This window comes from Capsicum annuum, chromosome 10, assembly GCF_002878395.1.
Source record: "Capsicum annuum cultivar UCD-10X-F1 chromosome 10, UCD10Xv1.1, whole genome shotgun sequence".
In the NCBI taxonomy this organism is placed as follows: domain Eukaryota; kingdom Viridiplantae; phylum Streptophyta; class Magnoliopsida; order Solanales; family Solanaceae; genus Capsicum; species Capsicum annuum.
In genome coordinates, this window is record NC_061120.1 from 201,115,257 (window position 1) to 201,237,479 (window position 122,223).

General features: G+C 35.9%; 2 protein-coding genes across 8 annotated transcripts; both read right to left on the reverse strand.

The window, feature by feature from the left end:
* Window positions 1-59,730: 59,730 nt before the first annotated feature.
* Window positions 59,731-63,235, reverse strand: LOC107855234. Its single transcript, XM_047398288.1, has 2 exons — window positions 62,665-63,235; window positions 59,731-61,767 (listed from the first exon to the last, which is right to left on the reverse strand). The coding sequence occupies exons 1-2, from the start codon at window positions 62,997-62,999 to the stop codon at window positions 61,746-61,748; spliced, it is 357 nt and encodes a 118-aa protein (XP_047254244.1). The 5' UTR covers window positions 63,000-63,235; the 3' UTR covers window positions 59,731-61,745.
* Window positions 63,236-75,737: 12,502 nt separating this feature from the next.
* Window positions 75,738-121,379, reverse strand: LOC107855231. Of its 7 annotated transcripts, none has more exons than XM_047398289.1 (18): window positions 121,224-121,379; window positions 120,891-121,122; window positions 119,544-119,624; window positions 119,295-119,398; window positions 119,052-119,147; window positions 118,316-118,409; window positions 110,596-110,716; window positions 110,284-110,477; window positions 109,885-109,988; window positions 109,759-109,814; window positions 97,651-97,740; window positions 97,471-97,570; window positions 97,218-97,322; window positions 97,049-97,121; window positions 80,396-80,922; window positions 80,113-80,170; window positions 77,492-77,598; window positions 75,738-76,067 (listed from the first exon to the last, which is right to left on the reverse strand). In XM_047398289.1, exons 1-15 carry the CDS (start codon window positions 121,224-121,226, stop codon window positions 80,864-80,866), a joined length of 1,512 nt encoding a protein of 503 aa, XP_047254245.1. In that variant the 5' UTR covers window positions 121,227-121,379; the 3' UTR covers window positions 75,738-76,067; window positions 77,492-77,598; window positions 80,113-80,170; window positions 80,396-80,863. The 7 variants fall into 7 exon arrangements, with proteins under 7 accessions (XP_047254245.1, XP_047254246.1, XP_047254249.1 ...); XM_047398290.1 differs by having other exon boundaries at window positions 80,396-80,560; window positions 121,224-121,378; XM_047398293.1 differs by lacking the exon at window positions 121,224-121,379 and adding an exon at window positions 120,339-120,495 and having other exon boundaries at window positions 119,544-119,680; window positions 120,928-121,217.
* Between the last annotated feature and the right edge of the window lie 844 nt (window positions 121,380-122,223).

Here is a 122,223-nt window from a genome sequence, read left to right on the forward strand (position 1 = left end):
CTTTAGCCTATCAGCCTGAAAACAACAGAGGACAACTGCGTCTTTCTCTCTTTCTCCAGGGGTATTTTAGTATTTCCCACCTCTATATATATACATAAAAACATGAGAATCAGTTATAATTTAGCAACATATGCTTGTTTTCTCTCAAAATTCATCAAAAACAAGTATAGAGTTTTCATAGGAGCTTCAAGAATCAAGGAATTTCATCGTTAATCTTCAAGAATCGTTCATCTAGGGTATGTATAGTGTTGATTCATGGATTCTTTTCATCCATGAAGCTCAAAAACCCTCTTTAAAATTTATAAATAACGATATTTATGTTGTGGGTTGATTATAACCATATTATTGAAGGTGTCTTGTAAACCTTGTTAGGTTGTTCATGAACTAGCTCCATGAATTTATGCCATGTCTATTTGCAATCCCATTTATGTACAAGATTATGATAACCATGTATGTTACGAAATTCCCCAAGTCATGGTATTGTGGATTGTTGATGTTGGTCATGTATTCAAGAAAGTCATGCTTTGTCAGTTTCCTTTTATCGAGTCCTGGGGGTACTTGTACCCAAAAAATAAGTTGTATGCCTAGAGCCATGTCATATTTTCACGATATCCTTAGTCAAGCCACATTCAGTAGAATTCAGCCAGTCATGTGACTCAGGAAAAAAAATCTCAGTAATCTCGTGAACTCAGTCAGTAAAAAGAATTCAATAACATTCCATCAGACAATGGAATTTAGTAAACTCAGTCTATGTACGGTTTAGTTTATTATGTTCAGTATCTGTTCAGATGGGAGTAGTAATTAGCACCGAGTAAACCTAAGTATGGGAACTCACCTACCAGTAGAGGGTGTGATTCTTAGAAGCAATTCTTCCATTCCAGAACTACGTAGCCAGCGTAGGTTGAGACATTAATACCTGTCAGTTGAGGGTAGATAAAGTGGCTTAACCTGTCAGATGAGGGTTCCTACCATTCTCATTAGAGTATCTGCCAGATTAGGGTCACTCACAGTTTGTCCTTGCCAGTGGCGCGGTATTAACACCCTTCTAGTCAGGGTATAGATTGGACCCCAGCTCAGCTATAATAGCAATATATGGGGCATGTCGGTTAGATAACTACTTCCTACAGTCTCAGTATCAGTCTTAGTAAAAGAACTCAGATAGTTCCTCAGAATATTAGGACTGTCAGATACAGTCACTCATGTTATCAGTTATCAATAAACTTATGATATCAATACCCAAATTTAGTAATCATGTATCATGATGTCAGTTACAGTTATTAAGTATTCATGCATGTATTCTCACGTTCATGTTAGTCAGTATTGTTCATGCATATGAACCCCATGCATTAGCTTACCTCACTTGCATATTCAGTACATTCAATTGTACTGACACATTCGTGGTATGGTGTTTTATTTTATACCATAGGTTTAGCAGCACGAGCTCCAGAGCACCAATAGTATTTTAGTTTCAGCAGTAGAGTCAAAGTGAGTCCTCATACTTCAAGGACTATTATGCTATCATTATTTATTTCAGTTGCTTTTAGTATATGGCATTATTTAGGAATATATCCCCTCAACTCCTTATTCAGACATATGTAGAGGCTTTCAGATTTGATTCAGACTTTAGTATTTTCAGCTGTGGTATTATGATACCGTATTTCAGATGTTATGAATTCACCAGATGTGAACCTTATGTCCTTACAGCTTTTGTGCATTCCGTATTTATTTAATATATTATGCAGTGTATAGGTATAGATATCAGTCATAGATTAGATAGTGGTTCTTTGGGGTCATAGGCACCATGTAGCGTTTCGATTACCAGAATTGGGGTGTTACAAACTTGGTATTAGAACCTAAGGTTCAACAATGTCCTAGGAAGTCTGAAAGTTGCATCTAGTAGAGTCTTGTGTATGAGTGTGTTGCGCGCCACATTTATGTATAGGAGGCTATAAGATGTTTTAGGAATAGTTTCTCTTCTTTCAGTATTCATGTCGTGCCAGTGAGCATAAAATTAAATTTAATTCTCTGTCTAATCCTTTTCTCTTATATTTATAGAATATGCCTCCCAAGAGATCTCAAATAAGGGGAGCTGGAAAACGGTCAGCACCTCAGCCCATTCAGGTAGACCCTCTGGATGAGTATGTTTCTCATGCAGAGTTCAGAGCTGCATTTACCACTCTTGGTTAGTCAGTTTCTACACAAAATGCATGGCCAGTAGTCGTTTTGGACAACCCAGTAGCCAATTTAGCTGCATCTAGGATTTGAGACTTTACCCGAATGAATCCTCATCCTTCTTTGGGTCTAAGTCAGATGAAGATCCTCTGGAGTTCCTTGACCAAGTTCACAAAGTCACGGATATCATGGGGGTTACTTCTTGTCAGAGTGATGAGTTAGCTGCATATCAGTTCCAAGATGTGGCTCATACTTGGTACAAGCAGTGGTTAGCAAAAAGGTCTGATGATTCAGGGTCAGTCGAGTGGGAGGAGTTTGCTGATGCATTCCTAGATAGGTTCTTTCCCCTTGAACTTTAGAAAGCTAAGGTGTTAGAAATTACTAACCTCAGGCAGGGCAACATGATGATAAAAGAGTATTCCCTTAGGTTTACTCAACTATCCAGAAATGTCCCTCATATGGTTGCAGATAACAGGGCCAAAATGAGTAAGTTTATTTTTGGGTCAATGACAGTATGGTGAATGAGTGCAGAACCACCATGCTGAACAATGACATAACTTTAGCCAGGCTCATGACTTATGCTCAGCAGATAGAGGAACAGAAAATTAAGATGAGGGACAAGCAAAACAAAAAAGCAAGGACAGGTAGTTTTAACTTTTCTCAGCCCAAATCAGAAGGAGGAAACTGTTCTCAGTTTTGTCCAAAACCCTCAGTCCCAGCTCCTTCTTTAGCCAGTACTCTAGCTCCTAAATTTAGATATAGGGCATCAGGCACTCAGTATCAGGGTAATATTAGCAGTGGCTGTACTAATCTCCTTTGCCAGACTTATGGTAAGAACCATAAGGGTGTCTGCAGATTTGGTAGCGATGTCTATTTCGGTTGTGGCAAGCCAGGCCACAGGATTAGGGATTGTCCCCATTCGAGTTATTAGTGCATCAAAACCATTCTACATCTCAGACCGGTCGCCTAAATTAGCAGGGTGCCACTTCTAGTGCTACTAGTGGGCAACGCCCAAATCGAATCTATGCTCTCCAGTCCCAGCAAGATTAGGAAAATTCTCCTGATATGGTTACTGGTATATTACAGATTTTTCATGTGCATGTTTATGCTTTGCTAGATCTAGGTGCTTCCTTGTCTTTCATTACTCCTTTTAGAGCAGGCAATTTAGAATCAGTCCCGAAATTCTAGCATAGCCCTTTTCAGCCTCTACCACAGTGGGTAAACCCATAATAGCCCAGTGAGTATACAGAAACTGTCCGATTATGATATTTCAGAAAGTCACTTCAGCAGACTTAGTCAAATTAGATATGACTGATTTTGATATCATTCTCAGCATGGATTGGCTTCATTCCTGCTATGCCACAGTCGACTGCAGAAATAGAATAGTTCAGTTTCAATTTTTGAATGAACCTATCCTAGAGTGGAGGGGTAGTACTTCAGCTTTTAGAGGTCAGCTTGTTTCCTACTTTCGGGCAAGGAAAATAATTTCTAAGGGATGTTTTTACCATCTCGTTCATGTAAAGGACTCTAGTTCTAAATCTCCTAGTATTGAATCAGTTCCATACGTGAATGAATATTCAGATGTCTTTCTCGAAAATCTTCCAAGCATTCCTCCCAAAAGAGAAATAGACTTCGATATTAATCTTCTTCCAGATACTCAGCCTATATCCATTCCGCCATACAGAATGGCACCTATAAAACTCAGGGAACTAAAAGAACAGTTGAAAGATCTCTTAGATAAGGGATTCATCAGACCTAGCATATCCCCGTGGGGTGCACTATTCATTCGTACGCAAGAAAGATGGTTCACTCAGAATGTGCATTACTTACCGTCATCTCAATAAAGTCATGATCAAGAACAAGTATCCTCTCCCTAGAGTTGATGACTCGTTTGACCAGTTTCAGGGTGCCAGCTATTTCTCTAAGATAAACCTCAAGTCCAGCTATCATCAACTCAGAGTCAGAGAATATGACATTCCAAAAAAAGCTTTTCATACTCGGTATGGTCACTTCAAATTCCTAGTCATGTCCTTTGGTCTTACCAATGCACCAGCAGCTTTCATGGACTTGATAAATCGAGTGTTTAAGCAGTATTTGGACTTGTTTGTCATAGTCTTCATAGATGATATTCTTATCTATTCTCGTAGTGAAAGTGATCATGCAAAACATCTCAGAATAGTACTCCAAACTCTCAAAGATCATCAGTTGTTCGCCAAAATTCAGTAAGTCTGAGTTTTGGCTAAGGTCAATATCATTCCTTGGTCATATTATTTCTGGTGATGGAATTAGAGTAGATCCTAAAAACACTAAAGCAGTAAAAAACTGGCCTAGACCTTGCATCCCCTATGACCAAATTGACTCAGAAGAAAGTCAAGTTTCAGTGGTCAGATCCTTTCAAGAAGAGTTTTCAAGAGTTAAAGACTCGACTAACCTTAGCTCCAGTTTTGACTCTTTCAGATGGTCCAGATAGGTTTATAGTATATTGTGATGCATCCAAAGTGGGTTTAGGTTGTTTCCTCATGCAGCATGGTAAGGTCATAGCCTACGCCTCCAGACAACTTAAACCCCATGAGAAGAACTAACCTACTCATAATCTTGAGTTAGCAGCCATAGTGTTTGCCTTAAAGATTTGGAGGCATTATTTGTACGGTGTTCATATAGATATCTTCACAGATCATAAAAGCCTTCAGTACGTATTCTCTCAGAAAGATCTTAATCTTCATCAGAGAAGGTGGTTAGAGCTCTTGAAAGATTATGACATGAGTATCCTTTACTATCCAGGCAAGGCCAATATAGTGGTCGATGCTCTCAGTAGACTGTTTATGGGTAGTATTGCTCATATTAAGGAAGATAAGAAGAAGCTAACTTAGGAAGTCCATCAGCTTACATGACTAGGTGTCCGCCTAGTTGATTCTCCAGAAGGTGGGGTATGTGTCAATAGCAGTTCAGAATCATCCTTAGTTTCTGAGGTGAAGGAAAAACAAGATAGAGATTCCAGCCTTATCAAGCTAAAAAAGTCAGCTAGAGATCAGAAAGTAGAGGTTTTCTCCCAAGAGGGAGATGATGTCTTGTGTTGTTAGGGTCGTCTCTGTGTTCTAGGTCTAGATGACTTGAGGCAGTAAATTCTTCCAGTAGCGCATGGTGTGCGCTACTCTATTCATCTAGGGGCCACAAAGATGTACCGTGACTTACAGAAGATCTATTGGTAGAGTGGGATGAAGAGAGATATTGTATAGTTTGTGGCTAAGTGCTCTATATGTCAGCAGGTTAAGATAGAGCATCAGAAGCCTAGTAGTTCCATGCTGGAGTTCTCTATCCCTACTTAGAAGTGGGAAGTAGTGAATATAGACTTCGTGACAGGTTTGCCTCGTACTCGTCGTCAACATGATTCAGTTTGGGTCATTATAGACAGAATGACCAAGTCAGCTCATTTCCTTCCAGTTCATACCTCTTATTCACTCGAGGATTACTCTAAACTCTACATCAGAGAGTTAGTCAGATTGCATGGTGTTCCATCGTCTATTATCTTAGATAGAGGCACCTAGTTCACCTCTCATTTCTGGAAAGCATTCCAAAAGGGTCTTGGTACCCAAGACCATCTCAGTATATCCTTTCATCCTCAGATAGATGGTCAAGCTAAAAGGACCATTCAGGCTTTAGAAGATATGCTAAGGGCGTTTGCAATTGATTTCAAGGAAAGTTGGGATGACCACTTGCCTTTGATTGAGTTTGCATACAAAAATAACTATTATTCCAGCATTCAGATGCCTCCATTCGAAGCTCTCTATGGTAGGCTATGCAGATCTCCAGTTGGCTGGTTCGAAGTTAGTGAGGTTGTAGTCATAGGGCCTGAATTAGTATTCGACACCTTAGAGAAAGTTTAGTTGATCAGAGAGAGACTTCGGGCAGCTCAGAGCCGACAGAAGTCTTATGCAGATGCACGCAAAAAGGATCTCGAGTTCGAGATTGGTGATTATGTCTATTTGAAAATCTCTCCCATAAAGGGAGTGAAGAGATTCGACAAGAAGGGAAAGCTCATTCCCCGATACGTCGGTCCCTTCAAGATTCTGAGTTGCTTTGGCAAGGTATCTTATGAGCTCGAGTAGCCTTCAGATCTAGCCTCAGTTCATCCAGTCTTCCATGTCTCTTTGCTCAAGAAGTGTATAGGTGACCCAGTAGTCGTAGTCCCTATTCAGAGCATAGATGTTCAGAACAGCCTCTCTTATAAAGAGATTCCAATCAAAATTTTGGACTATCAGACTCATAGACTGAGGAACAAAGAGGTCCCTCTAGTCAAAGTTCTTTGGCGGAATCATTCCGTGGAGGGAGCTACTTGGGAAGCAAAAGCAGATATGAGGACCAAGTATCCTCACCTCTTCTCAGCTAATTCAGATCTAGCTCAAGGTAACATTCTTTCCTAAGCTTATTCAGTTTCATGTTTAGTATCTATCACAAAAATTGGTATCAAGTACCAATACATATTTAGTCATACATTTATGTATCAGTTCAGTTATATAATCATACATCAGATATGCATTCTCATTATGAGAAATTCAGTTCATTAGAACACTCAGTCATGCACTCATGAATCAGTTTCACATGCATCAGATATACATGTCCAGTATAATATAAATTCAGCTTAATAGTAATGAAATCACGTTATAGTCATTCATGTTCAGTTCATGTTCAGCTTATTAATTTCTTCCCTCTCAGTCAGTCTCATTTGAGGATGAATGTTCCCAAGGGGGAGATATTGTAATACCCCATAAAATTCTAAGCCTAACTTATTTCCTTGAATCTTAATAAAAAAATCCAATACTTAGAAGAATTTTTGCTAAGTGTTGAAACACTTAGTTTTATTTTATACCTCCGAACTTCGGGGATTTATTTGATGACCATTCCGACCTCCATTTTTTGATTTTCAAGTTGTGTTGCGATAGGTAAAGGTCGTAGTATACCCTGGGTGAGTTTTGAATCTTTTGAGTAGCTTAAGGGCACTTTTGGGTGCCCAAAACAGTAGCTACGGGCGATAAGGCCCACGTCGCCTGGCAACTCCACTGCTTGCCCAGTTTTCAGTATTTAGGGGTCAACTTCAAAGGATCATAACTTCTTTAATATTTTGAAATGGGAGAGCTTCTATATATCAATCAAAATATATTTGAGTCCTCTTTCCAATGCAATTGGTTTCATTCAATTTGAACATCTGAGTAAAGAGTTATGATCAATTTACTTTAGCCTATCAGCCTGAAAACAACAGAGGACAGCTGCGTCTTTCTCTCTTTCTCCAGGGGTATTTTAGCCTTTCCCACCATTATATATATACACAAAAACACGAGAATCAATTATAATTTAGCAACATATGCTTGTTTTCTCTCAAAATTCATCAAGAACAAGTATAGAGTTTTCATAGGAGCTTCAAGAATCAAGGAATTTCATCGTTAATCTTCAAGAATCTTTCATCTAAGGTATGTATAGTGTTGATTCATGGATTCCTTTCATCCATAAAGCTTAAAAACCCTCTTTAAAATTTATAAATAATGATATTTATGTTGTGGGTTGATTATAACCATTTTGTTGATGTAAATTAACTTTTAATTCCATGAGTTATCTCAAGAAATCATGAAAACTAATTTATTTTGTAGTATTATTCATATGAACTTTATGTTGAGTTCTTGAAATTGCAAGTTGGACATTGATGATCATGTTGTTGGTGTTGGATGATTCCCAAGTTGGAATCTTTTAGTGATTTTATGAAACATGTTAGTATATAAGTTGAAATCTATAAATTTGGTGGTTTAAGATTTGTTGAATTGATGATTTTACCTATGTCTAAAATTGTACATGTAAGGTGTTTGATAATATGCCTAAGAAACTAGAAATCATGTAATATAGATAAATTGTGACTAAATGATGGATTCATGATACACCTCTATGTACAAATGGTTTCCATGCTATGAAGGTGTCTTGTAAACCTTGTTGGGTTGTTCATGAACTAGCTCCATGAATTTATGCCATGTCTATTTGCAATCCCATTTATGTACAAGATTATGATAACCATGTATGTTATGAAATTCCCCAAGTCATGGTATTGTGGATTGTTGATGTTGGTCATGTATTCCAGAAATTCATGTTTTATCAGTTTCCTTCTATCGAGTTCTGGGGGTACTTGTACCCAAAAAATATAGCTGTATGCCTAGAGCCATGTCATATTTTCACGATATCCTCAATCAAGCCACGTTCAGTAGAATTCAGTCAGTCATGTAACTCAGGAAAAAAATCTCAGTAATCTCATGGACTCAGTCAGTAAAAAGAATTCAATAACATTCCGTCAAACAACGGAATTCAGTAAACTCAGTCCATGTACAGTTCAGTTTATTATGTTCAGTGTCTATTCAGATGGGAGTATTAATTAGCACCGAGTGAACCCAAGGATGGGAACTCACTTGCCAGTAGAGGGTGTGATTCTTAGAAGCAATTCTTGCATTCCAGAACTACGTAGCCAGCGTAGGTTGACATCAATACCTTTCAGTTAAGGGTAGATGAGGTGGCTTAACCTGTCAGATGAGGGTTCCCACTGTTCTCATTAGAGTACCTTCCAGATGAGGTTCACTCACAGTTTGTCCTTACCAGTGGTGCGGTATTGATACCCTTCCAGTTATGGTATAGATTAGACCCCAGCTCAGCTATAATAGCAATATATGGGGCATATCAGTTAGATAACTACTTCCCATCGTCTCAGTATCAGTCTCAGTAAAAAAACTCAGATAGTTCCTCAAAATATCAGGACTGTCAGATACAGTCACTCATGTTATCAGTTATCAGTAAACTTATGATATCAGTACCCAAATTCAGTAATCGTGTATCATGATCTCAGTTACAGTTATTATATATTCATGCTTGTATTCTCACATTCATGTTAGCCAGTATTGTTCATGCATATGAACTCCATACATTAGTTTACCTCACTTGCATATTCAGTACACTCAATTGTACTATGCATTCGCGCTATGGTGTTTTATTTTCTACCATAGATTCAGCAGCAAGAGCTCCAGAACATCAATAGCATTTCAGTTTCAGCAGCAGAGTCGCAGTAAGCCCTCATACTTCGAGGACTATTATGCTATCATTATTTATTTCAATTGCTTTCAGTGTATGGAGTTAGTTGGGAATATGTCCCCTCAACTCCTTATTTAGACATATGTAGAGGCTTTCAGATTTGATTCAGACTTTAGTATTTTCAGCTGTGGTATTGTGATACCATATTTCAAATGTTATGACTTCACCAGATGTGAACCTTATGGCCTTACAGTTTTTACGTATTCCACATTTATTCAATATATTATGCAGTGTATAGGTACAGATATCATTCATGGGTTAGCTAGTGGTCCTTCGGGGTCATGGGCACCATGTAGTGTTTTGATTACCAGAATCAGGGTGTTACACCATATGAGAACCCATGATGTCCCATGACTTGCCCCTGTAAGGTTAGGGTTGTTCTACCCTCGCCATCGGAATAGAACAATCTCATCTCAGTGATCACTATCTCAATTATCTATAATTAGTGGAAGTAAATATCTCAACCTACGGTGGCACGTAGTTCTGGGGTATAAAACCGTAGTAATATACTCAACTTTGTGCTAAATACTACTCCCAATACTATGCTCAAAAATCTCAAGAAAATCCACTTTAAAAGTAATCTCATATCTTATAAGGAAATCAATGATAAACCTTGTAATCTCGCTTCATAAAGTGAATTTCAACTCAATCATGACCAAAAGGTAAAATCTTTCTAAATTACTTCAAAATAGTCTAAACGCGGGTGCATGTAGCACATAGATTCTCAAAAACATCAATCTCAAAGAGGCTTTAATGACCCATATATCAATGCTTTGACAAAACATTTCAAAGTTCAGGCTTTATATAATAAATATGCATAATTCATTTAGAAATCTGGAAATTTCAGCTTTAAGCATAATAACAACATCAAACTCATGGAATTTATCTTATAGACATATAGAAATATCATAATCTCTTGAACAACAACATAGGGTATAAATTAATATCTCAAATTCATGGCAAAACACGTAAAATCATGTATCTTTGTAAATTAAATTCAAGTTTTGGGCACAAGAACGAAAGGTTGTTCTTGTTCATAACCCCACATACCTCAAGATTGGAGATGTTGAATGAACTCTATACTCTGAAACTCTATTCATGAAATTTTTAGGTGATTCTTGTAGCCCTCGAAATGGGGATTCTGAATATCCAAAAATATTTGAAAAGCTACGGTTGAATCACGAGTTCTCTTGACTTCTCTATAGAAACCCTAAGCTTTGTTCTTGGTCAATTTGGATGAAAGTGATGATATTTTGGTGGTTTAGGGATTTAATCCCGTGTTAGAGTGGATAGGGGAGTGGAAAAATACCATAATGCCCTTAATGAGATGGACAAAATGCTGAAAAATTTTCCAGGCGTGCGATAGATCATGCGTTACATGCTCCATCCCACCGTGATGAAGCGTGTGTCACATGCTCCATAGGACCATACTGGACCATGCGACGCATGCATATCACATGATGCTACTGGTTTGAAAACCAAACACGCCCTAAATGATGTCCAAAAATTCTGAAACTCACTCGGAACATTCTACGACCTTGCCCCATCGCAATGCAACAAAATTTTAAGAAATGAATGTCAGGAAGGTCACAGAAAAGTTCAACGAAGATGAAGGGTTCAAAATAAAACTAAGTGTTTAAACTCTTAGATAAAAATTCTAAGTGCTAGGCTCAACTTGACTCATTTCGAAGGCTGTAACGACGAGAAAATTCTTGGGGTCTTACAGAAAGCTTGGCGTGATATGGTGAAATCGCGATTCCTTACTGGATGGGAAGTTCATCCTTGGCGCAATGTGCCATGATAGCGGAGTCACACTGGATAGTGACAATTGGGAAATTAATTGGTGGCGCAGCACAGTGGAATTGTGTTGGAACACTGGAAAAGGACAATTGTGAATATGAGCCTTGGTGCGACGCGCCGTAATTTAATTTTATATCGTTGGAAAGTTGATTTAATTACCTATGCAATGGCAGGCTCTAAACTGAAAAATACTTAGTACTTCAAAAATGTTGTATTGGATCACTCAAGGACTTAGATCTAAGTTGACCCTGAGAAATATGGGGCATTACAAATACATAATGAAATCCACAAACCTAGTGGTATCAGTACAAGAGCTTCTATAGTAAAAAGATTTCAAAGTGAAGTACAAATGAATACATTGATAGAACTTATCTCTGCATTTAATATAGACTAGTCTAATATAAAAAGAGAGATGAGTAATACTATGAGCATTAGGAGTTCACTCTAACTCTCTGAACGATGGTTGCATGCACAATCAACGATGATAACCCGTACTATGTTCTGCAGGCTGCACAAGTGTAGTATGAGTACCATATGAATGGTACTCAGTAGATAACTACTAACTGAGCTCCAAAGATAAAGAAGATATACACAGAATATAAACATAATGGAAACTACACCCAAGTTTCTAGAGCTTCTATAACAAGTCAATGAGAATAATAAGGGACAACTATTATGTTCACGTCCAAAAGTCTAATAAAACAAGACTAAGGAAGTATCAAGGTGAACTATCCTATTCCATACACATTCACCAGACGTTAATACTATACCATATATCACAAGCCATTATATGAATAAAGAATGAAAGAAAGATATGTAGCAATATGTAAGGTCAAGAAACGAATATACAATATGAATAAGAGAAAGAAAGGGATATATGGTAGTGCTATAGCTTCATATAGCTAGATACATATATAAACATACACGTAAACATGAGGTCATCTCAAAAATTAGCCTAGATCATCATATCCTTATTTTAAGACCTCATATCCTTATTCTAAGACCTCATCATGATAGTATCAAGATTTAATAGTATCATACTAATGGTTTCCAATCCATATTGATAATCATGATATAATCGTGTACAAAAATACCATCATAAGATAGAAGAGGCCAAAGACATACCTCAATTCTCGATAATGGATCAATGGCCAATCTTTCATAAGCTAGCCATAATAATGATCATAACAATGATAATAACAATATCAATAGCAGAGCGAATAACCGGCTACTTCGGACAATCAAATACCTAGTCGAGCCTATGCGTACCCCTACCACCCTAAAATCAGAATTTTCAATCAACACACAATAACACAAGGCATATTCTTAACCTATATCCATGCAACAGTCCCATACAGGCTAATAAACATGGGTGTATACTGGTGATACGCGATGCTCATACATGAATGGATGCATGGTACACAATCAATATCACATCTAATCATAACTATCATCATCATGACCATCATTATAGCAATTAACCTCCAGTCTTGTCGGGTATCAATAGCATCCTCCATCCTTTTCAGGTATCAATATCATCACAATAGCATCCCCCGGCCTTATCGGGTATCAATATCTTCATAATAGCATCCTCCAGCCATATCGGGTATTAATATCATCACAATAGTATCCTCCAACCTTGTTGGGTATCAATATCATCACAATAGTATCCTCCAACTTTGCCGGGTATTAATATCATCATAATAACCGTTATGGAATAACATATACTAATATACTCATGAACATGATCGTATCACCATAAAGTATCTATCTAGACATTACTTCCTAACTACTCGTTATTAGCTAATCAACGCTATTTGTAATGAAACTGCTAGTTCGCTCGTCATCATGTGACCTCTAGTTATTTGTCTAAACATTATCCTTATTTAGGGGATAGCAACTAACCATTATTTATTAAATAGCCAACAGCTAACATCTATCCAAGGTTCATCACTAGACCATAATAGCCATTTACCCAATATTCCAAATTATGAAGTAATCATCATATATCCGTTAACTATTATTAGACAACACATAACCACTTATCACCTAATCATTTTTTATTAACTGACCTTATTCATTAACTAACCATCGTTATCAACTAATCCTCATTTAACTATTCATTAATCAAGCATTTAGCAACTATTCTACGTTATTAACTAGACACCTTTTTATTACCAACATCACTTATTATCTAGCCTCATTAATTCACGACCCATCATTTGACAATTAATAGACATTATAAACTTAGTCATCAATATCACTAATCTTTACCTATGCTAAATCCGACATCATCATTAGCCATGCATCAACCATCTATAGCTACCATATTTTAACTAAGCAAGATTTATTAACTAATACATTTGATTCCTAGTCACCAAGTGCTATAGTCTCCTAAAAGACAACTAACTACCACATAGCTTAACCTTTAATTAAGGAAAACAATCATATTTCATCTGTAATCACATAAGTTTACGATCTAATAATCATGAATGTACCAAATCTATGCATGTCATCACCAATATTTAATCAAAAAAGTCGTAAGAAACATATCGCATCTTCTTTCGGCCCATATCGGAGAGATGTGTATAAAAGCAAATATATACATACTCATAAACTGTAATTGCATTCTTTATAATGATAAACACTTCTCGAATATCCAATCATCATCATAATCACAGCCTTAGGCCCATATACATATCCAAAACTCAGATCAATAATCATATTTATAAGCCAAAGCATATATATATAATCATCTCACATATAGGAGGGATCTCACATCTAGGAAGCATAATATCAATAAGCATATCACCTCCATTAGACATCTCATAACTATAGGTCATACATCATGACCAAGAGAAAAACCATCTCTATAAGCCCAATAATCATAACTAAGAGGAAAATCATCTCTATAGACCAAATATCATAACTAAGAGAAAAATGCATCTCTATGGGCCAAATACCATAAGTAAGAGGAAAATACATCTCTATTGGTAAATCTCAAGAATAGACCGAAATTGGGATGGCTTTCAAATTTTAGCTCCAAATAAAAAGCTTCCTTAAAATAGCCTTTATCTATTAACTAATATTTTATTGGACGAAATTATCCTTGCCAATGAATTAAATTACATAAATGATCCTCATAATTGCTAACAACTACATATTTATATATTTCAACTTTCATTTTTTTCTCTTTTTGATTTTACTTTGATTTTTATTTTTTATTTTCTCTTTTTATTTTTGATTTTTTTTCAATCCTTACTTTTTTCCTCTCATACTTTTTTATTTACACCTCTCAACATCTACTTTTGAAAAAAAAAAAACTTTTAAAAATTTTATTTTTAATTTTTTCTCGACTTTTTTTATTATTTTATTTTTATCAACCTTTATTTTATTTTTTAATTTTATCTCAACTTCTACATTTTCTTTGGTTTTTATTTTTTTAGTATTTTTCTTCTTTTTCTGTAATTTTATTATTTTTGTTCTTTCTTCAATTTCTTCCATTCAAGTTACATCTCATGAGCAAATGTTGTCATTATCACATTGTAAAGGCAAGACTTATGACTTTCAAACAACAAACTACGTTTCATGGACAAGAGTTGACATTGTATTTTGATTTATGAGATGTTTTATAACGCTTACCTTAGAGGCAAGACTTAGCTCAGGAACTTGCAAACAATAAGTTGTTCCCCATGGGTAAGAGTTGACTCTATCACGTTATGTTTTCACTTATAAGATGTTCTACAATTACTGCCTTAGAGGCAAGACTTAGCTTAAAGACTTTCAAACATTAAATTATGCCCCATGGGCAAGAGTTGACTCTACCACGCTATGTTTTCATATATGAAATGTTCTACAACTATTTCCATAAATACAAGACTTAGCTCAAGGACTTTCAAACTACAAATTATGTCCCACGGGCAAGATTTGACTCACCACATTATGTTTTCATTTATGAGATATTCTACAACTAATGCCTTAGAGGCAAGATTTAGCTTAAGGACTTTCAAACCACAAATTATGCCCCACGGGCAAGAGTTGACACTACCACATTTTGTCTTTATTTATGAAATATTCTACAACTCTCGCCTTAGAGGCAAGACTTATCCCAAGAATTTTCAAACAAATTACGTATATTGGGCAAGAGTCAATACTAATACATTGTGTTTTTACTTATGAAATGCTCTATAAATATTGTCTTAGAGGTAAAACTCGGCCTAAGGACCAACAAACAATAAGTTATGCCCCACGGACAAGAGTTGACACCACCACATCGTGTATTAATTTATGAGATGTTTTATAACTCTTCCCTTAGAGGCAAGACTTAATCCAAGGACTTAAATTTTCAAACAAACTACGTATATTGGGCAAGATTCAACACTAATACATTGTCTTTTTACTTATGAAATGCTCTATAAATATTGTCTTAGAGGTAAAACTCGGCCTAAGGACCAACAAACAATAAGTTATACCCCACGGACAAGAGTTGACACCACCACATCGTGTATTAATTTATGAGATATTTTATAACTCTTCCCTTAGAGGCAAGACTTAATCCAAGGACTTTTAAGTAACAAATTGTGCCCCATGGGAAGTAGTTGACATTACCACATTGTGTTTTGATTTATAAGATATTCTATAACTCTTACCTTAGAGGCAAGACTTAACCCAAGGACTTTCAAATAACAAGTTGTGCCCTATGGGTAAGAGTTGACGCTATCACATTATGTTTTGATTTATGAGATATTCTATAACTCTTGCTTTAGAGACAAGACTTAGTTCAAGGACTTTTAAATAACAAGTTACGCTCCACAGACAAGATTTGACGGCACTACATTGTGTCTTGATTTATGAGATGTTTTATAAATTAAGGAATTTTAAACAACAAGTTATACCCCATGAATAAGAGCTGACACTACCATATTATGAGGAAAAAATCGATCAAACAAAATAGAGAAATAATAAAAAAGAGATTCAGAAAAAATGCAAGAAAAAAATAACGATTAAGAAAAATGCGAAGAAAAATGAGAAAAATAAATATAAGAGAAAAAATAAAAATAAAATTTGAGAAAAATTAGGGGGGAAAGGGAGAAAGGATAAAAACCAAAAATAAAAGTTGAGAGAAATGAACTAAAAAAATGAAGAAATAGATAATGTTTGAGAGAAAAGAAAAAAGAGAAAAAAATAAAGGTTGAGACAAATGAATTAAAACATAAAAATAAAATTAAAGAAAAAATAAAAAGATGAAAATAATAAAAAATAAAATTTGAGAGACAAATGAGTATGAAATGTTTAAAAATATATTTGAGGTGTAAAGGGGCAAAATGGTACTTGTACTATACTTAAAAAGTAAGGAAAATTATTCTTTAAAGATATTTCTTATTGGGGTCAAATATCTAAAGTCACTCGTATTTGAGTCTATGGCATGTAATTTCCTGCATCTTTATGGGTCAAATATCATAATTAAGAGGAAAATGCATCTCTATGGGTCAAATATCATAATTAAGAGGAAATAATATCTCTAACGGTCCAATATCACATCTATGGGAAATTAACATCTCTATAGTCCATTAATAATAATTCGGTGAAAATCATCACAATTTATCAAGGAGAAAGGACAAAAATAACACATAAAACTAAAATAATTCCACAAAACAAGCACCTAAATTTTAAAACCCAATAAATGGCCATTAAGCATCACAATACAGAGCTTTCCGTTTTGTGTACTGGGCTGACTTTTCATCTTTAATGGGCCCATGTTTTTTGGATCCTTTTCCTTTTAATAATGCAAAGTTTAGTCCATTTCATTTTCAAAAGTCAAAGTAGATGTTGGACAATTCAACTGAACTTTTAGGTAGATTTATAAGTTTTATTCTAAACTATTTATATGACAATCTTTTTAAAGTGATATAACATTATTAAAATAACATACTATTTGTTTTATTTAGTTTTACTTATTTATACAATAAAATACAATATCATATACTTTTAATATAATACAATTGTTAAAAATATATATTTATATATAATAATGATACAATTTCTATACATATGCATATTCTATATAATAATTATAGCATTTTTATACACGTTCTATACAATTTTTAACTACAATTATTATTTAGATACATATTTTATACGACTCTATATAGTTTCTACATGCATTCTAAAAATGTATCAATCTAGTATAAGAGAGTATCAATTGAGTATATGGACACTGCAAGTGTATCAATGTAGTATAAAAGTGCATTAATGTGGTATAAAAGAGTATCAATTAGGTATATGAACTGCATGTGCTTGAATAGAATTTCCTTTCTCTTTTTTAAAAAGTGTATCAATATAGTATAAAAGTGTATCAATTTGGTATTAAAGTGTATCAATTGAGTATAGAGACTTCATGTGCCCAATTGGGCCAAATTGCGAAAAAAGGGAATTACTTTAGCCGACTGGCTACAGCATGTCTACCTTTTCAATTATGGACCATTTTTTTTAAAGTGGTCAGGCCATGTCCTTTTCCCATTTATCAATTTACCAAGTAAAACTCATGAATAAGGATCATTAAACTCAACTAGCCCTACTATCCGCAACTAAGCCCACAAGGGCTAACACAAGTCTTGGCTTAAGTGGGACGAATGATCCTACTTCTAATCCTCAACTTTCATAATCAGGAACACTATGCCCCAAAGTAGGCTAAGGTGTCTAGTTCGTCGTCTAGATATCAAGTAAGTCATATTCAAGCCTAAGATAACAACATTGACTAGAAACAAGGGTACTCAAGTCAACTCTGCCCAAATTACGATTTCAAGACTACCTCGTTAGTCCAAATCGGTCAAATATACAAATCATGCTTCAAATGTTAAAACCATATCCCAAACATAAGTTTACATCATAACCACGCTACAAAAATTCTAAATTATAGAGGAAAAGCAATAGGATTCAAAAGGGTTATAAACATGCCATTTGACGGGTCCAAAGCCCTTATCTAATCTCTTAACATCAACAATCAAGGCTAACTTATCCACATCAACAATCAAGGCCAAGTTATCCTAATCATAAACAAGCCTAACATTCATATTTACACGCAATATATATCACACATCATCTATGAAGAAAAGTAGATAGAACCCTACCTCAAGACCAAATCGTAAAACCTCACTTCATGCACCACACGCCCATCTTCACTTCACAATCTCAAAAATGTCATTACACTATCAAAATCATAATCAACTCATCAATACGAGTCTAACGATACCCATATTACACTATTATGCTTCAGATCCAAAAATGACACCAAACAACCCCAAGTGGGTCCCATTTATGAAAGATACGTTTCCGAAGTCAACCTAACATTTATACATGAACAAGGAATCAAAACCCTAAAAAATGGGTGAAAAACAAAAAATCTTTGGGCTAAAGTTAAGCCCTAAGTGAATTTGGGGTTTTGGGTCAAAAATCAAGAAATTCATAAATAAAGCGATGAAATCTTACCTTAATCCGAGTGAAAATCATGATAATAGATGTTCACCAAGCTCCCTAGACACCCACAAGACTCAATTTTAAGTTATCATACCCATTTAGGGTTTTAGTTTTAGGCTATCAAAGATGAAGGGAAAATCCACAAATTTGCGACCTTGGGGTCTATTTATAGACCCCTTGGTGGAGAGACCTGGTATCCCTATGACAGCTAAGTCAAAAACTTATTTTTAATCCTCAAAACTCATTCGAAACCCAAATAACAATATCCAATAGTGAAATTTGAGTGTAAACCATATTTCAAATCCATTGGAATCATTAAAACTTTCATCCAAGATAATTTCGGTAAAAAGTACGGCCCACACCTATAGTTTCATTTTTAATAAAATAAACTCAACAACCCAAAATAAGCTCGAAAGCCTTGGGACCTGAACCAAGGGTCTCCTTAGCCTAAAATTAATGTTTCAAATGCGATGGAGAAGTTAGATTTTCAATTTAAGGTCGTTTCACTGAAGTTTTTGCCTTGTGGGCATTTGGAACTAGCAAAGACTTTTAAATAGAGGATTGGTTCTAAAATCAAATGAACTTTCCGGTGATTGAATCATCGGTCTCAACGAGTCATAAATTACTTGGGAAAGCTATAGAGAAGCTCAATCGATGAAAATAAGCGTAAATATGGAAAATGACCTAAAGGGTCATTACAATGACCTACTGCTCCTTCAAAAGAAGATGGTTCCACATAAGCAAAATTGCATTGCTCATAAATTTCAGTTAGTGACCTGGTCTTCAAAATAGAAGAATCTGAAGTTAACTCAACATCTGAATTTTGCTCTTTTCCAGCAATAGGAATAGAAGAAATACCACTCGTCTATGGACCAAAAGCTGCAATTGAAGTACTCCAATCTTGGTTCTTTACAACAATATCTCGCGATCCCAATCATAGTGGCTATACTCGTTCTCCACAAGATCTCTACTAATTGTTGACACATAATTTTTGGCCTCCACGATTAAGTTTAATTTTGAGTTTGTTCGGTGTTAAATAAAATTATAACATTTATTTTATCCGAATAAAAGATATTTAAAATATTTATGTACGTAATTTTATCATTTTAAGTAGTGATTATATATTTTTGTATTTATGAGATTGTATAATTTTGTTACTTAAATAACTATTTTATGAAAAATTAAATTTTAATCAAGGATTATCTTGAAAATTGATTTAAATGGACAAAGTCTTGATTTAACTATATTTTTGTTGTCAAAAATAGTTTTTGAAAAGATATTTGTTTAATTTTTTTAAACCAAGAAGCTCCAAATTAAATCGATTAATAACTCGTATTGAATTTTATCTTAATTTTAGTCGATTTATTGAATTTGATTATAATTGAAATCAATTTGGCCATAGTTGCAATGCAATTAACCAATTGAGTTTTCAATATGATTTAAATGTAAATAAACTTGACTGAAATTATACTTTAGGTCTATTTATTAAATAAATTAGCCCTATATCCTAATTAATCTAACCTCTTAAACACAAAACAACCCTCTTTCCCATTTTTATTTTTAAAATTGGGTCAACTGCAACAGGCCAAACTCCCCCTTCCTTTAAACCTAATAGCAACCAACACCTCAACCCCATTTTCTCGTTTAAAAATTTAGGCCGACTAGCAGCCTAAAACAGCAGCAGGCCTATTTGTTTCAGCTGCAACTTCAACCCACTTCACCAATAGCATAGCCGACCCAGGCCCAATAAAAAAAAACTTAATCTAGCCCATGCTATTTTCCCCTTTCACTTATCGATCCACCCTTCTCTTCTCAGGCAAACACAACCTCAACAAAATAACGTTAACAGTAGGTCGTATGACAACTTCAACAGCAAAACAACATTCATCATTAACAATAGTGTCGACAACGTGCAACGGTCAAAAATTGATGGACTACAACAAATAACAACAATACAATGTTTTCTCCTAGTCGTTCCTCACTATTTACTAACTTATCCTCTTGGTACAGCTACATATGGCTAAAAATCGGATGGATTTAGTCTTTTTCAGCTATGATTCACCATTTTGGGTAAGTAATTTGTTGGAGTCCCACATTGGTGGGTTAAAAGGTCCTTGGTCTCCTTACATGATCTTGGAAAATCCTCTCCTCATGAGCTAGCTTTTGAGGTTGAGTTAAGCCCAAGATCCATTTCTTTATCATGGTATCAGAGCCAGGCTTACCCAATTTATTGTTTCTGATGTTGCCCCCCCCCCCCCCATCTTATATTGTCCATGCTCCAGATGTCCAGCCCTGAGCATTCGGGAGGGGTGTTGGAGTCCTACATCGGTGGGTTAAAGGGTCCTTAGTCTCCTTAGATGATCTTGGTCAATCCTTCCCTCATGAGCTAGCTTTTGAGGTTGAGTTAGGCCTAAGTTCCATTTATTTATCATAATTAATGCCCAACGTCTCTCATTTTTGTCACACTATGGAATTCAAAATTTCTCAAAAAAATCAACTTGAATTCAGATTTAAAATCTGAAAAACCCTAATTCTTTCCCCTATAAATAGATAGTGAGGGATAAGGGTGAAAGGATAGGACTTTTTGGGGAAAATTGGAGATTTTGGAGGAGCATTACTCTAATCTCATGTAACCAAGAAGTTCATGGTGAAATTCACTGAAATCGTCTAAATTTTCGCAAGAACGATTCAACGCTGGTAAGTTCAAGTCGAGTTTTTGGTGGAGAAAATCTTATGAGAAGGGCTCGTAATCCCCGTTCACTGCTAAAAAAAGGTGAACACATCATTCTTTTTTAAATTCCCTCATTATTTCTTCTTCTTCGTGCAAGTAGCGTAATGGTGGAATTGTGTGTTGTAGAAACGTAGGATTTAAAAAAAAAAAAAAAAAACTATTTTGACGAATTGGTGGTTATGCGTTTGATTTCTCATGACTAATTTTATTTTGTGCTTAGTTGAAAATTACTCTGCTTGTTTCGAGGTTAGTTGATTCCTTAAAAAACTGTTTCGATTATCGGTGATACAGCTCTTTAAAACTGATATGAGCAAGTCGTGAATTTAAATGACAGTAGGTTGTGTCAAGATATTTTCAAAGTAACATGATTGTATTGTTTGTGTTCACTCAACCAAATATTTAAATCAGTAAAGTTTTATGCTTTGTTAACACAAGTCTACGTGATATGTATGGAATTCGGTGAATGCACTATTTGGTGGATTATGAGTAACATGTTCTTTGAATAGCTCTTTTTTCTCTTGAAAATCAGACCTAGAATTGAAGTATATGCTTACATTCTTTCAATTCCGAAAGTCCCTAGTCGAGACCATAAAACAACATTTAATTCTCCGCTATCTTATTTTGTTTGGCATAAAGGTTCTTAGTAAATTATCATGGTTTCTATACTTACAATTAATGTCAAAAAATGATATCTTTATCACTTTAACAATTTTCTTTTTTTAATCTTCATAATGGCTTAAAGGCATACCTGATTGTGTTCATTCCGTCTTATTCCGTGCTAATGTCATTTTTTTGTGATTGTATTATTAACTTGTCTGCACTTTGACACCTTTTTAACTTTGATGTTTTAAGTCATGTTCTAGTTAGTTTCTTTGAAAATTTGGGATTTGCTCATTTTTTTAGTTATAGTCGCTATAGGAAAATTCTAATATTTTGATTCATGAAAGATGAAATTATCGAATGAGTATTTAGATCTAATAATTTGAAATCTTTGAGAAACCTCAAAAGGGACGTGAGGGAATTTGGTAGCTGGAAAGGGATTGTGGGGGAGTATTTGGTTGTTGTTTTGTGTTGTTGGGATCATGAGGGAGTATATATAGTGGATTTGCTTCTTTGTTTCTATTAGTATTATGGTATATTTTGGTTGTGAGGGAGTAAATATCTAGGTACTAATAATTATTGTTGTTAATCTGCTTCTTTTTCCTGTCGTGCGTATGTTTTTGGTATATATAGGGGTTACAGGTTATAGGTAGGGAGGTAGTAGTATTGGTTTAAGATTTTGAAGTTTAAGTTGGTTATGGGTAGTTTAGGTTGTGTCGTATTGTTGTGACTTATAGATGATGTTAAATTATATATGATCTATACCTTAAGTGTGTGATTATTATAGTTTGTTCAAGTTGATATTTGATATAGTATTTTGCTCGTTTTATTGTAAGTAGACAGACACTTGTTAATCCTTATCTTTTATTTGATGTATGTGAATTCATCCGAGTCCAATTGGACTTCATATTCCTACACCTCTCTAGGACCAAGTCCCCAAAGTCCTCAAAAAAATTAACATGAAGAAATAGTTATTGGTATACACAGTATACAACATATATATGGGTTCTCCAGGTTAGAGGTGGCTGGTATAAGCCAAGATACGATGTATGACAAAGCGGGGATCAAGTATACAGGGTTTTATACGTGGGTATACAGAAAATATATAGAAAAATGCAGCAAAGCAAAGTTGTGATACAGTTGATATACATGGATAATTATGGACTGAAGTCCATAATTCGAAGCCCAAGTTCTGGGCAGCTTTATTGATGGGGCAATTAAGGACCCAACTTCAATTCTTGTATTATTTTTGTGATTTATAATTTATTTTTGTTTATTTGGACTAACTAACAATGTAAATCTATTAATCTAAGATAAATTTCCTAAGATGTTGTCATTTTATTTTATCTGTTATAAATGTATTTACATTATAGTGAATGTCTATCAAGAATATAGATAAGATCTATCAAGATCTAGTTGATATCTATCAGGATTTGAAGTATTTGTCTTTTAGTGAAAAACTAGTAGTAAATTTTTCCTATAAATAGAAAGGTTTTCTTCATTGTAAATCATGAGAAATAAGAATTACTCTCTATTCTCTCTCTACTTTTCTTCTTTATTCTTTGTTATTTTATAACATGTTATCAGCATGAAATTTTAGCTAGTTGAGCCATAGTTGTCCAACCATAGTCGTTCAACATTTTTGATCCAATAACTAGCGGTTCTAATCCAGGTAATATATTTCATGTATTGGATCAGTTGGATAACAATTATGAAAAAAAAGGGGGAACAACACAAAATTTTCTAAGAGCTTTTCTACCACCTGCCAAACTAACTAATTATTTATTTAGTAAAATAAAGTATCAATTGCTTTATATTTATAACACGATTAGTGGTTATCCGTTTTAGTTTTTATTAATACTGTGAAGGATTAGCCGAGAAATTGGAATTTATATATGATTTCATTGAGGTGATATTATGATCAAATTTTTATTTGTAGCTATAATTAAGATTGGTCACAATATTTATGAAAGGCTCAGGCTTGAGTTCTAATGCACTGGTTGAGGATAAGACGATGGATTTAAGTTTTATCACACACACAAAAAAGTAAGACATCGGGTTAGTGTCTCGATGCACCATGATGAAGATGTTGGGTTTAAGCCCTTTGATTTATGCCTAAGACGCATTTATATGGATAAGACGCTGAGTTTGAATCCATATTGATGATATAATGATGGATAAGGTAAACCAATATGTTTTTGACGAAAGACATGAAATTTGTCTCTCGAAGTGAATGTGGTATCAACATTATATGTGTTAGCCCATATGTTATTGGGCCTTTAGTTTATGGACCTTTAGGTTATTGGCTATGTATATATATAGCCTACTTTTGTTTTAGTTAGTTTTTCATGCTTTTCAGATTATATTGTAAACCTTAGCCTTTCTTTCTTTCAATAAAGTTCTATTAACATGGTATCAAAGCTAGTTTGATCCATGTCCTTTGATTTGTTGGTTGAAGATTTTGTAGCAGGCACCTACTGCGCGGATCGAACTCCGCGGTGAGTTCGCTGGGGGGTACGGGGGGCAGCGCGCCCCCGTCCGGGGTTCGGGGCGGAGCCCCGAATTTTGAGGTGCTGCTGTATTCATTTGCTGTCTGGTATTGTTCGTCTTTCGTTCTTTTGCTTGCTGCCATTGTTGTTCGTTCGGAATTGTTCAACCTAGGGTTTTGCATCTTTTTGTTTTTTTGAATTGTTTGTGTGTTGCTGTGTTTACAATGACTGGAAAGGATGATTCTCTCCAGTCCATTAGTACTCAATTAGATGGTAAGAACTATGCCTATTGGAGTTATGTCATGAAGAATTTTCTTCGTGGGAAGAATATGTGGGGTTATATCACTGGAGTAAAACTAAGACCTATCGATGATAAAACTGAAAATTTTGATTTGTTGGTGGACTTATGGGAAACTAATAACTCCAAGATTATCACTTGGATCAACAATTCTGTAACTCAGTCAATTGGTATGCAATTGGCTAAGTATGACACAGCAAAGGAGGTCTGGGATCATTTGGAAAGACTGTACACTCAGTCTAATTTTGCTAAGCAGTACCAGTTGGAGTATGATATCCGTGCTCTTCAACAGCATGATCTCAGTATTCAAGATTTTTATGCTGCCATGTCGGATTTGTGGGATCAATTGGCACTTACTGAATCTGCAGAGTTAAAAGGTTTTGGGCCGTACATTGCTAGACGGGAAGAGCAACGCTTGGTTCAGTTTTTGATGGCACTACGTTCTGACTTTGAGGGCCTACGTGGAACAATCCTTCATCGATCTCCCCTCCCTACTGTTGATTCTGTGGTTCATGAACTGATTGCAGAGGAGACTCGTATCAAGTCTCAAGTGGATAAAGGGTCTAAAGTAACTACTACTCCTGTCGTGTTTGCTGCTTCAACTGATCAGTCTAGGCCACCACGTACTCAGACTCGACAATCTCCTAACGTTGCATTTGATGAGTGTGCATTCTGCAAACAGAAAAATCATTGGAAGGCTCAGTGTCCGTTGTTACTTAACAAGGTCAAACAGCCTCAATCTGGGCAGCAACAGAAATATGGGCAGCAAAAGTCTCCGTCACGCTCCTCTGGTGCTCCTCCATGGTCATCTCGTCCTCCACAGTTCGCTGCTGCTGCACCATCTGTAGATGTTGAGTCTGTTAGCACTATGCCACCTTCTGCGTTGGATCCCCAGGTTTTCGAACAGTTCAGACAGTTCTTCGTTTCTAATCCTACGGCCATGTCAGCATCTATGTCTCATTCGGGTTCAGTTTCTTCTAGTACCTCAGGTATTCCTTCCTCCTTGTGGATATTGGATTCTGGTGCGTCTCATCACATGTCCCCTCATTTGTCATCATTTGGTTCTTTGTCACCCATTTCACCAATCTCTGTTATGTCCGCGAGTGCTGTACCTATGTCAGTCGAGGGTGTTGGTTCTGTTACTACCCCTCACATTGTCCTCTCTGATGTTTATTACATTCCCAAACTTGCTTTAAATCTTGTTTCGGTCAGTCAGTTGTGTAAGGCTGGTAATTGGGTGTTTTTTTCTGATTCTGTTTGTGTTATACAGGACCAACACACTCAGAGGGTGATTGGGACCGGCCATAGGTTGGGGGAACTCTATGTCTTGGAGAATCTCAAAGTGTCTGCAGTTGCTGCCTCTAGCATAGATTTATCTTCTTTTCGTTTGAGTCCTTTGTCTTCTTAGTTTTATCTTTGGCATTCCAGATTAGGACATGTGTCAGTTTCACGTTTACGTTTTTTGGTCTCTAGTGGTGCTTTGGGTCATGTGAACACTAGTGATATTTCAGATTGTAGTGGTTGTAAACTGGCAAAATTTTCTGCCTTACCGTTTAATAAAAGTGTGTCTTATTCTGTTGCTCCTTTTGATATTATTCATTCTGATGTATGGGGACCAGCGCCAGTATCCACTAAGGGTGGATCGACCTATTATGTTTCGTTTATAGATGACTATACTCGTTATACCTGGGTGTATCTTATGAAACGCAGATCTGATTTCTTTGGCATTTACAACAACTTTAGAGCCCTTGTTAAAACACAATATTCGGCTGTGATAAAGTGTTTCAGGTGTGACTTAGGGGGTGAATATACCTCTAATGACTTCACTCAGTTACTTGCCTCTGATGGTACCATACACCAGTCATCGTGTACCGACACTCCTGAGCAAAACGGTCTGGCAGAAAAAAAACATCGTCATATTGTTGAGACAGCACGCTCTTTACTTTTGTCTGCAGAGGTTCCTAGTATTTTTTGGGGAGAAGCAGTCCTAACTGCTGTATATGTGATTAATCGTATTCCTACTGCATTGACTTCAGGGATGTCTCCGTTTGAGAAACTATATGGTCACCCGCCGAATTATTCTGCATTACGAGTTTTTGGATGTACTTGCTTTGTTCTTCGTCCTCATGTTGAACGAAATAAGTTAGGGTCAAAATCAGCTATATGTGTGTTTTTGGGGTATGGTATTGGACAAAAAGGATATCGTTGCTATGATCCTGTAAGTCAGAAATTATATGTTTCACGACATGTCACTTTTTTGGAACATATTCCTTTTTATTCCATTCCAGCTAAAACCCATGATGTGACAAAGTCAGATATTCGGCTTATTGATCCCTTTGGGATTGACATAGAGGTTCCAGTTCCGGATCCATCCATGCCTTCTGGTGTGCCACCTGATAGTGCTTCAGCCTCGCCTGTGCCTGAGTCTGCTCCTTCGACTGTTGAGACTGGAGACCCACCACCTCTGAGGAGGTCTACTCGACCTTGTAAGTCCACCAAACTGCCAGATATTTCCTATTCTACATATTCAGCCTCATTTGCTTCCTTTATTGCAAACATACATCATTTGTCTGAACCTGAGTCGTATAGAGAGGCTGTGTCTGATCCTCTTTGGCAGAATGTTATGGCTGAGGAACTTGCTGCTCTTCATCATACACATACATGGGATTTGGTTACTCTCCCACCTGGTAAGCATGCGATTGGTTGTCGATGGGTGTATAAGATAAAAACAAAATCTGATGGGTCTGTTGAGCGATACAAGGCAAGACTTGTGGCAAAAGGGTACTCACAACAATATGGTATGGATTATGAGGAGACTTTTTCCCCCGTAGCAAAGATGACGACTGTTCGCACTATGATTGTTGTTGCATCCGTTCGACAGTGGAAGATATTTCAGATGGATGTCAAGAATGCTTTTCTGAATGGTGATCTCCACGAGGAAGTTTATATGACTCCTCCCCCAGGTATTGACCACCAGCCAGGTGAAGTTTGTCGGCTTCGAAAAGCTTTATACGGTCTCAAACAAGCCCCTCGTGCTTGGTTTGAGAAATTCTCCACTGTTATTACTTCCCTTGGATTTGTCCCGAGTAACCATGATTCAGCATTGTTTGTTAGATGTACAAGTGCAGGGCGAATTCTATTGTCCTTATATGTAGATGATATGATTATTACTGGTGATGATCATAGTGGTATTGAGTTATTGAAGCATGATTTGGCTCATCGATTTGCAATGAAGGACTTGGGCTTGCTGCGTTATTTTCTGGGTATTGAGGTGGCTCAGTCTAAGAAAGGGTATCTTCTTTCTCAGACTAAGTATATATCTGACTTGTTTACACGGGCGCTTCTTTCTGACAACAGGACTGTAGATACTCCCCTTGAAACCAATGCACGTTACTCTCCTAGTGATGGTGTTCCATTATCAGATCCGAGTCTTTATCGGACTATTGTGGGTAGTTTGGTTTATCTTACGGTTACTCGTCCAGATATAGCACATGCAGTTCATGTTGTTAGCCAGTTTGTTACTGCTCCTACTTCTGTTCACTGGGGAGCTGTACTTCGTATTCTAAGGTATCTTCGTGGCACTCAGTTTCAGAATCTCTTGTTTCCCTCGACGTCATCTCTCGAGTTGCGAGCCTATAGTGATGCTGATTGGGATGGAGATCGCAATGATCGTAAATCCACCACTGGTTTTTGTGTGTTTCTTGGAGACTCTTTAATCTCGTGGAAGAGCAAGAAACAAGATGTTGTCTCTAGATCTTCCACGGAGGCTGAGTATCGTGCTATGGCTGTGACTACATGTGAGATTATTTGGTTACGTTGGCTTCTTGCAGATATGGGGGTTCACATTTCTATGCCTACTCCCCTGCATTGTGATAACAAAAGTGCGGTACAAATTGCAAAGAATTCTGTCTTCCATGAGCGTACGAAGCACATTGAGATTGATTGTCACTTCACCCGTCATCATTTACAGCTCGGGACCATATCGCTTCCTTTTGTTCCATCGTCTTTGCAGATTGCTGACCTTTTTACGAAGGCTCAGTCGGCGTCTCGATTTCGTTTTTTGTGTGACAAACTCTCAATGCTTATTGCTGTTGCATTGTGAGTTTGAGGGGGGATGTTAGCCCATATGTTATTGGGCCTTTAGTTTATGGACCTTTAGGTTATTGGCTATGTATATATATAGCCTACTTTTGTTTTAGTTAGTTTTTCAAGCTTTTCAGATTATATTGTAAACCTTAGCCTTTCTTTCTTTCAATAAAGTTCTATTAACAATATGTATGCCTCGATTTTCTCTTGTAGTAGTAGTATCTTGAAAGAGGCTCTAAACTATCATAATTTGATAGGATTAAGGCACGACTATATTTCATTCCTAAGGAACGAGAAAAGTACAGATCCATTCTTTAAGGTAAATGCCACAATATTTAGAAAAACTTATTAATACAAGCGCGTACTTGATTGTGATGGTGTCACAACTCATCTCCGAAAGAGGTAGAATAATTGAGAAGAGTTATTTTAAAATCTACTTTTAAAGTAGTAAATCTAAAATTCATTCATGCAATAGTAAATCTGAAATTTACTAAAAAAAAAAAAGAACATGTTATGGTAAACGTAGAGTTTACTAGTATAAAAGTTCATAAATTGACATAAACGGTTGAAACATCCCAAAAATATGCATAGTTTGAATTAAACATATATTAAATAATTAAAAAATTCTTCATTAACTTTTAATGTTGTTTGTTCTCATGATAAGTTGATTGGACCACCTAATATTGGGATTTGATCCCTTAAAATCTGAAAAATGTAAAAGGTGAATATGGGTTTGTTCACCAGTCATATGATCTATTAAGATGCATTATATAATATGATCACTTGTATGTTTATTGTCAACCTGCAGATTGACATTCATAAAGTTGCTTGCTCGATAAAATTGAGTTAAGAGAATAACTTTCAGATTGTGTAATCAAGATAATTTATCTTGATGATGATGGTTTGCATTAAATGTCTTCGATAAATCGCTAAATCATTGCTAATGAGAACAAAACTTCATGTGTTGGTCTAAAATATAATATGTTGCATACAATAGCACTTGTTTGTATTAATCAATAAATTATGATTATTTTTTCCCTCTCAATTGGTTCAAGGTCAGGAACCAACTATTCCCTTTAATAGTTTTGATGTGCGATATACGATTAATGAATATACCATGATGCACAAAAATGGATTCCTCAAAGAAGATGGAGGATGAATGTTAGTTTTCCTAATATAAGGGGGAGATTATATGTAGCTGTGAAATATGTTAGAAATTATCATCAGATTCTCATCAAAAGATAATTCAAGCCTGTTGACTCAAATTTAGTATCATGTTCAATCTATAAATGCTCCTATTTTGCATTCTTAAAGGACAAAGTCTACGTATGCATGAAGCGTGGTAGACTAATCGATTCCAAATGAAATAATATTTGAAAAATAAGGAGAAAATAATCACAGTAAGAAGGCAATGTGCTCTTAAAAAACCTACGACATAATACTTCATGAAACCTTATGAGAGGTTCAGGTACCTGAAAATAATGAAGTGATGAAATATCAAAATGTTATTTCACATTGTGAACTGATACAGAATGAGAAACCAAAGATGATATCTTTGATACAATATTGGTGCAATATTGTAAGAGATTATGAGGATCTGAATTCTACGTTAATTTAAGCATGCTGATGTAGAAACATTCATTAAGTGACATGAAAGGATACATCTTGATAAGCATAACACCTATTTGATTTGTAGTTCAGACATTTAAAGATGTCACACATATTGATATTATTAGTTGACAAAAATCTATATGAAAAATCCGAAAGGATTTAAAATGCCCGAAGCATATAAAGTTTGTAGGAAATTTATTATCCTTATAAGGGATAAATTGATGGTTTGAATATTATTAAAACTCTTGGAGAGTTTTCAAAAGCAATAGATTATTTGCTGAAATGAGAAATATACCAATTTGAATTAGTTATAAAGTATCATATCTTAGTGCAAGTGGTGCACTCATGTATCTTGCAAATACTAAAAGGCCTATAGTCTTTTCGGTTAATTTGTTAGAAAGATATAATTTTGCTCCTACTAGGAGATATCAGAATGGGATCAAACACATGATATTATTTTATTCTAAAGACTGCGGTTTCGGTCTTATTAATTATATTGATGTTTGGTATTTATTTAACCCGCATAAAGTCGGTCTCAAACATGCAATGTGTCACATGTGAGGATACTGTCATATCTTGGAGATATACAAAGCAGTCTACCTAGCCACTTCATCAAACCATGCTAATATTATAGCTATTCATGAAGAATGTCGAGAGTGTGTGTGGTTGAGGTCCACAACACATATCATTCAAGAAAAATATGGTTTGAAATGTGACAAAGTACCCATGATTTTATATGAATATAATGCAGCATGCATAGCACAACTTAAGGAGGATTCATAAAAGAAGATAGAACGAAGCACATTTCGCCAAAGCTCTTCTATACACATGAGCTCCAAAATAATGGTGATATTAATGTGTAACAGATTCGTTCTAGTGACAATGTGGCCGATTTATTCACCAAGTCTCTTCTAACTGCAACTTTCTAGAAGATGGTGCACAAGATCGGGAGATGCAAAGATTCAAGAATGTTCTCATTAAGGGGAGTTAATATGCATTGTACTCTTTTTTCTTTTCAAGTTTTTTTCCCACTATATTTTTCTTGTAAGGTCTTTAATGAGGAAGCCTATATGCGTATTGTTAGAGATGTATACTCTTTTTCCCTTATTAGATTTTTTTCACTGAGTTTTTTCTAGTAAAGTTTTAACAAGGCAAATTATCTATCAATTAGACATTCAAGGGGGAGTGTTATAAATGTATTTATATTATAATGAATGTCTATCAAGAATATAGATAGGATCTATCAAGATCTAGTTGCTATCTATTATGATTTGAAGTATTTGTCTTTTAGTGAGAAACTAGGAGTAAATTTTTCCTATAATAGAAGAGTTTTCTTTATTGTAAATCATCCTCAAGAAAAATAAGAGTTACTCTCTGCTTTCTCTTTACTCTTCTTCTTTATTCTTTGTTATTTTATAACATTATCTTAGTTTTCTTTTACTTAATTCATGATTTTTTTTACCTAATTTATATGGTTTAAGATGGATTAAATTGCTTCCTTCGATTTTCACCTTAAAACAAGTCTTTTAAAGATTAAGTATTTTATTTGTTTTGTTTATATAACAAATAGTTTGTTTTAGATTAAGGTAATTTTCTCCAAAATCCAAGAGACTAATTTATTTTGAAAATCAACTTTTCAAAAATTAGCAAAGCACTTTTAATACTCTCTTAGCATTTTTCTAAAGGCATTTTCTATAACAACATTGACTATGCAATCTTCTTCTTTTTTTCATAAAAACTAAAAAAAATATTTTCCTCCTAAACTCAAAGGAAAAATCGCAACTCAGTTTAATTCAAGTAGAATATTTTATCATCTAAATGAATAATTTTTAAATATGTAAATAAATGATTTTAGTATTTTTATAAAATCAACCTTTTGTATATTTAGTCATTTTTAAGGTAGTCAAAAAATATTTGGTACACCATTTTTTAAACAGACGCTCCTAAGTGTCTTAAAAACCTTCTTAGGGAATTAATTGAACCTTTACCCATTAACTCTATTTTAAAAGGTTTATTTCTGTTTTTGAAGCTCTTTTAAGTTTTTCTTGATTTTTCTATAAACATCAAGTGGCAACTCTGCGAATTTTCTTACAATTATTTTGAAATTTTCTTGAATCCCTTGAAATAGTTTTAAAGAGGCCAAAATCATTTTCTTTTTTGAAGGAAATCCAAAAAGGATAAAACACTAATAAGCACCTTGTATCCTTTTGCAGTTGTGCTATAGCTCAACAAAATACAGAGTTCTGCCTTCTTGTCCAGTTTGCCTCTTTTAACATCAAAAACATAGGCATAGCACACCGAACCAAATACTTTCAAGTGTCTCGGAGAAAACTTTATATCCTTCCATACTTGGTGTCATGTCTTGGAGTGCTCTAGTTGGTAATCTATTCAGCAAATAAACAACAGTATTGACTATCTCAACCCAAAAATATTTAGGCATCTTTTTTTCTGCTAGCATACATCTCGCCATCTCCATCGCGATTCTGTTTTTTCTCTCAAAAAACCCATTTTGTTCTAGAGTGTAGCTCACTTTAAATTATTGCTAAATACCCAAATCTTTACAATACTTGTTGAACTGATGCGAAGTATATTCAATTCCATTATCTGACCTGATGTACTTAAACCAATAACCACTCTCATTTTCTGCCATAGCCTTGAATTCTTTGAAAACAGAAAACATATGAATTTTGCTACTTAAAAAATAGATACATGTGATTCGAGTTAGATCATCTATAAAGAGAATAAAGTATTTATTTTCACTCAAAGAAGACCTCTTCATTGGTCCACATATATTTGTATGAACCAACTCTAGTTTTTTCTTCGCCCTCAAAAGACTTCCTTTAGGAAAGGATCATCTATACAATTTACCAAATTGACATGACTCACAGGCATCTCGACATATGTCAATTTTGGGTACATTAAGCACCATACCCTTGGATTGCAAATACACCAATGAACTAAGATTGTAACTATTAGACCTTTTGTGCCAAAGCGAAGTATCACTTACTTCAACATTGAAAGAACAAATTTCAGCAGAATAGCATGAAATTAGAAAGGAATTGTCAATCATGCTAATCTAAGACACTTCACATCCTTTAGGATCAAAACTGACATATTTTTTATCCTTAAGATTAAGTGAATAATTATAATGAAGCAAAAGAGAAACACTCAACAAGATTTGAGTCAAGCTTGGCACAAAAAGAACATAATTTATGATTTTTATACCTTCAATCGTAGGAAATTTCACCACCCTCTTTCTTGAGCTTGCACCAGTGCACCATCTCCAAGCTTTACTTTGGTCCTATCAAACCTTTCCAAGCTAACAAATAGATTTTTATCAATCGGCATGTGCCTTGTACACACACTATCGACATACCAATTATATCGATCAATAGGTGATTTGTGCGAAGCCATGAATACCTCTTCCTCTGATATTTCAACTTGGTGATCTTCTATGAAATTTAATTGTTCGAAAGACTGACCACTTTGAGTGTTCTTTTTCCTGCAATACTTCTCAATGTGTATACTTCTCAATGTCTTCATACTTCTTACAATATCTATATTGAATAAGAGACCTTTTGAACTTCTGCCAACAATTCTTCTCCAAGTGGTTTGTCTTCTTACAAATACCACAAGTCAAACTTTTTCCTTTCCTCGATGATTCACCTTGGTATCCACCAGATTTCAACTCTCCAAAGTGGTCTAAAGAAACTTTTTTTCCTTCATTTTATTGCTTGAATTTATGCCTTACTTGAAAGGCATCTTCGACTGTCCCTTCATTTCTCATAGTTACCCGCTACTCTTGGATTTGTAATTTATAGATCAACTCAGCTATTCAAAGAGTATTCAAGTCACAAGACTCTTCAATATATGAGGTTTTTGATTCAAACTTGTCCGGAAGGTTGACCATGATCTTCTCTACAACTTTCTGATTGGAAAAGTTTTCACCAAGTATCCTTACTTGGTTCACAATATACATCAGCTTGGAAGAGTATTCTTTCATACTATCTGAGTCCTTCATCTTCAAGAGCTCAAACTCTCTTTAAACCTTAACAGACTTCACTATGTTGCTACCTTCAACTTATCACAAGCTTCTTTGGCTGTTTCAGAAGCCATAATTCTTGTAAACATCTCTTCCGTATGACTTGAATGTATGCAAGTAAGAGTTCTTGGAGATCTAGTCACCAATTCATCATACTTTTTTATTTCATTGAGAGTTGTATTGTCTCTCAATGCCTGGACAACAGGTTCTCCTCTCTCAACGATACCCCACAAGTTGAGAGCCTTCAATTAAGCCTTTATTTTAATGGCCCAAATATGATAATGCTCCCTCGAGAAAATCGGAGGACCTGTTGTTGATTGATTTTTCGGTGCCATAACTCTCCAACAAATAAATCCAAGAAAAAAAGAAAAAAATAAGATGAGTTAATCAACAAATAAAATCCAGATCCCTTAAGAAATGGGCTCTAATACGTGTCACAAGAAAGGCAAGAAGAATCAAAAAACAATAAGCTATAACAGTAAATAAAATGCAGCTGAAATTTGCTACAAAACTGTAGGGAAGAAGAAGGAGCTGAAACTTTTTTAGTCCTCTTCTTATTTCTAGATAATTCATTACATCGGATACATACATATATATATATATACATATATATATATACATACATATATATATATATACATACACACATATACACACACATATATATACTGTGTGTGTAAGAGAGAGAGGATTACACCACAAGATAAGCAAAAATATCTCACACAATACAAAGTACATGTGGCCTACGAACCACCACTCATTTTAAATAAAAGACTTGTCTACTACAAAAAAATCTACTAACTAGGAGTTCCTAGAGAAATCTTAGTTGCCTAAAAACCTATTTGGATTGACGTATTTTAAGTGTAGGAGGGGAGCAAGAAGCCTGCACAAGAGTGCACAAAATCTTGCCTGACTTAGCTGCTCGCTCATGTGCTCAGTGAAAAGATTATTCGGAGCTCTTCAGATCAGTGAGCAGAAATGTCTTTTTTGTCCTTGAATGTGAAGCTTAATGGTAGAGATAAACTTAGATGATCTTTTTTATGTACAAAATATCTTTAGGTGATTAGAATTTTTTTTTCGTTATCTCATTTCAATGTGCTTTTTCTTTCTATATAGATGACCAGCATAAAGAAATAGAGTTGGAAGTAACTTCTCCGCATTTGTCTAAGCAACATGAAGGTTGTTTTCATCTCACAAGTGTCGGTGTAGAACTGAAGCAGGGATCCGACACTGGTGTGTGTTGCTTGCGCCTGCTCGACCACTCATGTGTTTTGCTCAGTGAAACATTGCTAGCATCTCTTCAGGTCAGTGAACCGAGGAATTTCATCATAAATCCAAGTTGAATAGATGACCTTTTGGGTTTATGATGAATATTACTTTTCATCTGGCATGCTTTAGATACTGAAGCTCATTTATTATGCAAAATATAGATAGATGTATCCACAAAAGCAAGAACACTACCAGTATTCTTTGTGGTAAGGTTCAAGTTTTTGGTTTGCCAAGCAACCTTGATATCCTATGCGCTTTCTTATAACTGACTGCAGGCGATTTATGCTCTAGTATTAGATTGTTATACTTGCATTATATCATTCTTTTAAGCTTATAGAAATTGATTTCTTTTTCTCTTGACAAATATTTGAAACTTACGCATATGTTTAACCTAAGGATGTGATGGCAGGAATTATTTCAGAGAAGGCAATACTGACAAAGTGATTGAAAATTCATAGGCATCTATTATATTCTATTGTTTGTTGGGTTCAATATGAAAAGTGTGAATGAAAAATTGAGGGAACCAAGTAACGCTAATATGGAAAGTGTACTCTAAAATGAAAAGTCTACTAATGCATTGGTGGGAGAATGTGACTTTCAAGTGTTTATATTAAGAAACACTTACTACACATGATAAATAAGGCAAGAACCAAGAGGTGTCTCGCGCCTTCGTCGTCGTTCACTCATCTCGAATTTGGATTTGGATTTGGTAAATGATTGATCGATGAGATCTATCTTTTTGGATAAAATTTAATTGAAAGGAATTTGAATTGAAAAAACAAAGGAAAAAAATGCAACAACTATTTCTGTGTTTTCTGTGCTTTTGATACTCCATTAACGTGCATGTATGTAGTGCAAAAACAACTTTAGAATGCGAAATTCTGCTTCGAAAGGACGCAACCCTTCAATAAAATGACACACTGATTCGTGAAATGGTATGCTCGTTTGGATGGTTGTGGCTATTCAGAAAAGACACGCACTTAGGACGAACAGACATGATATTTTCAAAAGAGATACACCTTTCTGGTGAACCATTGCCACCTTTCAAAAAGGGCACCTGATGGCTATATAAACCTGCATTTATCCACAGGTTTAAGCATGAAATTTCTGAATATACAAACACTTCTTGTCTTTAAAAATATTCTGTGTGATCATCTAATCGCTGAGTGAGTTCAAAGAGATTACAATTGTTTGAGGTACCACTGCAGTTGGTTTGTTTGACCATTTTATCTTAGGAGAAAAATTTTGTAACCTTGAGTACTTGAGAGGAATTATTTTATTAAGGACACCCCGTGAATTCGTAGGACTTGACCTTTTCTGTTTCATCTAATTTTCTTAAAACCACACTTCTTTGAAAGGTTATTTTGATCTTGTGTTGAAGTTGGTGTTGTACTTCATTTGTTCTTGATTTATACTTGAACTAGCGTTGAAGTTATTCTGTTGAATTACAGATTCTTGTGTACCCTAAAATAACAATCTTAAGGAAATAATTACTTTACAGAATCTATACTTTTTGGTTTTTGGAGATTAAACCTTTAAGTTTTCTACTCCATTTGAACTTAACTAGCGGTTTGAAAAAATAAAATCTTCATCACAAGTTAAAGATCACCCGGTTGACGATTGAAAGTCATAAAAATTTCATCGTTAAACTAGAAACAAGGGATTTTTGAAGTTGCTACGACTTTATTAGTAGCTCGATATACTAAAGTTACTGTCTTGTTGTAACAGAAAAATAACTAATGACAGTCAAATGCATGATACTGCAATGACTGTGGTAGCAACTAGCGTTGCACGACGAGTCGTAATAATGCTACGCAAGCAATGGCACCTGCAGAGAAACCCAAAAATTTCGTGGGTATTTGTTGCGCCCCATTTTCCTCGTGAAAAGCGGAATTCGATGTTACCACTCTTTTTGAAATTATTTTTAAGGTATATTTTAAAGAGTCGCCACCAAACGAATTAAGGTGCGTTAGGGTACTGGTCTAGGCTACTATGAACCTATTTTTGTTGTTTTGTCTTAGTTCACCAGAGTTCGGGTAATGGTTCAAATTACCTCAAAAGAAAGGTGTTAGACACCTTTCAAGGTCCACAAAGGTGGTTCCCGGCCGAATTCGTATTTTACGTGGGGATTTTATGTCATCAAATAAAGTCTCTTATTTCATTATTGATTTAATGTTCAATTCAATAATGAACAAAACATATTATTTTCTTATTCTAGTTGTTAATTATCTAAGTGATAAAAACATATAATAAGAAAAGCGAGGAGAAAGAAATGACATAATTTACAACAAAGGGGACTGCTTCTATAATAAACTAACTACCCCAAATAAATAATTATGTAAAGTAAATAAAAGAGTAAAAAAGAATTCATCAAATCAAACAGAGAATGTTTTTGGTCTTATTCGAATCAAAACCTAATTTGTTTAATCATCATCCGACCCACTGGCAGAACTCTTAGACAAGTGACAATGTTATTAGTCTTAGCATCAATATCTATTGGGATCATCACTTCCTAATGACTACCCGCCCCACCCCACCTAGGCTAGTTGTTACGTCTTAAGGCGTTCTATGACAAGGATAAAACTACCGTCTTTAGTAATACATATCATCCCACCTATCGTTCAAGAGACATTGGACCTCACTATTTGGTTTTGTGGTCTAGACAAAATAAAGCTATGCTGCCTAGGACTCGAAATGCGTAACAAGTAGGCCGTTAAGTAGCACATAATTTTTTGAAGTTAGCCTCTGGGTTAATTAGAGTTGATTAATATGATTAACATGCATAGGCAAATAATTAATTATTGTTTAGTCAACCTATAGGCAGATATCTATGGGATCACACAATTATTCATTGAAAAGTAATTGTCAAAATATTTATAACAATGTGGTAAGAATTTATAAAAAGGCATGTCAAAACAAATGTGATAGAATAAGAACGTTAATTATTATGTAAAAACTAATTAAGCAGGATGTATAAGTGAAAAGTAATTGTTAAATCGTAAAAAGAAATTAATGTTGTAAAGTTATAAACATCAAAGCATGTAAATGTTCTAGAGGGTGATATCCATTTATTATACAAACGGTAATCAACCAAATTACAAGTTTAAATAAGACGTTAAGAATTGATGGATTCACATGCTGAAAATAGTTAAAAAGATTTGAGATTATAATTTCCATCGCTAGAAATTACTACCAAAATTTACAAAATATTGCTGAAAAAATGCTGAAAATTGACATTCAATTGCTTGAAACTGATTTTTTTATAGTGCTGAAAGTTATAAGACATGTTGAAACTTCATTTTAAATTGTGAAACAATTTTGCATAGCTAAAAGTTACAACAAACACGCTGAAAAACGGATTTTATCATGCTGGGAGTCAATATAACATGCAAAAAATAAATGCAAGTGTTAAAATTAATTTTGATATGTTAAAAATAAATATTATTTAGAGTGCTAAAAATGTTATTTTGAATGTCAAAAATTAAAATTTAGTTGTTGGGAGCGTTATTTAAACTGATGTGAATGTCATATATAATATGCCCAAAACTTTGTTAAACCCGCCAAAAATAATTAAACATGTTATAAAGTTGACATATTCAAACTTAATTTTAAAATGTGAAAGTTGATTAAACTCCTAAAAGCAGGATTTCTAGGTGATTGAAATAAGTAATTCGTAGAACTTCGTTAAGGTTTGACTAAATGATCACATAGCACATAAGGCACATATACCTAAATTACTTTTGCCTACGTGATTCGTAGATAACATAAATCCCCGCCCCCCAAGCAGTTCCGAATTTAATATATCGAGATTTACAAAAGTTATTACAACACAATGAGTTAAATAAATAATTAAGTAAGGAAAAAAGGATGAACAATAAAGAAACACAAACATAGCAAGAAAACGTATTATGAAGTAGAGTAGGGAGAGTGTAGATATTAGAGAGTGTCAATTCTATGAGACAATACGTAATAGCAATACAAGCAAGAACATAATATAACACAAACATAGCAAGAAAACGCCGAATAATTCTTGCAAACATGTTTACAAACGTCATCAATAAAGAAAATTACGTCGACAGAGACTTATGGATTGACGATAACAAGTAATAATAATAAGAAAATCCAAGCACCACAGGATCACACAGATGTCGAAATCAATGCTCCAACAGTAAGTACAGAAAGTAATAAAGTCATATTATTTCTCGTTCGCTTAAAGCTTTCTTGTGATCATGTGAGTTGTAAGGTAGAGTAGGGAGAGTGTAGATATTAGAGAGTGTCAATCCTCTCCTCAAAGAATGAGGAGGAGTTGTTTATATAGCCAAATAATGTAAAATCATACAAGATAAAGCAAATCAATATTCTTGTCAATCAAATAAGAGAAAACTTTCCTTAAATGAATAACAGAATCAATCATATATAAATCAATCAAGGAACAAAGGAGAAACAAATATTTAGAAAAATCAATTGAAACCTTATTTTTCTTAATTAAATAGATGGAATCAATTAGAAGCCAATTTATCATAAATAAGTAAAATAAAAAGATATTTGAAAAATAATAAAAAGATAAAGAAATGCATAAACTTTTACTATTTACCATATATAACAAAATCAATTCAGCAATTAAAGCAACTAATTATATAGAATAAAGAATTCTTAATTAAATTATTATACTTATGCACCAAAAATTACATTTAAATTTATCAAAATGTATTATGAAGCATGTTAAGACAAATAAAATATCAAAAAATTGTTAAGATGACTTAACATGAGGATGTCGACATTTCAAACTCGCAGGTTATGAGCACATGAATCAGGCATTGAAAATCTTATTCTTAATGCTAACTTCATAACAACAATATGAACAGACAATCGCAATTTCAATGTTGGCATAATCCAAATTCAAATCAATTACAGCAAATAGTCATACAAGTTTGGGACTTTCACAATTTAGCCTTGCTAAAATATAGATAAACATATAATTAAAGAGAATCAAGTCAACCTCATGTCACAAAGTCATAAATTTATACTAATAATTTGAAGATGCCAAAAAGTTCGAATAAGAAGAAATTAAATAGAAATTTCAGTCAATTTTCATCAATTTCAGATCACAAAAAGTTGTGTTAAAAGAATAAAAAACAAAGGCATAGAAGACAACATAAAATTAATACGAAAGCAAACTTGGGATGGATTCCAACGAATCCATCATTTTCTAATAAAATGGGTTGAATGGTCTGGCGGTTTGGATGATTTGGTCGTCTCCAGCTGATTTCATGCGGCTGCCGGTGCTGTTGGAGAGTGAAGCGGCGATGGGAGGTGGTGGAGTTTTCACCGGGGCTACTGGCAGTGGAGTAGGTTGGTGGTGAAGAAGGTTGTCTCGCCGACTGCCGGTTTGGCGGTAGTTGAGCAGCGGCTGGGATTATTGCTGTTGTAGTGGTGGCGCCGGAGAGGGAGAACGGGGGGAGGCATAGTGGCTTCTTGTTGCTGTCCAGCGGCTGGCGGTATCGCTGGTTCGTCAGTCGCGGTAGTGGTTGGCGGAGTGATGGTCGCCGGCGGGGAGAGGAGAAAAGAGAAGAAGGGAGGAGAGATTACGCGGTTGGTGTTGCCGTCGTTGAGGTTCATCGATGGTGTCGCCAGTGGGGTGAGCTGCGGCGGCCATGGCTATTGTTGATAGAGAGTGGAAGAAGAGAGAAGGTAGAGATAGAGGAGAGGGGGTGGGGAGGAGCAGGGTTTTCTTGTTTTTGTTTAAAACAAAGTGTAGCTTAATCTCAGATGTCGGATTAGTTTTGATCGACAGTTGAGATCTAAGGCTTGAGAATTTGATCACAAATTAAATAAAATTTTAAATTGAGTCACAAATTGGCTATGATCATGATAAATTGAATACAACTAGGCTAAAATTGTTATGCTGTGATATAATTGGGTCATAAGATAAATAAATTAGATAAAGTAATTTCAATTAGGTTGTTATTTAAATAATAGTAGGGGTAATAATAATAAATAAAAATAATAATAATAAATTTTATAATGAAAATGACAATGTATTTGAAAATTGTGAGTGAATATTTATGAAGAATAATTTAATAAAACTATATAAAATATTGTATTTTAATTAATAGATTGTAAAAATGATATCGAAAATGAATAAAATAATTTGTACATTTTAAATCATGAATGTGACACGTCAAAATCTGTTTGATGCAAAAAAAATGTGTAAAAACAAATACTACATTTAAAAATTAATAATTTTGCTAAAATAGCAGCCTAAATGTAATATCAGGAGGTCAAAATTGGGTGTCAATAGCTACCCTTTCGTTTCTTAGGAATGATAAAAGAATTGTCAAGCAATGAAAGTTGACGTAGTAGCCAATTTTGTCCGACCGAGGAAAATCCATTGGAGTTAAAGAGACAGGAGGTGGTTTAAAAAATAGTGTGGCCGAGACTTCGATTTTAAGTCGCCTACATATCTTTGGTCTTACAAGAATCAGGTTGTTTGTAGTTCTAGATTTAGGAATGAATAATATTCCTAAAGAATGTTAATAATAAAGGTAGAGGCATTATCATTGATATCGTGGGTTGATAGATTGAAGGATTTGGAATAGTGACGTATGGAGAAGTTTGAAAATGTCGAGGTAGGCGAGGTGATGCATGAGTAAATGGGGGATAGTATTTCAGAAACAGAAACAAAAATTGTCTCTGTTTGTTATTCCTTCTTTGTTACCTGTGTCTTTACATCGTACTAAATGACAAAGGTTAGACAAGTAAGAAATAAAGGAAGCATATCTATTGTACTGTTGAATCAGTTGTTTGACTTCTTGATGTGATGTAGATCAGCTGTTTGGCTTCTCGATATGATGTTAGATCGGTTGTTGGACCTTTGGATGTATCGTTGGATCCGCTATTTGACTTCTCGATATGACATTGGATCGGCTATTATACCTCTCAATGTATCGTTAGATCAGTTGTTTGGCTTCTCGATATGACGTTGGATTAGCTGTTGGACCTCTCGATGTATCGTTGGATCAGCTTTTAGGCTTCTCGATGCATTGTGGGATCGTGTGATCAGCTGTTTGGCTTCTCATCGTGGAATCGTAATTTATAACTATTAGTCCTGCCATTTTTAGCTCAACTAGATAAAAGAGTTAGCACGAATATACATGCATGTGTAGAAGATTGAACAAGGTGATGAAAACAACTATAACAATAATGATTAAAAAAAAAAGATAAGAAAGTGTATCTTTCATTGAGAAAGCAATGCTTTGATCATATAGATTTGCATAGGTTGTCCATACCATGTCCAGTAAAGCAGTAAAATTTAATAACACTGAAGTAATTGTGCTTAGCATGTTGAGAAAACAGTATTCGTCTTTGAGTAAATCGATTGACTTCAAGAGGACAATGCTTAGCCTCAGACAATTTCTCGAGAGAGGGTAGTGCTTAACCCAACTAACTTTCAAATAAAATGCTTAGCCTTAGTCAGTTTATCAAAAAAAGATAATGCTTAACCCACTTAACTTTCCAAGGACAATGCTTAGCCTTAGAGATTTTTTGATAGAGTCGTGCTTAACTTCATCAAATTTTTGAAACAATGCTTAGCTTTGGACGATTTCTCAAGAGATGGTAGTGATTAACCCAACTAACTTTCAAGGACAATGCTTAGCCTCAGTCAGTTTCTCAAAAGAGGGTAGTGCTTAACCCACTTAACTTTCCAAGGACAATGCTTAGCCTTAGAGAGTTTCTGATAGATTCGTGCTTAACTCCATTGAATTTTTGAAACAATTCTTTGCCTCAGACGATTTCTCGAGAGAGGTTAGTTCTTAATACAACTAACTTTTAAAGACAATGATTAACCTCAGTCAGTTTCTCAGAAGAGGATACTGCTTAACCCACTTAACTTTCCAAGGATAATGCTTAGCCTTAGAGAGTTAATGATAGAGTCGTGCTTAAATCCATCAAATTTTCAAAACAATACTTAGCATTGGAAAATTTCTCGAGAAAGAGTAGTGCTTAACCTAACTAACTTTCAAGGACAATGCTTAGCCTCAGTCAGTTTCTCGAAAGAGGGTAGTGCTTAACCAACTTAACCTTTCAAGAATAATGCTTATCCTTAGAGAGTTTTTAATAGAGTCGTGCTTAAATCCACAATGCTTAGTTCGGATGATTTCTCGAGAGAGTGTAGTGCTTAACCCAACAAACTTTCAAGGACAATGCTTAGCCTTTGTCAATTTCTCTCGAGAGGGTAGTGCCTAACCCGCTCAGAATACAGAACGACAATACTTAACCTTATATCTTATGTCGGTGTATAGCATACTCAAGATTTGTACTCATCACTCTATTCCTTCACTCAAAGAAAGATCGTTCGTTTTTTAAAAAGCAAAGGATTGATTCGTGTCTCCGCCAGCTCGTTTATTCAAGTTCTGAGTCCATTGTCTTTATATCGCTTTCTTGAGATGCAATCCTTGATGAAATTTTTTAGGATTCCTCAAAAATCTCTTCCCCAGTTTCATGGCCTCAATCTTGCTAGCCTTGAATTTGTTGAAATGCTTCTTGATAGAATTTTTGAGACCCTTAAAAATTCTGCCCCAGTTACAGGCCTCGTCCGTCTTAAACTTGCAGAATCATAGAATTTTTGAAATTCTTTCAAAAATTCTGCCCCAGTTACATGCTTCAAGAAAATATGAAAATTTCATTATGATAAGACCGAACTTGTAACGCCCTGAATCTGGTACCCGGAATGCTACACGGTGCTCATGACCCCGAAGGACCACAAGCTAACTCATGACTAATATCTGTACTTGCATACTGCATAATATACTGTAAAATGCAGAAACATGAACTGAAAGGCCATAAGGTTTAAAACTGAGACATATTATCTGGTAAAATATAACATCTAGATAGGGTATGAAATATCCAAAACAACTGAAATAAACTAACTAAACATAATAGTTTGAAAAGCCTCTAATTGACTAAACTGTCTGAATAAGGAGTTGATGGGACATGTCCCCAACTAACTCTAACTAAATAATTAATTAATGAAATAATAAAGTAATGATCATGTCCTCGAAGGATGAGGACTCACTTCTAACTCTGACTGCTGAGACTGGAATGCTAATGATGCTTTGTAGCTCGTGTCTCTGAACCTATGGTATAAAACACCATAGCGCGAATGCGTTAGTACGATTGAATGTACTAGTATGCATGTAAGGTAGGCTAAAGCATGGGGTTCATATGCATAAAAAATAATAATAACAGACTGACTATCATGAGTGTGAGAATATATGCATGAGACATAATAACTGACACTGATATCGTGATTACATGATTACTAAATCTGAATTCTGATAACATGAGTGATGGTATCTCACAGTCCTAATTCTAATGGAACTATCTGAGTTCCTTACTAAGCTGAGTTGATTGTATCTGACAGTCCTGAAATCTGAAGAACTATCTTAGTCCTTTTACGGATACTGATACTAAAACTTTGGGAAGTAGTTATCTAACCAACATGCCCCAAATGATGCATTATAGATAAATTGGGATCCAATCTGTGCCCTGATTGAAAGGGTATCAATACCACGCCACTGGTAAGGACAACATGTGAGAGACCCTCAACTAGCAGGTTACTCTAATGAGAACGGTGGGAACCTCAACTAGCAGCTTAAGCCACCTCATCTACCCTCAACTAGCAGGTATAATGTCGCAACCTACACTGGCTATGTAGTTATGGAATGCAAGGACTGCTCCTACGAATCACACCCTCAACTAGCAAGTGAGTTCCCATCCTTGGGTTCACTCGGTGCTAATTCCTACTCCCATCTAAATGGACACTGAACATGATTAACTAATCTGAACATGGAATGAGTTACTGAATCCTGTGGAATGACGGAATACTACTATACCTGACAACTAACTGAGTTCATGATATTATTGAGATTTCCAAAGTCATAAGACTGTCTGAAGTCTAAGAATCATGGCTTGACTGAGCATATCGTGAAAACATGACATGGCTCTAGGTACATAGCTAATGTTTCAGGTATAAGTACCCCCAGGACTCGATGGAAAGAAACTGACAAAGCATGGCTTTCTTGAATACATGACCAATATCATAATCCATAATTCATTTATTGAGGCATTCCATCAAACATGTGATATGCATAAACTTGTACCTAAATGGGGATTTCATAATACCATACTAGTTGGGCACTTTTATTTTACATAGGAATTTAATCAAACACATAATAGGAATAGTACAGTAGATAACATTATATAACAAACAAACATCATGATTCATCTCTAATTTCATTATCCAAGGGTTTTAATCATAGGTTACATAATCCTACACCTATACTAATCAATTCTACATGAAATTTATCACCAAACATGGATTAGAATTCAATTATTACCAACATAAACAACAGCAACCCAACATGAAATTCATAAAGAAAATTCATAAACTTGAACTTAGAAAAAAGATTCTTGGGCTTCATGGACGAAAGGAGTCCATGAATGAACGCTATGCATACCTGGTAATGATTTTTATTGAAGTTCTTGAGCTTGAAGAATTTGAATCTCTTAGTTCTTGAAGAAGATTTGGATTTTGTTCTTGGAATTAATCTTAGAGAGAAAACCCTAATTTTTAATGTTGTAGTTGGATAATGAATTTCTAAGCTTTGGTCGGCTATTACTAGGTATATAAATGGGTGTTAAAAGACTAAAAATCCCATGTTAAAAATGACTTAAAATAACTGAACGGGACATGCGATGGTAGAGTACAATGGTCCGTCGCTGGGTCGACGATCTGTCGGACTGACTGTCAAAGTGGGAGCAGAACTGGAGCTTACTGCCTTGGTTTGATGGTGGGGTGCGATGGTCCATCACTAGCTCGATGGTCCGTCGGACCTCTACATCGCACTCATCCAGAGATTGGACTCACTGCCTTGATGTGATGGTGGGGTGAGACGGTCCGTTGCTGGGTCGATGGTCCGTTGCTGGGTTGACGGTCCGTCGGACTGACCGTTGCATTGGGCGATTCAGACTACTTTCTGAAAAATGGCCATAACTTCCTCGTCCGATGTCAGATTTTGATGAAATTGGTATCGTTGGAAAGCTAATTCAATTTCTCACATGAAAAAAAGTGAAAATATTAAAAATACCACGTGTACAAAAGTGTATTCATCTTTCAAAGAAAACTTCTAACATTCTTGAGATGATTTCAAGCTAGGAAAAGGTATGGGGTATTACAATATCTCCCCCTTGAGAACATTCATCCTCGAATGAGGCTAAGAGTGAGGGGAAGAATATAAACTAATGTACATACTGAACATGAATAGCTGGAACATGATCTTATAACTGATATGACTGATAAGTTGAACACATCATATTGAACATACATATCTGATGCGTGTGTGACTGATTCATGAATGCATGATTGAGTGTTCTGAGGAACTAAGTTTCTCTCAATGAGAATGCATGTCTGATGCACAATTATATAACTGAGCTGATACATGAATGTATGACTGAACTATGCAACGATATTAAATACCAAGTTTATAATGGGATTCTGAACATAAACTGAATACTAAGCTTGTAACTGAAGTTTGAACATGAAACTGAAAAGCTTAAGGAGAACTGTTACCTTGAACTTGATCTGAGTTGGCAGAGAAGAGGTGAGGATACTTGGCACACATGTCTACTTCTGCTTCCCAAGTAGCTCCCTCAATGGACTGATTTTGCCAAAGAAATTTGACTAGAGGGACTTCTTTATTCCTCAGTCTACGAGTCTAATAGTCTAGGATTTCGACTGGAATCTCATCATAAGAGAGGTTATTCTGAACATCTATGCTCTAAATAGGGACTACAACTGTTGGGTCACCAATGCACTTCTTGATCAAAGAGACATGGAAGACTGGATGAACTGAGGCTAGATCTGAAGGCAATTCGAGCTCATAAGCTACCTTACCGAATCGACTAAGAATTTGGAAGGGACCGACATATCGGGGAATGAGTTTTCCATTCTTGTTGAATCACTTCACTCCCTTCATGGAAGAGATATTTAGATAGACATTGTCGCCAATATCGAACTTGAGATCCTTTTTGTACATATCTGCATAAGACTTTTGTCGGCTCTGAGCAGCCCAGAGTCTTTCTCTGATCAATTGGACTTTCTCTAAGGCGTCGAATACCAAATCAGGCCCTATGACTGAGGCCTCACCAACTTCAAAAAAAAACAATTGGAGACCTACATCTCCTACCATTAAGATTTTTGAATGGAGCCATCCGAATACTGGAATGATAGTTGTTGTTGTATGCAAACTCAATCAAAGGTAAGTGGTCATCCCAACTACCCTTGAAATCAATTGCAAACGCCCTTAGCATATCTTCTAAAGTCTGAATGGTCCGTTCTTCTTGACCATCTATCTGACGATGAAAGGCTATACTGAGATAGGCTTGGGTACCAAGACCCTTTTGGAATACTTTCCAAAAATGAGACGTGAACTGGGTACCTTTGTCTAAGATAATAGATAGCGGAACACCGTGCAATTTGATCAACTCTTTGATGTAGAGTTTGGCGTAATACTCGGCTGAATAAGAGGTATGAAAGGGAAGGAAGTAAGCTAATTTGGTCATTCTGTCTATAATGACCCAGACTGAATCATGTTGATGACGAGTTTGAGGCAAACCCGTCACGAAGTCCATGTTCACTTCTTCTCACTTCCAAGTAGGAATAATGAACTCTTGCATAGGACCACTAGGCTTCTGATGCTTTATCTTAACCTGCTGACATGTAGAGCACTTAGCCACAAACTCTGCAATATCTCTATTCATCTCACTCTACCAATATATCTCCCTCAAGTCGCGGTACATCTTAGTGGTCCCTGGATGAATGAATCAGCGTGCACCATGCGCTTCTGCAAGAATTTGCTGCCTTAAGTCATCTACACCTGGAACACAGAGAAGACCATGACAATACAATCACCATCTTCCTCTAGACAGAAAACCTCTATTTTTTTATTCTAGACTGACTCTTTCAACTTGACAAGGTTGGGATCTCTATCGTGCTTTTCTTTTACCTAGGAAACTAGAGATGATTCTGAACTACTCTGAACCCATATATCACCCTCCTGGGTATCGACTAAGTGAATGCCTAGTCTGGCAAGTTGATGGACTTTCTGAGCTAACTTCTTATTACTGTCCTCCACATGAGCAACACTACCCATAGACAGTCTACTAAGAGCATCGGCTACAACGTTAGCCTTGCCCAGAGGTAGGAAACAAGCTAACCTCTGAAAGCGGATACACTACCCTTCTACTCAAGAATGGGTTTATTTGAAAACTGAAACTGGACTATTCTATTTCTGCAGTCGATTGTGGTATAGCAGGAATAAAGCTAATCCATGCCAAGAATGACATCAAAATCAGTCATCTCTAATTCGACCATGTATGCTGAAGTGACTTTCTAAAATATCATAAACGGGCAGTTCCTGTATACCTGCTGGGCTATGATGGTTTTACCCACTGGGGTAGAGACTGAAAAGGGCTCTGATAGAACTTTGAGACTGGTTCCAAAATTGCCTACTATATTAGGAGTAATAAAAGACAAGAAAGCACCTGGATCTAGCAAAGCGTAAACATGTACATAAAAGATATGTAATGTACCAGTAACTACATTAAGAGAATTTTTCTGATCTTGCCAGGACTGGAGAGCATAGAGTCGATTTGGGCGTTGCCCACTAGTAGCACTGGAGATGACAACCTGCTGATTCGGGTGACCAGACTGAGCTGAGGAACAATTCTGTTGACACTACAGACCTGACTGTAGACAATCTCTAACTCTGTGGCCTGGCTTGCCATAATCAAAATAGGTATCACTGTCAGCTCTACAAGTACCCTGGTGGTTCTTGCTACAAATCTGGAAAAGAGGATAGGTGCAAGCACTGCTAACATTGCCCTGAGACTTAGAGCCTGGCGCTCTATCTCTAAACTTAGGCACAAAAACACTAGATGAAGAAGGAGCTGGAAGTGATGACTTAGATCGAAATTGAGAACGATTTCCTCCTTCTGATTTAGGCTGAGCAAAGTTGAAACTACCTGTCCTTGCTCTCTTATTCTGATTCTTCTTCATCTTAATCTTTTGATCTTTTATCTATTGAGCATAAGTCATAAGCCTGGCTAAAGTCATGTCACTATTCAGCATGGTGGATCTGCACTTATTAACCACACTATCATTCACCTCTGAAATGAACTTACTCATCTTAGCCCTACTATCAGCAACCACATGAAGGGCATATCTGGCTAATTAAGTAAACTTAAGAGAATACGCTTTCACCGTCATGTTTCCCTGCCTGAGGTTGATGAATTCTAACACCTTAGCTTCTCTAAGCTCTAGGAGAAAGAATTTATCAAGGAAAGTAGAAGCAAACTCCTCCTACTTAACTGACCCTGTATCATCTTCCCTTTCTGACTTCCACTGCTTGAACCAAGTGTGAGCAATATCCTACAACTGATATGCATCTAGCTCAGCACTCTCACTAGAAGTAATCCCCACTATGTTTGTAACCTTCTGCACCTAATCTAAGAATTTCTGAGGGTCCTCTTCTTCCTTAGACCCGAGAAAGAATAGAGAATTCATTCGGGTGAAGTACTGAATCCTAGCTGCAGCTGAATTGGCCACTAGGTTGGCTGGAACGAAAGCTGGTCATTTATTTTGCATGAGAAACATATTCTCCCAAAGGTTCTTCGGGCTGAGGGGTAACTGATTCACTTTTTTTCTTTTAGGAGACATGTTCTGCAGAAAAAAGGAAGAAACGGATCAAACTGAGAGATTGACTTGAGGTTATGCTTACTGACACGACATGAATATTAAAAGATGGGAACTTTTCCTAAAATATTTTATAGCCTCCTACTTGTAAATGTGGCGCGCAACACACCCATGCACAAGACTCTACCAGATGCGGCTTTCAGACTTCCAAGGACTTTATTGAACCTTAGGAACTGATACCAAGTTTGTAACGCCCCGAATTTGGTACCTAAAATGCTACACGGTGCTCATGACCCCAAAGGACCACAAGCTAACCCATGACTGATATCTGTACCTGTATACTGCATAATATACTGTAAAATATAGAAACATAAACTGAAAGGACATAAGGTTCAAAACTGAGACATATTATCTGGTAAAATATAACATCTGGATGGGGTATAAAATACCTAAAACAACTGAAATAAACTAACTAAACATGATAGTCTGAAAAGCCTCTAACTGACTGAACTGTCTGAATAAGAAGTTGATGGAATATGTCCCCAAATAACTCCAACTAATAAATTAATTAATGAAATAATAAAGTAATGATCATGTCCTCGAAGGATGAGGACTCACTTCTAACTCTGACTAATGAGACTGAACACCATAGCGCAAATGTGTCAATACGATTGAATGTACTGGTATGCATGTGAGGTAGGCTAAATGCATGGGGTTCATATGCATGAACAATAATAATAACAGACTAACTATCATGAGCATGAGAATACATGCATGAGACATAATAACTGACACTGATACCATGATAACATGATTACTGAATTTGAATACTAATAACATGAGTAACTGTATCTGATAGTCTTGATTCTTATGGAACTATCTGAGTTCCGTACTAAGCTGAGTTGACTGTATCTAACATTTCTGAAATTTGATGAACTATCTGAGTTCTTTTACTGATACTAATACTAAAACTGTGGGAAGTAGTTATCTAATCGACATGCCCTAAATAATGTATTATAGCTAAACTGGGGTCCAATATATGCCTTGATTGGAAGGGTGTCAATACCGCGCCACTAGTAAGGCCAACATGTGAATGACCTTCAACTAGCAGGTTACTCTAATGAGAACGGTGGGAACCCTCAACTAGTAGTTTAAGCCACCTCATCTACCCTCAACTAGTAGGTACGATGTATCAACCTATGTTGGCTACGTAGTTTTGGAATGCAAGGACTACTCCTAGGAATCACACCCTCAACTAGCAGGTGAATTCTCATCCTTGGGTTCACTCGATGCTAAGTCCTACTCCCATCTGAATGGACACTGAACATGATTAACTGATCTGAACATGGACTGAGTCATTGAATCCCGTGGAATGATGGAATACTACCGATACCTGACAACTGACTGAGTTCATGAGATTATTAAGATTTTCTTAATCATAAGACTGTCTGAAGTCTAAGGATCATGGCTTTACTGAGAGTATCGTGAAAACATATTATGGCTTTAGGCACACAGCTAATGTTTTAGGTACAAGTACCCCCAGGACTCGTTGGAAAGAAACTGACAAAGTATGGCTTTCTTGAATACATGACCAACATCACAATCCATAATTCATTTATTGAGGCATTCCATCAAACATGTGATATGCATAAACTTGTACATAAATGGGGATTTCACAATATCATACTAGTTAGACACTTTTCTTTTACATAGGAATTTAATCAAAAACATAGTAGGCATAGTATATGTAGATAACATTATACAATAAACAAACATCATGATTCATCTTTAATTTCATCATCCAAGGATTTTAATCATAGGTTTACATAATCCTACACCTATACTAATCAATTCCACATGAAATTTATCACCAAACATGGATTAGAATTCAATTAGTCATTACCAACATGAACAACAGCAATCCAACATAAAATTCATAAAGAAAATCCATAAACTTGAACTTAGAAAAGAGATTTTTGGGCTTCATGGATGAAAGGAGTCCATGAATGAACACTATGCATACCTGGTAATGAGTTTTCTTAAAATTCTTGAGCTTGAAAATTTTGAATCTCTTAGTTCTTAAAGAAGATTTGGATTTTGTTCTTGGGATTAATCTTAGAGAGAAAACCCTAATTTTTAATGTTGTAGTAGGATAATGAATTTCTGAGCTTTGGTAGGCTATTACTAGGTATATAAATGGGTGGTAAAAGATCAAAAAGCCTCTGTTAAAAATGACTTACAATAAATGAACAGAACATGCGACGGTAGGGTGCGATGGTCCATCACTGGGTCGATGGTCCGTCAGACTGATCGTCGCACTGGGACCAAAACTGGAGCTTACTGCCTTGGTTTGATGGTGGGGTGCGACGGTCTATCGCTAGCTCGACGGTCCGTCAGACCTCTACGTCGCACTCAGCCAGAGAGTGGACTCACTGCCTTGATGTGATGATGGGGTGCGATGGTCCATCGCTGGGTCGACGGTCTGTCGGACTGACCGTCGCACTGGGCGATTCGGACTGCTCTCTGAAAAATGGTCATAACTTCCTCGTTCGATGTCGTATTTTGACGAAATTGATATCACTGGAAAGCTAATTCAATTTTCCACGTGACAAAAAGTGAAAATCTTAAAAATACCACATGTAAAAAAGTGAATTAATCTTTTAAATAAATATTTTAACATTCTTGAGATGATATCAAGCTAGGAAAAGGTATGGAGTATTACAGAACTCCACAAAAGCGCCTACGTATCCCTCTTCAATGGGAATCAAGTCGAACTAGTTAAAATTACATAAAAGAAATTTATATTGTTCCAAGCATATAGTAACTCAAGTGCTTGAGAGATAGAAATGAGGAAACGTTGTGATATCTCTTCTTTAATGTCACATAGTTGCCAATGCTTAATCAATATCAACATATGGCCCTGTCACATTTATCACCTTGATATCAATCAGTGCTTAAATTTTGTCTTTCAGAGCACGACATTCTTCTGTGGTGTGTCCTGTTATCCCCGAATGATAGGCGTAAACTTTGAAATGATCAATCCATTTAGCACATGTATTCGTTACAATTGTGAGAATTGGAGTAATGTAGCCATCGTCCCTCAATCGCTCATAAAGTTGGTCTATAGGCTCAGCCAAAGGAGTGTACTATCTTGACGAATTAATCTGAAGCTTGGCTTGAGGTCTGATGAATTGATTGGGTCATAGATTTGTTGGTTGATTTTGATAAGCTAATGGTTGTTGGAAAATAGTTGGAAAAATTTGTGATTATGCAGGTTGTGCAGGATAGTTGGTAGGATTATAAGATAGTATGGGGTAATTGTATGTCGTTGTGGGGAATGAAGGTTCTTGATATATAGGTTTTGGTATTGAAACTAAGGAAGTGGTGTTTGGTTTTTGGGATTTGCGTAGTCAAGACAGCATTTACTTCTTTTATGTTGTTGTTCCCATCAGTCTATGAAGTCTTAATCGCTTGCAGTGCCTCCAAATTTTTTATCATACTGTTTTTAAGGCCTTCTTCAATTCTCTCACCCAATTTGATGATGTCAACAAGCTTTCGATCCTCAATAAGAATCATTCTTTCATAATATTGTGGCTCTTGGGTACGTATGAAAAATTCTTTCATTTGACCTTTCTCCAAAGGAGGACGCGCCTTGAAATCTTCACGTATCCTTCTCATTCCATATTCTTGAAACAATTCTGTAGGATTATTCTTTAGCTTCTGAATGTAGAACCAATCAGGTGCATTCTCAACATTAAACCCAAATCTTTCTATAAAAGCAAAGGCCATGTCGATTCATTTCGACCATTTTGTTGCATCTTGTGTGACATACCATGACAAAGCATCTCTAGTTAGACTCCTCCTGAATAATTTCCTAAGAATCTGCTCGTTTTTTCCAACTCCAACTAGCTTGTTGCAGTATAGTTTCAAATGGACTTTCAGATCTCCAACCCCATTGTATAATTCAAATTTAGGAGGTTTGTACCCCTCTGGCAGTTCAACTGCAGGGTATATACACAAGTCCTCATAACTTAGACCGTTCAACCCCTTATTACCTTCAAGTTGTTCTAATCTTTCAACCACGGATTGCATAAGGGCGACATTTGCTGGAGGTTTGGATTTATATTGGTGGTGGGTGAATGGATTCGTTTTGTCATGGCTACTTGGGTCATGAAAATGAGCCATATTTGAGGTAAAAATTGGTGGTATATTGTGGACATATGATGTTGTTTGCGGATTTTGTGGAACCAGGCATGTGTTGTATTATGGTAGGCAAGAATGTGGATATTGGTTGTTTTTAGGAAGCGTATATATGTGACTTGGATTATTTGAAGGTAGTGAAATAGGAAGTGATGGTAAGGGATGACTTGTGAATGTGGCATGCGATTTGACAACAGTGTTACCCTCAACTTGTGGTTCGAGAGGAGCATTCAAAGCAAGGGGTAGATTAGACAAGTTACGGGCTTGTTACAATTCCCCTTGTAGTTGAAGTTTCTTTATTCCATTTGTAAAATCATCTCACTATGCTTATTTCAAGTTTCATTGTTATCACCCATTTCTGTCTTGATGACTGATCCTCAAGAGAAGAAAATCGAGCCCTTTTTCAATTGATGTGATGGGCAAGAGAATGCACGAATCAATCCTTAGAGTATGGGAGAAAAATAAATAATGAAAAAATAAAGGAGTCAAGTTAGTAAGGTATAGGTGACATATAGGGAAATAATAAACATGTTAATTTGTAACAAATAAAACGTTCCATAATGGACGGAGCCTTATGTTCCTATACCACTAAAAGAAAATGTTAGTGCCAGAGAAACAGTTGTCCTACATTTGAATATCGTAGCCTCAATTGTAATCTGCCTTTATATACTCAAGAGTTGGGTTAATAAGCTTGACGATTTGGAAGTGTAGGAATGTGAAAGAGAGAGGGAAAGAAGTGTTTTGTTAGATTATGACCGGACCCAAAGTGGGCTGCCTACGTATCCAAATGAAAGTCAGGTTGAACGTAGTTCATGAGGGTAAAGCGAGGATAAAGAGGTGCAGTGTTTTGGCTTGAGCGATGAGAACTTTTCAGATATTGAGGATAAAGGACTGAAAACTTTTCAGATATTGAGTATATTTGTCATATTGCAGATTTTCAATTGAGGTTTGTTCAAATGCTAGATAATCTTTAAATAATAAATAGTAAACTAAACAAAATAAGTATCAGCGTACTCAATGCGAAAAGAGATAGTATGTAAATATGAGTCATTTTGTCAAGAAGGACTTTAGGATGAATAGGTGGGCTAGAACTTAAGCTTGAAAATCGATTGATATCACAAGATTGAAGATAGATTCTAACAAAGACTTAGATACTGAATTCATACTTGAAGCTGATTGAGTGAATAAGTGAATAATAATAAGATATTGCAAAGATGTACATATAATGTGTAAAGAAATTATTTTGAATAAATGGGAGAATTGAAGATTGACAAAGTTTTAAACATTTTGAAGTATTTTGTTTAAAATTGTTTGAGAGTTTGAAAGATTGTGAAAAGTCATTTGAATAAAAAACTTCTAAGTTGCACCCTTATGACATTATGGAAAGGTGAAAGATATGGAGAATATGATTTGATAGAAAAATTGTTGGAATGATAACGATTGTTTCACATTTTCAAATATTAGGACGTTTTTTAAAACAAATGGGAAAGGAAGAGGAAGACCGCATCATTATAAAGGATTGCCTACGTATCTTTTTAGAATAAGAATTAGGTCATATGTAGTTCGAAATTTTGAGAGTTATAGCAAGTAAGGATGAATTGGAGAAACTTGAATAGGCCCTAAGAGTATATTGTAGGGACCTAACATGACAAGAATTTTAAAAGTAACAAGATCTATAATGAGGAACACTAAATGCAAGGAGTGACTAACAACACGATAGGCACATAGCAAGTAATTGTGAGTCCCTTTGAGGTCGTGAACCTCGTTGGGCTTCGAAATGAGACTAACTTTCAATGCTTCAAGGATGCCAAGGAATCCTACGTTGAATGGGATGCATATTCCTTAATAAAAGAAATATGTAGCCAAGACCTAAAGGGCAAGAGTGGGTTTATGACATGGTTCCCTCGAGTGGACAACTCAAGAGTGGGAAAGCTTGTGGCTATCAACGCCCCACTGATCGACCGATCCACAAGGCATTTCCCGAAGGGTGTTTTAGGAAAGAACGTTTGTGCTACCACGCAACCGCTTATAAAAAATAAAAGAGACTCTAAGTAGAGGAAAGTATGAGCGGAATGTCAGTTATATAAAGCAGTAACACATAATACGTAACAAAATGCAATAGCATGCTTAGAAATAAAATAAGTAGACATTAAAACACATAGCCAACAAAGGGAGAATAAGGGAAGGGATAGGCATGGACAAATATGAAAAACACATAAAATGAGAAAAAAATAAATCAAGATATCAAAACAAGCAATAATCATGAAAAATCACAATCAAAATAAAGTTCAGACAAAGTGATAGAATCCCACATAAAACACAAACTCGTAATGGTTAGAAACTAGGATCATCAGTAGAGTCGTCATTCTGTCGTGCCCTATTTTCCTTGAAGAAAGCAGGATCTGACGTGGCCACTCTTTTTGGGATTGTTTTGAAGGTAGATTGTGAAGAGTCACCACCTAACGAATTAAGGTATGTTAGCGCACCGATCTAGGATACTACGAACCTATTTTTGTTGTTTTGTCTTAGTTCACTAGAGTTCGGGTAAGGGTTCAAATTACCTTGAAAGGAAGGTGTTAGGCACCTTTCGAGGCCACAAAGATGGTTCTCGGCCGAATTCATATTTTATGAATGGATTCTCTGTGATCAAATAAGGTCTCTTGTTTTATTATTGATTTAATGTTTAACTAAGTGATAAAACAATAAATGAACAAAATATATTATTTTATTATATCTGATTGTTAATTATCTAAGTGATAAAAACATATAATAAGATAAGCTAGGAGAAAGAAATGACATAATTTACAACAAAGAGACTGCTTCTATAATAAACTAACTACCCCAAATAAATAAGCATGTAAAGTAAATAAAAGAATAAAAAAGAATTTGTCAAATCAAACAGAGAACGTTTTTGGTCTTATTCGGATCAGAACCCAATTTGTTTAATCATCATCCGACCCACCGGCCGAACTCTTAGACATGTGACAATGTCATTAGTCTTACCGTCAATATCTGTTGGGATCATCACTTCTAAATGATTATCCGCCCCACCCCATCTAGGCTGGCTGTTAAGTCTAAAGGAGTTTTATGACAAGGATAAAACTACCGTCTTTAGTAATACGTATCGTCCCACCTATCGTCTAAGAGACATTGGACTTCACTATTTTGGCTTTGTGGTCTAGACAAAATAAAGCTATGCTACCTAGGACTCGAAATGTGTAACAAGTAGGCCGTTAAGTAGCACATAATTGTCCCAAGTTAGCCTCTTGGTTAATTAGAATTTATTAATATGATTTACATGCAAAGGAAAATAATTAATTATTGTTTAGTCAAATAGGCATGATATCTATGGGATCAAACAATTATTCATTGAAAAGTAACTGTCAAAACATTTATAACAATGTGGTAAGAATTCATAAAAAGACATGTCAAAGCAAACGTGATAGAATAAGAACGTTAATTATTATGTAAAAAACAATTAAGCATGATGTCTAAGTGAAAAGTATACTAAATCGTAAAATAAAATAATGTTGTAAAGTTATAAACATCAAGAGTGATATCCATTTATTATACAAACGGCAATTAACCAATTACAAGTTTAAATAAGGTGTTAAGAATTGATGGATTCACATACTAAAAATAGTTAAAAAGATTTGAGATTATAATTTCCATCACTAGAAATTACTACCAAAATATACAAAATATTGCTGAAAAAATGCTGAAAATTGACATTCAATTGCTTGAAACAGATTTTATTTTTATTGTGCTGAAAGTTATTAAGACATGCTGAAACTTTATTTTAAATTGCGAAACAATTTTGTATAGCTAAAAGTTACAACAACACGCGGAAAAACGGATTTTAACATGCTGGGAGTCAATAAAACATTAGGAAAATAAATACAAGTGTTAAAATTAAATTTGATATGTTAAAAATAAATATTTTTTAGAGTGCTAAAAATGTTATTTTGAATGTCGAAAATTAAAATTTAGTTGTTGGGAATGTTATTTAAACTGATGTAAATGTCATTTATAATATGCCCAAAACTTTGTTAAACCCGTCAAAAATAATTAAATATGTTATAAATTAAGTTGACATATTCAAACTTAATTTAAAAAGGCGAAAGTTGATTAAACTCCTAAAAGCAGGATTTCTAGGTGATTGAAATAAGTAATTCGTTGAACCTTCGTTAAGGTTTGACTAAATGATCACATAGCGCGTAAGGCAGGTAGACCTAAATTACTTTTGCCTACGCGATTCGTAGAGAACATAAATCCCCGCCCCTGAAGCAGTCCTGAATTTATTATATCGAGATTTACAAAAGTTATTACAACACAATGAATTAAAATAAATAACTAAGGAAAAAAAGGATGAACAACCCCTTCCCCGATATTCCGATGACTCTTCAAGTTTCCAAAACTGTCTATTTATGCTTGTGAGACTATGTAATAGCAATACAAGCAAGAATATAATATAACACAGACATAGCAAGCAAACACCGAATAATTCTTGCAAACATGTTTACTAACATCAACAATAAAGAAAATTACGTTGGTAGAGACTTACCGATTGATGATAACAAGTAATATCAATAAGAAAATCCAAGCAACACAGGATCACAGAGAGGTCGAAATCAATACTCCAATAATAAGTACAGAAAGTAATAAAGTCAGATTGTTTCTCGTTCGCTTAAAGCTTTCTTGTGATCGTGTGTAAGTTCTTATTTATCACATAGAATAGGTAGAGTGGGGAGAGTGTATATATTACAGTGTCAGTCCTCTCCTCAAAGAATGAGGAGGAGTAGTTTATACAGCCAAGTAAAGTAAAATCATACCAAGATAAAAATAGCAAAACAATATTCTTATCAATCAAATAAGAAAAAACAATATTCTTGACAATCAAATAAGAGAAAACCTTCCTTAAATGAATAACAGAATCAATCATATATAAATCAATCAAGGAACAAAGGAGAAACTGTCACAACCCGAGCCAGGACTCTAACCATGACAAGCATACTGAACCATAGTGATTCAGACGCTCTTCTACATCTGATAATCATGCACCATACTCGAATAACAAGGAAAAGATGCGGAAATATAATAAATAGAATCATCGTCAAAATCTGAAATCGATGTAACAATACAGAAATAAGTTCATCAATATTTAGACGTCTCTATCCGTCTGTGAAATCTCTACCAAATACAACATCAATAAGACTGTCTGAATCTGGGACAAAGCCCCCAGTGGACCTAAACCAAAAGAAATAACTAATGTATGAAAAGATAATATGCCTTCCGAAATAAAGAAGGCTCACCACTGCACTCTTCACTTTTGTCCAGATAACTCTATTGCTTAGCAAGACCTCTAGACTGAGCCTCAGCCCTGAAATATAGGGGGTCAATACAATTGTATTGGTACGGAGAGAAATCCAAAATAATGAATTTTATACATATAAAATATAGGTGAGAGCAACTCATAAGAATATTATGCATGCATAGTTTAAAATCTCATGGGTCATCTCAAAATCTTAAAACAGTCTTGTTAATGCAACTCTATACTTTGTATTACTTTTGAGCTTGGTGGTGTACCCTACATATCAGCTACCCCACGGGCTATATGGGATCCGCCCATAACTCGGCGGCCAAGCCCCCAACCCAAGTGTGCTGCAAGGGTTGGAGTATCTTAATCTGCTACGCCACAGGACCGTCGCCAGCGTACAATAATAATAGGCCCATATAAGCAAAACACGGTTTTGGGCAATGAATTTTAGGGCTCATGCCTTCTTCGGGTAACCACCTAACATTTCTTAAGCCCATTTTTAGTATGTTCTAAACATGCATCTGTCTGTGTTCTAAATCTGAAAATCTGAGATGAAATCTGTCTTTTTAATCTGTTCTAAATTTGCTATGGCATTATCCGAATCTGGTATCGTCATACCAAGACTTGCAAGTCATGTTTCTGAGCCATAAAAATCATATCACGGTTTTCTTTTTCAAAGCATAAAGTTTAGACAACCATCTTTCAAACAATTCTAGAAGATTCATACTTGAATACATTTATCAAATTATGCAAAGATCATTCTTTTCAATCATTTCAACAAACATGTGGTGGTCATGCATCCTTGGCAAACTATGCAATTCTTTCATTATATGTATTCGACATTTATCAACATGTAAAACCCCTCTCATCAATTTAAAGATAAATCATAAATCATTCAATAGTGGTTAAAAACATTGATACCATGCTTCTAAATAAACATTCAAAATCAAGAGGTATTACAACATGAGAGGGAGCGTAAATAGTCATGCTCTTAATTCAATTATCAATTTTAACCACATACACACACAGATATATATATATATATATATATATATATATAAGATTTTAAATCAATTTAGGGGAAGGCCTAAAGACCAAAACAATAGATCAAAAATGATTCACAATGCACAATTGTAAATTTAATTCAAAACTCATTGCAAATTCATGATTTCTCAACATTCAAAATATCATTAAAACGTTTTCACCACGCCCATGTAGTTTAGGAAAACCCCACGTACCTTAGATTACTTAGTTTAAAGAGAAGAACTCGGATCTTGATTTGTTCCTTGAAAATCTTGGACATAAGGCTTGATTTCATGATCTTTGGGGAAAGTTTTAGGGTTTGAAATTGAGAGGATTTGAGTGGTTTTGGATGTATTTTGCTCAAATCACAATTTAAATTCGTGTTATGGCTGAGGTAAGACGAGGTAAAAGACTAAAATACCCCTAATGAAACAAAAAGGGTCGCGCATAAGCTGATATGCTGAAATAAAATTAGCATAACTTTTGGCTCCAAAATCGGATTTGGAAAAAATCAGTTGCGTTAGAAAGAAGACTCAAAGACCTTTCATTTGATATATAGCAAACCCCGTAATTCGTTATATACACAAAGTTATGGTTGATTGAATTTGACCCTGATATGTGGCCAATCTGCTCCCAATCTGCTGGAGCAGATGCAACACAGATCAAACCAGTGTAATCTGCTCCTGACCTACGGCCAATCTGCTCCCAATCTACAGTAGCAGATGCAACACAAATCAAACCAGTGTAGTCTGCTCTTGACCTACGACCAATCTGCTCCCAATCTGCTGGAGCAGATGCAACACAGATCAAACCAAAGTGGATGGCATTTTAGACAAGGGCCAAGGGCAAGGGAGTTATTTATCAATCATTTTGTATATGATTTTATTGGATCTTGGGACTCTTATGCGCTGGAAAGACGGTTTACATTCTAACCCGAAATGCGGGTTGTTACAGAAATAAATATTTAGAAAAATCAATCGAAACCTTACTTTCCTTAATTAAATAGATGGAATTAATTAGAAGCCAATTTATCATAAATAAGTAAAATAAAAAGATATCTGAAAAATAATAAAAAGATAAAGAAATGCATGAACTTTTACTATTTATCATATATAACAAAATAAATTCAACAATTAAAGCAACTAATTATGTAGAATAAAGACTTCTTAATTAAATTATTATAATTATGCATTCAAATTTATCAAAATATATTGTGAAGCATATTAAGACAAATAAAATATCATAAAATTGTCAAGACGACTTAACATGAGGATGTCGACATTTCAAACTCGCAGGTTATGAGCACATGAATCAGACATTGAAAATCTCATTCTCAATGCTAACTTCATAACAACAATACGAACAGAGAATCGCAATTTCAATGTTGGCATAATCCAAATTCATATCAATTAAAGCAAACAGTCATACAAGTTTGGCACTTTCACAATTTAGCCGTGCTAAAATATAGATAAACATATAATTAAAGAGCATCAAGTCAACCTCATGTCACAAAGTCACAAATTTATACTAATAATTTGACGATGCCAAGAAGTCCGAATAAGAAGAAATTAAATAGAAATTTCAGTCAATTTTCGTCAATTTCATATCACAAAAAATCGTATTAAAAGAAGAAAAAACAAAGGCGTAGAAGACAACATAAAATTAATAAGAAAGCAAACCTGGGATGGATTCCAATGAATCCATCATTTTCCGATAAAACGGGTTGAATGGTCTGGCGGTTTGGATGATTTGATCGTCTCTGGCTAATTTCGAGCGGCTGCCAGTGCTGTTGGAGCGTGGAGCAGCGACGGGAGGTGGTGGAGTTTTCACCGGGGTTACTGGCAGCGGAGGAGGTTGGTGGCGGCAAAGGTTGTCTCGCCGGTTGCCGGCTTGGCGACAGTTGAGCAGCGGCTGGGATTATTTTTGTTGTGGTGGTAGCGCCGGAGAGGGAGAACGGGGGGAGGTAGAGCGACGGCTTGTTTCTGTCCATCGATTGGCGGCGTCGCTGGTCCATCAGTTGCGGCGGTGGTTGGCGGAGTGGTAGTAGCCGGTGGGGAGAGGTGAAGGATAAGAGGGGACGGGAGGTGACGCGATTGGTGTTGCCTTCATTGAGGTTCGCCGATGGTGTCACTGGTGGGGTGATCTGCGGCGGCCATGGTTGCTGTTGATAGAGAGAGGAAGAAGAGAGAAGGCAGAGAGAGGGAAGGGATGGGGCGGCTGTTTTTGAGAATGAGGAGTAGGGTTTTCTTGTTTTTGTTTAAAAGAAAGAAAGTGTAGCTTGATCTCAGTCGTCAGATTAGTTTTGATCGACGGTTGAGATCTAAAGCCTGAAAATTTGATCACAAATTAAATAAAAATTTAAATTGAGTCACAAGTTGGCTATAATCCTAATAAATTGAATACAACTAGGCTAAAATTGTTATGTTGTGGTAGAATTGGGTCATAAGATAAATAAATTAGATAAAGTGATTTCAATTTAGGCTGTTATTTAAATAATAGTAGGGGTAGTAATAATAATAATAATAATAATAATAATAATAATAATAATAATAAATAATTATAATAATAATAATAATAAATTTTATAATGAAAATGATAATGTATTTGAAAATTGTGAGTGCATATTTATGAAGAATAATTTAATAAAAATCGATAAAATTATGTAAAATATTGTATTTGAATTAATAGATTGTAAAAAATGATATCAAAAATGAATAAAATAATTTGTACATTTTAAATCATGAATGTGATCGTCAAAAATTTGTTTGATGCAAGAAAATGTGTAAAAAAATTACTACATTTAAAAATTAATAATTTTGCTAAAATAGCAGCCTACATGTAATATCGGAAGGTCAAAATTGGGTGTCAAGAGTATTGACTTCAAAAGGTGGCAGCAGAAAATGTTCTTTTACCTTACAACTCTTTGTCTTCAAAGGTTCACATTTGAAGAAGCTTCTGAGGTGCCCGAGGGAACCTCTAACCAAGAGTTATTTGTCATTGTGGAGGCTTGGAAACAGTCTAATTTACTTTGCAGAAATTACATTATGAGTAGTCTCTAAGATGACCTGTATAATGTTTATAGTGGAACAAAGACAGCAAAAGAGTTGTGCGGAGCGCAAGAAAAGAAGTATAAGACTGAGGATACGAAAATCAAAAAGTTCTTCGTTGCAAGATTTCTGGAATATAAAATGATTGACAACAAGTTTGTTGTATCCCAAGTGCAGGAACTGCAAGTGATCATCCACGATCTCCTTGCGGAAGGTATGATTTTGACAAATACCTTTGTTGAACAGTTTAAAAATGTTCTTAATATTCATATAAACTTTATTGTAGGTTTGGTCGTAAATGAAGCATTTCAAGTCGCGACAATAATAGAGAAGTTACAACCTATGTGGAAAGCCTTCAAGAACTACTTGAAACACAAACGTAAGGAGATATCAGTTGAAGATCTAATAATGAGAGATTGAAGAAGACAACAAAGCTGTGGAAAGAAGGTCGAGAGAAAATTCTATAATGAATGGAGCAAACATTGTAGAAGACAACCACAACAACTCTAAAAAAAAAAAAAACTGGACATGAGAACAATCAACCTAAGAAAAAATTCAAGGGAAAGTGCTTTAATTATGACAAGATTGGCTACAAATCAACAAATTGTTAGGCCCCTAAGAAAGGCAAGAAGAAAGATCAAGAAAATATGGTTGAGTCCAAGAAAGAAATGAACGATCTGTGTGTCATGTTGTCTGAATACAACTTGGTGAGAAATCCTCGAGAATGGTGGATGGATTTCGGTGCCACCCGCTATGTTTGTGCTAATAAGGAGTTGTTTGCAACGTTCGCTCTGGCTCAAGGCGAAGAAAAGATTTACATGGCTAACTCCGTTGCTGCAAAAGTAGAAGTAACAGGAAAAGTATGCTTGAAAATGACTTCAGGCAAAGTGTTGACACTCAACAATGTCCTGTATGTACCGGAGTTAAGAAAGAACTTGATTTCTGTATCACTTCTAGACAAAAATGGATTCAAATGTGTAATTATTTCCGAAAAAGTTGTAATTAGCAAAGAAAAAGTATACGTAGGAAAAGGCTATCTCATTGAGGGCCTACATAAGATGAATGTAATGACTATTGAAATCAATAAAATTTCTTCTTCTTCTTACTTGCTTGAGTCCAATGAATTGTGGCATGAACGTTTATGACATGTCAATTACAAAACTTTGCGAAAACTGATTAACTTAGAAGTTTTTCAAACTTTGAGTGCAATAAATCAAAATATCAAAAGTGTATGGAATAAAAGTATGTCAAGAATCCATAAGTCCGTTGAAAGGAATTCCAATCCCTTAGACTTAATACACACTGACATTTATGATATAAAGTCAACACTATCACATGGTGGGAAAAAGTATTTTACAACTTTTATTGACGATTGCACTAGATATTGTTATGTCTATTTGCTAAACAGTAAGGATGAAGCAATAGATGTGTTTAAGCTGTATAAAACAGAAGTTGAAAATCATATATAGAAAAAGATCAAAATGATAAGAAGTGATGGGGGCGGAGAACATGAATCTCCCTTCACAGAAATATGTGTAGAGAATGGAATTGTCTATCAAACTACGGCCCCGTATTCACCTCAATCTAATGGAATTGTAGAAAGAAAAAATCAAACTTTGAAGGAAATGATGAATGTCTTACTTATAAGTTCAGGTTTACCACAAAACTTGGGAAGGGGAGAGGCTATCATTACAGCCAACCGAATACTCAATAGAGTTCTCCAAAGTAAGACACAATCAATTCCATATGAAAAATGGAAAGGAAGGAAGCCCAACTTGAAATATTTCAAAGTGTAGGGTGTTTAGCGAAGGTCCAAGTTCCTACGCCAAAAAGGGTAAAGATAAAACTTAAGACTGTGGTTCATAGGATGTGCTAAAAGTAGCAAAGCATGTCGATTTTTTATTCATAAATCCAAACATTTGGATATCAATAAAAATACGATAATTGAATCAGATAATGCTGAATTCTTTGAAAATATTTATCCATATAAAACTAGACATGAACAGTCTAGTAGAGGGTCTACACGACCTCGAGATGAACCAAGTAAGAATGTACATAATGATGAGAATTCATGACGTGGTACATGTCAAAGAATGTCAACTTCGTTTGGATCGAATTTTATAATATTTCTCTTAGAAAATGAACCTCAAATATTTAAAGAAGTGATGTCATCGTCAGACTCAACTTTTAGGAAAGAGGCAGTTAATAGTGAGATTGATTCAATCTTAAACAACCATACAACCATACATGGGAGTTGGTTGATCTTCCTCCAGGTAATAAACCTTTACATTTTAAATAGATCTTCAAAAGAAAAATGAAAATGAATAGTACTATTGATAAATACAAAGCAGCACTTGTTGTAGAAGGCTTCAAACAGAAAGAAATCCTTGATTACTTTGATACATACTCGCCAATAATAAGGATAACGTCGATTCGAATGTTAATTACCTTGGCGGCGGTATATGGTCTTGAAATCCATTAAATGGATGTAAAAACAGCGTTCCTGAATGGAGAATTAGAGAAAGAAATCTATATGGAACAACCCGAGGGTTTTGTTATTTCAGGAAAAGAAAATAAGATGTGTAAACTTGGTAAGTCATTGTATGGACTAAAACAAGAACCTAAACAATAGCATGCGAAGTTTGGCCAAACCATGTTGGCAAGCGGGTTCAAGATAAATGAATGTGATAAGTGTGTCTACATTAAAGACACTCTAAATCACCAAGTCCTTATTTATATGTGTGATATGTTGATCATAAGTGGAGACATTTCTAACATAAATGTAATGAAATGAATGATCGAGAGCAAGTTTGATATGAAAGACCTTGGAGTTGCGGATGTGATCTTAGGAATAAGAATTCATAGAACTCCACAAGGGTTGTCGTTGTCATAGTCTCATTACATCGAAAAGCTACTTGATAAATTCAAGTATTTGAAATTTGGTGTTGTCAAGACTTCATTAGATGTGAGCTTCGCCCTTCAGAAGAATGAAGGCGAAAGTGGCTCACAATTGGAGTACGCAAGAATATTAGGATGTTTAATATATATATAATAAATTGTACACGATCATACATAGTATGCACTATTAGTAAGTTGAGTTGGTACACGAGTAATCCCAACAAAACTCATTGGATGGAAATGAAAAGAGTTTTGGGCTATCTTAAATACATTCAAGACTATGCTTTGCATTATACGAAATATCCTACGATACTTGAAGGATATAGTGGTTCAAACTGGATCACCAGATCAAATGAAGTAAAATCCATGAGTGGATACGTATTTACAATAGGTGGAGGAGCAGTCTCTTGGAAATCATCCAAACAAACATGTATTACTCGCTCTACGATGGAATCAGAATTTATCGCGTTGGATAAAGACGGTGAAGAAGCATAATGGCTCTGAAATTTCTCAGAAGATATTCCTTATTGGTCCAAACCATTGGCACCAGTATGTATACACTATGATAGTCAAGCAGCAATAGGTAGGGCAGGGAGCATGATGTACAATGGTAAATCTCGTCACATAAGACGGAGACATAATACTATTAGAGAACTTCTCTCTAGTGGAATTATCATCGTTGACTATTTAAAGTCAAAGGATAATGTGTCAGATCTACTTACAAAAGGCCTATCTAGAGAAGGAGTTGAAAGTACATCTAAGGGAATGGGTTTACAGCCTAGGACAAGTCAGCATAGCGGTAACTCTACCTAGCAGACTAGAGATCCCAAGAACTAGGTGCAAGGAGATCAAACAAAGTTGTGTCTGAAAGGTTCAATATTGTCAATATACCAACCCATTCTCATCATGTAGACAATGTTTAGTATACAATGATAAGACTTATAGTGTGAAATCTTTTAATGATTATCTAAATTTAACAGATTTGACCAAATAGTTTGATTTAAAGGATTGAGCATTTATAAATCACCTATGTGAGGGAGAAGTGGAAGCCATTTCAGGGTAATAAAAGTCTATTCTCTAAGATCTCATGAAATCGAGACGTGTTCATGGCTGGAAAAAATAAAATCGTAACAATCATAAATGGTAAAAGGTTGATTGTGTGACATGTGTTGTCTAGGTGTACAGTAAATCTCGACGGTTCAAAGATATAAAATCTACCGATTGATCGAGTGCATCTGATACGAAAAGTTCAAAAGGAAACCCACTTATCCAAATGCAATCAGCCTTTGCTTGATAATCACATACTTGTCCATAAAGTTTTATGAAAAAAATAGTCATTCACCATTCATGGTGGGGATTATTGGGTTCAATATGAAAAGTGTGAATGGAAAATGGAGGGAACCAAGTGGAGGAAAAAATTGAGACAACGCTAATATGAAAAGTGTACTCTAAAATGAAAAGTCTACTAATTCTCCCACATTGGTAGGAGAATGTGACTTTCAAGTGTTTATGTTAAGAAACACTTACTCCACGTGATAAGTGAGGTAAGAACCAAGAGGTGCCTCGCACCGCCACCGTCGTCGCTCGCTTGGCTTCAACTTCGAATTTGGATTTGGATTTGGAAAATGATCGATCGATGAGATCTATCTTTTTGGACAAAATTTATTTGAAAGAAATTCAATCCGACAAACCACAGGAAAAAAAATGCAACAGCTTATGTATTTTTTGTGACACTCCATTAATGTGCATGCAGTGCAGAAACAACTGAAAAATGCAAAATGGTGCTTCGGAAGGGATACAACCATTTAAAAAAAATAACACTCTGATTCGTCAAATGGTATGCCCGTTTGGATGGTTGTGGCTATTCGAAAAAGACACACTTTTTGAATGAACAAGCATGATTTTTTCAGAAGGGATACACCTTTCTGGTGAACCATTGCCACCTTTTAGAAGGGCACTTAATGACTATATAAACCTACATTTATCCACAAGTTTAAGCATGAAATTTCTAAATATATAAACACTTCTTGTCTTCAAAAATATTTCGTGTGATCATCTAATCGTTGAGTGAGTTCGAAGAGATTCCAATTGTTTGAGGTACCACTACAGTTGGTTTGTTTGGCCATTTTATCCTGGGAGGAAAATTCCACAACCTCGGGTACTTGAGGAGAACTATTTCCTTAAGGACACTCCATGAATTTGGAGGACTTGGCCTTTTCTATTTCATCTAATTTTCTTAAAAACACACTTCTTTGAAAGGTCATTTTGATCTTATGTTGAAGGTGTTGTTGTACTTCATTTGTTCTTGATTTATACTTGAACTAGTGTTGAAGTTATTCTGTCGAATTACAGATTCTTGTGTACCCGTAAAATAACATTGTTGTCTTCTCATAAACTTGTGTGCATAATGTCCTTGTGTTTGTGTAAGAAATCACTTTTCGATAAACCTGTGCAGTAGTTTAATGTAGTATGAGTAGTTGCAACCTTCATATATGTTTTCCATTTGGATTTTGCAACCTTATACAAGTAGTTACATAGAGTAGTTCTAATTGAGAGTATATTGTAAATTTCTTATTGTTTTTCCAACAAAATTTGCAATTGTATTATCAGTTAGTCTGTTGCTCTTTCATAATGTACCTTATAATTATTTTTGTTCTTCCTTGTAATATTGCTAGTTGATGTTTTAAATTTTCCTAGATCGAAGCCTTATTAAACAATAAAAATAGATCACAATCTTAAAGACAGCGGACTGAGAATTAATGACTACGTCTTGTGTTATAGTGTTTTAAAAGTATTTTCATTTTCCTTTAATTTACATTCTCCAAAATTATAATAGATGCCTTTTAAAACCCTAATAATACTATCATTACAAGATTAGCAAAATTAAATAATAAGAATATTTTATCCACATTTTTAATTTTTAAGATCATGTGAAGCGCGAGCAACAATAATGCAAGCATGAGTAACAATAGTATTTGATGTTTGGGCTTAAGCATGTTATTTTTGAAATAGGTAACCATCGGGTGACTCGACATTGTGGTGGAAGGTGCAGCTGAAGTGATTTGGCTGGATTGTGTGTTTGGTAGGGGTGGTCGTTTGGTATTTGAGTTTGGGTTCGATTTTTCTTCTTTTTTTTTTATTTTCGATTATGAAATTAGGCGTACCAAAAATCGAACCAAATTATTTTGATTCGGTTTGGTTTATGTAAATTTTGATTTGATTTATTTGGATTTAATAATTTTAATTTTTCAATTTTGGGCCTGTTTAATGTGCTAAATCATATTTGTAAAGTGGCCTAATTTAACTTACAAGAAAAAAATCAATATAAACTTATACAGTCTTCTAGGTGGCAAATGAGAATAATCACCTCCAATACAAAAATAAGACGGAGGACTATATATTAACTTTCAGTTGCAAAAAGTAATTTTCGATTTCGGTTGCTGAATGTATTTGAATTTTGGGGTTTTGAGCTATAGGCAGTAGTGGGTTGTAGCTAAAGCTTAAATAGCTAATGGGCTTAGATATTATAAAAAATAAATAATATATATATATATATATATATATATATATATATATATATATATATATATATATATATATATATATATATATATATATTAAAAGTTGTGGTTTATTTCGATTTAAACCGAAAATCGAATTATGTCAACCTAAAAATCGAAATACCTAATTTATAAAAAAATAAACCAAAATCGAATCGAAAAATTGAAAAACTGAAATCCAAAAATCGAAATAATTTGATTCAGTTGGTATTTCATTTTTTGGTATTTATACTGACCCCTAGTGTTTGGCGGTGTGATGATAGCCGACAAATTAGGAGTAAAAGGAGCTGCAATAGGGGAAAGTACTGAAGGAGAAAAATGTATGGTTTCATTGGATGAAGGCAACGACTTAGGAGTTAAAGGTGGATTCCGACGTTTATAAGTTAAAAGGGGTGGATTGTTTGTATGAAGATGCGTGGTTTAGTTGTTTGAAGAAGGTGCAGAAAGGATGAGTGGCAGCGTAGAATTTAGAGAGGAAATCACAACTTCATCAGATAAAGAATTCTGAGGAGAGTTGAACATCATACCTAAACTGTGAGATTGCTCTCTGGTTGTGGCGATTGGGATGAGCGAACTTTGTGGGCAAGGTGCACATGCAATAGCAAGAGAAAGTTTCACATTTAACTTTTGAGCTTCGCAGTTGATCTGATTGTTGTTCTTTTCAACTGTTTCCCATGATTTAATTTAAAAATTTGATAAATAGGAGAAAATATTTAGAAAAGGAAAATTATTCTAATAAAATAGAACATCTCTCGATAAAAATATTTTTGAAGAGATTGGATCGAAGCACCGATGACAGTAATATTTATTGAAAAAATCCAGGTATACACATGGAGTTGAACGAGGATCAAGCTTATTTTGGGTGTATGGTTGCATTCAAGGATAACATAAACACCCGAAAGTTCTTATTGAATCAAATTTTGGGTGTCTTGAAAAAGTGTTTCATGAGGACTATTGATAAGATAAACTGCTTGATGACAAGCTAAACTCCAAAAGTTTGAGGGAAAGGAGACTTGATGAATTAAGGTTTTGGCTGTTTCAAAAACATGTTTGTGGTGTCATTCAACTAAAGCTACACTTTGAAGTGTATAAGAAGGTGAAACAAGATGTTCAATACTATGTGTTTTTAAGTAGGGAGATAATCCTTCAAATTCACAACCACCGTCAGTGTAAAATGAGAGAATTTTTGTGTTAAAGCGATGTTCGAGTAAAGAATGCAAACTTTAAAAAACAAATTTAATTTCACTTTAATTATTCAGAGTATATATCCACATATATTTTGAAAAGTGATCAACAAACAGTGTATAGTTACACTTTTGATCAATTGACCACACCGGGGAAGGTCCCCATAAATCGATGTAAATAATTTGCAATGATCACTAACTTTGCAGAGTATTTTCAAAAAAAGGTAACCTGTCATTTTATTTGAATTGCAAGAATTACAAACTAAAGGAGTTTTTGAATCACTAAAGGGAATTGAAAACTTCCTTAACAACTTATGTAAACTTTGACGATTTGGGTGCCCCAATCGTCGATGTCACAGGTCAATCGGAAGACCGCTAACTACCAAATTTGATTGAGGTAGGAAAATGCATGTTTTCTCTTGCGACCACTCGTACAACCCATGTTTATTTTGCCCACAAACCAGAGGCACCCCTGTAGTAGATTCCTCACAAGAAAATTCAATGGAAAAAATTCAATAGATATTTTGTTATCATGACAAAATCTAGAGGCAGAGAGAAGATTTCTTTTTATGGCCAGGGCACAAAGGGTATCATTTATTTTGAAGCTTTTATCTAATGCACATGAGTGAGTGTTAGCGGTGTGAGAAATTGGAATGGTATTACCATTTCCCAATATGATCTTGTCGGGTCCATTGTAGTCCTGAGAAATGGCTAAAATGGGAGCACCAGTTGTGATGGGATGGTTAGCCCCGAAGTCAACAATCCATGGATCTTATTGTTGTGGAAACTGAGCAGCATATTTTGCACGAGCCTGAAAGTGGTTGTGAGACTTGGATCTACACACTTTTGCAGAGTGACCGGGGCGATCACAGAGTCAAAACTATCAGTATTTTGGGGTTGCTGATTTCACTGAAAGCATCATTATTGGGTATTTGATTAGTCCCGGGCACACCATGGTTGGCTACCTTGTGAGGTATTACCTCCTTGTATTCGATTGTTGTTGTTTCTTGAAGGAGCTTGGGTGTTTCATTGAGCAATTGCAGCAGTGTTTGGTGGTGTCCGCTTGGATTCTTCCTTCTTATAAAAGATCTCATAATCAAGAAGTTTCTCATATAGTTCTTCATAGGTGATCATTGTTTCGCGTGAATGGATGACCGCAGAAATAGCGTTGTACTCGGGACCAAGGCAAGGCTTTGGAGGGTTCGTACAGTAAATTGCACATATGTGATTGGCGCTCCATCGATTGCAAGTTCATCAACAATCAGTAACAGGCCAAGAATCTTTGGTAATACGGGCTAATTAATATAGTTCTTCATAGGTGCTCATTGTTTCGTATGAATGGATGGCAGCAGAAATAGCGTTGTACTCGGGACCAAGGCGAGGCTTTGGAGGATTCGTACAGTAAATTGCACATATGTGATTGGTGCTCCACCGATTGCAATTTCATCAGCAATCAGTAACAGGCCGAGAATCTTTGGTAATACGGGCTAATTGACCTTGGAGACTAATAATTCTAGTATGTGATTTTTTGGCGAAGGTAGTGTGTAGGGATGCCCATGCTTTGTTAGCCGTTTTGGTTGTTGTAACAGTAGATGCAAGTATAGGTTCTACCAATACCAAGATGGCATTCTGAACAAGCTGATCTTGGCAAAACCGGTTAATATAAGCTGGATTAAGAGTGATTTCATTGTTTTCTATAAGTGTGGTCAGAGAAGCAGCGATTGTGCCATCAAGGTGCCCGAAAAGGTTGTCTGTGCATGAGCACTGATACATATGCCTTCCAAGTTGTGAAGTTGTGGTAGCCTACAAGTTTGATAGGTAGTTAAGATGCAGGATTAAGCTACACGATAGTGGTGTTGTTGGCAGTGTTATCTTCATTAACAACAGTGGCTTTGGTGGCCATTTTTTTTGGGTGAGGCAGTAGTTAGGGTTGGATGAAAAAAAAAAAATTAGGATCATACTCGTGAGCTTTTAGAGCCTTGATACCATAAAACAATTACTGTTGGATAGAGAATGAGAAGAGCAATATTTATTCATAAGCTAATGGAGAATATATAGACGCTAATACAACACTGAATCCTAAAGCAATACAACAACTAATTATAATCCTAAAGTGATACAATCACTAATTACAGTTGTATAAGCAAATAACTATGATATAATTACAAGTATCCTCGTATATCTCTGTTAAGCAGCGAATAAGAGGTAGAAGACAAATCTCAAAGATAATACGGAGCGTACAATCGAGATTTTTGGGCCACGAGTTGGGCTCAATCAAAAAAGCTAGACTAGGCAGACGAAGTAAAGCAAAGATGGCTAAAAACAGAGAAAACTTGGAGGCAAAGCTAGAAAGATTTTAATTGCCTAATAGCGGAGAGAAGTGAGAGCAAATGACGCTTTACAATGGGGAAGGAATGTCTGATTCAATATACCGGCTGGCCTTTGGCCGATAGTACTGCGAAGCCACAAAGTAGCACGACCAATGGTCATGTGCCATTGGATAGTGCCAGCCAGATATTTCACGTCAGGTACAACTCTGTCAAGCGCACCTTGAGGTCTGATACATTAGTCTCCTGCTTGTCCTTAAAACACATAGTTGGTGGCCTGTCGTTGTTGTCCATCTCTTCCTTAGCCCATATAAACCACTAAAGGGTCGTTTGGTAGAGTGTATAAAATAATACTGAATAGGTTGTATTAGTAATGCAGGGATTAGTAATACGGGGATTAGTAATACTGGGATTATTTTTTATGCAATGTTTGGTTTGATGTATTAAAAATAATATATATTGTTATATTTTTAAAAGAATATTATTTGTTTACAAAAATATCCTTTGACATATAATAACTTTATGTATTTTCTTTGCAAAACTTTATCATTCTTTTTTTAAAATAAAAAAAAAAGTAAAAGTATAAGTAATTATTTACTTTGAAATTTTTAGATTCATTCACTTCATAAAAAAAAATTATCTTTTCTTTATTTGTTCATCAGTTTTTTGTTGTTTTCACTTTTTGATGTTCCTACGTTGGAGAGAAATATGTATAAATTTTGAATAAAATAATAGAACTATTATTAACATAAATTTGTGTTCCGTGGAGTGTTAAAACTAAGTAGAAAAATTCTTTTTATTTATAAATATCTTATTTACAAAATTAAAGCTTGTATGCAATTTATTTTCGGATTTTGACCAATAAGTATTTTTTACGTTAATAGAGTAGTTTTTTTATGACTAAAATTATTTGAAGGGATATTATTATCTTGATAAATTGACAAGAAATAACTCAAATTGAATAAATTGAAAAGATTTTTAAAAAAAATTAAAGAAATTTGAGGACATTTTTGTCTTAACACATTTATTCATGGATTGTAATCCATGAATTACTAATCCCCCAAATTGGGTGTATTAGTTATACACCCTATAATACCATGTAGGGTGTAACTAATCCATGTATTATACATAGCTTCAAAATTGCTACCAAACAATGTATTAACTAATCCCACCATTTAATCCGTGGATTATAAAAATAGTCCATCCTACCAAACGGGTCCTAAAAGATACAGGAACTAACGTGCAATTTCTGGTGACTGCCTTGTGGTTTTAGAGAAAATACTTTCCGCAGTCAAAATCAACTGAAGACCGAAAAATCCTGGGAAGTGGATAAAGGACACTCTGACACATACAAAGCACATTGCATTGCTAAGAAACACATTGAGAGGGAAGAGAAAGGCCACGGTAGCAACTGAAGTGATGCTTCAGTGTTTTTTTTTTAAATGGAAGCTTGTCAATGTCAGACATGAATATCTCGAGACAACCTTACCATAAAAACTGCCTAGTAGAGAAATGGGAGAAACCAAACACTTGTGTCCATAGTAGGAATATATCATTCCCTTTTGAAAGGCAAAACCGGAAAGATATGACTTTGTCAATAGCAGCTTCCCAATTCTCTTCTCCATCTTCTTCGTGCAATAATTCATCAGTCACGAGTGCAGACCATAATAGTGATAGACATGACATGCTAAGCATTGAAATTTAATCATTAAATGACCGGTGCAATGCCAGCATACTAGTTTAAAACAAGATATATCTTATTTTTGAAGAGATTCAATACATCCATCTTGTTTTAGTATTGAGTAGGGGACATAAAACAAGAACCAATCAGAAAGAGAGATTGCTTCTTCTCATTTGCATAAATCAGTTTACTTCTGACAAAACAAAGAAACCTCCTCATATGCCATGTTAAAGACTTAGAGCTGAACATCCTCAACAAGTTCAGTCAATGCAATATTCATAAGGATTAACAATATACTAGAAAAACACTAACAAGTAAAAGCGAAGATAGCAATTAAAATGACAAGTGACCTCATCAACATTCATATGCTCCATAACGCACTTGCCTGCAATAAAGTTATGAGTTAGTGTTGGGTAAACGCGGAATAACTACAAAAGTATTTGTGGCAAAACAATAAGAAAACAAATGAAAATAATGACACCAAGAATTTTACGTGAAAACCCCTTTAAATAAGGGAAAAACCACGGACTAAGAGGAGCAACTGATATTACTATAGTAAGAATTTTTTCACCGTAGTCACAAGTACAACATTCAAAATGGCTACTATACATCCAAAGAAATAACTCTGTTGACTCCCCACCTTACTAAAATATCGCTCTCTCTAATTTTTCCTTCACATACTATTTTTTATCACAGTCTGCGGAATACCTCACGGCTCTCTATATGTTGTTTTTCTCTCTATTTGGTTTGTTTAACAAATGAGCTGAGGAGCTCCTTTTATAGGCCAAAAACTGTCTATGTTGAGGTCTTCGGTGACCTAAAAATGCTATTGAAAATCAAATCTCTTCTTGACATTTCTCTATCCAATAAATACAAGTTTGAAAAAGGAATGCAACAATTTGGGACTAAGAAATTTCGTGCATTATGAGTGATGGGACTGAACCCCACAAATCTCCTCCTCCAGTCTCATGCATCTGAAGGAGGTATCTCCGTCTTCTTAGCGAAATCTCATGCATTCAAGTTCTTAACACAGTTCGAACTTGTCTTTTGGTACCACCTTCGTCATCATATCCACAGGATTTTCACTCGTATGAATCTTCTTAACATGGAATGATTCGTTCTCCACTTGTTCACAAATCCAATGGTACCTCACATCAATGTGTTTTGTTCTTTCATGGTACATGAAATTCTTACACAAGTCTATTGCACTTACTCAAGTCTATTGCACTTTGACTGTCACAATAGACAATGTACTCCATTTAGTGCAATCCAAGTTTTTGAAGGAACCGCTTGAGCCATATCATTTCTTTGCCCAATAAATCAGCCAAGTCCAACAACCGTCTTCCTCGAGGAAAAATGGTACGATGAAAGCAAAGCCATTAAAGTGCCTAACACATGCAAAGAGTTGGAACAACAAAAAAAACTGTCATCCTGCAAGCTCGGATCCATATAGCTGTTAGGAAAAGGTTGGATTCACTGTTCATCACTCCGTCCAAAATGTGCAACTATTATATCCCCACCCCCCCCCCCCCCCCCCCCCCCCAAAAAAAAAAAAAAAGAACCTTCGGAGATACACTCAGTAGGCAATATATGGAAACACTAATGTCTTTGAACTGCAAAGTTGGCCAGTGAAAAACTCACTCCGTTAACAGATATAGGTAACTGTTCTGCAGATTCGTGGAGCACTTGGAAGTACAAAATGCAGGAATGAAATCTCGAGAGTGATTGCAGGAAAGACATTACCCTTCATCAAAGTTGTACTATAACTCAATTGATAAGTACCACAAATTCCAAGAAAGTCACACATACCTCATCAAATGAACAACAGTCCTATGAAACATGTCGAAATCGAAAAGACCCTGAGCTCTCGATAGCTTGTCTAATGCGAGGAAACCGATCAGCCCATGATGAATATGCTACACCAATTTCAGACAACACAAGTAGAATAAGTTACTGCCTCTCAAATTTTTTTCAAACCTAGGAGGAAAGAACATAAACATAAAAACATTATTCGTTTCTACTAAAATTATAAGACATCTGAATACTAATATGTGGTAAGATTCAGATGTCTCAGTCTAAATACAACTCTAATTATTAAGATGAATTAAGATCTAAATATTAAATAATTAAGACTATTTTTTCAACATTTGAGTATATAGAACTTGACTTTATTTTAGAATTAATAAAATATAAAATTTAATAAAATGCTAAACTAATCTAATAGTAGATATATAAACCAAAAAATAAAATAGTTATCCTATATGGCGGTTGATGATGGTGATGACCAATGGAGATGGTTGTGGGTGTCGATTGAGGATGGTGGTGGCCGTGGGCTATAGCTAGCGGTGATGATGGCTAGCAGTAGTGGTTAACAATAGTGATTGATGGTGGTAGTTATTGATGGCATCTGATAATTGTGGTGGATAATAGTAATAGCTAATGACGAAGGTGTTTGGAAATAAATAGTGCTAATTAATGGTAGTGATATATGGATGCTGTGGTAATGGTGATGATTGTAAATAGTAGCTAATGGTGGTGGCAATTGACTATAGTGATTGGCCATGGTAGTGGTTGTAGACAGAGGTATACCCAAGTAACTTTAGAGGATGGCTGCACTTAACTATCATCGATGCCACAAAATTGTCATGACTCATGACAGTATCAGTTTTAGTCAGGTCAGCTTACAAGGAATTTAATCATTCTAACAACCAGATTAGTTGTTGGTCGTGGAAACTAATTTGGAAAGTTAAAATTCCTCACAAAGTGGTTTGTTTCTCTTGGCTCGTGGCTAGGAAAGCGGTTCTACCTCATGAAGGACTTAAGAAAAAGGGACTTCCACCTAAGCTCTAGATGTTATATGTGCGGAGAAGAATCAGAGACAATCAACCTTTCTTTTTTGACACTACAAGTTAACTTTACAGCTTTGGAGGATTTTCCTTAATCTAAAAGGAATCATGCGGGCCATGCCAAGAGATACACTAGAAGTGTTGGAGTACCGGAACAAATATAGCACTCACCCAGAACATAAAGAAAGATAGAAGATTGTCCCTGCTTGTATTTGGTGGACAGTTGGGAAAGAGAGAAATCAAAGGTGTTCTAAAGACAATTATAGCTCTACCCAGAAACTGAAGATGACGTGTTTGACCCTTTTCTATTTTGGTGTAAACATGAATATGTAGAAGTAGAATCTTTTGTTGATGTTCTAGGATCTTTGTAAGTAGGTTATAGCTTAGTATATCTTCCTATATTCCGTTGTAAGTATGAATTACTGCAGTTTTTATGCATCAAATAATTATACAAAAAATGTTACTCTCTCTCTCTCTATATATATATATATATATCTACTTCAAAAAAATTGTCATGACAACAACTAGATGAGCAAACTATAATTAAAGCTATTATCACCAAAAAAACGTCATTCAACTTATAATTGGTTTTAACAAGTTTTCATATTGTAAAAGCGATCATTAATAGCATTATTATCCAAAAAATTCACTTCACAAATTAAGAAAAAATAGTGAAGGAAAAGATATCAAAAAAGAAACGATAAGAAACTACGGAAGTGTGATCATTATTCGTAAAATTGTTGCTAAAAACACATGCGGAGATAGAAGTCCAGAGAAGATATTATTTTTTATTCTTTTAGCGACTTCTGAAATGCGAAGAAAGAAATAATTGGGTTTTGAATAAAACGGTCTTTTTATTTTTCTTCTGATTTTTCATTTTCATCTTTTTTCCTAAGATGATCAAAAGTTATTTTTAACTATCAAATTTTTTTTGAATAATGATGTCGAAAAGGGAACTTACAAAAAAGAAAATAAAGAAACGACAAAAAAGAAACATAAGAAAGATCAGCAAACCGGAAAACAAAAAGGAAGAGAAAAAAAAAAAGCAAAGAAAGAAATGACAAAAAGAGAAAAGAAAGAAAAGGAAAGAAAAAAGAGCCAGGCGAAACGAACTTAAAAAAACAGTATGGCCAGAAGGATTCTATCCCTAGACCTGATATGCAATGGTGCACACTGTCACCAACAGGCCAAGGTGCACTCTTTTGCCTGGGTTCCCTTGTACACATTTTAACTAATTTAGTAGAAAAAAAGATAGTCATACGTATACTAGGGAGGGGTACCTATACTAGCGAGGGGTAGATGGGTTCACGTGAAACCGTGCTCCTCCATGTAAGCCCTCCCCTGGTTATGGATGAGGAATTGAGGATGGTTGGTTGATGGTGGTGATAGTTGATAATGGCGAGCTGTGACAACCGCATTAACTGTGAAAGTGGATGGAGTAGTGGTGAACTGATATCTTTGTAGAAAAATTTAGACCCAAACAACAATCCTACTTAATGACTGAGATTTGAATGATTAACATAAAGACCTTGATGAAGTAAATCAAATGAAGCCAAATATTCATGATATAAGAGAACTACAAACCTGAGGTAATTATCTGAAAAAGATCTACTTCAGCTTTAGCATCATCAGATATCAAGTCCTGAATTCAGCCAGAACAGTAAGTTGTCAACTGGAGTATCAGAAAACACAGTTAACATATCATTTCCTTGGCATGTTTATTTTCTCAAAGTCCATTTTGAATGGAGGGTAGGTGAGGAAGATAGGATGCCGAGATTTTGAGTAATCCCAAAATATGGAAAAAGCTAATGATGTACAATCAATTTAGGCAATAACAGAATGGTTGAAGCATAAGCAAGTGAATTACCTGACCACACATCCCAAAGCTTCGTTCAATGAGCTTCGACAGACTACTAATATTACCACTAATGAAGTCTGGATGATTTAGAAGAGCTTCCTCTGATGTCAACTCAAGTATAAGTGAACCGATGCTTGATGCCATCATGATAATAGATACATCATCCATAACTCTCTGGAATGCAAATATATCAATCTCAGCAACCTTTGGAAAGCAACCAAAAACCAATTAAGTAAAAGATGGTTGAGACAGTACATCTCAGGAGAGAGAAACCAAGCGTCTACCACCTCTAGTGCAATTTGATCAGTAATTTTAGAGATACACAGAAGTGTTACATTCTTTGTGGTCACAAATGACTGAAAATTTAGTGATGATATGGAGGAGCAATTTGTTACTCAATAACGGCTCTTCATTTATTTTAACATAAATGTATTTCAGATTGACATCAAGACATACCGGTTATATAGGTAAATAAAGTCAGAAATCCATCCAGGTGATTATGAAACCAGAACTTCGTTTAGGTTTCTCTGACATCCCTACAAAGTAATACATTATCTCTTGTAACTGCCACATCTCCTCTTGAAGAATCTACAAAACCTCCCAATATTGTTGAACATATGCATCACACGGAAACAAGGAAAATGGACAATGGATTTCAGCAAGTTCTCCTTCCCTTCCCTTTAATATTTACTTCTTGTGCTCACGAGCAATCGACAAAAAAGAGTTTCATAATCTTCAAATATTGGAGGGACAACCAGATACCTGAGATGTAAGACCTCTAGGTGGTGCACTTCAAAGCATCAGAAATTCCTTCGATGGAAGCAACAATGAACCACTGCTAAACAAAAAACTTTTCCCTGGTTTAATTATAGTAAAATTCTCTTTTCCGGACTTGCTCCCATTAAACCGAGGAAGTAGGAGGTTAGGAGTAAGGAACTATGATGCCCTGCGGACCTCCTTGAGACTTTTATTTTCAGATACAACTTCATTAGGTCCGGAGGCATCTATAGCTGTTAGATGGCAGGAGGAGCAGAAAGGGTTTGCTTCTGCGGAGATCAAGGTTCCACTTTTCTGCTCTAGCTCTCAAGACATTTATCTTTTGATTGCATTCTCTTATAAAAGCTAATTTAAGAATTTTTGTTTCCTATTTAAGACTTCCACATGTCAACATTGTTCATTTTTGAATTGAATAATTACTGGCTGACACTTTCTTTGGCCTGTTTATGAGGGATATGGTACTTGTTAGAATATGAAAAGGAATCGGAATAGTATATAGAACCCTACTTGGAAATGGATTGTAATGTAGCGTCTATAAATAGGGTCTCAGTGTAATAATAAGATACAACAATCAATGATATTCTTCACTAACATTTCACATGGTATCAGAACATTGGAGAGGAACTCAGCTAAACAGGTAACCGTGCATCAATTTCCGACGGCTGTCAGGACTGATTGGCATCATCATCTATTTCGATCAGTGTTGAGCAAAATCCAACACCACTACTGGCTCATTTGTCAGTTTTCCGACGAGATTTGCCAGACCCCTTCTGATTTTTCCGTCGGTTCAGTACAATTTCTGCAATCGCTAATCACTGATTTTCATTTAGTCCTATGATTAAGTCTGAACCCTTAGTCAAGAGATTAAAAAATCAAATGTCACAATCCATGAAGAATCGACTAAGCCCGAGGGGTTCGTTTTGGAAGATCTCGACCTAGTTCTAGTCAGTGTAAGGGCTTGGACACACTCGTGACATATATTATTCTCAACCTAAGTGTAGTTATTGTAATAAGCTTGGACATACACGTTAAATATGTTATTTTTTGCATGGTCGACCACCTAAAAATGATTATGTTGCTAAGTCTAACACCATATGTAATCTATCGGTGTATTTACCTGAAAATGAATATAATGAGTATCTTCAATACCGAGCAAGTAACCGGATATCACTACCAGCAGCCTCAAATGCACAATCTCCTACCTTTGAATTGGACTCTGGTAAATAAATCACTTCTATCAAATATTGTTTATTCAGAGTCTCTTCCAGCTGTCACTTAAGCCAGTGGTAATCAAACCAGAGCAAAAGGAGTTGGACAAGCTAATCCCTTATCCTCCGTCACTTCAAATTATGTTATTTTTTTCCCTGGTTGTTCTTTTAGTCTTGCATTGGTCAGCCATTTGACTTGTGCCTTAAATTGTGGCATACTAGTTTTTGAGGACTCTTTTGACATGCATGACCACAGTGCGGGACAACCAATTGGTGTAAGATATGAATCACAAGGCCTCTACTACCTTATCTCTCCTAACTCTTCCATAACATATCCAATTATAGATTCTCCGAACGTAATTCACATGAAAATAGTTCGGGAGCAACAATTGTTGTAAGATATGAATCACAAGGCCTCTACTACCTTACCTCTCCTAACTCTTTCAAAACATATCCAGTTACAGATTCTCCAGACGTAATTCACAATTGTTTAGGACATTCTAGTTTGTTCAAACTTCAGAAAATGATGCCTAATTTGTCTAGTCTGTCCACATTAGATTGTGAGTTGTGCCAACTCGAGAAACACACTCGAACTACCTTCCAACGTAGTGCAAAGTATATCTTTGCCTTAGTTCACTCTGATATTTGGGGTTCTAGTAGAGTCAGTTCAACCTTAGGGTTTTGTAATTTCGTTAGCTTCAACAACAACAAAATACCTAGTGTATTCCCACATAATGGGGTCTGATTGATGATTATTTAAGATTTACTTTGATTTTCTTAATGAAAGATCGTTCTGAAATGTTTTTATATACATAAGTTATTGTGCTGAAATATAAAATCAATTTGGTATCTCTATTCGCACCTTTCGTAGTGATAACGCCTTAGAATATATGTCCTCCCATTTTAAACAATTTATGACTCATCAAGAAATTATTCATCATACTTATATGTATACTCCTCAATAGAATGTAGTAGCAGAAAGGAAGAATAGGCACCTCATCGAGACTGCTCGCACTCTTCTCAGTTAATCTCATGTTCCGCTACGTTTATGAGGTGATGCAGTTCTCTCATCTTGCTATTTCATTAATCGAATGCCCTCATCTTCCATTCAAAATCAAATTCCTTATTCAATATTATTTCCACAATCACCTCTATACTTTCTTTCCCTTCGTGTCTTTAGGAGTACATGTTTTGTTCATAACTTCACCCCAGGACACTAGTAGAAAATATGTGGGTCATCTTGAAATCAAGAGATGAGTAGATCTTGACAAGTCATCGAAAAAATTGATTGAAACATGCACTCGTGCTAAATTATTAGATTAGATGACTGAAAAGTGATCACAATTTGAGAAAAAAATTATATGGTAGGGTCGAAATGATGGCACGACCCTATTGAGAAAGAGAAGTTATATAGATAGGGTCGAAATGATGACACAACCCTGCTGACAAATAGAAATTATATGGGTAGGCTCAGAATGACGACAAGATCCTACCAAAAAAGAAAAATTGTATGGGCAGGGTCGGAATGACGGCACGACCCAACAGAAAAAGAGAATTATATAGTCAGGGCCGAAATAATGGTACGACCCTACATAAATCAGATCTAAGGAGTCACTGGAAAGACGCTGGAACTACGCAAATTAGATCTGAGTCACCGAAAAGATGCACAATGCTTTATAACTCAGCTATGAGAAAGTAGTTCGAAAAGATGCACGATGCTACACAAATCAAATATGAGAAAGCAGTCACCGAAAAGATACACGATGCTACAAAATAAATATGAAAAAGTAGTCACCGAAGAAATGCACACTGCTATGCCAAATTAGATATGAGAAAGTAATCACCGCAAAGATGCATGGTGCTACACAAATTAGATATATGAAAGTAGTCACTGAAAAGAAGCACAGTGCTATGCAAATTAGATATGAGAAGCCATTGGAAAGGAGCACGGTGGCCAACTTTTGCTAACATAATCATTGGCCAGACGGGCAGCAGCATATATGGGTTATATTCGTCCGCCGACAGCGGAAGCTCTTCGATTCTCTACCAAAATCGTAGAGGCTCTGATACCATGTGAGAAATATAAGAGAAGAACATTATTAAATTGTTGTAATTGTATGATTACATTGAGACCCTATTTATAGACACTATATTCCAATCCCTTTCAAATAGAACACTATATTACAATCCTTTTACAAGTAGGATTCTATATGTTATTATTATTCCTATTCATATTCTAATAAGGAGGAACTTTATTAAAGCAACCACCTGATTTTGTTGCTCAATGTGGGTCTAGTCTAGTGCGTCAATTGTGTCGGTCACTTTATGGTCTAAAATAGTCTCCTCGGGCATGATTTGGAAAGTTCAACACAGTAGTTCAAGAGTTTGGAATGATTCGTAGTGAAGCAGATCACTCTGCATTTTATCAACATTTTACTCTAAATCTATGTATTTATTTGTTGGTTTGTATATTACCGACAATGATCAAGATGGTATATTTCATTTTAAGTAACACCTCTTTCAGCATTTCCAAACTAAAGACCTCGACAGACTGAAGTATTTTCTAGGTATTGAAGTTGCTCAGTCCAGATCAGGTATTATTACTTTACAACACAAGTATGCCTCAGACATTCTCAAGGAGACAGAATGATGGGATGTAAACTCATTGACACTCCTATGAATCCAAATACTAAGCTCCTACCAGGACAGAGGGGCCACTCAGTGATCAGACCTGACATTTCCTATCATGTGAGTGTTTTAAGTCAGCATATGGATTCTCCATGTGATAGTCATTAGGATGCCGTTATTCGCATTATGGGATATATTAAGTCAGCTCCAGGCAGTGTTTCGGACAGCGAAAGGCAACAAGGCTCTGCCTTGCCACGCGGCGAAGCGAGCGGCAAGGAAATCTCCATATGAAAGTGCGGCGACAATTAATACCAAAAAATTAAAATATTAATTGCATATATAAATAGTAAAAATAGCAATAGCAATAATTTATTAACAAATATTTCAAGTAAGAAACTAAAAATAGATCGTAGATACTAATGTCTAGGACTTGAATGACTCAAGACTCAACGGTCAACAAAAATTACATATCACCAAATCTTTTGTTGGTCCTTACGAACCATAATTCCATCCAATGCCCTTATGTTTGTTACTATTAAATTGAGACGCAGACGCCATTGAAATTGTTGTTAATGATCAAGCAATTATGATATTAGTTATTATACTATATAAGTTATAAGAAATCAGAAACAGTAAGTATTATGTCTACTGTGAGTGTCTGTGTGGAAAAAAACTAGGAAGTAAAATAAATCAGAGGAAAAAGTGAAATGATTTGAAGAAGAAATCAGAAGAAAGTAGACGAAAGTAGAAAAAGAAAACAAATAGAGTTACGTACCAATCGTCGAAGTCGCAAGTCGCTGCCCGCCGGAGCTGCGAGTTGCACAGTCGCAAGTCGCACTCGCAGTCGCCACTCTCGCCTCGCAATGGTAGCATTTGAAACAAATATGGAAATAAAAGCCCTAAAATTACGTTTTATCCTTGAAGCCCTAATTTTTTTTAAAAAAAAAAAGGCGTCGCTTTTCGAAGGTGGCATCGCCTGAAGGTAGATAGCGACGTTGCTTCACCTCGCCATTCACCATTGGCAACTCACCATTGATAACATTGGCTCCAGGTAAGCGACTACTCTTCGGGGATCGAGGTCATAAGAAAATCATTGTATATAAAGACGTTGATTGGGCAGGATCGCCTTGGGATAAGACATTCTACATCCGGATATTTTGCTTTAGTAAAAAGTAATTTAGTGTCCTGAAAGAGTAAGAAACAGAGTGTGGTTGCTTGATCTAGTGCAAAAGCAGAATATCGAGCAATCGTGGTAGCCACTTGTGAGCTAGTTTGGATTAATCTGAGAGAGCAATCAAACATAACTTGTGTGACATAACCAAGCGGCTCTTCATATCGAATCAAATCTAGTTTTTCATGAGAGGACTAAGCACATTGAGATTGATTTTCACTTTGTGGGAAAGAAGATACTTTCCATAGATATTGCTACAAAATTTGTGATATCAAGTGATCAACTTGTAGATATTTTCGCCAAGTCCCTTGCTGGTCCTCGTATTAATACATTCGTAACAAGCTCGGTACATATGATCTCTATGCACCAACTTGAAGAAAAGTGCTAGAATATGAATAAGGGACGACCCGGTTCATACCTACTCCGTAGGTGTCGGGGGGGGGGGGACCACTCCGGGCCTGACCTACGCGCCCTCACCCCAGCTTCGCTGGAGGGGCATTTCGAACCCCCGACCCTGGCACACCACGGTAAGCAAGCTTACCGCTGAGCCAAGGCCATACAAACATTAGTGATCCAGAATAAGAAACGAAATAACATACAGAATCCTACTTGAAAAAGAATTGTAATGTAGTATCCTACTTGAAAAAAGATTGGAATATAGTATCTATAAATAAGGTCTCAGTATAATGATATAGTTACAACAATTCAAATAATATTCTTTGTAGATGCAACAATTCAATAATATTCTTTTTTTATATTTCTCATAGTACTGGAGTTTTGAAGACCATACAAACATTAGTGATCCAGAAGGTAGATATTTTCATTGGTTTTGTTAAAAACAGATGAATTTGTGTCATCTACCTATTGATACGGAATTAGGATATCCCAGCAGTTAATGTTAAAAACAGATGAATTTGTGTCATCTACCTATTGATTCGGAATTAGGATACCCAGTGGTTAAATTTACCTCTTGGCACCCAATTTATCTTTTGCTGGACAAGTAGAACACACAAATTAATTGTAAATCCAGCTTTCTAGCAGACAACGAGCATAATAGTTCTACACTTGAGTAAGGCTTTCCAGTTTTCATCACTTGCTCATGACTGATAAAGAAATGAAAAAAATGAATCTTGGGTCTAACTCAACCCCAAAAGCTAAATCATGAGGGGAGGATTGTCCAAGACATATAAGGAGACTGTTAGGGTCCCTAGTTCTGGATCAAGTCGCTGGACAATTAACTTGAAAGTCAGGCCCAATGTTCTCATCAAATCCCTTGTTTTGTTCCTTGACCTGCCTATGATTGCTAAATTTTACAATTCATTCAGGGAACTACAGACCTGGGAACCTATTTGAGAAAGCTCCGAATTTCTATGACTTGATAAAATCTAACTTGTTTTATTGATAACGTCAACTCCCTTAAACAAAGGTTCACAGTAGCAAAAGTCCTAAACAAACTAGAAATAGAACAAGTCCTATAGAACTGAATTAACAAGAGTCCTAACAAACTTGAATCCTAATTCACTCATGGAAGTTTTATTCTACTATAAAAAATAATTCAGAAAATAACATTACTCCATCCCTGATAAAAAGCTTGTCCTCTAGCTTGAAGTCTGGAAAAATGGCTTTTAAAGATGCACTGCCTCCTAAGTAAGTCCTCAACGCTGAACCAAAACTTCCCAATTACCGCAATTCAGATTCCCCATCCTCTATTTCTAGCTAAAATAATTTTTCGCATTGATGGCCTTGAACATAAGAATCATCACAGTTGTAGCACAACCCCTTTTCACGTCAGGCAGCCATCTCGCTGCTAGTCAACTTTTTCACAAAAGGATTAGAAGCAGTTACCGCAGCAGTCGAAGGTATTGTTGTAGCGGCTGCCCTTGCACTAATATTTGAGGTTGAACTATAGCCCCTTTGTGTGCTAGAAGAAATTTGTATCTTCTTCTCAAATGCACTTGTCAGATTCATTGCTTGTACTAGGTTAGATGGGTTGTGCAATTCAACATCGAGACGAATCAATTCAACTAACCCAGTTGTAAACATATCTATTCGTTGGACTATACGACAGATGATGCATGAGCCAACATCTTTTGGAAGTTCCCATGATAATCTTCAACATCTTCAACAGAACTAGCTTGTTTCAAGTTGATCAGTCCCCCTAATGGATTGCTTTTTATTGGTGGGCCAAAAGGAAGAGTACAACACTCTTTGAAGACACCCTATGTTAAACTGCTTCTTGTTTTGCGCCTCCCCTACAATGTGAAAGCAGCTAAACCTACTTTTTCTTGGTTGGTTGTATGCTAGTTTGAGAAGAATTTCTCACAATGATGATGAAGTCAAGTAAGAGGATCTTTACTTCCATCATAAGTAGTAAAGTCTAATTTAGTGTATCTGGGAATGATATCTCTTTCTCCATTGTTGCCATTAGTACCACAGTTACTGTTGTTGAAACTTCCTTCTTGATACGAACACAGTTAGCCCAATTCGTGCTAGACCTATACCCTAAGCTACACGAGCCATGGTGATAGCTTGGATGGATCTTATGGAGCAGAAAAGGATGGACTTCCACATATGGATGACAGCTTGGAGCCCGGAACAAGCTAAGCACAAGAGCCTTGGGCGATCAAGAGCACAATGGGTGATACCAAGTGCACACAAGAACCTTTGGTCATGCAAAGAGCAACTTGAGCTATGGTAAGACACTTGGGTGAGCAAAGAAGGGCACTTGAGGATTACTTTCAAATAGCCACTTTTGGGCTATCTTTGTAATAGGTTATTTTTGCAAAGGCAATAACTACAAATAGGTGTCTTAGCCATTTATTTCCTTAGATTATGTTGACTTGTGAATTTGTCTTGAAAGACTTGATTTCTTAGATTATAGCTTTGGTTGAATTCCCAATTATCGTAGCTTAGCTTAGTGGGTGGGTTCCAATTAGATAGTTAATCTAGGTAGAGCTGCTAGGGTGGATTTTCTCAATTGTTCTTTTAACTTCTTTACTTGATTAATCATATAGAGTCATCCATTTGTGGATTCAATTGGTTTCTCTTGTGTTTGATTGAGGGACTATGTTGTTCCTTCGAATTCAATTGTGAGACAAAGGTATAGAGTCCCCTGTTGCTCTATTTCGATATTCCACATATCCTTTTTTTTATTTCAATTTTCTACATTTTGATTCTGGTTTCCGAATTAGAATCGTATCACTTCTAGATACACATCTAGTTGTTCACCTGCATTACTAGTTCAATGCAAGTTCGTTGGATAGAAGCAATGCTATTGTCTCAAACTTTGACTCCTTTTGCACGTTTCGTGATGTGGATCAAGGTTTCAATTTGTTGTGATAACTACTAGAATTTGGCATTCATCCTTGCTTCTGAAGCTGCTACTTTCGCTTCAGTTTGAGTTTGAGCTTCCTATAGAAAATTTAACAACTTTGCTTCTACAGTATTTTCTTCCATGGTGACAAGCTCTGATACCAAATTGTTATGGTCCCTAGTTCTGGATCGAGTCGCTGGACAATTAACTTGAAAGTCAAGACCAACGTTCCAATTAAAGCCATTGTTCTTGTTCCTTGACCTACCTATGATTGCTGAATTTTGCATTTCATTCAGGGAATTGTTGTAGACCTGGAAACTTGTTTGAGAAAGTTCCAACCCTCTGTGACTTGATAAAATCCAACTTGTTTTATTAATAATGTCAACTCTCTTAAATAGAGATTTAGAGTAGCAAGAGTCCTACCAAACTAGAAATAGGAAAGTCTTATATAATTGATTTAAGAGGAGTCCTACCAAACTAGAAATAGAAAAGTCTTATATAATTGATTTAACAGGAGTTGTAACAAACTAGAAATAGAAAAAGAGTCCTAACAAATAGAATCTTAACCAACTTTGGGAAGTTTTATTCTAATATAAAAAATAATACAAAAAATAATTCTATTAATTTTGCATCATTAACGAAGAGCAAGGACCCTAACATCCAAAAATATGGAGCTCGACACTCCCTCGCACGTCTAATAAGACTAGACATCTGAAGCATGGACAATATAAGATGAGAGTCCAACATCGGGGTGAAACAATGCATTGGGTTGGGCCAGGCTCTGATACCATGATAAAGGTATCTCCAAAAATGTTACCTTATCTGCGTCGGATCCTTAAAAAATACACTATTTTGGGAGGATTTAACACGTATTCCTCAATATTTTTGAAGAGTCCGAGCATCATAGTTTCAAAGAGAGTAGGACGGGTTATTCCCATTCCATTTGATGATCAAATGCAAATTAGAAGCTAACTAAGCAGTGGGAACTTAAGAGATTCTCTGTGGGAACAATAAAGATGTCTCCTACCTTACCCATAATATGTGAGTGTTAGAATATGAGTAGGAATAAGAATAGTATACAAAATCCTACTTGAAAAAGGATTGTATTGCAGTGCCTATAAATAGGGTATCAATGTAATTATGTAGATAATAATTCAAATAATATTTTTCTCTATTATTTCTCACATGGTATCAGAGCATTGGTAAGAAAATTTCAGAAAAATAAAAAAAGAAAATATCATTCATCGTGTGTCAATTTTCAGCGACTGTTTTGAGTCATCTATTTTGTGGGTTTGGTGCAAAATACAACACCACCCAGAGGATCAAAAAGCTTAAGCGACAAAAACCCGACCAAAACCACCAGAAAGTCCCAGCGACGCGCCCGCACGTGCCTGCCGAAGTTCCGACTATATCTGTCATGCGCCGGCGCATTAGCCATTCTCCAGTTGACTTTTTCGGCTTTTTTTTTCTGTTAGGGTCGTCCAGTTACTCCAACCTCCAACCAGCTTTTGTTTTTCAGTTTCAGCCTAGTTTCTCAGATTTCGATTGCCGAAACCCTAATTCCGGCAACTTTAGATTTTTTTCCGGCGACTGGACACTGTTTTTCCAGATTTCGGCAACATATTTTCTAATCTTTTACTTGGTGTCCTACGATTAAATCTGAGCCCTTAATGAGGAGATCAAAAAATTAAACGTCACAGTCCATGAAGAATCGACAACGGGAAGGTCGATTTAGAAGATCTCATCCTGGGTGTAATTATTGTAAAAGGCTTGGACATACTCGTGGCGTATGTTATTCTCGACCTAAGTGTAGTTATTGTTATATGATAAAGAAATGAAATGAACCTTGGGTCTAACTCAACCTCAAAAGCCAGCTCATGAGGGGAGGATTGCCCAAGACCATATAAGGAGACCAAGGACCCTTTAACCCACTGATGTGGGACTCCAACACACACACACCCCGCACGCCCAGGGCTGGACATCTGAAGCGTGGACAATATAAGACGGGGGGCTCAACATCGAAAACAAATGAATTGGGTGAACCTAGCTCTGATCCCATGATAAATAAATGAACCTTGGGTCTAACTCAACCTCAAAAGCTAGCTCATAAGGAGAGAATTGCCCAAGACCATATAAGGAGACCAAGGACTCTTTAACCCACCGATGTGGGACTCCAACATTATAGGCTTGAACATACTCGTGAAATATGTTATTCTTTGCATGGTCCACCACCTAAAAATGCTCATGTTGCTCAGTCTAACACCACAAGTGATCAATGGGTGTATTTATCTGAAAAGGAATATAATGAGTATCTTCAGTATCGAGCAAGTAAGCATATATCTCTACCAATAGCCTCAATTGCACAATCTCCTACCTTTGGATCATGGGTTGTGGACTCAAGTGCTTCTGATCATATTTCTGGTGGCAAATCACTTCTGTCTGATATTGTTTATTCACAATATCCGAACAAAGCCAAAAGGAGTTGGACAAGTCAAACCCCTATCTTCTGTCACCCTAGACTCTGTTCTTTATGTCTCTGGTTGTCCTGTTAATCTTGCATCAGTTAGTCGTTTGACACGTGCCCTTCATTGTAGTATAACTTTTTTTTATGACTCTTTTCTAATGCAAGACAACAAAACGCGACAGACGATTGGCATAGGACATGAATCACAACGTTGTTACTATTTTACCTCTTCAAATTCCTTCACAAGATGCTCAATGACAGACCCTCCTGACCTTATTCATAAACATTTCGGACATTCGAGTCTATCCAAACTACAAAAGATGGTGCCTAGTTTGTCTAGATTATCCACATTAGATTGTGTCGTGTCAACTTGGGAAACACACCCGTGCTACATTTTCACGTAGTATTGAGAGTCGTTCAAAGTCTATTTTCTCATAGGTTCATTCTGATATTTGGGGTCCCAGTAGAGTCAGTTCACCCATAGGATTTTGTTACTTTGTTAGTTTCATTGATGATTTCTCGAGATGTACTTGGGTTTACTTGATGAAAGATCGTTCCGAGTTATTTTCTATATTCAAAAGTTTTTGTGATAAAATACAAAACCAATTTGGTGTTTCTATTCGTGTTTTTCGTAGTGATAATGCCTTAGAATAATTATCCTCCCAGTTTCAGGAGTTTTTGACTCATCAAAGAATCATTCACCAAACATCATGCCCATATACCCCTTAGCAAAACGGTATAGCAAAAAGGAAAAATAGGCATCTCATTGAGACTGCTCGCACTCTTCTCTTGAATCCCAACTTGCTATCTCATTAACAGAATGCCATATCTTCAATCCAAAATCAGATTCCGCATTCCATACTATTTCCTCAGTAATATCTCTACTTTATCCCGCTCGTGTTTTTGGGAGCACATGTTTTGTTCATTACTTAGCCCCAGGAAAAGATAAATTAGCCTCTCGTGCTCTCAAATGTGTCTTCCTTGGTTACTCTCGAGTTCAAAAAGGGTATCGATGCTATTTACCTAATCCGGGTCGCTACCTTATATCCGTCGATGTCACATTCCTTGAAACTCAACCTTACTATACATCTTTTGATCATTTTGATATCTCTGAAGTTTTACTCATACCTCCAATCTTACCCACACCAATCTTTAAGGAATCTACGATTACTTCTCCATCTCCAGCTGTAGTGCCACCACTTTTGACTTATCACCGCATCCAGCATTAGTCTCAGATCTAAATAATTCATGTCATGCGCCTGACGCTTCCCCTACCGCGGACCTGCCTACTCCTAGCCAATCAGTTGCACGTCAAAAAAGTATAAGATCCACTCTTAATGCTAACCCACATTATACTTTCTTGAGTTATCATCGTCTGTCATCACCTCATTATGCTTTTGTATCATCTTTGTCCTCTATTTCCATTCATAAGACTACAGGTGCAGCACTTTCCCATTCAGAATAGAAATAGGCTATGATTGATGAAATGTCTGCTTTACATACAAGTAGTACTTGGGAGCTTGTTTTCCTTCCTGCAGGTAAATCTATGGTTGGTTGTCATTGGGTTTATACAGTCAAAGTTGGTCCAGATGGTCAGGTTGATCAGCTGAAGGCTTGCCTTGTTACCAAAGGATATACACAGATATTTGGGCTTGATTATAGTGACACTTTCTCTCCCGTCGCTAAAATAGCATTTGTCCGTCTTTTTCTCTCTATGGCTGTCGTTCGTCATTGGCCTCTTTATCAGTTGGACATTAAGAATGATTTTCTGCATGGTGATCTTAAGGAAGAAGTCTATATGGAGCTACCACCTGATTTTGTTGCTCAGGGAAAGTTTAGTAGCTTTGTATGTCAATTGCACCTATCACTCTATGGTTTGAAATAGTTCCCTCAAGCCTGGTTCGAAAAATTTAGCACAGTGATTCAGGAGTTTGGCATATTCATAGTGGAGCTAATCATTTTGAACCAAATTTGTGTCTTTATCTGGTGGTTTATGTTGACATTGTTATCACCGGCAATGATCAAGATGGTATCACTAACTTGAAGCAACATCTCTTTCAACATTTTCAAACTAAAGACCTCGCCAGACTGAAATACTTTCTAGGTATTGAGGTTGCACAATCCAGATCAGGTATTGTTATTTCTTAACAAAAGTATGCTTTAGACATTTTTTACGAGACAGGAATGATGGGATGTCAACCCATTGACACTCCTATGGATCCAAATGCTAAACTTCTGCCCGGACAGGTGGGGTTACTTAGTGATCCTAAAAGGTATGGAAGGTATAGGCGGTTGATTGGAAAGTTGAATTATCTCACAGTGACTAGACTAGACATCTCTTTTCCCGTGAGTGTTGTAAGTCAGTTTATAACTTCCCCCTGTGATAGTCATTGGAATGCAGTTGTTCGTATTTTGCTATGTATAAAGTCATCTCCAGTAAAGGACTACTCTTTGAGGATCAAGGCCACGAGCATATCATTGGATATACCAATGTTGATTGGGCAGGATGACTCTCTGATAGACGTTCTACATCCAAATATTATGTTTTAGTAGGTGGTAATTTGGTGTCCTGGAAGAGTAAGAAACAGAGTGTGGTTGCTCGATCTAGCGCCGAAGCAGAATATCGAGCAATGGCTGAAGCAACTTGTGAGCTGGTTTGGATCAAACAATTGTTGAGAGAACTAAAATTTGGAGAAACCGATAAGATGGAACTTGTATGTAATAATCAGCAGCCCTTCATATTGCATCTAATCCAGTGTTACATGAGAGAACCAAGCACGTAAAGATTGATTGTCACTTTGTCAGAGAAAAGATACTCTCGGGAGATATTGTTACAAATTTTGTGAAGTCAAGTGATCAACTTGCAGATATCGTCACCAGCTTGAGGGAGAGTGTTAGAATATGAGTAGGAATAGGAATAATATACAAAATCCTACTTGGAAAAGGATTGTATTGTAGTGCCTATAAATAGAGTGTCAATGTAATTATATAGACAACAATTCAAATGATATTTTTCTCTATTATTTCTCACCGGAAGTATTGACCTAATTTCATTAGTCATTCGGTTTGAATGCTACATGAAGAACATAAGCTAGATGACGAAACGGGAAGATTCAGGATATAGAAGATCATAACATGACTGATTCGGCAAATATGGAGTCATGTATATTTATAATATATTAAAAGTGTGAAGTCCCTTAGAAAAGTGATTTGAACTTTTTATCCTTCATTAAAAGACTCTTCTCTTTAGACAATAAAAAATTTATTATTAAATTATCTTTTATTATATTAACAAGATTTCCTAAAATATATGGTAGGAGAATTCAGTAATATTTTTCTTTCTACTAAACTTCCTAACATATATGAAACTCCTAAAATATATGGTAGGAGAATAAATTAATATTTTCATTTCTACTGTTCAATTAGAAAAATACTCCTAAAATATGACTCTATTAAGGAAATACTTCTATAAATATTGAGATGCACGAAACTAGAGAAAAAACTGGTTTGCCTATTGGGAGCATATGATTAATGCTCATCTAACTTGATTCGATTGCATGTCTATATTGATGGATGCTTGATTTTCCAACCCTCAACTTCTTCATTGTTTTTGTCAGCATAATAGAATTCAATATGTGTGTGTGTATATATATATATATCTTCTTTGTTTTCATTCAAAATCAATTAGGGTCAAAACTTTCAACCAGACAAGAATTAGTTGGATCAAAATCGAATCACCATTATATTTTTTTTATAGTTTACAGGTTGTAGATGAATTTCGAGTTGGCTTTGAAGAATTTCTTGTGTAAAGGCTAGGTTTAATTGTATTTCTTGTGTAAAGGTTAGGTTTAATTGTATTATTTTGATATATTTATTATCTTATTGTTTTATGTTAATTTACAGATGCTAGATGAATGTGGGTCGGCTTTGAAAAAAAATTTTAGATAAAGGTTAGATTTAATTGTATTATCGTAATATCTCTATTAGCTTGTTATTTTGAGGTAGTTTACAGTTCGTAGATGAATCTCGATTGGCTTTGAAAAATTTGTGTAAAATTTAAGTTTAACTATATTGTTTTGATATCAGTTTTATCGTATTATTTTGTTGCAATTTACAGGTGATAGATAAATGTTGGTCGGTTTTGAGAAATTTTTTTATGTAAAGGTTAGGTTTTGTTGTATTATTTTGATATCTCTATTATCGTATTATTTTGTTATTGTTTACAGGTGATAGATGAGTGTCGGACGACTTTGAGAAAATTTTTGTGTGTAAAGATTAGATTTAATTGTATTATTTTGATTGAGGCAGAGAGAATTGGAGTTTGAAGTAAGTGATTGGATGTTCTTGAAGGTGTCTCCTATGAAAGGAGTAATGAGGTTTGAGAATAGTTTTATTAGCATGAAATTCAAATTAACTTTGTTCTTTCTGTTTATAATAAACATTGAAGTGAGACAAATCACACAATAATATATTTGAGATAAAATATTTATTTATATAATTTAAATAGATATATCATTTTTTAACGTTAATATATTGCTACTTTCTAATTATATTGTCCTTAATTCTTATGTATATTTTATTGATTGACGTGAGAGACACGTGCAAAGCCCTATGCTTTGGAAGATCGAAAAAGAGTTTGGAAATTGATCAAAAGAAGTATCTATTTCAAACAATATGCCCTTAGGCACAGCCATACATAAGATAGAAATCACACTTGGAAAGGGGTAACAACTAGCTAGAAAGAAACCTTTTTCCCACTTTTACCAAATTAAACATGAGATGTACATTGGTTTTAAATGATATTAAGCAGCATTAAGTCATTAGGCTGCCTTCAAGAAGCATCTTAACATTACCAATTTTGAGAAAACTTTGAGCATTCTTTTATCCATCTATAATGGTGCCCAATGTACTGCAGCTATGGACAGGGCCATTTAAAGGTTAACACCTCTTCGCTAAAGGCTGATAGGTATCAACTGCTCATCTTTTTGGATGATGCTACAGATAGGAAATATGAATGCATACAAAACCAAGAAGTTTCAACAGTTGAAACAAGGAGATCACGCACGGCAAGTGCAAAAATCTGAGTTAATAAAGATATTACCTGCCCAATGTGATAATGCTACTAAAAGTCTGATAAAACTGGGATCATCTAAAGGAAATTTAATTTGCTCCCGCTGTTCATGAGAAGGCGAGATTGTCAATGATATCATACAAACATAACTAATTCATCAATTAAGATACTGCAGCCTGCAGCACAGCATGAAAACCACCTTTAGAAGAAGATTCAAAATTGTATCGCAAGCCAAGAATATAGAACCATTATCCTCAGATGTATAGTTGTTTTGTTCAATCAAAGCAATGAGGTAACCAACAACCTGCAAATTAAATACATTCCCACAGAAGATCAAGAGACGAAGTGGGGACATATAAATGGATTGCCAACTATCATCCAAAATATTGGTTCATAGAGATTGTGAATATGCTTTTATTAATTTCAGAAATCAGAACGAAAGTGAGACTCACTTCTCTAAATGCACCTGAGGAAGCTAAAACTTTGCATCCTCCAGTCTTAAGAGTTATTTGACACAGCATTGGAAGCAAAAAACAGATGGAATAAAAAGGTCTGCCGAAACCATGTCAGCCACATGTGCAAGAGATTGAGAGAAATGTTTGCTAATAGAAACAGTAACAGAAATGCCAAACCTCAATTCATCTTCCCCTTCAATTGCAAGCATATAAGCTAGGAGTTCTGTGACCTTATCTTTACACGCATCTGGTGCTTCTGCAAGAGAGCTGTAAGAATAAAAGATCACTACTTGAAAAAAGATTCTCTAATGGAATCAAATCTGTTAGAATAGGAAACGGAGTCCATAATATTTCTTGATGATTCTTTGGTTATGCAAGACCCTAGTACGGGAAAGACCATTGGCATAGGATTTGAATGACAAGGTCTCTACCATCTTACCTCTCCCCCCACATGTCCAGTTATAGATTCTCCAGACTTAATTCACAACCATTTGGGATATCCGAGTTTATTCAAGCTACAAAAAATGATGCCTAGCTTGTCTAGTTTATCCACATTAGATTGTGAGTCGTGTCAACTTGGGAAACACATTTGCTCTACCTTTCTACGTAGTGTTGTGAGTCTTGCAAAGTCTATTTTTCCATAGTTCATTTTTTGTATTTGGGGTCCTAGAAGAGGAAATTCAACCTTGGGATTTCATTATTTTGTTAGTTTCATTGATGATTCTTCAAAATGTAAGTGGATTTTCTTAATGAAAAATTGTTCTGAGTTGTTTCTATATTTAAGAGTTTTGTGCTAAAATACAAAATAATGAGGTGTTTACATTCGTACTTTTCATAGTGATAACTGATAATGTTTTGGAATACTTATCCTTTTAGTTTCAGAAGTTTATAACGCACCAAGGAATTATACATCAGAATCTCGTCAACCACACCCCTCCACAGAATGGGGTAGCATAGGGTATCAGAGAGGGAAAATAGGCACCTCATTGAGATTCCTCGTGCTTTTCTCATTTTATCCCAATTTGATCTGCATCTTTTAGGCGATTCAATTCTCACAATATGTTATTTAATTAATCAAATGTCCCCATCTTCCACCAAAAATCAGATTTCTTATTTAGTAATGTTTCCTCAATCATATCTATACTTTCGTCCCCTCGTGTCTTCGGGAGACGTGTCTTGTTCATAACTTAGCCCCTCATGCTCTTAAATGTATATATTTTGGTAATTCTTGGGTTCAATAATGGTATCTCGTCGCTACTCATCTTATCTTCATCGGTACATTATGTCAGTTGATGTCACATTTTACAAGTCCCGAGGTTTTATCTATACCAACTTTTAAGGAATCTACGGTTACTTCTACATCTCTCGATATAGTGTCACCAGTCCTGAATCATCATCGATCGTTTTTCACGTCCAACCTCACGCCTAGATGATTCACGTCCTGTGTCGAACCCTGCTGATACAAGCCAAATCAGCGTTAACCTTTCAAGGACTATAATTCAAGGCCGACATAAAGGGACCCAAGCCACGATCATCTAAAGAATACAAGGATACGTTTTGGAGGACCCTTTTCAAGTTCCCAAGAATTCAATACCATGTGTGGAGGATAACTTGGAGCCGGGAGCCAAATTCACCTCAAGATTTCTACTAGGAAGCAAGCTTAAGAACTACAAATACTCCAAGGATGATTGATAAAGCGAGATATGTTTCAAACCATCTTGATACCATTTAAGGAGTGTTGTATGTTGCCCAATGCATTCAAGAAGGATCGAGGGCAACGGGAGAGGTCGTTGGAGAGTCAAAAGGAGATCGACGACAATCTAGAGTGACCTACGAAGTCACCTGCGCCCGCAGGTGACTGACTTGTGCCCTTCACCTGTGCCAGCAGATTGACATCTACATAGGCATGTGGGCCAAAGCGAACAGCTTGCTTCATTTGTAGAATTAGGTCACTTTTGGGCCAATATATGTAATAAATAGCCCATGACTATAAATTTCCTTCTTTATTTTTGCCTTAGTTAGCGTTTGAAATTATTATAAATACACTTGAAAGTGTGAGAGCTAGGATTAGCTTGTGCTGAACATTCATTTTGAAACGTGGGTTACTTGGGAGTTCGATTCCCTTGTGGTTTAGGTAAGAGATAGGTGTTTGAATGTATTTGAAATTGTGGTCGTAGAATTTGACACAAACTTCGATTGTCCTTTCCTATATTTTCTTGTGTCTATCTATCTATCTATCTATCTATCTATCCTTTAATTTGTTGCATTTTCAATTCCATCGTTTCTTTTCTTTTTGTATTTGTTTTCGACTTCGGCATTTTAGGGGTTATCACCTACACCTAATGACGACTTGTCTCCTCCTAGTCAATCGATTGTACTTCAAAAAGGAATATGATCCACTCATAATATCAAACCCCGTTATACCTTTTAAAAAGATCATCTTTTATCACCCCATTATGCTATCAATTTGTGCTCTGGTTCCATCCCTAAGTCTATGGTAAAACACTTTTTCATCCAGAATGGCAACAAGCTTTGGTTGACGTGATGTATACTTTACATGCAACAATTTTGAGCTTGTTCCTCTTCCTTTAGGTAAACCTATTGTTGGTTGTTGTTAGGTGTGTAGTCAAAGTTGGTCCAGATGGAAAAGTTGATCGGCTCAAGGCTCGCCTTGTTGCCAAGGAGTATACTCAGATATTTGGGCTTGATCACAGTGATACTTTCTCTTATGGTTAATATAGCATTTGTCCATCTTTCTCTATCCATGGTTGCTGTCTTACAATTAACCTCTCAGTCGGTTGGACATTAAGAATATTTTTCTCCATGTTGACCTTTAGGAGGAAGTTTATATGGAGCAACCACCTGGTTTTGTTGCTCTACAGAATCTAGTAGCCTTATATACTACATGTGTTGTCGCTCTATTTTTCATCGTACGTAGTAGGATCACATCGAGCTGAGTTTTGGGTCCCGGGTTAAGGTTGGGTCCTGGCTCAAGGTCAGGTCTCGATTGGAGTCAGGTCCATTCAGATCTAGGGTCCCCTTCTCAGGGTCGAGGCTTGGTAAAGGCTCGGGTTCAAAATCGGTGTCGTTTGTAGGTTTGGGTCTTTGGCCGGGGTTGAATCTTGGGTCAGAGTTGAGTCTCGGGTCCTGTGTCTCACATCTTATGTCGTGTTCAGGTTGGGTCCCAAGTTGTGCTTAGGTTATTAGTCCTTGGCCAAGATCGAGTTTCTGCAATCAGGTTTCGAACTTAAGTGGGATCGGGGTTGGATCTGGCAGGGTTCAAGCATCGCACTCGAATGTTTGAGCCTCGATGGGTGGCAAGGGAGGGGTGGGGGTTGGATGGGGTAAGGTAGACCATCAAAAGAATTAGGTCAAGTTGGGCAGGTCATGACCCAACCTATTTTTAAAACCATTTCAACCCAACCCATTTCAGACGAAATAACTTTTAAGTTGATTTTAGCCCAAACTATTTATGAACTTAGTCCATTTTAATTTGCTCAATTTCGTCCCAACCGCCCATTTGAAACCGCTACATTTCATACATCTATAAGACTGTAACCTTGGGAACGCACTCCAAATGTTATCTATCGAACTTTGGCCAAAGTGGTAGCTCCTTCGATTCTTTAAAGTCCCAACCAAACATAACATCTGTATAGCACATCCTAATCAGAGACTTCTGGGTTGTCTATTACAATTCGATGGGATGTAGATGAAGATGACGTCAAGTCCTCTTTCGCTTTTCGTTTATCAATTTTGAAAGCATCTAGATAGTTGTGGTTCGATCTGGTCTGGTTGCTTCACAGAAAAAATGGTCTTTGTATAGGTCTGGGCTCCTACTATATAAGGAGAATAAGGATCCTTTAACCCATCGATGTGGGACTCCAACACCCCACCCCCCGCTGGCCCAGGACTGGACATCTAGAGCTTGGACAATATAAGACCGGGGGCCCAACATCGGAAACAATGAATTGGGCGTGGCTCTGATTCCATGTAAAGAATGGACCTTTAACCCGCTGATGTAGGACTCCAATACCTTCCAATCCTTATCATGATATCACTCCATAGATGTTGAATTTTTTTGAGCAAAAGAACAACAGTGATCCCATGATTTTTCAGAAGCTTTCACGGTAATACGTAGATCCAATACATGACTTTCCGACTCAGTGCCATTGTCCTCATAAAAAATTTCTCGCATTCCACCCATTCGTACGATACCTCTGCACGATCATTGACTTCTTTACGTTAAGATTTCTCGCCAAAGTTAAAATAAATTCTCATAACCATATTAAAATCGAACTGTAATTTGAACAAAGTTTCTAAATCAACCACAGACGAATGATTGATGAATAAACTAAGTTGTAACCAGGAAGAGGCCATCGGAAAGCAAGAAAAACGTCAGAAAGAGTTTTTAGACTTTCATCAAAAATAGTGCCTATGAGCATTTTTTGAAATAAATGTAATGTTAGTAGCCTCTTATGAGCTAGTTTGGATCAACCAGCTGCTCAGAGAATCAAAATTTGGAGAATCCATTAAATGGAAATTGTGCGTGATAATCAAGCCCTTCATATCGTATTGAATCTGGTTTTCACGAGAGAACTAAGCACATTGGTCCTCATATTGTTATAAAATTTCAGAGAAAAAAATACTCTCAAGTCTCTAGAGATATTGTTATAAAATTTGTGGATTTATGTTATCAACAGATACTTTTACCAAGTCGTTCACTAGTCCTCGTATTAGTTACCTTTGTAACAAGCTCGGTACACATGACTTGCATGCACTAAAAAAAAAGCTCTCAAAACCCTAAACCCAAGACAGAAAACCTAGCACTGACTTCGGACAATATGGTCGTGACCACTACCGGTAGGGCCATCCCACTAAAAATCAATATGCTAATATTCTCAAACCTAAATTCCCACCAGTACCATGTGTACCACCAAAACCTATGTGTACCACCAAAACATATTATTATGTTACATGGTGAACCTATTATTACTTGGAAGAAATCTAAAGTCAGAACGCTGATTATTAAGGAGAATCTACAATATGCTATTGTAGGAAAGTTTTCGTATGGCAAACCGGACATTAATGAATTAAGAAAATCACTCCGGGTCAATGTTGAATTAAGAATGAATACAGTATAGGTGTTTTGGACTCAAGGCATATTTTACTTAGACTTACTAGTTTAGAGGATTATGTGCACACGCTATCTACAACAACATTCTATGTAGAGGCGAAGGAGATGTAACACTCAAATAAGATCCTTGGTTTGAACCGGAAGTAGAAACAACAATTGGAGTAGCGTGGATTTCATTACCGGACTTGCCGCCAAATTTCTTTGCAAAGGAGGCAATTTTTTCTATTGCATCTACAGTAGGGAAACCACTCACAATAGATACGGCAACAAGGAGTCAAACGAGGCCTAATTGTGCTAAGGTTAAAATAGAAGTTGACCTGGTGGCAAAATTACTTCAAAGAGTGCGGATCAATGAAGACGATGATATAATAGGAGAGATCAAATCAAAGTGGATAAAGATTCAATATGACTACATGCCAAAATATTGCAAGGAGTGTTGCTTACAAGGTCATGACGAGCAGAGTTGTTGGACTATTCATCCAAAATTGTTAGAATCGAAGCTAGAAGAAGGACACAAGGTGAAAGAGTGGAAGAGAAAATAAGAACAACCATAGGGACAGCAGCTAACTAAAGGAAAGTGCTTTCAAGTGGCCGCATAGTGGGACACAATCAATACAAGCAGGAATGGATAAGTAGAAGGAGAAATAAGTACAAAAAGGACAAGTATGGGCATATTCCGGGAGAAATTGACTACAAAGATGAGAATCCTTTTGATGTACTCAAGAATGGGGAATAAGCAATGCAGAACAATGAGGAAGATCATACTTCTCCAGTGAAGGAAAGTACAAAGGATTGGGTTACTCGGAGTTTTAGCAAAGCAATACAGAAATCACCTGAAGACAAGAAGGACAAAAGGGATGCAGATTCAGATAGGGAGGAAAAGAAAGATGAGAGGAAATATATACAAACTGAGACATGTTCAGGAGTCAAAGGATCAGGTTATTCAGCCAAAGGACTAGTACATTGCAAGCAAGGACGGGATAAATCAGAAAGAAATGGTGGTAGAACATGTGCAAATAGATAAGACAATGGAAGAAGGTACAAAAATGGAGGAAGGTACAATAGTAGTGTCAAAAGTGGATAACAGTGAGGTTTTACCTCTAGCTATTCAATTTGGGGTTCAGGATGAAAGCTGCATGCATACAAAGGGATGTCAGGATAGCAATGACATGAAACATAATATCAAAAAGGTGGCTATGGATGGTGATTTATCACCTAAACAGATAGACAGAATCAAGGATAATCATTCAAAGGAGAAGAAAAAGGAAGTTGCAGAAATTGTTTCAGCTAAAGCAAACTCAAGGCAAACAAGGAGTTCAGTTCATAAATTAAGGCCAAACCCATCGGTGGCCCCGTAAACTTGGCACGAACTTTCACTTAGGCACCTCAAGTGGACGTTGTTCACTTTTGGCACCTCAAGTAGCCATAAAGTGTGTCACTTTGACACTTTTTGCTGATTCAGCAAAGAGAGTGTATTACACTCGCGGTTTGGTGCATGGTAGCCACCCACCCAACCAACCAAATCTTCTTCCTCTCCAAATACCCCAGCGCCCCCACCCTCACCCCACCTACGAATCAATGTCCAAAACACCCCAAGTATACATAATCCTCCGCATCTATTTTATGGAGCTGCAACCCATCTCTCTTGCTCATCGGTTTTAACACATCTCCAGACATGTAAGAAGCTCAATCAAATTGAGCTTTCAAATTCTGAGATTTATGCTTCAAAAAAATTCAGCATCTGAGATTTATTCTCAATCAAATTGACGTTAGTTCAAAAAAATTGAGTTACTAATTCAAAAACAAAGAGTAAAATATTGTATTAACATGATAATTAACTCTTCAAGAATCTGAAAAATTCTACCTCCATTGATGATGACAATTTCAATGATAATTACTTCGGTGGTTGAGTTTAGTGATTGCGATGCTATGGTGGTAATGGAAATTTGATAGTGGGTATGGAAGAAAATGGAAGAAAAATGTATGAATAGAAAAAGGGAAAAGAAAACGTTGGGGGTGGGGGTGGCGGGGGCGGGCGTTTGTGGATTGAAGAAGACAAAATGAAAGGGGTGGGTGGGTGGGGTAGGGTCGCGGCAAGCGATTTAGGGGGTGGGGTAGGGTGAGGAAGATGATATAGGGTGGGGGGTGGGGTTATTAATATTTTTTATTTAAACTAATTATATAAAAATTAATTTTTATAAAAATGACAAATGTCTTTTTATAATTGGTCCCTTTCCATGTGTTTTAACCTTTTTTCAGTAAAAAAAATAATTATAGGTATATATAGTGATGTGGCAATTTAAATGAGTTGGCACAAATTAATTGGCCATTTCTTCCTCACTGGCAGCGAGTGAGACTTACTCACCGATGTTGATGTCGAAAGGTGTCAAAGTGACAAACTTTATGGCTACTTGAGGTGCCAAAAGTGAACAACGTCCACTTGAGGTGCCTAAATAAAAGCTCGTGCCAAGTTTAGGGGGCAATCGATGGGTTTGGCCTTTTATAATTGGTCCCTTTCCATGTGTTTTAACCTTTTTTTCAATAAAAAAAAATAATTATAGGTGTATATAGTGATGTGGCAATTTAAATAAGTTGGCACAAATTAATTGGCCATTTTTTCCACGCTGGCAGCGAGTGAGACGCACTCACCGGTGCTGATGTCGAAAGGTGTCAAAGTGACACACTTTATGGCTACTTGAGGTGCCAAAAGTGAACAACGTCTACTTGAGGTGCCTAAGTGAAAGTTCGTGCCAAGTTTAGGGGGCCACCGATGGATTTGGCCTAAAATTAATAAGTTCCAATGAATGCACTGATATGGAATATGAGGGCAGTGAACACGCAAAAAGCATTCAGTAGACTTGTCAATAAGCATAAGAGGTACCATTTTTACTTTATCATTTGATGGAGTCATTCCAAGATGGACAACAGTTAGAAGTAGTTAGAAGAAACCAGGAAGAAGCTTGGGTTTAAACATGCAGTAGTAAATGTGAATAGAAAGATATGGGCCTTTGGAGATGAAATTACAGGGAGTGATATCTTGAGGGACGAGGAACAAGTTACCCTTAAGGTGTTTAATTAAAGTCAAAATTTGGAAATTGTAGTTTCAATGGTATATGCTAAATGTACTCAAGGGGAAAGATTACAGCTATGGGATAATATCAAATGACTATCAAAAACCCTGGTTAATAGGAGGAGATTTCAAGCAATCACAAATGAAGAAGAAAAACTAGAGGGTTTGCCCGTTACAGAGACAGAGGCGAGAGATTTTAATCACTGTGCGTGATCTTTTAGTCATGGGATTCAGAGGTAGTAAATTCACATGGCGGAATGGAAGAACATGTTAAGATTGTATTTTCAAAAGGCTGGACAGGGTACTGTACAATATGTTATTGCAAACTAAGTACCCTGTGATGGAAGTGGAACATTCGGTGAGAAGTGGGTTGGACCATGCACCTATACTTATCATTCTAAAGAATAGTAATGAAGAAGTGAAGTGTTTTAGATTCTTGAATTTTTGGTTGAAAGAAGAATCCTTTATGGAGGTCGTAAAGCAAAACTAACAGGCTGACTTTGGATGGAGTCCCTTTACTTTGTACTAATTCAAGATGAAGGAAATCGAGAATGCCCTTACTCAACGGAGCAAGGAAACTTTTGGTGATATTTTTCAAGAAATAGCAACTCTGGAGGAAGTAATTAAAGTTCAAGAAATTGAATTTGAAGTGAACCCTTCAGGTGCAAACAGGGAAAGATTACTTGAAGCGCAGGATAGATGAATGAATACCTTAAGAAAAGAAAAGTTTTGGAAACAAAAAGTTGAAATGGAATGGTTTGAAGAGGGGAAAGAAGTACACATATTGTACTCAATGGGAGGAGTGGGTTGAAGGTGAACAGGATACAGAATGATGAAGGAGAATGGCTAGAGCAACAACATGAGATTGCAGAGGCTGCAGAGAAGTTCTACAAAGAGCAGTTTAAGAAACAGCCAAATAATGTCAATTTTGTTATGTTGGACGAATTACCCACTATAATAAGCAATGAAGAGAATGAAGACCTACAAAGGATGCCAATAAAGGAGGAGGTGCAAAGAGCAGTCATCGAACTAAACAGGAACAGTGCTAGAGGACCATATGGTATGACAGGAGTATTCTATCAGGATACTTGGGAGAAACTAGAGGATGATGTCTTTAACATGGTACAAATTTTCTTTTGTGGTGCAGAACTTCCTAGATTTATAACTCATACAAATCTAGCATTGTTACCAAAGTAAGTGACGGTGAATACTTCTCATATACTTCATCAATAAAATATTCTCAAGGATAATTCATGAGAGAATGAAGGCAGTACTCCAACAGGCTGGTTTTGTACAAGATAGGAGCATAGCTGAGAATGTTTTGTTGGTACAAGAAATTATTTCTGAAATAAGGAAAAAAGATAAACCTCCTAATTTGGTGATCAAGTTGGATATGGTGAAAGCCTATGATGGGGCGAAATGGATTTTCTTAATGAAAGTATCGAGGAAAATTGGCTCAGTGAGAGAATTATCGATATGGTGTATAGACTGATAGGAAATAATTGGTATTCAATACTATTGAATGGACAGCCTAAAGGTTTCAACTCATCAAGAGGTTTGAACAAAGGGACCCTCTTTCTCCTAATCTTTTCAACTAGCTGCTGAGGTGATGTCTAGAGCACTTGATTCTTTGATGAAGAAAAAGGAGTTCAAAAAGTTTAAAATGTCAAGGGGAAGCCCCACAATAAATCACTTGTCCTTTGCAGATGGCATGATAATATTGTGTAAAGCAGAAGCTGGAACAATGAAAATGGTAGCTGACACATTGAACAAGTATAAAAGAATATCTGGACATAAAATAAATAAGGAGAAAAGTGTTATTTCTTTGAATCACAGTGTTCCAGAAGGGGATGTTGTACTAGCAAAAGTAACAACTGGTATATTAAGGAAAGATTTTCCTTTTATTTATCTAGGTTGCCCTATTTTTTACAAGAGGAAGCAACGAAGTTACTACAACCAGATGATTCAAAGGATAAGTTCCAAATTGCAGGCATGGAAAGGCATTACTATCTTATGGGGGAAGGGCATTATTGATCAAGCATGTTCTTCAGAGTATTCCTATTCGTATTCCTATTCACTGTATATGAGTGATGAACCTTCCCATCAATGTTTTAAACCAAATCCAGCAAATGATGGCACAATTCTTTTGGAGTAGTTGCATAGGAGGAAGAGGTAAGCACTGGATGAAGTGGAGTAGTTTGTGTCTACCAGAAGAAGAAGGAGGCCTGGGCTTCGGACTACTACAGGATGTTTTAATGGCATTATTTTGTAAGTTACGGTGGAATTTTAGAACCAAAAACTCAATTTGGAGTGAGTACACGAAGAATAATTACTGCAGGAAAAGTAATTGCAATCTGGTGATGTGGAAACAAGGATGTGGAGGGCCTCAGGTGTGGAAGAAAATGCTACAAGCTAGAGACTTAATTTAGCATCAAATTTGGTGGAACACTAAATGCGGCATGATAACTGGACAGGTTTGGGGGATCTGTATACATAAACAGGAGATAAGGCAGAATGGGATGATTCTTATGAAAAAGTCATCGACCTAACAACAGATGGAGAATGGAACTTAGAGATTTTAGGAGATATTTCTCCTATGGAGGTAGTAGAGCACTCCTGCACAATATTAAACCTCCAAGACAAGGTGGGGAAGGTAACAGACAATACTGGATTTTGAATACAGAAGGATTTTTTACAGTTAGATCAGTCTGACAATACATCAGACAGTCTGACAATACATCAGACACAAAGAAACTCCTAATAAGATCTACAAGTGGATATGGTTTAAAGGGTTACCTTTCAAGATGGCCTTTCTCATGTGGAGACTCTGGAAGTTTAAACTATAAATGGATGACAGATTAAGGAGATGAGGTATTGAAGGTCTATCAAAGTGGTGTTGTACTAATCCATCTCAAGAGACACTAGCGCATGTGTTATTGAGATCAAATATTGCTAACAGGACTTGGTCCCACTTCTGTTGTTTTGCAGGTTTGAATATGGAAGGCCTCAGCTTAAGAGAGGTGATCATGCTTTGGTGGGGATCTGAAGTTAGGAAGGGTCTAAAACCATACTATAAGGCTCTAGCAAGCATTATAATGTGGGAACTATGGAAGCGAAGGAACCAGAGGCTAATTCACAATGTGGTCAGATCTATGCACATGCTACTAAAATTGAGGAGACCTAACAAGAACTTCTCTGGAAATTGGCCGGGAATGCTAAAGGAGCTGGAAGAGTTTAATCCAGAGGTGGTCACTAAAGTTTTGTGGGAGTTTCCACCACCAGGATGGATGATATACGATACAGATGGAGCTTCAAGAGGGAATCCCTGGGTAAGCTCTTATGTTTTTTGCCTAAGGGATACCAATGTGGACTTACTGTATGCAGAGGGAACCACATTGGACAACACTACTAACACCTTGGCAAAAGCAAAAGCAATCTTGGAGGCTAGTAAGAATTGCAAGCAGACACAGTACAATAATATTATCATACAAACAGATTCATTACTCCTAAAGAAGGTACTAGAAGGGGAGTGGGCATGTCCATGGACTCTTGCAGATATAGTAGCAGACATAAAATCAAACCTTCAGGGAGACAAATCAAGGATTCAGCACATATTGAGAGAAGGCAATCAATTAGCGGATTACCTAGCAAATCTAGGAATAGATATAGGTAATTGTAGATACTTGCATTTTCACAACATGAAATCAACAGGAAAGAGGATAATCAACAGTGACTAGCTAGAGTGCCCATACTTAAGAATATCACCTATTAGGAGATAAACGGGCAAGGAAGGCTAAAGCATAAATTTTTTCACTTGGCAATATTTACAGCAACCACAAGGGTATCAAAAAAGTGAAATGCTATCTAGCCTACACTACTTCAACCATCAAAAAGGACTCGGTAAAATGGAGGGGTTCAGGGTCAAATCAGACTTCTAAACCTGGATGTTGTAGTTATCATGGTTGTTTATAATTACAGTGCTAAAAACAACAGTTTTTTCAGGGACTATTTTTATGCAGCCGGAATTGTTCTACTTCCTTTTTTTTCAACATCCACACAGAAGGAAAGGTGGGATTCATACCTTCCGATTACTCGCACTGCCGCTAGAAGATCATTCCCTTTCATCTGTCCATGCTCCTGCAAAGAATCACCATTGCGTAAGTAGACTTGCTATTATTATTTTCCTATGTAATGAGGGACAAGATACCTTAGCATCTTGTAGATAGTCCAGAACGGCACCAATTGTCTCATTGAGCCCACAAATGATTTTTGTGAAAGTTCTCTCACTGGTAACAGCATTGGCAGCTGACTCTGCAAATGATTTTCATTAAAGAATCAGATCAGCTCATTAATCACCTCCTAACATCTCTTTTCTGCTGGATCAAGATATAATAGCAAAACAGAACATGCAAATGAAACCTCTGTCCCAGAATCCTATTTGACAAATATTGACATAAAGGGTAGTGCAAGTGGAGATGACCTTAGTTCTTAAATTTTAACTTTTACCGCCATAAATCGAGCTCCAAGTTAATTTTTCAGTTACATTTTTCTGAAGAGTATCAGAAAATATAAGAAATATTTTTGTACCACTGAAATAGTCACATACCTTCCCCACCAAAACTAGAAATAAGTTTAATTATTTTTTCAACCAAAGAGAAGGCTACACCAAGATTCCTTTGCTTCACAAGAATGTTCTCTCTATTTGAGGACGCCTTGGAGGCTTCATATTTTAGGTGTGCCAGGTCATTCAGAAGAACAGCAATTTCAACCCTTGATGACTCCAAAACAAGCAGAATACACCTGAAGAGATGCAGAAACTTAACGCTTTCCACGTCCCAACTCAAAAGGGGGGAAGGGAGGAGGGGGGCAAGTGAAAGCAAGAGGAAGACAAATTCAACACCAAGAATTTCTGCTTTACCTGTCAGCAGGCAGGGAAACCTGAGAGCCAGTCAAGTTTATCTCCCCAATAAGCCACCCTTCACCGACAATTGATATGACACACTCAGCCAGAAAAAGAGCCTGAAGCTTATGTGAAGGCGCTGCATAGAAATGAGAAGAAAGGAGAATTACCACAAAAAAAAAAAAACACAGAAGGACCTCAAAGCACATTATTGACACAACACCATGCACAATTTGCACTGAACTCGTAAAATGCCCAACCTAGGAAACATTGGATAGTCAATATAGAAGAGATTAAAATCATATGCCATTGAGGAGGAGACTGGAGAGTTTGACATCGGTAAAATGCTCTCCAGCTACAACAATTCAACAACTAATTTTTCTCTACCAGTGTAGAGAAATATCAAATGGATGGACAACGAACAACAACATAACCAGTGTATTCCCCCACATAGTGGGGTCTAGGGAAATATCAAATGGATAGACAACGAAACAAAGTGAAAATGAAACTTCACCTTCTTACAGTAAGGGCTATTCATAAAGCACAACAACAACATACCCAGTATATTCCCACAACGTGGGGTCTGGGGAAGGTAAGTGTACGCAGTCCATACCACTACCTCAAATGTGAGATAGAGAAGCTATTTCTGATAGACCTTCGACTCAAAATAAAACAATCTAAGATAAGGAATGGTAAAAGAACAAGATACAATAGAAATTAGCATATTCAACGATAAACAAGATACTCCAAGTAACACACCAAAAGATACAATATCTTAAACTCGTGTTAACCTTCTACCCTAATCCGCCTCCTCCACAACTTACTATCCAGGGTCATGTCTAATGTTTTGGACGGCGAAAGGCGACAAGAGGCGACAAGGTCCCGCCTCGTCACGCGGCAAGACGAGCGGCGAGGCAAACGCCTTTTGAATGTACAGTGACAATTGATATAAAAAAATTAAAATAATATATAAATGATCAAAATTTCAATAACACTAATATATTAGGAACTATTTCAAGTCAAAAATTAAAAATAGATAGTAGATAGATACTAAAAGTTTAGAACTTGAATTACTCAACAATCCAATATCCATAAAACAAGCAATACTAAAAATTTAAAGTTTATTGAGACGCCATTGAAATTGAAATAGTTGTTAATGATCAAGACATCAAGTCATTTGATTAGTATATTACTATCATACTATGTTAATTGAATTCTATATAAGTTATTAAAAAAGAAATTACATAATGAGGCTACAAGGCACAAGCTAACTGGTTACTGTTACAGTAACAGTGTTTTAAGTTTTTAAGACAAGTTCACTGTTACAAAATACAGCGGAAGGAAAATAGAAGAAGAAGAAGAGAAGAGAGGAAAAAAAAGCACCAATGTACAAGTCTAATTGCTGGATTAAGAAGAAGAAGAAGAAAGAAGAAAAAAATAGAAATCAATAGTACATTGGCTCACTGCTTATTGGAGTCGCCGGAGTAGTCGTCGGAATTTAATTTGTGAGATGGATGGTAGCAGCCGCAGTCACCACTGAGCAAGTTGGTAGAGCCAAAATGTGTAAATAAGCCTAAAATTAGTCTATATACCGAAAATCCTAAAATTTTTAAAAAAAAATTAAAAGGCGACGCCATTGTCGCCTTGCCATGTCGCCTTTCTCACAAAGGCGACGCCTTTTGATTTTCGCAACGCCATGAACTGAAGAGGCGACCAGGCCTCGCCTCGCCATTCGACATTGGCGACATGGCGAGCACCTTTTACAACACTGATCATGTCTTCGGTAAGCTGGAGCTTCTCCATGTCATGTCATATCACTAGGGGTGTTCATGTTAAAAACCAAACCGAACCGCGAACCAAACCAAACCGATTAATAAAATTAATACTCCCTCCATCTCATTTTATGTGTCACCATTTGACCGGATACGAAATTTAAGAAATAAGGAAAGACTTGGTAATGTTTACCAAATTGCGCTTTATCAAAAAATGTGCTATTAACTTTTTTTTAATTAAGTGGGACCAATAAAATTAAAAGTGAAATTGTGTCTTTAAATAGTTACCAAATAAGGAAAGATGACATTCTTTTTGGAACGAACCAAAAAAGAAATGATGACACATAAAATGGGACGGATTTGGTTTGGTTTTGTTTTAATTTTTTAAAACCGACACTTATGTGGTTTGGATTTGGGTTTACTCAAAAATAACCGATAAAATAACCAAACTGAACCGATAAAAATTATATATATATACACACACACACATATATATGTATATATATGTATACACACACACATACATATGCATATATAAATTATTTATATATTATTCAATAAAATATAAATATGTTTTATAATTTAAATTTTAATCAGGAATTTAACTTTAGTCATAGCACTTTTAGTCATATGTCTCCATCTAGTTGATGATACGTTATGAGATTTTATACGATTCACACTTTGAAAGGCAAATGATACTAATTGTGAAAATTATCTTGTTGTCTATGGGATTTTATAGGTGAGTTTATTAGACTATAGATAATCACTAGTTTTGAACTTTCTTTTTGGTCTCTATTGAGCAAAAAATTTATGTGTTTACCTTTTTTGGGGGGGTTACCATATTATTCTCTTATATGTAGTATCTAAATACTTTTGTAGAAGCGTTCATATGGTGTTGTTCATGGCGTTGCTTAAGTATAACACTAAATTGACATCTTAGTTTCAAGGTTGAGGAACAACAGTCGATTGACATCTCATATGTTGGATTGGATTTTTTTTAAGAAAACTTTCAACTTTTATCATTAACTAAAGTTATAAACCGAAAAAACGAACCGAACCGAACTAAACCGACAAGAACCAAACCGACGGTTATTTTTTGTGTTGGTTTGGTTTGGTTTTAGATTTTAAAAACCGACTAAGTTGGTTTGGTTATGATTTTGATAAATAACCAACCCAAACCGACCCATGAACACCCATACTAATCACCTCCCTCCATATTTCTTCGGTCTATCTCTACCTTGCTTGAAACCATCCCTAGCCAATCTCGCACACCTCCGCACTGGGTTCATGCTCCTCCTCATCACATGACCGAACCATCTCAACCTTGTTTCTCTCATCTTGGCTTCCACCGAAGTCACTCCCATCTTATCTCGAATAACCTCATTTCTAATCCTGTCTTTCCTAGTACAACCACACATCCACTGAAGCATTCTCATCTCCGCCACCTTCATCTTCTAGATGTAGGTTTTCTGAACAGGCCAACACTCTGCCCCATACAACAAAACCAGTCTAACCACCACTCTATAGAACTTACCTTTAAGTTTGGAAGGTACCTTTTTGTCACATAAGATTTCAGAGACGAGACTCCATTTCATCCACCCTACCCAATCCAATGAATGGCATCTTCATCATTCTCTCCATTCTGCTGAATCATAGACGCCAGATACTTGAAACTATTTCTCTTACTAATAGAGTGAGTGTCAAGCTTGACAACCACATCGGACTCATGAGACACCTCGCTAAACTTACACTCCAAATATTCCGTTTTGGACCTACTCAACCTAAACCCTTTAGATTCCAGAGTTTGCCTCCAAACCTCCAATTTAGCATTAACTCCACTACGTGTCTCATTAATCAAGACTACATCATCCGCAAAAAGCAAACAATTTTGCCTAGATGGATGGTTTATTAACACTTAATCCCAAAATACAATTTTGCATAACTAAACAACAATTGGTTCGTAACATAAACCTGTGTTACTAACGCAACTGGTAAATAAATATACAATGTTTAGTTCTGATAATATTTACACGGCTTATATATAATTGCAACAATTTCTATGCTAGTTGACTCAATTGAAAAAACTTTTCAAAACCAAAATCAATAAAATCTTATTGATCAACGTCACAAGAAAGATCACAAGATTGGCTATCATGACAATAATAAAAAGAAAATGATTATAAATATGTGATCTACTACTTCGTTTTGCATTTTAAGAATCTATATGAATAAACTTCAGATAAAGTATATTAAAAAATTATTAAATAAATTTAAAGCATATTCAAGATTTTGGCTTTAGGTAATCTATTCTATTGAGTCGTCCCTGCATTCAGATCCCTTTTTATGGAAGATTTAATTTAGCCATAATCAGTGGCGGAGCCAGCATTTTCACTGAGTTCATAAGTGAATATAAAAACTAATTGAAGAGGGTTCAATATCTAATATATATATATATAAAAAATAATTTTAACCATCTATAATAATTTTAACCATCTATGTATAACATAAGTGAATAACATAATTTTAACCATCTATGTATAACATAAGTGAATATAATTGAAGAGGGATGGCCTTGGCTCAGCGGTAAGCTTGCTTACCGTGGTGTGCCAGGGTCGGGGGTTCGAAACGCCCCTCCAGCGAAGCTGGGGTGAGGGCGCGTAGGTCAGGCCCGGAGTGGTCCCCCCCCTCCCCGACACCTACGGAGTAGGTATGAACCGGGTCGTCCCTATGTATAACATAATTTTCTGCCAAAGGGGGTTCATCTAGTGTAGATCCTCCACTGGCCATAATAAAGAGAGAATCTATATGCTTTAATCAAGCATGGCTAGCTCCGATCACAAAAACCAAGCAAGATCAGGTGACTTTAGAAATGCTCTCAATCATGAAGCAACTTCCTTAATAAGGTATAGCACTTGAGATAGATAAGATATAGCACTTGAGATAGATAAAGTGTGTTATCCAGTAATTCACTTTTAAATGTGTCTACGATAGCACCTGAATAAAGTAAAATATTTGTCAACTTTTTAAGTATTTTCATATATTTTCCCTTAAATTTCACAGGTGCATCAAGAAACAAAAGAGAAAACAAGCTAAAATAACTCCAGTGAGCAAAATATGAGAGATGTATGACAGAATGTTCATTTGAATAAAATGAAACCTTTCTTATTAAACGATTATGAAACTTCCCAAAAATTGAACTGTTGATCATTTGAGGAGCAATGTCACCATTTTTGATAACTAAGATACCAAAATTCTTGGTTGGGACACTCTAAATTTGAATTTAAGTCCCCAAAGAAAAAACACATCTAAGTAGGTAGAAGAAAAAAGATCTGAGGAGACGGTCAACCTTCTTAAATTTGCTCGTCACGATGGATTGAAGCTTGCAAGAGAAATTTCAAGCAGTTAAATAATGAAGGCCCATCGCAACATGCCCTAATTTATCTTTCGTTATGCTGCTGCACAAAATGGGAAGGAATCTAGAGCCCATTGCATAAGGCCCCTAAATTATTTGTCACAATCAACTTCCCACAAGTTCTATCACAGAACTGAAGGGCTCAAAGCTGCCAATTATCTCATTTTTGGTTGTCTATTCTTCATTGGGTTAGGAGTTCTCAACTTATGAAGAGAAATTCCACTTGTCCTATTTTTTTCCAAGTATAGATCACTAATTGGTTCTAATTGTGGTGAGAGATTGCTGTCAGCACATGCAAATTGAATTCAAGTGTGTTTTTGTGTGCTATTACTGTTATCAACATGGTGACACGGAGACTTTTCCTAGTAGGAAAGGTTCTTCTGTTGAATTAATTTCCGGAATTGGAAATTGATTCTTCTTGATTTATTTTGAAAAGGGAAACTAGACCTTGATCCCAAACTGGGAGGAGTTGGCTATATGAATCCTTCACATCAATTTGGCTCTACTAGTCGAATTTTATTTCAGCACAGATAATAATTTGTGTTTTTAAGGTATATCAAACGTTTTCTAATGCTCAAATTTATTCCTACACTGACTTAGGAGTCTCTAACTAAGCTTAAGAAAATTTTGCCAAATATATCATGCCTGAAGTAGGTGTAACAACAACTAAGTGTTTGTTGTTACTATTTAGTATTACCTATATGTAGAGATGGAAAAATAACCAGTTAAATGTGTCACCCACCCAACCAGCATGAACTTAAATGGGCTGGGTTATTAAAAAAAGTGTTGACGGGTCATAATGGATTGACGCAGATGACCCATGGAGTAGGTTGGGTAAGAAGTGAGTTTAAAGTTTAAACCATGTAACCCACGGGTTGAAGTTAAACCCAACCCAATGGGTCATTTTCTGTTATATCATTCCTCATTTAGATTTCTCAACCAGACTGTTTTTTCTTCCTATTTGTTTTTTGTTGCAGGAAAATTAGAGGGACACTTGTACAATCTATTCTATCTCCTTCTATCCCCTTTTTAAATACAATTGTTGTTCATTTCTTTCTCATTTTTCTCTTAGTCACTAAATTCTTCACAAAAATAAAGTGGCTTGTGGACCATACTCTTTTCTGTGTTGGTCAGAAACGTGGACCCCCACCGTAATGTTAATTGTTAGAGTATCCATCCTTTATCCTCCTTTCGCAATAAAACGATTGTTCCATTTTCATGTTAATGTGAAATTTATACATCAAACTTTTAACTTTGAAATATAATTTTTGAACTTACAAATATTCCAAATATAATTTAAATATAACAAAATTGGCATTAATGGGTCAAAACAAATTTTGCCTATTATTTCGTGCTTTAATTATACTGTTCTTTAATTTTACTAATAAAATACTCAAATTTGACTTTTTTTTATAACTGTGGTATCTGGGCCAGCTTGCGCGCACCTCAACTAAATCCATGGGATACCTGTCACCTCCACCAGTATCAACTATAACAAAAACGAAGTAACTCTATCTACCAAGGCTAAGACGGATGGGAAGAAACCATCTAGTATTTGTCTCTGTTGGGAATTGAACCTGAGACTTCATGGTGCTCAACCCACTTCATAAAACCACCAGGTCACACCCTTGGGTGCCTCAAATTTGACAAAATTAAATTATCAAGACCTATTCAGGTGAAGCTATTTAATATTCACATTATTTGTTAGCATAACTATGGTTCATTTTGCTTGTTAAGAAATAAACGTTTGTTGTCTAACTTCATCATATGAAAACCAACCACTAACAATGGAATAATCATAAATTCAAACTTACTTTAGGAATGGAACGACCCTATGATTATTTTGACCAGATCTTACTACTTAATATACAAATTAACCAAGTTGACTGAGCAACTTCCAAGGATTTGAGTTCTGCAGCCTGGACAACCCAAGGATTCTTGCATAGCAATAATAGTGTAAAAGAAAAGGTGAGAAAAATTGTTGTTGAACAGGTTGAGTTATGACCCATTATTTTACACATCTTGAACCAATCCTTATTGACCCAAATAAACTTGTGCAGCTTGGGTTACAACCCACTTATTATCTTGACCCATTTCGACCCACCCAAATTTGACACTTCTACCTATATGAATCATTTGCCTCAATGTGTTTTGTTATTACCTATATTGATTAAACTTTATTCCACATGAATTTGGATCTAGCTCATCCCTTTTTAGCAACTTCAATCATCGGTGTTACACCTACGGATAATGTACTATCTAAGACATGGCCAAATCATCTCATATGACCTACTCGCAGTTATGCTCTATGGACTGTCTGATATGATAATTATAATCTTAACTAATCTTGCATGAATACAATTTATCTTAACATCCGCATTTCTACAACACTCATCTTATATATATGTTAGGCCTCTACATTCACTCCCATATTCTCTTAAAAGTAATAAAAGTCATTTTCACGGGAAAGATGAAAAAATGGTACTACATTCAAAGTTGACAAATTTATGCAAAATGGATAAAGAAATATATTTATACATAAATTTTAACATACCAACTCGATTTTGCAAGATGGCCACAATACCAATCTGCATGTTTCTCGACCAAACGTCATTTCCCATTAAGCAAAGCGCATCATATACAGGTGCCTGTTAATTGTGTATGAAAAGCCAGTCAGATTCCAAATAATAGAAACATGACATCCAAACAATGGAGACATCACAAAAGGAGCATATATGGGATTTAAGGAAAACAAGGAACTTATGACTTAATGCAAGATAAAATGTATCAAGCCTTCTTCAAATGGTCAACTGTACATTGTAAAAGATCAGTAAGAGCATATCCCAATAGATAGGACTGTGCTACATCAATCGGTTTATATATCAATTTTCAATCTAATACAACCATACATTTTGAATGGTTTTTCCGACTGTTTCCTTTTACAATTCTATTAGTAAGGATATACAAGCATTTCTAATACATTCATGTCAAATACAAAAAATTAGTGCGCTGGGCTGCCCTTTTTTTTATGTATGATAAATACAAAAATTATGAATATCACTAGAGATAAAGAACAAAGCTAGAGAAGTTGCCTGACGGAGAGGGGACTGTTAGCAAATAAACTGATAACTACAAATGAATCAATCTATTGGCTATCCAAAAAAAAGGTATAACCATAAAACAGAATATTTTGAAAATTGAATATAGTTGACGGTATGTCAGTAAGGATACATGACCATATTACACCAAAAGTACAGACACATGTGCTTAATATAAAGTAACTAACATACAGAATATCTGTTGGACAGGATAGCTGATAGGAGGTGAAGTGCTTCAAACTTCAGTGAATTCTGCAGTACAGCAAACTGCTTTGCCACTGCAGACACCTACCACAAACAAATATAACACAAATTTAGTGCATAGAAAGTTGTGTAGATAGAGATACATGAAAAAGCACAATATGCTGTAAATTGAGCATCCAACAACTGCACCAAAAAACTTTAATTAGAGGGACTCAGTTCTGGTAGACTCACCACCGTTGCCAGGTCAGCTGGATGCTCAGAATAAACAATTTCTGAGGGTAGCTTAATGACAATGATTTGCACAAGTCTCATTGCAAGTTCAATCATATGAGACCCTGAAAACAATTTTAAATTGAAAAGGACCAAATTCAGAAACCACATCAGGTCGAATCTATGTAGAGACGGTGGAAAGCTTGTAGCGATAAGGTGACACTGTGATCCATAGAAAAGTAACATGTTTCAGATGATCAAACTAAATACCATCTGGTAGAATCATCAATTGTGAAGCTAGCACATTCAAGCCACCAGATTTGTACAAGGTTTTAACCCCTTCTTCATTAGCTGTTGAGACCAAAAACAAATATTCATATCAGTCTTCAATGATGGGTAATCCTGGTCTGGAAGAGTAAACAAAATGCTAAATTTTACAGATTTGGAAGGAGAAAAAGAAGGGAGATGATATGACTGCTCCTTTACGGACTTATTCTAGAAGAAAATCCAGGCAAGCAAGTGGAGATAATCTGTCTTAGTTAGTTTCAGATAAGATAAGTTATTTAAGTAGTTATTTATAGAAGTTATAATCAGTTATGTACAGTTGAAACTGTCTGCCTATGTCCTATCCTTATGTCTTAGTCAACAGCAACTGTCTACATACATCCTATCTTTATGTTTTAGTATAAATATTGTATCTGGAGAATTCAAAAAGGGAGAAGCAGTATTATTGTATTTGTATCTGAAGTTTTGTCCACTCCATACGGACTTAGTTATTGGTTAATGTAGTGTTTAAGATTCTTGCACTTTATTTAACCAGCAACATTTTCATTTCATTCACTTCTTCAACTTGGTTTCTATCAGGAGATGTACTTGTAATCAAGCAAATACACTGTACAGTAACATCTCAGTCGATCACTAAGCTTGCTGACACAATAACATAAACTACTTCAGAAATGGCAGAAACTAACTTGCATTTAGTAAAAGAAGCTCTCACCAATTTTTTACAGCAACATAAATTACAGAACTAAAATTACCAACAAAATGATTCACCAGAAAACATACTCTTTTGACATTGTCTCTACAATGAGAGGAATCTTAGTAACCATATTTTCAGAGGCTACAATCTGGGGAACTCTACAAAATGCTGAAAGAACTGTGATTGACAACTGCAAGTAGACGTCACGATTATTGCCCCCGACATCACTTCCTTTCCCCATTCCTATAAAGAACCAATTTTCAGATTAAAATACCAATTAACCAGTAATCTACAACTCAACCCCAAACTGAGGGAGACAACTTGAATCCTCTATATATTCCCCTCTACTAATTGGGTCCATCTGATCACACTTTGGTAAGTAATTATCTTTTAAGGAAAATTAGGACAATGAACCCTATAAACAAATTTGAGGATCGAGTGAGACCAACCTTGCATTCTAAAAGTGCAAACTAAAAATTGAATACAAAAATTTTCATTGCATATAGTTTACAGGAATTATGGAAAACCTCAACGGAAAGCAATGACAGTAAGGCCACTGAAAATGAAATGATTATCCATTGGCACACTTAACTAGCAATCCATATGCTAAAAAATCGCTGAACAAAAAGCGGCTTTACCAGTTAGAAGAAGGCGGTGAAGAAATTGAGGTCTTACGGCATCGTAAACCTTACGAATGGAGGCGTGGTCATCTTTATTGCAAAACTTGGTAACTAGAAGTAGACCCGCTAACCTCTGCTCATCCCTTTCTCCTATGCGTAAGTTCAAACAATCATCTAATGAAGGTTGTACTTGAGGTTGCTGTTGGGATGACAATGATGATGATGCCTCACTAGTTGAAGCTTGTTCTTCCTGAAATTTTAAACAGAACAAGTCAACCAAACAGATATTGTTTCGCAAAATTAAGTGGCAAAAGGAGGAAAGCGAAAGATATCATTGAGGACTTTAGCAACCATTGAAGCGGCTGGAGAAGAAGTTACGTAAAGCTTCCAAGGATTAAGGAATATGGAAATGGGGAGGGGCTTTCCAGGAAGTTCAGTCTGCGAGCTGTGGAGGGAATGTTTTAAAGTTCAGTCTTTGAGCGACACCTATGAGGGTAAAGCTAACCCTTTCAAAGTGTCAACATTAAAGACTAGCAAAGTTAAAACGGAAATATACCCTTCAATTGTTAAAAATTGGTTAAAAATACTCACCCTCCATCTTTAAGCTTAAAAATATTCTTTCATCTATCTATTTAGCTTAAAAATCTTAATGTATTAGAAATGACTTTAAAATATCATTCTTTGTTTATTGGTTCAAAACTATCCCTTTATCCATCTATTTGAATCAAAAATACCCTTAACAATAAATTTAAGTCCAAAAATATCTTTTCCTTTATATTATATTTTTTTTGTTTTCACGTAGGAGTATTTTTTTTTGTAATTACAATTTTTTAATTATGATATTATATATTTTTTGGTGGAATAGATATGCACTAATTAGTATATTACTTTTTTGGTTTCACGTAGTGATGGCTTTTTTTAGTTATAATTTATTTTATTATTATATATTTTTGGGGTTTTTTTTAATATAACTTTTTATTATTATGTTATTTCTGGGTTTTTTTAATTATAACTTTTTATCATTATATAGCTTTTGTGGGTTTAACATCAAGGATGTTTTTTTTTAATTATTATTTTTTAGTTTTAGGTTTGTACCAAGTTATCAGGTAATCTACGGTACATCATAATAGCTATATTTATGGTAATTTTTATTTTTTAAGGAATATATTTTTTATATTTTAGGACTCTTAATTTTCTTTCATATATTTTAGGACTCTTAATTTTCTATATGTTTCAAGTTTCATATTTTTCTATTTTAGAAATCTTAATTCTATTCTATATATTTATTTAATGAAATAAAAATTAAATAAAAAATATTAAATGATTTTATCTATTGTAAAGTCTTCTAAGG

Coding starts and splice junctions, on each gene's coding strand:
- LOC107855234 (XM_047398288.1), bottom strand. CDS start 62,999: ATGGACCAGCGACGCCGCCAATCGATGGACAGAAACAAGCCGTCGCTC. Junction 61,768..62,664: donor TTCATTGGAATCCATCCCAG/GTTTGCTTTCTT, acceptor CTGCTCCAGCAG/ATTGGGAGCAGATTGGTCGT.
- LOC107855231 (XM_047398289.1), bottom strand. Junction 119,625..120,890: donor TCACCGCCTTCTTCTAACTG/GTAAAGCCGCTT, acceptor TGGTCTCAACAG/CTAATGAAGAAGGGGTTAAA. Junction 119,399..119,543: donor ATTGATGATTCTACCAGATG/GTATTTAGTTTG, acceptor AATTGTTTTCAG/GGTCTCATATGATTGAACTT.